Genomic DNA, 121,896 nt, shown 5'->3' with positions numbered 1-121,896 from the left:
TTGCTGGCAAAGAGCCCTAACTGCATGCCATGGAGGCTTGTGTATAAATTTTCTTAGTTGACCGTAAACTATAATGGAAAAAATAAAAATCATTAACAAATAAAAATATAAAAAATGTATTTTCTTAGTTTATTTGCTTATTGCTTTCAGGGTCAGGTACTTTCTAAGTGCCTAACAAATATGAACTCATTGATTCCCACAATGATCCAGCGAGCTATGTACTACCAGCATCTCCATTTTACAGATGAAACTATGTATAGGGAGGGTAAGAGACTTGCCCATGAGGAGCTGGGTTTCCACCTACATGGTCAAACTGCAAGGTCTGCTCTTGGAGATTAGGCTCTGCTGCCTCTCAGTTCAGATTAGCACTGTTCATAATACTGAAACGAATGAATAAGGGCCACGGCAGTCAAGGTGTGACGGAAAATGAAAGCATGATAGGGATGACATGTAACTGTATTTAGTATCACGCCACAATGCCCACTGTGTGCTCTTCGGTGGAAAACATTGACAAGAACACATTTTATTATTCAGACGGTATAACTACTACACTACCTCTCCATCCTCCATCCCTGCCCACCCCCCAACACACACACATTACAAACCCTAGAATCATTTTCATCAAATTGTCAACCACAGTTATTCTCCTTACCTGGACAACTCTACCAAGCATCGTGCTTCTTAATGGTAGGACACGCAGGTGTGATAGCTTGGAGCTTTAGAGAGAATATGTTGTTATGCTCCAGACCATTGAACTGCTCAAAAACGACCTATACGTCATGTCTCAGAATCTTACAGGGTTTATTTCTCATCCTCCAGACTGCCTGGGACTCAACCAGGCTTTCAGAACACTCAACACTTCTTCTCCTTTTTTTTTTTTTTTTTTGGTCTTTTTGCCATTTCTTGGGCTGCTCCTGTGGCATGTGGCGTTCCCAGGTTAGGGGTCCAATCGGAGCTGTAGTTGCCGGCCTACACCACAGCCACAGCAACATGGGATCCAAGCTGCGTATGCAATCTACACCACAGCTCATGGCAACGCTGGAGCCTTAACCCACTGAGCAAGGCCAGGGATCGAACCCGCAACCTCATGGTTCCTAGTCGGATTCGTTAACCACTGAGCCACGACGGGAGCTCCAAGAACACTCAATACTTCTTGCTCATCAGGTCCAATTAACATACCCTCATGGGGATAGTTAATTTTCTCTGTCAGCCTGACCGGACCGTGGAGTTCCCAGATTATTCGAGTGTCATTCTCTCATTCCCCAGGAATATGAGTTTCTTTTCACTTCCAATTTTCACCAAGGGAAACTGCAGTTTCAGGACCTTCTGCTTGGCTTTTCCTAAGACATTTCATTGCTATTTCATGGGTTAAGAAACCAGGTCAGCCAATGCCATGTATGTTCTTCTTATGGTTACATTCAGAAACTGCGGTAACAACTGCTGGGTGGCTCTGTGGACTGAGTGGACTCAATGTCAGATGGACATTATCATAGTTCCATACCCTCTAACAGGAACTATGATATGGCTTTGGGTTCCCGGGTATCAACTCAGATGCTGTATCAACAGTTGTTAAAAGATCTATTTTTCTTGGTCTGGCATATGGTTACTTGAATAAGTGGCCAGAGGTCCTTCTGGGAAAGAACTCAGGGAATGCCTCCCTGTACACTTTCTATGAGACCTGCCCTCATGTCCACAACCTGGTCCAAGATTTGGCTCAGGTCTGGAAGTTGGGCAAGGGATCTTGACTGTTCTTTTTTTTTTTTTTAATATATATTTTTTTCTTTTTGGGGCCACACCTGTGGCAGCATGTGGAAGTTCCCATTTAAGGGGTTGAATTGGAGCTGCAGCTGCCGGCCTACACCTCAGCCACAGCAACATTGGATCTGAGCCGCATCTGCAACCTACCCCATAGTTTGCAGCAAAGCTGGATTCTTAATCCACTGAGCAAGGCCAGGGACGGAACCCATATCCTCACAGACACTGTGTCAGGTTCGTAACCCACTGAGCCATGACAGGAACTCTAGGATCTTGGCTTTTTACTGGGGTAACTGATTTCAGCCATCTGTTCACCTATTTTTAATCTCTTTTGTTGATATATATGAAGCAATATCCTTTCTGGCTGCTCATCTGTCTTCCTGTAAGAGCACCATGTCCTATTATCTGTCTCCACAGACATCTATGGACCAGGGCCCCCACTGTCATTCTAACCTTGCCGCAAGATACAGAAATTACTTCGTCTTGTCTGACAGTTAAGTGCTGCCACATGGCTTCTCTGATTCTGGAATCCTATCATTTCCATTGCTGCCAGGGAATCCAGTCCTGGAAAATATTCCTCCCCTATGGTGGCCTACAGAAGACAGCCCCTCTGAGCATCTCAAGGATGCTGGTGCCCCTCAGCAGTGAGCTCCTTATCACCTTGTTAAATTAGTGTCTCTGAGGCCCCCTGAGGAGCAAGGACACCTGGTGGCTGGGTTTTCCAGGTGTAGAGAGTAGAGTCATGCTGACCTCCCTAGGCTTTTTGATCCCCCTTTTCCATAGTCTGCCTGGCAAGTCTGGTAACTCTGCTTCCACTTCATCTAGGGTTACACCGTGGTTAATACCAAGCCTTTAAGAGCCACCTAGAGCATACTAGAATTGTCCACTTTGGCCCTTGCCAGTCTAGTTAAATATCCTGGCACAGGGAAGTGCTTCTGTATCGACAATTTTCCCTTTTCCAGTTTCATAATCCCTTTCTTGGTCCAGGATCCACCCCCAGACATAACTTCCTGGTACCTGCTGGTACATATTGGCCAATCCTACAGCTCCATTAGAGTAAATGCGCTCTTCAGCTGGCAGGACAAATAGGGACTTTCCCAGTGACAGCATGCCAGGAGGACTTCATTCAAGCAAGATGGAAGGAGAAGGTCAGGTAGGGGGCTCTCTCTCCCAGTGAAGGGCAGGGGACTCTTTTGTAGACCCAGTGGGTTGAGGGAGACCTTGAGTTCCAGGTCCTCCTTTGTATCTACCTGGGAAGCCCAATTCTGATTCACGGTCCCTTCTTTCTTGGAGCACTGACTTTGGCATAGAAGACCATCCTGAGTTTAGACTTCAGTCTTCTCTGAATTTCAGCCATTCTTAAAGTGAGAGCCTGTGTCAAGTCTCCCTTACAGTCTGCCTTCCAGCTGCAGATGTAAGGGTCTCTTGGCTTTAAGTGGTGATGAACAGATTTAAACCTGCCATGTTACTCTTTTCAATGCATTAGTGGCCCTTAGCAAAAGCCACCAAAATCTACAGTTCTTATGGTTACTATTTCTGTAAAGGCCAAATAATTTCACCCGCTGATATACCTTTTCCCCTTTATCTCATCCAGTTTCCTATAGATGAAAGTTCAGTGACAGCGCTATTACGGCACACAAGGGACCATCCATATTCCACCTGTCACCGTCTGACAGATGATGATCCAGCTCTAGAGCCCATCCTTAGAGCCTGGCTGATAGGATTATCATCTTAGAGACTGAGATGAAGTCTCTTAAGTCATTTATTGTGAGTTTCTTTGGGAGAAAGGGGTGAGGGAAGAGGGACAGTGTTGTGGGAAGAGCAAAGCAAGATGTGGTCATAGCTGCAGACTAGCTCCAGCCTGATCCCTTGGGGAGCACAGAATTGCAGTACAGTACAGAGGTGGGTCCACCTTGGGACTGGAGGTCTGCCCCCGGGCCAAGGAAACATACCCCCCCCCCAACCCCTTGTGAAGTTGGCTCCATGCATAGTTGAATACAATGCTCTGGGGAGGGGTGGTGTCAGCAGCCAATGATCATAGCAGCTTGGGGTGAGAAATGTGCTTAAAAAGAGGTTTTTCCAGGATGCTAACACCGTCCATCATGCCGGTGAACTGCTCTCATTTGTTTCTTGAATAGCAAACACTTCCTTGATATTCTTTTCAAATTCTGCTTCCAGTCTAAGTCCCATTAGACCAAAGTCTTTGAACTGGAAAACATAAAATAAAATGAACACAAAAATAATGATCTTCATTATCAGTGTCATTGGACACCTTGCAACTGAGAATGATCAGGACTCTTGTCTTCAACACCCTAAGTTACATTAACCAGGTTATGCTTGAAAACTCATGCAGCCAAGAGTAACTTATGTTTCCTAAGAGCACGAATATTTCTTATTAACAAGACAGAAATGGGACCTCATGACCACCCTTGGAGACTCTTACTTATCTGGTTAGGTTATTTATTTTTGTGAGAGTTAGAAAAGTGATCTATGTCTGCTGTACAGCACAGGGAACTGTATCTAGTCACTTGTGATGGAACATGATGGAGGATAATCTGAGAAAAAGAATATGTATATGACTGGGTCACTTTGCTGTACAGCAGAAATTGACAGGACAATATAAATCATCTACAACAGAAAAAATTAAAACCTTTAAAAAACAGAAAAAAAAAAAGAATCTATGTTCTTTGTAATAATGCAAGTAGTACAGGATGTTTAAGTTAGGTCAGTGACATTCCTTTTTCCTCGTCACTTCTGTTCCCCTTCTGGTGGTTCCTGTTAAACTATGGGACCCAGTCACATGCAATGAAATCTGGAGTTTGGAGATTCTGGGAGGGCAGACTGAGTGTGTCTGTGGAAGGATAAGGAGCACGACGTGACTTTAAGACACAAGTCTCTTCTCCCCTGGTTTGGAGCAGGCAGGGCTCTACTGTTTTCAGCGGCACCTGCCGCCTGTGGGAGGGACTGAGCTCTCAGGGGCCTGGTGTTCTGGCTGCAGGGACATTTCCTGACACACGGTTACTACACCTTGGGAGCTTCAGTCCTGAACAGAAAAGTCACAGACTTCCAGAACCCCTTGCTTTGCAGGCTTTGTTGCAGGATGAGGGGAACTGTACAATTTCCCAGGCACCAGAAAATGAGGGCAGAGCGACCCGATGGGCAGAAAATAAAACGGAAGCAGGGAGAACCACTTACCTTGTAAGACGCCCTGTGGTTCTGAAAGATGAGGCGCATGTCCTGCACGAACCCCTCCACGCGATGGTACCGCCGCTCATACAGCCTCTTTTTGATTCTGTCCAACCACATGGGTTCCTCTAGGTTTTTAGAAGCCTCTTTAATCTGTGAAAAAGAAAATCAATGGAAGCATCACTGGCAGAGTTCAATGGATGCCTCCTGGGGATTCCCACCAAACCCCGTAGAAATACACTAGGCAACGTTAAGAGCAGCTCCTGCTCCTGCTCCCAAGGGATTCTGATCACAAATCCCATGGGTGCCCGTTTCAAGGTTGGGTAATATATGGCAGCCTGTAATCATGGTTTGTTGGTGTTACTTACATAATAATAATACGGAATCTTCGCAAAAAAGGAGCTCTCCGAGTGGCAATAGACCTTCAAGAGGAGGAACTCACATTTCTGCAAAAGAAGAAATGAAAAGCAGCTTGGAGACCGTGAATTCACACCGATGTCCAGGCAGAGGCATGGCTCAAACGTCTACCTGGATGTCCCCCCAGATGTGGGCGGCTCCTGGAAACAGATGTGCAAGGGCTGCCCACGAGTTCTGGTGTGATTTCACCGTGATGGAGAGATGGCTCACCCTCTGGTTGTCCTTCTCCTGACTCCGCCCATTTGACCTCTCATGTGCGAAGGGATGGAGAAGGCGTGGGGTTCCCATCACACTCACCAGCTGCTCCTCAGGCCACATCTGCCTGGCCAGGACCTCAGATTCTCTGAGACAGCACTGGCTTTCTGAAATCTCCTTCATGCTGCAGAAGGTGCAACTCCACGGGGTCCTGAGAGGTCAGGCGTAAGTGAGCGAGGACATGGCCCCGGGCAGCAGCCAGTCTGCCACTGTCCTCCTTTCAGGAATGTCGATGGACACAGCCAGGTGAGGGAGGGGGCACTTCCAGAGTCTCCTAGGGCCCCACCCCACTGAAGGAGGTCAGTTCATGGAGGGTGAGTAGTGGGCTCGCCTTTCTCTCTTTGCTTCTGGGAGCACAAGGAATCCTGCCCACCAGGCCTGAGTGTCAAAACCAGGTCTTGGGAGTTCCCATCGTGGCTCAGCAGAGACGAATCTGACTAGGAACCATGAGGTTGCAGGTTCAATCCCTGGCCTCGCCCAGTGGGTTAAAGATCCGGCATTGCTGTGAGCTGTGGTGTAGGTCGCAAATGCGGCTTGGATCTGGCATTGCTGTGGCTATGGTGGAGGCTGGCGGCTGTAGCTCTGATTAGACCCCTGGCCTTGGAACCACATATGCTGCATGTGCGGCCCTAAAAAGACAAACAAAACAAAACAAAACAAAACAAAACACAGTCTTAGCCCCTAGCAGCCTCGGGCTTCACTCAGCCCATTCAGAATGCTGCAAAATGCCTCTTCTGAATAAGCGCAGAATACAAACAAGCAGCTTCCCCTGCCTACCTCCATGAACTGAAGTCCTGGGAAAGGACAGTAGCTGTATGTGGGCAAAGACCTAGCTACTGGCCTCGGCATCCCAGAGGAGAGCAGAAAGCACAAATCTGCTGCTGCAGCATCTTTCAACAGCTCTCTGGATCATACTACTGGACCCTGTACCTAAGGACCTGCCCTTTCCCCACCTAGATGTAGTAGGAACTCTGTAGGGACAGCGTATGGCAGAAGGAAGGGTCCCTAATAAGATCAAGGATTGGGTGGGGTGCGTGTTGCATCTCACTAACCTCTCAGTTTCCACAGGTGGGATGTGGCAGTCCTTATGGAAAGATCTCGAACAAGTATCACAGCAAAACAGCTTTCCTTCACGTCGGCATACCTCACACACATCTGAGTTTCCCAGCTAGAAGGTAAAACAACAACTCTGTCTCTGGTGAGACCCCAGAAGGCCAGCACTATGGGATCTAGAACTCCCTGCCTTTGTGTGAATCTGCATGGACAATTCCATGTTTCTCCCTGAGATATTAAAGAACAGCATGGAGTGCAGATTTCTGAAGAAGAAATTGTGGTCTGGGAGTTCCTGTTGTGGCTCAGCAGGTGAAGAACCTGACATAGTGTCCTTGAGGATGTGGTTCAATCCTTGGTCTCACTCAGTGGGTTAAGGACCCAGGATGGCTGTGGCTGTGGCATAGGCCTGCCGCTGCAGCTCTTGGCCCAGGAACTTCCATATGCCTCAGGTGCAGCCATAAATGGAAAAAAGAAAGAAAGAAAGAAAGAAAGAAAGAAAGAAAGAAGAAAGAAAGAAAGAAAGAAAGAAGAAGAAAAAAAAAGAGAGAAAGAAAGAAAGAAAAGGAAGGAAGGAAAGAAAGAAAGAAAGAGAAAGAAAGAAAGAAAGAAAGAGAGAAAGAAAGAAAGAAAAGGAAGGAAGGAAAGAAAGAGAAAGAAAGAAAGAAAGAAGGAAGGAAAGAAAGAAAGAAAGAGAGAAAGAAAGAAAGAAAGAGAGAAAGAAAGAGAAGGAAGGAAGGAAGGAGGGAAGGAGGAAGGAAGGAAGGAAAGAAAGAAAGAAAGAGAGAGAAAGAAAAAGAGAAAATTATGGTCTGCAATGAAATTCAGGAGGAAAAGCCTGTGTGTCAGACATTATGTTTTTCCCCTATAAAACCAGATATTCTAACACAGAAAGACTAGCAACAAACCAAGAAGATAATTTTACAGAAATCTGAGTGACTTCAATACCTTGCAGGTAAAACAAGATCCTGAAAAAAGTGTTAAATGCATTTGTCTACACCACAACGACTTAATGAAAGGGTGATATATTGAGAATTTAATAAGGTGGATTAAACTTCTTAAAAGTGGAAAGTAATAAAAGATTGTTTTAACAATTATTTTGAGTCTTGTTCTGGACTTTTGGGTAAAACTTCTTGTGTTGGGTGAATTAGGATTCTGTCCATTTCTTTTGTTTTTGAAAATGGTCATATAGGAGGAAGTTCTAGCCCCAGGACCATCTTGCCAAGGGCTCCTATTCAATGTTCTGGAGGCTCTCAAGGGCACCCCGAAACTGAAGACTGAGACTGCATCTGGCACGGAGTCATGGGGCCATGTTTCTTCTCATCAGTGTAGACACTCGCAGACTACCCTTGTAATTCTCCAGATAGTGAAGAACCCTCTCCCCAGAAAAACAAGGGATAACAGACATAATCAATGTGTAAGAACCTCACATTCCCATTCTTTTTGGTAGATTTTTATCTGACTCTTTGTTTCTTAGCCCAGCTGTACATTAGAAACTTTAGGGCAGAGTATATAAAATACGAATGTCCTGGTCCAAACACCAGAGGTTCTGAATCACTTTGTCCGGGTAGGGGAGAGCCGTTAGTATCCTTCTTTAAATCAGAGACTGGATAATTTGGGGTCTCAGAATCATCTAGAGACTTTTAAACAATCCTAATGTCCCAGTCACAGGCTACACTGATAAATCATAATTTCCTCTAGGGTAGGAGCCAGGCAATGCTATTTTCTAAAGGTCTTAGTTGCAAACTAAGTTGAGACTTAGATCAAAGTTTTTTATTAAGGCATGGGGATTTTTTTTTTTTTCTTTTTAGGGCCACACCCGAGGCATATGAAAGTTCCAAGGCTAGGGGTCAAATTGGAGCTGTAGGTGCCAGGGTACACTACAGGATCTGAGCCATGTCTGTGACCTACACTGCAGCTCATGGCAATGCTGGATCCTTAACCCACTGAGCGAGGCCAGGGATCAGAGCGCATCCTCGTGGATCCTTGTTGGATTCATTTCTGCTGGGCCACAACATGAACTCCAGGCATGAGAATTTTACAGGAAAATGTTGAATTGACCTATAAGATCAGTCCTAGGAAAGATTACTAACAGGAATGAGGACACTCTTGCTGGAACAATTGCCTTCTCCTCCCCACAGACTCTTGGCTGTGGGCTGTGAGACCTGACCCTCTGTGTTTACAACCATCTCAAACAAACCACACAAACACTGGACTCCAGCCTGTTTACCTGATTGAGGACCCCTCAGTTGGCCAAGGATCAAAAACAGTGTGGATGAGATCTAAATCTTTTGGAGGGATTGCTTTGAAAGTAAAATATATGTAAAACTATTTAACTACCCTTCTTAAATTGAACATCAAGTATCAGTGTCACTGCATAATACCTGTAATGTGCAAAAGTGACTCTACTTAAAATGTCCATCGTGTACAACATTACAAATCAACTACACTCCAGGAGTTCGGTTGTGGCTCAGCTGAAATGAATCTGACAAGCATCCATGAGGACGTAGGTTTGATCCCTGGCCTCGCTCAGCAGGTTAAGGATCTGGTGATGCCATGAGCTGTGGTGTAGGTCGCAGACATGGCTTGGATCCCACATTGCTGTGTCTCTGGCATAGGCCAGAGGCTACAGCTCCGATTTGACCCATAGCCTAGGAACTTCCATGTGCTGCAGGTGTGGTCCTAAAAAGACAAAAGTCAGTCAGTCAGTCACTCAATCAGTCATTCAACTATACTCCAATATAAAATAAACATTAATTTAAAAAATAAAGTGATTGAAAACTGTTCTAAAATGAAATGAAATGAAATGAAATGAAATGAAATGAAACAAAATGCAGAATTCCAGACCTACTCACACACACACACAAAGAAAGAAACAGTAACTGTCACTTCTGGGCTGGGACATCTTTTCTGGCAACATCTGAGATGATGGCTGATTTGCCAGCCTTGTTCCACAAGTGAATACTATGAGCAGAGATTTCTTCTTTGCCAGCCCCTGATGCTGACTGTGAAGTATGAATGAGAAATAAACCTTTCCTATTTATAAAAGAAGTCCACCTTTTTGCATTGAAAGGAATCGAAATATAAGTTAGCTTAGAGGGTAGAGTCATCCATAATTTTCGCAGACCTCAAAGAGCCAGCCATATGGTTCCAGTTTGAGTAAAAATTGCCCTCTGGGGAGTTCCTGTTGTGCCACAGTGGAAATGAATCTGACTAGTATCCATGAGGATGCGAGTTCGATCCCTGGCCTTGATCAGTGGGTTGGGGGTCTGGCTTTGCTGTGAGTGGTGGTGTAGGTCACAGACGTGGCTTGGATCCCGTGTTGCTGTGGCTGTGGTGTAGGCCAGCAGCTATCGCTCTAATTCAACCCCTAGCCTGGGAATTTCCATATGCTGTGGGTGTGGCCCTAAAAAGAAGAAAAAATGCCCTGTGATTTGCTATGTAGTGACCAGCTCAGCATCATGAAGGCTCCCTCAGGACTGGACACAGGGCTTCCATAAAGAACCCACTAGCGCTGAGTGCACGTCTCTGCTGCACTCACAACAGGCGCCACACCTTGAACTTCCTAGCTTGGTCAGGGCTATTCCTCTAGCTGGTGCTTAAAACTGTCTAGCTCGACCTGCACCTTGCTATAGAGGTTTCGGATTTCCCTTTCCTTCCCTATTGCCTGCTTTAAAATGCTACTATCCCCTCAAATTTGCTCCTTATCTTTCGTCTGCTGGTCAGCCACACCCATTACCACTTTACTCCAGGCTCTAGAGCCCTTGTGGTCTCAAGCTTGGCCTCCCATATGCACTTTCAAGGGGAAATGAGGAAATAGGAAAATTTCCATGGAACAAATGGAGAGGATGCTTTCATGCTGAGGCACCGAAGCCCAGAACCATGTACCTGATGTGGGTAATGGGTTTGCTGTTCCCTGCTCAGCACACACAGTAGCGTGCTCCACTGGCATGTGGAGTGTGCTTCAGGGAAATGCAGGGACAACACAGAGAGTGCATCGAGGGAAAAGGCTGACATTATTCTGGGGCTACAGGTGGGAGTTAGTACTTACATAAGGGTCAACTAAGGTATTGTCATGAGACTTTGGGATCATCTGCAGAAAAGAAAGAAAGATTAAATGGCAATACTGAATGTGATGCATGCAGCCATTACTTACCGAAACGTTACTCTCTTGAGGGATTTAAGGCATGGTTTACCCATTATTTCATATGGGTTTTTATGGACACATACATCTACTTGGAAAGTAAAAAGCACCACTAAGTACAACTGTTTGGCCCAAAGAAAGTTCCATTCCCTGGCTCTCAGATCCAAGGTGGGCTTTCATGAAGCCACACAGGGAGTTTGGTCCTGGTTTCCACAGATGGAGTTGGAGAAACTCTGCTGGTTCTCCTACTTCAAGAGGCCCGTGGGCATTTCCCTCTACAATGGAAAGTGCCACCCCACCCAGAGGAGCTGCAGGGAGATTGTCAGGCTGAGAACTCAGCAGCAACAGCCCCCCAAAGTGACCACAAGGCACAGAGTCCTGGACTCCATGCAAGTTTCCCACCTTTCACAGGCCTCCTAGGGCACAGTCCTAAAGATAAAATGGTAACCGAGATTACCACCCACTAGCGTTACATGGCTTTTTTAAAATATTCAATAGAATGATTAGAATCCTTCTGGGATACAGGCAGCTCCAGCTTTTATCTCCAGCACATGGCCCACTGGTCATGGACAAGTATGATTCATGGACCAATGACCTGAGAGGGGGAAAAAACAGATCCACAGAGAAAGGAGAGCCCACCACTCACTGCTCACCTTTCTGCATGTCCTAAAATCCACCCCTCCTTTCCATTAGTTAGTCTTCTATGTTAAGACAATGAATTTGGAACAATCCCTGAGTTCAGGGATATTTTTTCCAATTTTCTAATGGCCATTGGGCATTTAGTATGCACTCAATAATTACATGTTGAATGAGTTAATAGATGAGTATCATTTCACTTAGGAAAATAGATTACTTGCTATCTCTTGAGCAAATACTAGCCTACAATAAAAAACTGATCTAGAGGAATATGTTGGATTATTTTACAACACAGCAGCTGTCATCAAAAGGTGTTAGTGAGCTTTGTCAGGAGGCAGGAAGCTGTCATGAGTGGTACTGAGAGTGACACTGAAGATTCCAAAAGCCAAGGGACAAGAGATATTCTGAGTGGCACAGAGGACCCATGGAGGTAGTAATGGGTCCTGAGATCTGCTGCTCTGAGGAGCTTCTATTCTTGCTCACAGGGAGACACAAAATACAGGGCAACTTGAGCTTGTTGCTGAAAATTGCTGCACCCATGAACAAGGGTAGATTCTGTCAGTAGGAAGTTGCCAGCTTATTTGGGTGATTTGAGTACCTCTTGGCACCCAGGGAATAGTATAGATGCTGGTCTTTAGTATACTCACTAAATAGGGCAAATAATAGATTCCCTTCAGAAAATTCAGTGGGTGCAACATCCCAAGGACTTAGAGTTCAGAGTGTCCAGACCATCGGATAATGTAAAGGCTTGGACCTCACATTCCCAGTAGAAGATAAAGTCCCATTGGCCAGCTATGTGTGACCTATCTTGGAAGTCTATGAATGTCTTGAATGGCCATTTCTACCTGAGATATATAAGAATGGCACTTCTCCCCTTCTTCTCATTCTCAGGTTCTCATTTATAGCCAATATTTTAAAAATCATCACTTTATCTTAAATCTACATTGCATCTTACATATTTGTTTGTTGCCTCCATAGAGGAAAGAATCACTTTCATGGATAGAAGGGAGGTCTGCACAGCCCCTCTGGTGGAGCCGAAGGGGCAACATCAAAGTAAACAATATTCCAGGTCGGCCCCTCCTATGCAATTCATCCGTCTCCCAAGGGCTTCCTCCCTAAGAACACCACTGTCATGAAGGGCAAATGACGGCCCCTGAAAAAAGATTTCTATATGTCTGTGCACATTTTATTGGAACATGGAAGGGGATGCAAAGGATCAGGAGAGAAATATGCTTTCTGTTGTCCATATCATGAAATGATAGATGGACCAAGATTGACTATCTTAGATTGGGAGCATCTGAATGACTGGGAACAAACTTTTGCCCCATCAGATTTCATTTAAGTTAAAAAAATAGTAACATCGATTTTAAAAATCTGGGTTTGAGTTGGAGGTGGCCACATCACCTTATCATGACATATTTGTGTGCATTCCAGAATCATGTTTGCTTTTACAACTTTGACTCATTTATGATGTCTGCATCTTTAGCTAAAGCACATCCACAAAGTCTGTTCTGGGGGCTCCTTATCACCTCCATCTCAAATAATTTACCATTCAAAGAAGATCTTGCTGAAAATACAAGGTAATGTTCAAAGTAGCAACACTGAATATTTTGCATGCCAAAAACATTTTAAAGGTGGGAATGGGGTATTGGAGGAAGTTTAATGATAATTACCCAATTGAGAAACCCAAAAATAATACACTATGCATGTGAAAATCAGTTATATGATGAGAACTTGTAGAAAGTTATGTAACAATCACCTTTCTTTTCCTGAAATATTTCCTTGGAGGCTTGGGCAGATATCCTTTCTGAAAGACAAAAAGATCCAAGTATATGGGGGGGGGGGGGGCTGTGGGTTTGGCATTTCCAACCTCCTCCCACATATTTCTACCTGGGTGTCCCACTGGCAGCCCAAAGTGAGAAACCATCTCCCTCTTCTCATCTGTGCTCCTTCTAGTGTTCAGTCAATGGTAGCTGAAAAATTATCTTTGGAACGTTCATATTTTCCTCTTGTGCTTTTCTCCTAAGTTTTAAGAGATTTCCTTCATAATCTCTTTACTGTCTCTCACTCCCTTCCATTCCCACCAGTGTCACTCAAGCTTGAGTCCACACACTAGGGCTGGTCAATCAACACATGTTTATGCCGTGCCTACTGGACGTCAGATATTCTGGACAATCGTGGGCACGTAAGGATGGACAAACCCTAGAGGGCTCTAGTGAGAAAAACAGAATGCACAGAAGGGTAAAAATAAAACAGTATAAGAAGGGCCTTATTAGTGGACTTGGGGAGCCCAGGGAAGGGAGGACCAGGGCCAGGTCAATCAGGGGATATTCAGAGAAGAATGACACATGAGCTGAGCCTTGCAAGTGGAGTATGGATTTCTTGGGCTGAAAGACACTGAAGTCATCTAAAGTACTATTTTAAATATGTCATTTCACAAATATTTATGCAAAATAAGTAAGATGTGGGTATCGGAGGAAGTAGTTACATGTGAGGCGCCAACTTTGAATTGCTTTATGCTCTCAGAAATAGCTGTTCTTTATAAATAACCCATCTCAAATTATTCACATTAAACCTTGTGAAACTGCCAGTTTTGCAGGTAGAAAATCAAAGAGTAATGATTTTGAACTGTTCACCTATAGAGACTATCATCCAGAAATCCATAAAATGTCATCCAATTTGAAAAAAAAATATCATTTCACATGTCAGAAGACCTCAGTGATTCTTCACGGCCTGTGTTGAGTTTAAACACCTTAGCCTGGCATTCAACCCCTTCACAGACTCCCCAATACATTTTTTTTTCTACTGTTCAGCATGGTGACCCAGTTACACATACACGTATACATTCTTTTTTCTCACATTATCATGCTCCATCACTGATGGATTATGCTTAATCACACACGATACGTCCACCTCAATCCAAAGAGCCCCTTTAGTCGTGGTTCTGGCTTTCACACCATTCTTTCTCTAGAGTACATTCCTCCAACCTGTTTGATCATAAACTGTCTTCTTCTCTCAGTGCATAAAGCTTCTGCATGTGACCGAGTCAGAGTGACCTTTCCCTCCTCCCAGCTCCTGCATCCATCCTGACAGAGCCCCTTCTGCAACACTGATGTACTCTGTATACTGAGCTTAGGATGGAACACCTCTCCCCAGGTGAGGGGATAAACTCAGAAGGCATTAGGCTTTTAGCTACAGCTCAATAGATATTTGGTGAGCAAACGGTGCTCTCACTCTTAGGGTGCAACAAGAAAAGTCAAATCCCAGATCCCCTGTCATTGGAATACCTCTATCAGCCATCGTAGGTTTCTCCCACCACAGCGAATACTCAGCTTCCAGTTCTTTGCCCTAGTGCAGCCTCCGTGGACTTCAAATTCCCTGGGGGTGAACCACTCTCCATTCTTACTCTGTATACACTTCACCGAGATGCCTGTAAGATCGGGATAAGTTAATCCTCAGCCCTCTTTGTCTTCAGACTCTGGGCTCCCACCACCCTGGATCTGGACTCACCCAATTTGGGCTCAAGATTTATAACAGGAGAGTCTGGCCTCCCCTTTTAGGCTTCAGAATCCCCAAACCTAGCTTGTAAATCCCTCTAAGGGGATTTACTGCTTTGTGGCAACAGTTCTTTAACCTTTGTCCAACAACAAAAAAAGAGTGAAAATTAAAAGTCAAGAATTTGCCTTTGGGATGGATTAGCAATGTGACCCTGCTGTGTAGCACTGGGAACTCTGTCTAGTCAATTATGATGGAACACGTAATGTGAGAAAAAAGAATGTATACATGTATGTGTAACTGGGTCACCATGCTGTGCAGTAGAAAACAAAATATATATACAAAGAAATAAAAAAAGAAATAAAATAAATCAACCTTTTAAAAGTATTTCAAAATCACCTACAAAGGAAAAGCAAGTGATTTTTTTTTTCTTTTTATGGCTGCACTTGAAGCGTATGGAAGTTCCCAGGCTAGGGGTCGAATCGGAGCTGCAGATGCCAGATGGCAGCCTATACCGCCGCCATGGCAACACTAGATCCCAGCCACATCTGTGATGAACACTGCAGCTTGCAGCAATGATCCCTAACCCACTGAGTGAGGCCAGGGATCAAACCCACATCCTCATGGAAACTACATCCGGTTCTTAACCTGCTGAGCCACCACTTGACTTATCCCCATGAATATTCAAAGCAGCACTTTTCATAATAGCCGAAGAGTGGAAACAATCCAAACTGATGAATGGATAAACAAAATATGGTGCATCCATACAATGGAATATTATGTTGTTCAACAATAAGAAGGAATGAAGTTCTAATATACACTATTACATTGGATGAACCTTGAAAACAAAAACCTACATGAGAGAGCAAGTCACAAAAGGGAACATATTCTATGAGCCCATTTATGTGAAATATATAAAAGAGGTCAATTCATGGGAATAAGCCAATGCGTGGAGCAGAAAATAGATTCACCCAGTTTAGGGCTGGGCAGTGGCATGAGGTGAGACCAGGCATCGACCGCTAATAGATACAGGGTTTCCTTTAGGATGAACTGACGAAAATATTCTCAAATTAGATTGTGTTGATGGCTGTACATCTTGTGATCATACAAACAAAACTCACATTGAATTGTACACTCTGAGTGGTGAATTGCATGATATGTGAATATTATCTCAGCTAAGCTGTCTAAATATTTCATCTCAAGGTAAGTTAATTCCTCACAGCTATCCCAAGAGGCAGGTTTTTAATTATCTCTTTTGTAGATGAAAATTTTCAGGCTGAGAAAGCTCCCATTCTCTACTCATGGATCTGTCCCTCTCGGCATGGCTGAGGCTGGGACGCAGGTGGTCTGATTCTAAATGCTGTGCTGTTTGCACTGCCTTGAGCACCTGCCCTGGGGATGATCATGCAGAGGGAGAGACGATGTGAAGGTGGAGGCCGAGGGCCTCTTTCCTTTAATTTCTGGTTTCCTTCTCTTTGGTTTGTTGAGTGTCCCCGTGGACACTTCCTTATGGGAGTGAACACCTAATATGTATTATGATCTCTTAAAGTGTGAACGTGTCATCTTAGGAATCTCTTCCTCCCTCTCTCGAGCCAAACTTCTGCCCCAATTCCTTCAACCATGTGTCAATTGCAGGGGTCATTCCGTTACTTCCTGTGTTTCCTTCAGAGAAGAGTTGCAAAGTAGAACATAAAATCCACCTTTTTTCAGTTTCTTCTTATGTAACCTCCCCTTCACCTCACCACAGGTCACAGGAAGTATTTGAGCTTGAAAATCCACATTATTACTTCTGTACTTTCTTGACCCTGAAAGAGAAGATTCCTTCACTGTTTTGTTTCCACTTGCACACGCACCCCTCCTCCCATGCCAAGTTTGTCCCTGCGAAGGTATGGAGGAACCTAGAAAGCTTCATTCCACAAATCTCTAGTCAAGGCTTTCTTCCAAGGGGCATTTTTGTTACATAACTACAGAATGTCTATCTCCATCTCATCCTTCAAATCTCACACAAAACAGAAGGCATTAGCAGAGAAAGCAGGCTTCAATAAAACTATCTTAACTGCGAAGCCAGTCAGCTCCATTGATTATTTCTGGTATACATATTACAAGGTGTATCACCTTCTTTTTTCATTTTTAAAAAATTAAAGTGCAGTTGATTGGCAATATTGTGCCTTACATGACAATGAAACACACAGCCACGTTATGTTATGAAGGGAGATCTGCAGCTGTACTATTTCACTGCAGTCAGGTAGCTGGAGCAGAGTGAGAGACTGTACTTGTACCTCCCTCTCTGGGCCCTGACTGAGTGAGCAGAGAGTGGATAATGATGGGGGAACCTAATGGAAGTGGTGTTTGCCTTCTTCTCTGCTTTGCTGCACTTCTCCCTCAGCTATTCTCTTTAGCTGAGAGAGGAGTTAAGGAGGCTCTAAAATAATCTTCAAGTTGCATGGGGGTGGGAAGGGATGCTGGAGACCTATTCCACAGAAGCAGGGGTGAGAGGTCTTCAAATGACCTAACTCAAGGAGGATGTGAAACTGATGCTGCCCCTCCAGCCAACATTGCAGACTTATGATGGGAAGAGAGGAGCTGTCCGTGGTCCAGTTTCTGAGAAAGGTAGATTAGTAGAACTGGGATGGACTGAGCAGGAGTGTTGGGCTAATTCACTCTCTTGCTTTACAAATGGAGAAACAAACAAAAGTGGTCAAGTGACAGGCTGGAGCCTACACAGGAGAAGAGGATGACACAGAGTTCTGACCACCACTCCACTGCCCCTCTGGTGTGGAACCTCTGACTCTCTGTGTACCAAGAGAAGGGTCAGCTATAAATCTGTGGATTATATATGTGCCCTTATATGGCAACAGACAATTTCCAGCTTGAGAGTTATCAGTTCAGTGAAGACAGCATCACTGTAGGGTTGGGTTTAGAGCTGTCACCAAGTTACTTGTTTGTGGAATTATCTTCTTTTCCAACAGTTAGTGAAGCTACGTTAAGCAACTAGGGAAATGGGTTTATCAGTAAAAACATGGAGAAAGGCAAATTTCTGCTGCATCATTATTGAAAGTATATTCTCCTTTTTTTCTTCACACCCGCCCCCCCCTTTGTTGTTTTTAGAGCCGCAGGTACAGCATAAGGAAGTTCCCAGGCTAGGGGTTGAATTGGAGCTACAGCTGCTGGCCTACACCCACAGCCACAGCAACACCAGATCCAAGCTGAGTCTGCGACCTACACCACAGCACACAGCAACGCCGGATCATTAACCCCCTGAGTGAGGCCAGGGATCCAGCCTGCATCTGCATCATGCTACTTGGATTTGTTTCCATTGAGCCACATGAGAACTCCCTTCTTTACCTCTTTTCTTAACTCTTTTCTGTGGGGCTCTGTCACTCTGAGTAAAGTAGAGTCTAGGTCTGGCTCTTTTTTTCCCTGGGAAAATTAGAAAAACATAATCACAGTCACAGACACACAAGTTGCATTACATATAGCAGTGCTTTTCAGAATGCCCATTGAAATGTAACTCCCCAAAAAGCCTGTCGAATGCACAAAGAAAAATACATAAGCTACAAAGAATTAGATGGCTAATCTTAGATTCATATTTTACTTTTCATAGTCCCACATTAGTAAAACAAATAATTGAAATCAGCATTTTATTTATATCTCAAGCAACCACGTGTTAAGAGATGCCAATGGCACATCTACTAATTTTGGTCTTTCCCACATAAATACGAGGTCGAGGTAATGATTATGCCTATTATAGAAACCAAAATATTCAGGGGAAGTTGAGACAAAAACTGCAAAATCAAGTGAAGACATTTCAGGTTTCCTTTTGTGGCAAGACGGGGATATTTAGGAATTTCTGTGATACCCTACGGCGGGCTTCACAGGGGAGACACCTGGCATCTACATAACCTGGAGTGAAGTAACGTGTACATTTGTGCTGAAGATGTTAGTTAATGTGACCAAGGGTTTTGTTCATTGGGGTTTAGGCAACGATCTTGGGATCCAAGAAACTAACAAGAAGGCTGGACAGAGGAAGGGTTGGGATTGAGTCCCTCAAAATCTTGGTTTCAAATAGTAATGAAAGATGACTTGACAGCTGTTGCAGCAGAGAATGTTCTTCCATTTACAAGTTAATTGACTGTGGATATGCATCCCAATGTCTGCTCTCTTTCACATGTGCTTTGTTTTCTAAGGCAGAGGAAAATTCACTTCCTTTTTTCTGTGTTCAGTGACTCCCCATCCAGTGACCACCATCTGGTGGTGCTGGGTAGGGTCATACAGACTTCACGAAGAACTGTTTTCCAGACAGCTCCTTCCTAAGTGCTGTAAACTCTAAGCAGATGGTGAGCATGTATCAGAACGCAAAGTAAAACGGCTCTTTCCTTCAGTCAAACCCACAGTGGACTCATTGTTTGCAACATAATCTTACTTTCCGGTCAGTAGACTAAACTGTTAACTGAGAAGGTTTTCATCTCTTCAAGATCGAAATGGCCCCATGGGAAAATGTTGATAATCAGACCTTATCAGAAGATCAGAAAAGTCACAGCCTTGCAAAGTATCACCCTATTATTATTTACAAGATGATGGGAGCTCAAACAAGAGGTCTGCAGAGATTTATAAACTTGTAAGAAAGTAGAGGACGTGGGTGTTAATAGCCACGGGCTAAGGAGCCATATCTACCCACATATGGCTCTCTGAGGCTCCCCTCACCTCTGCTCTCACCCAAGATGCCAAAGTGGTGGAATACTCTGGAAGACAAGGATACTTCTGTCTCTTTTTCCTGTCTCCTTCCTCTTCTAAAGATGCATGCTCACAGCTCAATGAGAAGAGATCCAGGCATCTTATTCTTGCCTTTCATAGATTCCAGCGCAGCTTGGCACTAAAGCCCTAATCACAATCTTAGATGGTCTAGCAAATACAGAGTTCTTTCTTGCTTTCTATCTGTCGCTCTCTGCTTATATCTTTCCTGGCTAGCAGGTATGTTGGATTTACCCTTCATCAAACCTGTTAGGTCTAAATATTTGTAAAGAGAAAAAGGAAATACATTGAAGTCCATTCTTGCCTTTGGAGCTTCTGATATAATGATATTTGAAGCTTGAAGCCTGTTAATTCATAATACAGCACTATTATATTTACTTTCAAAACTGATTGGCAGAACAAGGCAGGCTTTAATGATTTCTGTGTCCCTAGGCTGTCATACCCATTTAATAACACTGAAACCTCATAACAAACCCTAATCAATACTGTGGCAGTCAGATTATAATTTAAGGTTCTCTTTTTTAAAAAAATTGTTGTGGTTGGTATTAACGTCTAGAAGTAAATGTCACAGAATTTTAAATTTCATACTGTTTTATCAAGATCTCAGTAGTACTAAGTCCCAACAGTTGAGAACAATTCATTTAGTGCCAAGAAGGGTGACCAACTGCCCCAGTGAGTTCAGGACTAAAGAGTACCCAGGATGAAGGACTCTCAGTAGCAGAACTTGGAAAGTCTCAGGCAAACTGAGTTGAGTTGGTTGCCCTACTGCCAGACACCCCCCATCCAAAGGCAAAGCACTGAACCCATATGAACCCATACAAAGTATTGGTGGAATAGGTTATGGTGGCCCTGGATCTTCACTCACATCCAGCCTATATTTCCTTCCCCCAAAAGTCAGGCTGGTTCTTCACTCCATGTCTTCCCTCACCATGGAGGTGATGAAAGCAGTGCATGGAGAAAAGAGCTAGGGATCCTGCACTGTCCTTATCCAATGTCACCTCATGGCTATGCCTGTCAGGTTAGATACCTCTACAAGCCATCTCTCCTCTTCATCCACTTCCCCAATCCCAAATGGGGTCAAACCAGCAGCTCATGAGTGGGAGTAGCGCCAAGAGAGAATAAGAGAAGAGCTGATCATGTCACCTCCCCACTGCAGGTCTTCCAGACCAAAGTTGCTCAGGTCTGCTCTGAAGGAGGGGAGCTGCTCTAGGTCAGAGAAAATACTGAAGTTTTAATACCAGGCTGGAAAGGACTCTCAATGGAAGAAGACTCTTATTCCTGTGAAAAGGGAATAGGAAAGCTCTATCACCTGCCCAAAACAGGAAAAACCCATCTAGAAAGTAGATTTGAAAGGCAATGAGAGAGTTAACTTGCTTTCTGCTTATAATTTATAAAGTCTAGCCATTTAAAAAAAAAAAGAACCAATATTGTAAGGTAAAGGAATTTTCATGAAAAACAAATAAAACTCATAGGGGAAAAAATTAGGTCCTGAGCAAATAAGACCTATGATATAAATGCAGTTTATCATCCAGGCTCCAGATGGATTTGCTTCCAGATTTCATGGCTCTCACACTGATGGTTATGCCTGACCAGTAAAAACTTAAGGAGGATCTGTGTTCCTCAAAACATTAGTAAAATTTCTATCGACTCCCAGGGCAAAGTAAAAAACAGTGGCACAAACTTCCTCTCACCTTTAATCTTGGCAGGGTCCTCCAGATGCTTTTTCACCCTCTTTCTTCTCACGACCAGCCGGCCAGCAGCAGTGCTGTTGTCGGGGTCTAGGCAGAAGAAAATAAAGAGTTTAGCAATGAGCGGCTGACATGTGAGACCAAAAGCAAGGGAGGAATTTCATGAGAGTACAATACAGTGGACAAAACACCATCTAGGAGCCAGAGCCCCAGGAAAAGCACTCTGTCCCTGTCTCTTCTTCCATAAAATAGACCTACTATTGCTCCAGCTCATCATAGGGTTGTTGTGAAGATCAAGTGCTAAAGTTTTTCAAAAATGCTTTATAAACCGTACATTACAATGTACAATACTGTACCTTACGGCTAATTGTAAAAATGCATAAAATACATTGATCTTCCAGTGAATATGCGTTGAAAATATAGAAGTCAGTTCAGTAGTATCCCCCCCAAAAGCAAGTGAAGGAATACTTGTTTGAATTCTGAATGCCGTTGCACTATATGCTCAGACAAGAAGGGAAGTTATAGCCAGGGATGTCAAGCAGGTGATCAGAGCATTCTCTACTCATGAGGGATGATGGAAATCATTTGAAAAAATTTTTAAAAATTACATACAAGATTTCATTATACTTTGGGGAAAAATGGTTTAGAACTTATCTATGGACACATAGACCTGAATAAAAATGTTACGATGGGAGTTCCTGCTTTGGCAAGGTGGGTTAAGAATCCAACTGCAGTGGCTTGGGTCTCTGCAGAGGCATGAGTTCAATCTCTGGCCCAACACAGTGGGTTAAAGGATCCAGTGTGGCATAGGTCACACAGGAACTCTTGGCCCGGGAACTTCCATATGCCATGGGTGAGGTCATAAAATTTTTTTTTAATTAAAAAGAAGTGTTATAATGATTAAATCCAAATGTTTGGTGTTTAGAAAATAACCATTTTAAAATGGATGCAACCACTTTTTTTCCTTTTATAAATAAAACTGTCAACATTCACTAATAGGGCAGCAATGTAAATTGGCAAGAACATGAAATGTACAGATTGGTGAAATTAATTTTTAATTGGATTATAAAATATTATTATATAGATTTATTAATTCAAAAATGGAAGTCATGTGAAAAATGAAGTCAAGCCCTCATTGTCTAAAGGAAAAGAGTTCCTTAAACCACTACTGAAATAAACAGGATTCAGGGGGTCTAATTAGAAGTAATATATGCACTTTGCTGGAAACTCAGAAAATATGCATGAAACATCACCATCTGGAGATAGCCACAATTAACTTGTTCCAAAATACCCTCCTAGGCTTTTCTTTTTGCATATTTTACTACTTTTTTTTTTTTAAAGTGCCGCTTCCAAGGCATATGGAAGTCTCAAGAATAGGGGTCAAATTCGAGCTGTAACTGCAAGTTTACGCCACAGCCATAGCAATGCCAGATCCAAGCTGTATCTGCAATCTACACCACACATCACAGCAACGCCGGATCCTTAACCCACTAAGTGAGACCAGGGATCGAGCCCAAGTCCTCCTAGATAGTAGTTGGGTTTGTTACCACTGAGCCACAATGGGAATTCTGCATATTTTACAATTTAAATAACATTTTTTTCATTACAATAGTTGAACATGTTTAGTATTTGGAACATACACACATACCTTTAAAAAAACACAAGTAAAAATGTAAACATCAGCTATATTCCAAAGACCAAGTACAAATTTTTTATGGCTATACTGACATTGATTTTTCTTTATATCTATGTCTCCCTTTATATAGATCAATAAATAGGCACAAATAGAAATCCAAAGAGATACAAAACCATATCTGCACAAATATATATATGCTTATATGTATATTTTCTTTACCACATGTGTATACACACATGCACACACACAGTCTGCTTTATTCATTTAACTTTTTTTGGAGCAACTCTTCAAATTAATAATAGTCTTTTGACCTAGGAAAGAAGCCATGTTCTGAGGATGGCTGTGTCTTCCTATCAGCCCCATGGCATTTGGTTCTGGACTTTTACACACCTGAGATATAAACTATTCTGTGGAAGCCACTGTATTTGGGGGCCTCTTTGTTACAGTGTCTTAGCCTATATCCTAACTGACATAGTAGCTAGGAAACTTTCACCGTCTTCAAGAGACTGCAAGCTGCAAGAATCCAGAAAGCAGTGCCTTATAAGCACAACAGCAGGGAATGCTTCACCTTGCTGCTTCTGTTTTTGATAGATGCTTCCCCCTTTTATTTTTGTCCAGGAATGCCCTTTCTTTTTTCCTAAAAAAAAAAAAAGAAAAAAAAGATAATAAAGTTAATTATTCAGAGTGGTAAATGTAATTCCCAAACCCTTATATACCAGTAGTTTTCAAGTATTTTTTTCAGACTTAAGTTCACAAGAATGGGGCAAATGTCTTAACTACCAGTGTAGCAGTGCAAGGTTGATTTTGAGTTATATTTTACTCTGCATAGACTTGGGAGACTATAGGAGATGACCTTCCCTTGAAAAGCAAAAAGAAAATAAACTCCCATTGGCATCCTAGACTGAATGCTAATTGTTGTGGTTATATGTCAATTTGTTCCTTTTTTGCTTTTAAGTAAATTTAAGTGTGCACGTGGATGATACACTGCGCTGACGTCGAGAGGCATTCTCTCAACTTTGATGTGGAGAGTTGCCATTAAAAAATCTCTGTACTCTTACCGTTATAACACAAATCCTACTACTTATGTTTAATATAGGACCTGGAATCCCCAGAGGACTTAAAGAGTCACAGTCGGTTTTGTGTTGTGTTTCGCTTTTGCGTGAATGATATGAAAACATGTGACAGTAGGAAGACCACTGGCACTGGGCTGGTAACTCAGTCCTGACTTACAAGTCAAGAAGGGCCAAAAGGCCTTGCTCTTCAAATGGAAATGGTATATTGAAGACTGCAGGAGCTACCAGATGATCCAGCAACCCCACTCCTGGGCATATATCCGGAAAGGATGAAAACTCTAATTCCAAAAGACACATGGACCCCAGTGGGCACAGCAGCACTATTTATAACAGCCAAGACACGAAAGCAATTAAGAGATGAGTGGATAATGATGCGGTGTGTATATATATATAACACTCCATTGTGTACACACACACACACACACACACACACACATACACCATGGAATGTTACTCATCTATAAAAAAGAATGAAATAATGGTATTTGCAGCAACATGGATGGACCTAGAGATTATTATATCAAGTGAAGTAAAACAGACAAAGACAAACATCATCTGATATGACCTGCATGTGGAATCTAAAAAAGTGATACAAATGAAATTAGTTTACAAAACAGAAAGAGACCTATAGACATAGAAAATAAACTTATGGTGCCCAGAGGGAAAAGAAGTGGGGAGGGATAAACTTGGAGTGTGGGATTAACAGATACTCACTACTATATATGAAATAAACAACAAGGATTTACTAGACAGCACAGGGAACAATACTTGGTATCTTGTAACAACCTTGTAATTCAGATATATGTACATATATAACTGAATCACCTTATTGTACACCCGAAACTAAAACAATATTGTAAATCACTATACTTTCATTTTATTTATTTATTTTTTGTCTTTTTGCCATTTCTTGGGCTGCTCCTGTGGCATATGGAGTTTTCCCAGGCTAGGGGTCTAATCGGAGCTGTAGCTTCCAGCCTATGCCAGAGCCACAGCAACGCAGGATCCGAGCTGCGTCTGTAACCTGCACCACAGCTCACGGCAACGCTGGATTGTTAACCCACTGAGCAAGGGCAGGGATCGAACCTGCAACCTCATGGTTCCTAGTCTGATTCGTTAACCACTGCACCACGATGGGAACTCCTATACTTTAATTTTAAAAAGAAAAGAGAGACTTGGCCCCAATGGCACTTGGCTTTCTATTCTACTTCACAGCCTAAAGCAAATATTGGCCTTGCTGGGGTCTTCAATTCACCAAAATTCCCCCACAGACCTGCACCCCATGTCCTGATGCTTAGCTGAGGCGGTCGAAGTCCACTGGGCTGCTGTGGCTGCAACTCAGAGCCTGCTTGGCAGAACCAAAAGTGGATGTGATCATGCCTCTAGTTAGCAGAAGTCAGATGACTGGGTTTTTGCACACGACTGCATGCTTGGTGTGCCACATGGAAAACCACAGACTGGCAGAGTAGGGACACCTAGCTCTGGGGCAGTGGTTGGGGAAACAAACTATGGTGCTGATTGACCAGTCTGGGCTCCTCATGGAAATGCCCGGTCTCTACTAATGGAAGCTGACATTATGATTCTGATGCAGGGGTTATGGCTGATTGCTAGGTTCGTGACTTCTGCTAGAATCTGACCCATTTGTCCTATGTGGGGGGAGTCACATCACAAGCGGCTTTGCCTCTGCCTGGCCCTGGCACCCTGACCAGGCCTTAAGCCCCTCTTGGATCTATGGGTAGTGCCTCAACATGGTCTACTCTTCAGCTTATAGACCAGCTGACTCTGGCCACACCACTGTGACCCTAGAAACTCATGGGTAGCTTGAGCCTGGCTGCCTGGACCACTGCAGTCTGACAAGGATGTATCCTTTATCAAAAAAACTCTTCACAATGCGCTGACTGTCTAGCCTACATCCCTCACGTCTCCTGTCCACACACTTTTGTAAGTCTCTTTGGTCACTGAAGGCAGGTGTCCCCAGAGAGGGATCAGCTCCTTCCTGGATAATGAGCAGGACAAAAGTGGTGGGAGATTAATGGTAGTATATAGGCCAGTTCTGAAATTTCAGGATTCTGTTAGAACATTCTTGGGGATTATGCATCATCCTTTCCCCAACCTGCCTGGAGGGCACAGGCTTGGAGTCCCTAGGGGATTCAGATTTAATTCTGGCTATATCTTATGAAAATGCCTTTGCTCCCCTGGTATCTGACCCTTCTGAATGAAAAGTTTGATTGCAGCTTTTTCACATTAGCCAAAAACTGGAAACACTTGGGGGTATCCATCAATAGAAGAAAATATACACAAAATGTGGTACTGTCATACCTTGTACCCTACTTAGTAAACCACATTTATTTAAAGTTTTAAAGCAAGTCAGTTAAGTTATCATGAAAAAAAATAAGAATAATGGCTGCCACTGATGAGTGAAGGGTAAAGAGGTACCAGAAAGGGCATAAGGATTGTTTCCAGGGTGATGGTCACGTTCTGTATCCTGATAAGAATTTGGAGAATGCATTTATTAGAACTCACCAACCATACACTTATTTGGGGAGAAGTGTACTGATATCTGCAACTTTGAAATGTTTCAAACTTGAAGATGGGTTAGTGCACATACATTCAAGTTACTCAGTAGAACCGCTCCTAGGTATTTACCTAAGAAATGTACAAGCAGCCTTATCTGAAATAGCCAAAAGCTGGAAACAGCTCAACATCTATTGGCAGGTGAGTAAATAAACAATCTATGGTATGTCCGTATAACGGGATACTTCTCAGCAACAAAAATGGAATAACTACTGACACACACACACCAACGTGGATGTGCCTCAAAAGCATCATCCTAAATCAGAGGGGCCAGACACTACAAAACTATGGACTGTATACATTCCTTTATATGAAATTTTATTTTTAAAAAACCTAAACTGATAAAAACCAATCCGCTGTTGTCAAGGGCTAGAAGGCGAAGAAAGGGACATAAATGGCCTCTTGGGAATGATAGACATGTCCTAAGTGATGATTGTGGTGGCATTTACATGACCACAGACATTTGTTAAAACTTATCCAGTCATACCTCAATAGTGATGGATGCCATCATGTGAAAGTATAGCTCCATAAAGACAAGAAAAGTAAAAATGTGCAGGACCTATTTAAAAACCCTAAAACATTGCTGAAGAACATAAAAGGTGATCTGAATAAATGAGTAACTCATTCTTGTAAAGACCTCAATTCTACCCAAATTAATCTCCACATTCAATGTATTTTCAAAGTTCCAATGGAATTAGGGACATATTGGAGGAAATTTTGATTGATTCTAAAATTCACGCACAGTGAGCAGGCTAGAATTACTGAACTTGTGGGATCTACTTTTCTGTTGCTTCTCAATATATTTTTTACTTTTTCTTGGCTAAAATATACTTATATAATGAGTAGGAATAGAAATTTTCACTTTAAAATATGATTAAACCAGCTTGGTACCACATTAAAAATAAACAGACCAGCAGAGTCAGACACAGATCTGTGCATACAGAAAAAGGCACAAAAGAACTTTCAAATCGTGAAGAAAAAAGTGTTGGTGCTCTACTTCAGAGTTGTGTCGGACACAGATCTGTGCATACAGAAAAAGACACAAAAGACATTCAAATCATGAAGAAAAGGAGTGCTGGCATTCACGGGCACATGAAAAGATGTTCAACACCGCTAATCATCTGAGAAATGCAAATCAAAACCCAGTGAGACATCACCTCACACCTTTGAGAATGGCTCTCATGGAGAAGAACACAAATAGCAAATTTGTGCAATATTGTGCAGAAAAGGGAACCTCACTCACTGTTGGTGTAAATGAAAGTTGGTGCAGCCACTGTGGAAAACCGTTTTGGGGGGTGGTTCTCGAAAAGCTAAAAATAGAACTACCAAATGACCCAGCAATGGCACTCCTGGGCATATATCCAAACACAAAACCACTAATTCGAAAAGACACAGGTTCCCCAATGTTCACAGCAGCAGAATTTACATGTGCAACATGAAACCAGCTGCACCTTTATCATAGCGCTTAGAAATCGCCTTAGCTATTGATCCAGAAAGTTCTGTTTCCCACATAACCGCAGGACAGAATTTCACTGAGCTTTCTGCCATTATATAATAAGGATGCTGTTTCCTTTAACTTCCAAAAACGTGTTCCTTCCTTTCTTCAGTGACACCTTTAACCTTCCTGTTTCTGCAAACACTCTTTCCACGATGATGCCCGAATCACAAGCAGAGCCTTTAGCACCACATTTCTACTAACAAACTGCTCAAGGCAGTCTAGACATTTTCTACCATTCTACTTAAAATTCTTGTTATTACCCAATTTTCCTTTGCCCAATTCCAAAGCCACTTCCACATTTTTAGGAATGTGCCATGGCTGCACTCCAGTTCAAATAACAGAAAATCTGGAGTTCTTGTCGTGGCGCGGCAGAAACGAATCCGACTAGGAACCATGAGGTTGCAGGTTCGATCCCTGCCCTCACTCAGGGGGTTAAGGATCTGGCGTGGCTGTGGCTGTGGTGTAGGCCAGCAGCTGTGTAGCTCCAATTAGACCCCCAGCCTGGGAACCTTCATATGCCGTGGGTGCAGCCCTAAAAATACAAAAACAAACAAACAAACAAACAAAAAACCCAAAAACAAAAACAAAAGCAAAAACAAACCCTGCAAATAACTGAAAATCTGTTTTACTCTCTCATGGCTATCATAACAAATGACCACAAGTTCAGTGGCTTAAAACAGTCCAAATTTCTCATCTTACAGTTATGTCAGAAGGCTGACAAGAGCCTCTCTGGGCTAAAATCAAGGTTTCGGTAAGGCCTTCATTCCTTCCTGGAGGTTGTGGAGGAAAATCTATTTCCTTTACTTTTCCATCTTCTACGAGTCACCCATATTCCTTGTTCCTCCCCTCCATTTCCAAAGCCAGGAGTATCGCATCTCTCTGTGACAACCTTCTATAATCATTTCTTCTTCCCTTCACAGCCAGGAAGAGTTCTCTGCTTTTTAAAGCTCATTTGAATATATTAGGTGCACCAGATAATCCAGGATACTTCCCCTTTCAAGGTCTCTGTCTTAATTATATCTGTAAAATCCCTTTTGCCATGTAAGATAACAGATTCTAGGTTCCAGAGAATAGGATACAGGCATCTTTGTAGGGCCTTCAAATTAGTAAAACTTAATATTATAAATAATAATGATGAAACTGGAATTAAAGACTCAGTTTAATATCAAAAGCAAATAAAATTGTCTGCACTCTTACTTCTTTTCCTCTTGAGTTTTACCAAAGTGAAGGTGTTTCCACTATCCACAGGAGCTAGACAAAATAGGAGGTGAAGAAACAAAAATGAATAAATAAAAATACAAATCTTAGGATGATTCATACTGCAGAAAGTGTGAATTTATGAAGATGTTTGGATTATCACTTCTCTCTTCCTTCTGAAGGAAATAAACCTACTAAATTTGAGAAATGGGAGTTCAGGATGGGCCCTGGGTCTTCCTTCATTTCTCAATAAGACCTTGAAAAATACTCTTAAATACCTATGTACTTCAGTTTACTCAGATATTTGTCTAGTTCTGAAGAACTTTGTTAGGATTAAATCAGGTCTTATGTGCAAAGGTTTATTGGAAATCATTATATAAACATGCTGCAGAATATCTATCAAAAATATGTGCTGGAGGAGTTTCCGCTGTGGCTCAGTAGTAATGAACCTGGCTAGCATCCATGAGGATGAGGGTTCAATCCCTGGCCTCCAACAGTGAGTTAAGGATCCAGTGTTGCTGTGAACTGTGGTGTAGGTCGCAGACTCAGCTTGGATCCCATGTTGCTGGGGCTGTGGTAAAGGCTGGCAGTTGCAGCTCCAACTTGACCCCTAGACTGGGAACTTCCATATGCTACAGGTGCAGCCCTGAAAAGACAAAAAAAAAAAAAAAGTGCTGGATTAAGAATAGTTGATCTAAAGTCCTTCCACATGACAATTAAGTGCCAGGACTAGTTATCTTCAGAGACTTTTCTAAGGTTGTGACAAAATGACACTAATATCTACTAACAGATGTCTTCTCGACTTGGGTTCCACTGAAGACTGGGTGTGGCAGGGTCAGAAAATACTGTCGATCACAAGGCTTTGTTATTAATATATGGATGTAATAAATAATATATGGCGGCCATCTTTATGAGTGTGTTTCTACTGTATCAGCCACATATAATCAACGTGGTGCACCCTGTTAAACACAATTTTATAATGATCACTTGTTTCCCTGTTATTCTCAAAGGGTCTGGCAAATGCAGAGCTCAAGATACTAGGATGGAGTGGACCCCCTCCCACCACCTACCTGGGGCCGTGATACCAGTAGACACATCCCCGCCCCACGACCCTCAGGCAACCTTACCCGTCACGTCACTAGCTCGGTTCCTTGCTTCTGGATCTACTGGCACATCTTTTGAAAAGCACATAACACAGGAACACTTCTCGCTTTCATTTGCTGGTAGCTCTGCTCCTGGGCCAAAATCGTGACTTATGAAGACTTTGCATTTTCCCATCCATCCTCTTTTCTGAACCCCTGCTGATTCCCTCTTTTCTACGTCTTCCTTTTAAATCTTCCCGTGATCCTCCTACAACTGCCTCTTCCTTTCAGTCTCCGGTCTTTTCCTTTCTCATCTTTTTTATCAGACCTTCATTTCATTTTTTAAAAATTTATAATTACCTTGTCCTTTAGAGGAGAGTGGGCTAGAAGCAAGCTCTTCTAAATCTCCTTCTGTATTCATTTGGAAATCTTCTGGCTCGTCAGAAACTAAAGAGAAACAAGAAAATTACTGTCCAGAGATCCTGAGACAGTGATTAGGGAAGAGTTCCTAGCACTCTCATACTGTACACTGATAATCTGAGCTAAGATGAAATGCTTTCTGGAAAAAAAGCATATCTGCTCCAAAAATCACACCTGAGATCAGACAGAGCCATGTTTTCCCATCTTTTGCACCTCATTCTGCTTTTTCTACTTTTATTTTTCTACGTTTAGCCCTAAGAATAAAGTTAAAAGATCTTGTCCCTTCAGGAAAAAACTACCCTCCAGAAATTGCAAAAGGTAATTAGCATAACTGATTTTAGATTCATCCCAATTGGCCAATGAGTGTTTACATCACTAACCACGTTTAAAGCTAGCTAATCTGGAGTTCCCATTGTGGCTCAGTGTGTTAAGAACCCAACATAGCATCTTTGAGGATGTAGGTTCCATCCCTGGCCTCGCTCAGTGGGTTAAAGGTCCAGCATTGCCACAAGCTGTGGCTAATTAACAGATGGGGATCCATTACACAGTAATCAATTTGTGCAAATATATGTGGTCACATTTTGTCCTGGGTCTTTCATCAAAACCTTCATGAGGACACTTTGCCATCTAATCAATTTGTGAAAGATAATCATTTTGCTTAATACATGACCTGTGTTCAACTGTTTTCATGTCATTGACCATAAATCTTTTTTTTTTTTTTTTTCAATCTCTGCTTGGCGGATGAGCACAGCACTCCACTTATGTGTAAGACGCTACTCATACTCAGGACTGGATGTAGTGGCCTCTTTGCTGTTTGTCATGGGCTTATCCTGACAAAGTTGTCAAGACTTGTCCAAAGTCACAGTTTCCCACTGGCAGAACCTCCACTTCCTCTTTGTACTCTCAGTGTGATACTAACTTTTGTACTTAGAAAATGGCAACTTTCTACAAGAGATGTCTTTTCCCTTTTTTTTTTCTTTTGTCTTTTTAGGGCTGACCTGGCAGCATATGGAGGTTCCCAAGTCAGGGGCTGAATCAGAGCAGTAACTGCTGGCCTACAACCATAGCAATGTCAGATCCAAGCAGCGTCTGAAACCTACATCGCAGCTCATGGCAACACTGGATCCTTAACCCACTGGATGAGGCCAGGATCCAACCTAGGTCCTCATGGATGCTAGTCAGATTGAGCCACAACATGAACTCTGTCTTCGGGTTTCAGTGGGACATCTGCTCCAAGGACCACACCTGAGAACACCTGAACCCTGTTTCTGCCTGTTTCCACCTCATTCACCTCATTCTTCTGCTCTCTGCTTTTCAGTTTCCTATTTACAGACCTGCCTCTAAACACTTCTGCTTCTGCACTAGGAGAACAATTATGCACCTTTGATTTTGTCAGCTTTGCTCCCTTGATGCTTCTTATCTTTACATTTCCTCCTCCATAAGGATCTTGCTGTCTTCTTTTCTGCTACTTCTCTCCAGCTCTATTTGTCCAGGTCTCTCCAATCTCTACAGTAGGAGCCATCCATTCCTTCCCTCACTGTCTCTCTGGACCTCTTTCCCTCCCTGCTGACATCCTTTATTTGAGAAGCAGAAGGCTCTCTGGTTTAGTCAGGCTCTGTTCTATTGTTCCCGGGAACCTGCAGGTCCCCCTCTGGACTTCCACCATGTGGCCACACTGACCCCCCCTACAAGCCTCACACAGCCACCTCCTGCAATGAGATTCTTGGGACATGGGTCTCTGCCCTTCCTTCTACTTTGATTTCGGGGGAAAATGAGCATCCTTCTTCAGCACTTCCATCCCTTATCTGTAAGAAGGGATAATAACTGTTTCCTTGGCCAAGTCCTAAAGTGCTGTGAGGAAATCTAATTTGCCCAAGTATTTCAAAAAGAATCAAGCACCAGAAGAACAGAAACGGACTCACAGACTTTGAAAATCTTATGGTGACCAAAGGGTGCAGGAGGGGGGAGGGATGGGCTGGGGTTTGGGATTGACATATGCACCCCCTGAAAACTGCAAAAGGTAATTAGCATAACTGATTTTAGATTCATTTGGCCAACAGGGACCTGCTATATAGCACAGAGAACTCTCCCCAATATTCTGTGAAAATCTGTGTGGGAAAAGAATCCGAAAGAGAACGGATGTGTGCACAGGTATAACTGAATCACTTTGTGGTACAGCAGACATGACCACAACCTGGTGAATCAACTCTACTTCAATACACCTTAAAAACAGTAACGTATAATCCACAACCTGATGAGGAAAGTGCAGCCAAAACTATAACGTGGGCTTTAGCGTCCGCTGATCTTTCTTTCTGACAAGGGGACCTCAAGCACCACGTTTCTTTTGAAGCCTCTCTAAGGTTGTGGCAGGATAAGATTATTACCGATGAACCGTAAAATAACTATTTATCTCTGTACAGAAAATAAGGGGTGTCAGAGGGCGAAAATCACAATATTGAGCCTTTGGTGTAAAGAAGCATAAAAAGTGTGAAGGAAAAACCTCTGCCTTTCTTTAGTTCTGATCGACTGCAACATGAAGTAACACATCTCCCCTCACAAGGGTCATGCTGTTCAGCTCTGAGTTCAGACACCTGACACCCTGCAGCCCAGGGCTGACAATCCTTCTTCCTTACCTGGGCCATGTCTTGGTGGGGAGTTTGAGGCCTCCTGGGGCTCTTCTTTGTCGCAGGTCTCCCAAAAGGTATTGCTGTCCTCTGCAGAAAGGAACAAAATCCCTCAGAGCTCTCAGTATACAAATCATGGGGAAATCATGACAAAAGAACTCATAGTGGAGACACAGGAAGCTCAAGTATCTCCTAGGTGGGGGGCTGTCCCTGCCCCAGACCACCTTGGTCGGCTCTTGACATCAAATGGAGAAGGTTCTGGGATAAATCTCTTTGGGCACATATATGAATGAATTCGATGAAGGCATGCACTTGAGGTGCATTCTGTTACCTGAGAGTAGCTGAGGCTGCCAGGGAGAGCATCACCACTCTGAGTATGTTATGGGTACCACTCTCCACATGGAGCGACTTTAACTTGGACACTCACCACTGGGATGGAAGATGCTCCTGTCTGATACGCATTCCTGTGTTTCAGGGTCCCAACCGGATTTTCACATACTTTTAATAAAATCACTTTAGCACTTCTGCTTTGGGGCCCCAGCCTACCTTTGGCTCATCCTGTCTCCCTACATTCTTCATGTGGGGGGGGGTTCGCCCTACTTAGCTCATTTCTATCCTTAGTCTCTCACAGTTTTGAAAAAACAAACAAACAAACAAACAAGCAGAAAATGGACACAATTTTATTTGGATGTATGCGATTATGAAGAAGAGAATGGCAAGATGAGAGAAGGAGATTTTTCCCCCATTTATTGAGGCAAATGGAAATTTAGATCATAATTACCTACTCCCTTTGCTGGTGATAGGCTGAGCCCCTCCTTGGATTCTCCCTGGTGAGTCATTTGAGGAGCTTTGGAATCACAGGTCACTGCAGAGAAACAAGGACATGATGGACCATGGAGGGAGATCAGAAACCAACCTCAGTGCATGTGTGCCAAGCTTGACGGGAAAGTGATATGTCTGCACCAAGTGCTGCTCCCCAGGGCCACACAGTCCCCTTCTGCTTCTTTGCCATCTGCTCGCACCTCTTCCCCTTCTCTCTCCTTCCCAATGTCCTACCCACAGTGCCACTTCCACATAGCTCTGTTTCATAGCTGTGGATCGCTTTGATTTTCTGGGCTTCTCTCCTCATCTCGTTTTCAGGTCTTGGGGGTTTTTTGGTTTGTTTGATTTTCAGGAATGATGTATCTCTTTTCTCCTATTACCCTTTCTAGCTTTCTTATTCTAGAGTGGACCCAAGCGGTTGGGTCCATTCCTGCGTGCACTGTCTCTCAGTGGTTTCCTGTCTCTCCCCATCAACACTAATCTTTCCCTAATTAAAGTCTTCTCTTGGGTGAGGAGAAAATGGAACCCTCCTCCACTGTTGGTGGGAACATAAGCTGGTGCAATTGCCACGAAGAACAGTATGGAGGTTCCTTAAAAAAACTAAAAAAAAAAAAAAAAACAAATATAGAACTACTAAATGATCCAGCAATCCCACTCCTGGGCATCTATCCAGAGAAAACCACAATTCAAAAAGATACATGCACCCCAATGTTCATTGCAGCACTACTTACAATAGCTAAGACATGGAAGCATCCCAAATGTCCATCAGCAGAAGATTGGATAAAGAAGATGTGAGATATATATATATTGGAAATATTACTCAGCCATTTTATATATATGTATATATATATGAAATATTACTCAGCCATAAAAAGCATAAAATAACACCATTTGCAGCAACATGGATAAACCTAGAAATTGTCACACTAAGTGAAGTGACTCATACAGAGAAAGACAAATACCGTATGAGATCACCAACAGGTGGACTCTAATAGAAACGATACAATGGAACTTACAAAACTGAGGCAGACTCAAAGATTTCGAAATTGAAGTTATGTTTACCCAAAAGGGAAATGTGGCGGGGGGGGGGGATAAATTAGGGAGTTGGGATTGATATATACACACTACTGTATGTAAAATACATGAGTGACACGGGCTTATTGTATAGCAGAGAGAAGTTCATTCAATACTGTGTAATAACCTACCTAGGAAAAGAATCTGAAAAGGAATGGATATATTCATGTGTTTAACTGAGCTACTTTGCTGTTTAATTAACACAGATTTGTAAGTCGATTCTATTCCAATAAAAATTTTAAAAGAAAGAAAGAAAGAAAGAAAAACAGTTTTCTCCGTGACCCTGTTCCCTCCCTTGGAAACCTGCGGAACTCCTTGAGCTTCCTCTTCCTTTTCCAACCACATGACCCCACCCTGACTGCCACCTGGCTTCACACAATAGTCACCTTCAGGGACACACCCAGGATGCTGGTGCCCACCCTTCCTTTTCTGCCTTTCTCTGCTTCATTTCCCCAACCATAAAGTAGAGGTTACAACAGTGTGAACTCTTGTGTCTTGAGGTTTTGTGACGGTAAGAAGGGGGCTTGCACCATCCGGTAGTCTGATGGAGACAATGAGAAACCGCTCACCTTGTCCCCCCCTCCTTCTTCTCTTTCTCATTCTCACCCTTTCCACACCCCTCTGCTGCTTCTTTACCTCGGTATCTCGCTGTTGGAATCTGCGAGAAAAGGTCTGTTTCTTTTCCCCTGTCTGTTTTCTCCCTCTTCCTTCCCCGACCCTGAGCTTTGTCTTCTCTCTTTGTCTCTCATCCTGTTGCTTTCTAGAACTGGGGACCTCTATGTTGACAGGAAAATCGAGCTTTAACTGGATAATAGGTCATTTAAATTCTAATTACCTTCTTTATTATAAGGGAGCCACCCGAGCGTTTCTTCTGATTTTCCTCTTTTACCATGTGGTAGAGCTGCGGGGTTGCAGGACACTAAAGAGAGAAGCAGGAACGTAAGACCATTGCCAGAGACTTGAGCTCCGTTTCCACACGACTGCGCCTGCACCGTGAAGATGCGGATCTCTTTGCTCTCCCCGACGTGCACCATTTCTGTCTTTTCCATCCTCGGCGATGTTGTCTCTTTGCTCCACTATCTCCCTATTTATTCTTTTACCCCACTTCCTCCTCATCTCTCTGGTACATAGTATTTCACTAATTGTATGCAATCCTGGGAAGTAAGTCCAAAATGATCACTCTCCTTCCAAACGCCAACCCAATAGTATTTAGATTCCACATACTTTTAGATAAAATTTGGCATACATAGGCAACTCCATTTGGTGCCGGTCTGCAGCATTTTCATTATTCTGTGTCTTTAAATTCTCTGCCCAGAAGCCCATCGTGAAGGCCCTTAGCCCCTCTTTCCCCTTGCCTCCCACACACCTGAAAAAAGTAACCAGAGGCTGAGTAGAAATGTTTGTTTGTGCTTGGAGGAAGGAAAGAAGTGTCCCTTGTCTACAGACACACAAATTTAATGAGATAATTGATCACAAATCATAATTAGCTCCCCCATTATCTGGTTGCAGTTTGAGCATCTCTTCAGAATTGTCTTTGTTTATCCTTCAAAGAGGGCTGTGCTCACCGAAAACTGAGGGAAGCACAGAAACGACCAGACGTGATGACAAGGGAACAGACCTGGGGGTGCTCGTGCTGAATTCTGGAGATCAGGGCTCCGGTGAGCTTCTTTTTGAGAAAAAGAGACTGTGGCTCCCTGGACCTCACCTACCACCCATGGGTCTTGCTCTGCCTCTTCTCCTTCTTGTTATCCCTCCATCACTTTTCTCCTCATTTTTTCTGTCCCCGCACACGGTCCTCTCTGTGCGGTGGCGGACACATGTCTCCTTGGCTCTCTAGGCTTCCTCCCCATCTTTTCTATCCTCATGGCCCTTCAGTGCACCTTATCGTTCCTGTTAGTGGCTTGGTTTTTCTTTCTAGGTCTCTCATCTCTCATGGCATGCCCCGGTCCTGTCATCTCTTTCTCCTTTCCCCTGCTCTCACCACTGAAATATATTTGTTGGATGAGAATCTTCTTGCACAGGCCCTGATCCACTCCCCTGATGATACCTAAGGGCCTCCTGGGGTCTCCTGTTTCAACTCTGCACAGCTGACAGCCCCACGGTCGCCACATGAGTCATCAAGGATGCTGGTTCTGGTGGGAGGGAGGGACTGCGGGTTTGGGACTGGCATATGCACACTGAGGCAGGTGGGACAATCGGCCAAAGGGGATCTTCTGTGTAGCAGAGACCTCCACCCAGTATCCTGTGATAATCTATGTGGGAAAAGAATCTGGGAGAGAATGGATACATGTATATGTAGGACTTTGGGTCACTTTGCTGTACGTCAGAGATTATGACAGCCTTGTAAATGAAATATACTTCAATAAAACTTTCAAAAAAAAAAGGATGCTTCTGTCCTCAATTGTTTCACTGCTTTGACCTGGTAAAAGACCTTACCTGCTTCAGTGCTTCTGTCTCTTTATCTATAACATAGGAACGCATAACAATTTTATGCTTTATACCCATAACTTCATGGAGATAAATATGACATCTTGTTTGCCAAAATTCTTTGAAAATCATAGTAACATAATAAATAATAGTTGATGAAAATTGAAATTTATATTTGAGAGCAATTGATATGAAGGACCATGTTTCTTTTCAGGATTTTCCAAAGTTAGGCACAAAATAACGGCATGATAAACAAACAATAATAGGAGTTCCTGCCATGGTGCAGTGGGTTAAGAATCCAGCTGCAGTGGCTTAGGTCGCTGCAGAGATGCAGGTTTGATGTCTGCTGTGGCATAGGTCACAGCTATGGTTTGGATTCATTCCCTGGCTTGGGGACTTCCATATGCTGCCGGTGCAGCCTTAAAAAAATAAAATTTAAAAAAAGTCTTAAAAATAAAAAATAATAATACTTTTCTTCTCTAGAGAAGAAAAAGGATGGGTGGGTATAAACTCAAGTCTGTACTATTAACAGGTGGGAAAGTTCACCTTTCTCCAGCACCTTGCTGCTAGAACGCACGTAGGAACATTTATGTTATTATTATGTCATTTACATCATTATGGACTTGGGATTCCAGGACACACCGGATCTTTTGACTGTGGAGCATGCTCAGAGGAAAAGGCATCAAGAACACCAGCTGTGAGTTCAGCTACCTGACACCCTCAGCTGGCAATTCCTCACTTCCGTACCTGGCCGATATCTTTGTGGGGATCTCAAGGTTTCCAGGGTCTGTTCTCCAGCACTGGTCTCCCACAGGGCATTGCTGACCCCTGCAGAAAAGAATGCAATCCCATAGACATCTCGGTTTATGACCAAGAAGGAATCACAGCAAGAAAACTCCAAGAAAACCAAGAAATCCTGAGAAACTGGAATGGTCCCGATCCACCCCCCCCCAAAACCTGACTTAATGCTTAGCTTTGCTTCAGCACCTCTCACTAGAGGCTGAGAAATGCAGCCATCATGGGAATATCTTCCTTTGCTTATACCACATTATCTACTTCCCTTCCCATTTGAGTCCGCTTATTTTATTCATTTCTGCCTCTGTTTCTTTCTGCTGATGCCTCTTGGAGTTTCTTTTTCTCTTGGTGTGTTTCTCCTCTGTTCCTGCAACTTTTCCCCTTGTTTCTCTGATGCTGCTCCTTCTCGTCTAGTCTTTGTCTCTCAACTTGTTCTTTCTAGATTTCTCTAAAGAAAGCCACCCACCCCCACCCTGAGGGAGTATAGCTGACCCAGAAAGTTGTGTTAGCTGCAGGTGTGTGGCAAAGTAAATCTGTTATACATATACATATATCGCTTCCTTTTCAGATTCTTTGCCCACATAGGTTATTACACAGTATCGAGCAAATCACCCTGTGCTAAACCATAGGTCCTTATTATCTATCTATTTTGGAGCTTGACATACACACTGCTATATATAACATAGTGATATACTACATTTTAAATAGGATTTGACTAGAGTGAGGAGGTAAAGTGGAGGGGAATGGAATGTGAAAACCATCCTGAATGAGGCAGAAAGTATATGAAAAGCTCAGATCTGAAACAGATTTGGAGAAAGACAGATCAAGATGGAGGAGGAGTAAGACGTCACGCTTACCTTCTCCCACAAACGCATCAAAAAACCACATCTACATGTAAAACAACTCACACAGAACATCTATTGAATACTGGAGGAAGAACTTAGACCTCCAAAGAGGGCAGGAAACTCTTTTTTTTTTGTCTTTTTAGGGCCACACCCATGGCATATGGAGGTTCCCAGGCTAGGGGACCAATTGGAGTTACAGCCACCAGCCTACGCCACAGCTACAGCAACGCAGGATCTGGGCTGTGTCTGTGACCTACACTACTGCTCATGGCAACACCAGATCCTTAACCCACTGAGCAAGGCCAGGGATTGAACTCGCATCTTCATGTATACTGGTCGGGTTCATTTACCTCTGAGCCATGACGGGAACTCTAGGCAAGAAACTCCTGACATAACTGGGTAGAACAAAAGAAAAAGAGAGAAAGAGAGAAAAGGAATTAGAACAGGACTAGCATTCCCGAGAGGGAGCTGTGAAGAAGAAAAGAAACCCATAACCCTGGGAAGCCACCTAACCAACGGGGAGATCAGCGGAGAAGGAGGGACCTCAAAGTTGCCAAGAAAAGCACAGCAGCTGGACGGAGGAGGGCAGAGTAGAGTGAGAGCCACACAGATCATCTCAGCCACTGGCCCAGACACCACAGCCTGAGATGCTCAGGTGGGGGCTGGGGGCTGGGGGCTGAGACTCAGGTTCTGGAGGTCAGTCCCAGGGAGAGGACTGGGGTTGGCTGTGTGGGGACAGCCTAAGGGGCTAAGGAGCACTGTGCCATGGGTGGGGGAGCAGTGTGCTATGGACTGGGGAATGGAACACCACAGTGGAGGGAACCAAGGAGAAGGTCTGGGCCTGCAGAGAGTCAAGGCACCATTGTTGGGGAGGGCAAGAGGAGGAGGGGGCAGACCGCCATAGGAATCTCCCTGTGCACACACACTCGGGCTCTCAGAGGGCTGGGTGTCTCTGGCGCAGGCTACAGGTGGTAAGAAGCCACTTGCTCTGGCTACGGGAGACTGGGTGCTTCTTGTGCAGGCTACAGGTGGCCAGGGACGTCTTGTGTGGGCTAAGGGCAGCAGGGGGCTAAGTGTGATGTGGTGCCTCTTGTGTGATCTATAGGCAGCAGGGTTGGACTTCGGTGGTCGTCTCGGAGGCCAGAGGGAGGTGTGGCCTGCCGCCATTGGGGGCCTGTGAGTGGGCTCCACCTGTGGCCCCAGTCACCTCAGGAGTTGGCAAAAAAAAAAAAAAAAAAGGGCACGGCAACCAAGCAGCACACGTTGTTGATCTCACCACCCTGGGAACACACCCTTCCTGCAGCTGCGACTGCCAGATGCTCTGGGCAGCGCCCAGATGCTTGATCACTGTCCCTTCCCCAAACCCTACAATTAGGAGCAGCTGGTGGGGCACCTCCTTCATGGGCTAAGTGGGACAGGGTGCTTTTTGCGTGGTCTGCAGGTGGTGGGGGCAAACCACTGCAGTTATCTCTGACTCCAGAGGTGGGTGTGGCCCACCACCACTGGGGATACCGGAACAAAAGCCACTTGCAGCCCCAACCACCTCACAGGGCACCACAAAGGAGGGCATTGTGACAGAACACCACCTGTTGTTGCTGTCACACCCCTGGGAGCATACCGGCCCTGTTGCTGCCACTGCCAAACCCTCTGGGCAGTGCCCACAGGCTTGATCTCTGTCACTTCCCAGGATCCTGCAACTAGGAGCAGACTGTGCAGCACCTCCTATGTGGACTAAGTGAGACATGGTGCTTCTTGCATGGTCTGCAGGTGGAGGGGGCAAACCACTGTAATTGTCACTGACTCCAGAGGTGGGCGTGGCCTGCTACCACTAGGAGTCCCTGAACAGGCACCACTTGTGGCTCCAGTCACCTCAGAGGAGAGCATCGCAATCAAACACTACCCTGGGAAACTCACACATCATGCTGCTGCCAAATGCTCTGGGCACCTTGTAAATCTGCCTAGGCTCATTACCAGTTTCCAGGGCCCTGCAACTAGAAGTAGACTGCACCACATTCCTGCAGGTCCTTGTTGCTGTTAAGAGCCCAGCAACCAGGTACTGACTACTAGCCATACCTGTTGCCTCCTTCTCCCTGGAAATACACTCAGCACCCTAGAGATAACAGCCTGCTCATACCAAAGACAAAGACAGCAAATATTCAAACTACCATGCCAAAAATAAGTAATAATCCCCACAAAACACAAAGGGGTGCTCTTGCTTAGAAATAGCCCTCCAAGACTATATAGTTTGGCTTCCCTAAACTCACAGAAAAAGAAAAACATAGGTAAGATGCAGAAGCTCAGGAACGATCCCCAGTTAAAAGAACAGGAGAATTCACCCAAAGCAGCAAACAATGAAACAGACCTCTGCAGTCTGATAGACACTGAGTTTAAAAGGGAGGTAGTGAAAATACTGAAGGAATTAAAGCTGAATATCAAGGAATTAAGAGCAGATATGAACAATAATGCAGATTCCCTTAGAAAGGAAATAGAAAATATAAGGAGGAACATAGAAAAAATAGAAAATTCATTTGTAGAGACACAAACTGAGCTAAAGGCACTAAAGAGCAGAATGAATAATGCAGAGGAACAAATTAGTGACTTGGAAGATAGAATAATGGAAATCACTCAATCAGGACAGCAGACAGAAAACCAAATGAAAACCATGAAAGCAATATAAGAGATCTATGGGATAATATAAAGCGGGCCAATAGGAATTGCAGAAAGAGAAGACAAAGAAAAGGGGTTTGAAAATATATTTGAAGAAATTATGTCTGAAAATTTTCCAAATCTAAAGGAAACTGATATCAAGATACAGGAAGCATTGCTGAATAGACTTTCTTTTTCCCATTTTATGGTCTTGCCTCCCTTGTCAAAGATTAAGTGAATAGGTGTCAGGGTTTATTTCCGGGTTCTCTACTCTGTTCCATTGGTCTGTCTGTCTGTTTTGATACCAGTACCACACTGTTTTGATGACTGTGGCTTTGTAATATTGCCTGAAGTCTGGGAGAGTTATGCCCCTTGCTTGGTTTTTGTTTCTCAGGATTGGTCTTTTGTGGTTCCATATAAATTTTTGGATTGTTTGTTCTAGTTCTGTGAAAAATGCCATGGGTAATTTGATAGGGATTGCATTGAATCTGTAGATTGCTTTGGGTAACATGGCCATTTTTACAATATTGATTTTTCCAATCCATGAACATGGAATATCTTTCCATTTCTTTACATCTTCTTTGATTTCTTTGATTAAAGTTTTATAGTTCTTAGCATATAAGTCCTTTACCTCCTTGGTCAGGTGTATTCCGAGTTATTTGATATTTTGAGGTGCAATTTTAAAAGGGATTATATTTTTGTATTCCTTTTCTAACATTTCATGTTGGTATACAGAAATGTGACAGATTTCTTAATGTTAATCTTATATCCTGCTACTTTGCTGAATTTATTAATCAGTTCAAGGAGTTTTTGGGTTGAGTCCTTAGGGTTTTCTATGTATACTATCATGTCGTCTGCATACAGTGACAGTTTTATCTCTTCTCTTCCTATATGAGTGCCTTTTATTTCTTTCATTTGCCTAATTGCTGTGGCTAGGACTTCTAAAATATGTTGAATAGCTGTGGTGAGAGTGGGCATCCATCCCTGTCTTGTTCTAGATTTGAGTGAGAAGGCTTTCAGTTTTTCCCCACTGAGTATTATATTTGCTGTGGGTTTGTCATAAATGGCTTTGATTATGTTTAGGAATGTTCCCTCTATACCCACTTTGGTGAGAGTTTTGATCATGAATGGATGTTGGACTTTGTCAGATGCCTTTTCTGCATCTGTTGAGACAATCATATGGTTTTTGACTTTTCTTTTGTTAATGTGGTGTATGATGTTGATTGATTTGCATATGTTGAACCATCCTTGTGAACCTGGGATGAACCCTACCTGGTCATGGTGTATGATCTTTTTTATATGTTGTTGGATTCGGTTGGCTAAGATTTTGTTGAGAATTTTTGCATCTATATTCATCAAAGATATTGGCCGATAGTTTTCTTTTTTGGTGGTATTTTTGTCTGGTTTTGGAATTAGGGTGATGGTGGCCTCATAGCAAAAGTCTATTCAGCAAGCATTGCTGGGAAACCTGGACAGCTGCATCCAAAGCAATGAAATTAGAACACACCCTCACACCATGCACAAAAATAAACTCAAAATGGCTGAAAGACTTAAATATAAGACAGGACACCATCAAACTCCTAGAAGAAAACACAGGCAAAACACTCTCTGACATCAACATCATGAATATTTTCTCAGGTCAGTCTCCCAAAGCAACAGAAATAAGAGCAAAAATAAACCCATGGGACCTAATCAAACAAAAAGCTTTTGCACAACAGAGGAAACCAAAAAGAACACAAAAAGACAACTTACAGAATGGGAGAAAATAGTTTCAAGTGATGCAACCGACAAGGGCTTAATCTCTGGAATATATAAGCAACTTATACAACTCAACAGCAAAAAAGCCAATCACCCAATGGGAAAAAATGGGCAAAAGACCTGAATAGACTGTTCTCTAAGGAAGATACACAGATGGCCAGCAAACACATGAAAAAATGCTCAACATCCCTGATTATAAGAGAAATGCAAATCAAAACTACCATGAGATACCACCTCACACCAGTCAGAATGGCCATCATTAATAAGTCCACAAATAACAAGTGCTGGAGGGGGTGTGGAGAAAAGGGAACCCTCCTGCAATGTTGGTGAGAATGTAAACTGGTACAACCACTGTGGAGAACAGTTTGGAGGTACCTTAGAAATCTATACATAGAACTACCATATGACCCAGCAATCCCACTCTTGGGCATATATCTGGACAAAACTCTACTTAAAAGAGACACATGCACCCACATGTTCATTGCAGCACTATTCACAATAGCCAAGACATGGAAACAACCCAAATGTCCATCAACAGGCGACTGGATTAGAAAGATGTGGTATATATACACAACAATGGAATACTACTCAGCCATAAAAAAGAACAGAATAATGCCACTTGCAGCAACATGGATGGAAGTAGAGATTCTCATACTAAGTCAGAAAGACAAAGACAAATACCATATGATATCACTTATGTGTGGAATCTGATATATGCCACAAGTGAATCTTTCCACAGAAAAGAAAATCATGGACATGGGAAACAGACTTGTGGTTGCCAAGGGGGAGGCGGAGGGAGTGGGATGGACTGGGAGCTTGGGGTTAATAGATGTAATCTATTGCTTTTGGAATGGATAAGCAATGAGATCCTGCTGTGTAGCACTGGGACTATATATAGTTACTTGTGATGGAGCATGATAATGTGAGAAAAAAGAATTGTATACATGTATGTGTAACTGGGTCACTTTGCTGTACAGTAGAAAATTGACAGAACACTGTAAACCAGCTACAATGGAAAAAATAAAAATCATTATAAAATAAAAAAAAAACACAAGGATTGAGAACACAGAATAGATTCACATTAAAAAAAAAAAAAGACAAGAAAAAGAGGAGTTCCTGTCATGGCTCAGTGGTTAACAAACTTGACTAGCATCTATGAGGACTTCGATTCAATCCCTGGCCTCGTTCAGTGGGTTAAAGATATGGTGTTGCCATGAGCGCTGTTGTAGGTCACAGACACGGCTCAGATCCCGCGCTGCTGTGGCTCTGGCGTAGGCCGGCGGCTACAGCTCCGATTCAACCCCTAGCTTGGGAACCTCCATATGCCGCAGAAGGGGCCCTAGAAAAGGCAAAAAGACGACAACAACAAAACAAATTAAATTAAATTATTGCGGGAAAACTTTATCCTGTCTTGAATTAATATTGTAGGAGGCAGGTGATAAGGCTGGGAAAACAGGCCAGGGTTCATCACGTGTGACCTTAGGCAGCACTCAGAGATATATTTATTTAATCTTTAGTGTATTCAGAAGGTATAAAGGAACATAACACAATTTCATTTTCATTTTCAAATGTCCCATCCAGCTGAAGTGCAAATAACACATTTGATTGGAGCAAGGTTAGAGGAGGGTCATGAACAGAACTGTTGCTTTGAGAACCATAACAGAGATTAGTGATCTGGATTGGAGATGTGCCAGAAGGATATTCTGGAAGATAAATGATTATGTTGGATATAGCAGGCATGCGTTTGGGGGTAAGAGGGGTCCTGATGACTCCTAGGGCTCCAACTTTAAAAACAATGAGACAATAGTGATCCATCACTGAGACATGAGTGCAGAAGAGAAGTTAGATCTAGCTTGAGCAGTGAAGATGCTACTTTCGGTTCTGAAGTGCCAAGGACAGGTATCTCATAGATCATGGTCTTCAGGTCCATGGGTAAGTGTACTCTGAAGATAATAGAGAGTGGAGACTTGATCTTAAGAACCACTGGAGGAGTTCCCATCATGGCGCAGCAGAAACAAATCCAACTAGGAACTATGAGGTTGCTGGTTTGATCTCTGGCCTTGCTCAGTGGGTTAAGGATCCAGCATTGCCGTGAGCTGTGGTGTAGGTTGCAGAAGTGGCTTGGATCCAGCGTTGCTGTGGCTGTGGTGTAGGCTGGCAGCTGTAGCTTTGATTAGACCTCTAGCCAGGGTACCTCCATGTGCCGTGGGTGCAGCCCTAAAAAAAGCAAAAAAAAAACCCATTGAAATATTCAGGGAGAGGATTATTGCAATCTGAGTACTATACAAGTGCCACTCTGACAGTTAAGGACAATTTAATCTGAAAACTCACAGCTAATGTGGCACAAGCCAACACTTGTGCCCAAAGTTGCTTATATCCAGTGTTCTTACCACAAACCAACAATGTCCTGATGTGCTCCTTTCTCCCTTTCATCCTCTTTTTACTCTCCATCTATTTTCTATCCATTCTCCTTCAATTCTTTCTCTACATAGTTGCCTCGGTACCTCTCCCTGACTTTCCCCATCTCTTAGTACGTATTTTCCTCTCATTCTTTCTCTTTCCATTATTTTTCCCTCTCAATTTTGATCTTTGATTCTTAGAAGATTTTTTTGTTTCTCTTCTCTGCTGTGTCTTACATTTGCTTCATTTCCATCTCTGTTTCTCTCCCTTTACTTTGACCTCCATGTACCAATACTATTCAACTTTTGTCTCTCTGTGTGATTTCATTCTCTGAGTTCCCCTCTCCCATCATCTCCAAACCTCTCCTCTTGGATTCTGACTATAGTACCAGGGACTTCCAACTGGCCAGCTCTCCCACAGGAATCTGACATGGCATCATGTTCCAAATTCCTCTTAATTGCTCTGTGAAATTATTTGAAAATTATCCCCTATCCCAACCTGGAAGTGTGGGCTTTTACGTTTTTTGGGAAAAGTGGATCCATCCACATACTTTGTCGTATATTACACCCTATCTACCTTCTCCAATTTATCTTTTTATATTCTCCATCAGTGGATATTTTATCTACTCAGGAACTCAGCTTCCTTTTCTCATTGTCTCTTTTGCATCTTTGAGCAGGTAGGAGAAGTAGGGACTAGCAGAGCCCTAGGACAGGAGACAGGAGGTAGGCTTTGCTTCCGTGAAGACAAGAAAACAAAGATTTAATATGAAGTTGATAAATTAAATGATAGTTACCTTGTCTGTCACGTGGCTGAAATCTGGGTGTATCTTCTAACCCTCTTCTATTACTCATTTGGAGAGATGCACGTTCCAGGGGCACTGAAGAGAGTCAACAAGAAAATAACAGAACTCAGACAGTATCCCAAGAAGGGACCTCGGTGTACTCAAGCTGAACCCTGAGGTTCAAGTTCTGAGAACCCCACCTGAGGCCCAACAGAGACTTGCTTCCCTCTTTCTCATTTCGATGCATATGTGTAAGACAGCTGTGTGGCCACCATCACAAGTCAAGAATGAGAACATTTCCACCCAATGTAAGCAACCCCTGTTTTGATTTTTGTCACCATTGATGGGTCCTTCCTTTCTGGTACTCTGCTTGTCCGTAACGATGCTCACATCAATGGGATCATACAGCACGCCCTCCTGTGACTGGCTTCTTTCGCTCAACATAAGGTTTCTGAGATTCATCCATGTCGCTACAAATACCAGTAGTTCATCCTTTTATATTGCCAAATAGTATTCCACTCTATAAATATATCACTGTTTACTTACTCTCTTATTGGTGAGAATTTGAATTGGTTTCAGGTTTTGGCTATTGGGAATAAACTTCCTTGTACAAATCTTTGTGTAAACATATGTTTTCATTCCTTATGAGAAAATTTCTAGGAGTGGGACTGGTGGGTCGTGGCTTATATTTAACTTTGTAAAAGACTGCCAGACAGCTTTCCAAGGCAGTCATACCACTTTATATTCCTACAAGCAATACACATGAAGGAGTTCTAATTAATCTATAGTCTCACCAACATTTGGTGTCAGTATTTTTAATTTTAGCAATTTTAATATTTGAATGGTAGCTCATTATGGCTTTGATTTGCACTTTCCCAGTAACTAATGAGATTATATACTTTGCATATGTTCTTATTGGGCATTTTATATCTGCCCAATAAGCACTTCCACTGCTGAGGAAGTGTCTGTTCAAGTCTTTTGTCCATTTTTTAATTGGTGGTATTTCCTTTTATTATTCATTCCTAGGAGTCCCTTATACATTCTAGGTACAAGCCTTTATCAGATATGTGTATGGCAATATTTTCTCCCAGTCTAATACCTCACTTTTCCTTTTTGTAATAATGTCTTTGGATTAGTAGTTTTTAATTTTGATGAAGTCCAGGTTACCAAGTTGTTTGTTTTTTTTTTATGGTCCCTGCTTTCTGTGTCCTATATAACAAATTTTTGCCAACTCTAAATTTGCAAAGATACTCTCCTGTGTTTTCTTTTAGAAGCTTTTTCTTTAACTTTTAGATTTGTGATCCAGCTTGAACTATGTGTGTGGATAGTGTAAAGTAGGAGAGGAGATAAATTTTTTCCACATCTGCTCTGCCTCTTTCTCAGTCTTTTAACAACTCATTCTGCTTCTCTCCATTTCTCACATTTCTCCTTACTGTCCTGTTCCCATCACTGCCTCTCCTGGAGGAATGATTGCGGATCCTTAATTCTGAAGGTGTTGCTCCCCTTGGCCACTCCCATCACCTTGTGTTTCTGCTCCTTTCTTTCCCAGTGAGGCTTCTGGCTCTTTTGCCTTTGTCCCCCTAGTTTTCCCTTCTAATTATTTATACCTATGCTATTCCAGTGTCCTACCCTCTCTGTCTCTTTGTGGTGTGTGTGTGTGTGTGTGTGTGTGTGTGTCTTTTTTCATTATATGGCTGCACCTGCAGCATATGGAAGTTCCAAGGCCAGGGGTCAAATCTGAGCTGCAGCTGCAGCCAGCGCTACAGCCATGGCAATACCGGATCCGAGCAGCATCTGCAAACCATACTGCAGCTTGCTGCGATGCCAGATCCTTAACTCACTGAGAGAGACCAGGGAGTTAACCCACATCCTTATGGACACTCTCTCAGGTTCTTAGCCACTGAGAAACAGCAGGAACTCCAGAGCCTCTTTTCTGAATTATGAACTCATGATAACCCCCCCTTACTCCCTCCCTGTGTATGCTGTCACTCAGAGTCAGTCATCCAGGCAAACGTTGCACTGTCAGTTAACCTTACTGCTTGTTCAGATTCTTGGGCACGTTCATGGGTCATTTCCTGTTTTTACTGCACCATTTGGGTCACTAGATGAATCGTCTTCCTTTATGCTCCATCACCAACATGCTCTGCGCTTCTAGCTCTAGGCAGGTGTCATCTACATCCCATTAGGAAGATTAAAGAATTTGTTTCCCCTTCCCTTCCTGATGAAACTTTTGCTCTGTACTGATAACTATCATGAATCCTTCCACCACCCCATTCTCATTGTGGTAGTTAATTAATCTCTAAATACATTTTTATTTACCTTGTACTTTTTAATGGACATTTTATACCTTTAGCAATTTGTCTTTATTCAAAAGAATAAGTATGATTGTTAAATATATGTTACATAAAAGTGTAATACCCGAGGTATAATCCAAATCAAAGGATACAAATTAATGGCATGCTACAAAACCATTTATATTCTTACATTGGTCATTTCCAAGGAAAACGTCAACACTTGAAAAAATAACTAAACTTAGGAGTTCCCGTTATGGCTCAGCAGTAACAAACTCAACTAGTATCCATGAGGATGTGGGTTGGGTCCCCAGCCTCACTCAGTGGGTAAAGGATCTGGCATTGCCGTGAGCTGTGGTGTAGGTTGCAGACGTGGCTCAGATCCCATGTTGCTGTGGCTGTGGTGTAGGCTGGCAGCTGCAGCTCTGATTCAACCCCTAGCCTGGGAACCTCCATATGCCATGGGTGTGGCCCTAAAAAGTAAAAACAAAAACAAAAACAAAAAAATACTAAATTTATTGTAGACCATTTGGCTTAAGAATGATGATGTCACTTGGACTTGAAGGCTGTTTTACTCACTGAATCAGTAACTATCCCTCACATTTCAGTTTATTCTCCTGAAAAATGGAATAACAGGGAGCCCCCGACTGTGGCTCCACAGTAACGAAGTCGACTAGTATCCACGAGGATTCAGGTTTGATCCTTGGCTTTGCTCAGTGCGTTAAGGATTCAGCATTGCCGTGAGCTGTGATGTAGGTTGCAGACAAGGCTCAGATCTGGCATTGCTGTGGCTGTGGTGTAGGCTGGCAGCTGTAGCTCCCCTTTATGATCATTATGAGAATTAAGTTAGATGCCACATGTAAAGGGACATCTGGGTTATAGTAACTTAGTGAGAAATCATAATTCTCAATGTACGTCTTACATGTTAGAATTAATGATTAGTTTATTAGTAATACTATGAATGGAAGGATGATTAAAAAGCTGGAAACGGTGCTTTGGTTACAAAAGTACATCGTATTGTATTTTGCATCTCTTCTTGTTTAAGTTTTACATCTTGTATCTCTTTGGTCAGTGTTTCCTGTAAGTTATCTATCTTTGCCTCCAGTTTATTTCCAATGTCTTGTATCTTCTTCAGCATCCCTAGAAACTATCATGCTAAGTGAAGTCAGCCATACAATGAGACACCAACATCAAATGCTTTCACTGACATGTGGAATCTGAAAAAAGGACAGACGGAACTTCTTTGCAGAACAGATGCTGACTCACAGTCATTGAAGAACTTATGGTCTCCAGAGGAGACATTTTGGGGGGTGAGGGGATGTGCTTGGGCTGTGGGATGGAAATCCGGTGAAATCAGATTGTTATGATCATTATACAACTACAGATGTGATAAATTGATTTGAGTAACTGAAAAAAAGAAAAGAAAACAAAAAAACACAAAAGTACATGGTGCACATGCGAGCATTAAACAGACTGATCCATGTGCAGCACTGACCTTGTGTCTGGTGGTCCGTGCAAGCTGGGTGTGGTGACTATTGACATAAAGTCATCACTTCCTTTGTTCTCTTCTCCCCTGTTTACTCCTTCCCTTTTCCATTCTTTCGTTTCTACACAATGCCATTTCTTCCACATTCTCTTCTGCACCCAAGTACTGCTCATTCTCTTCCTTTCTGTTCCTTTATTGAGTAATATGTACAGCCGTGCCTTCTTTTGACACCCAAAAGGCTTCCTCTTGGACGCTGTCGCATAGGACCAAACCTCCCTCCTTCCCAGAGCCACTGAACTCCTCACTCACATTTACTGATGTCAATTCTCCCCCTTAATTCTGCCTCGTGGTTGCAGTGAGAGCGTCTCTCTTGGGTTCCTGGGGCGTCTTTTTAGTTGGCACAACTGCTGGAAATATTCTTGGATTCCAGATCTGATTGGCTAATTGAGCCACCATTGCTCTGGCTTCACCATCTCTGGCCACCTTCCCTCCCCAGGGGACACTCTCCCCCCCGGAGCTCAGTCCCCAATCTCTGTTCTCCTTTCCTCTTTGTGGATGAGAAAACCAGCTTCCATAGGGTCAGAGTTACCTTGTTCTCGGCCCAACTGTAAGTTGATCACGTCCTTTGTCTCTCCTTCATCCGTGATTTGGTAGTTGAAGTTTTCAAGAATCACTGAGAAGAGAAAGGAAAGGCAGTCAGAGATTCCGAGGCTGCATCTCACAGTTACAGGTCCAGGCACATTCTTGGCTCCCATAGTTCGGGGGGGAAGCTTCCAGCCCTCAGGGGACCCTGGGCTTCAGTGTCTCACATGGTCTGTGACTTGATGGTGCTCCTGGAATTTTATAGTGGTTCCACATGGAATGCCCCTCTCAAGCCATGGAAAAGAATGGGTGGTGGAAAAGTAAACAGTGGTTAACCCCCTTCACTCTGATCAGAAAACAGTGAAAGTCGATTTAAAATAAACACTATACAGGGACTGTGTTTTATAAATTCTACACACATTGATCAGAAAATAGGGAAAGCCAATTTAAAATAAATAGTATACATGGAAGGTGTTTTGCAACTGGGACTGGGGAAGAAGCAGAGGGATTGCTTCAGGAAGAAGGTATAAATGTTTACAGAGAAATGGACCTACACTGTAAAAGAAAAGCCCCCAACTTTCAAAGACGGAGATTTTTAAAAGAAGGAAGAGAGGTAGCAGGAAGGAAAAAAAGATCTCAGATGAGGGAAGATAAACTTGTTACAAGAGACGTAACAGTGAAGAGGAACTCGTACTTCCTCGGGTGGGACGGGGGTGGGGTAGGGAGGGACGCAGAAAACAAGGGAAAGACACTTTCTGAACGACAGATGGGAGGTGAATATTACCATAGCTGTACCAGTGACCCAGAAGGTGATAACATGAAGCAGGGGAAACAAGCCCAGGGCAAGATATGAGAGAAAAACACCCAGGAAATAGAGAAAGATGTTGGCCAAGAAGGACAGGGGGCAGGAGTGCTCCTCCTGGGGGGCAATACCCACTGAGTGGTCGGGGCACTGGGGAGAAGCTTCTTCCACCCCAGAACACACTGACTTCATGCCCAGGCCAACTCGGCAGGAGGACATGGGGGTGTGTGTATGACGCTGTGTGGGCAAGAGGTTTAGAGAACATAAGGAGGCCCCAAGGGCAGGCGTTTCAGTGATGGGGGCAGGGAGCCTCTCTGAACCTTCTTCCGGCTTCTTGGCTCTGGGTGGCTGTCCCTCTGCTCCTGTGGACAGCAGGATCTGGGAGGCGCCAGCAGCTACCTCTCCTGGGGCAGGTGGGCAGAGGCGCTGGGCGGGGCAGTGGGCAGCGCAGCCCCCCCGGGGCAGTGGTGAACCTCCAGTGTAGGACAACACAGCACAGGGAGCCCTGGAAACTAACATGTGTGATGTGAGTGCTGGGTTCTTGGGAGGGAGATCTCTACAGAATAGAGGAAGGATCAGAGCCCCTGAGATGTGGGCAGTGGAAGTAATCTCCATTCTCTTCCTACCTGTGGCCTGGGGACATTCTGATTCCAAATATAATATTGATCTGAAATTTGTGGCTAAGAATTTGATTGCCTTTCTTCCTTTTTCTGACTTAGACATATCGCATTGTGGAAATGAGATCGCTCGTATTATTTTATGAGATGGGGTTTTCACAATAAATACATCCCACTCTGTATACCGACTTCTTTGACTTTTCCTCTGCTTAAAAATTCTTTCCTACCTCTTTATTTTCCACAAAATAGACTTCAAATTCCTTGGTACAGGAAACTCCTCTCCAAGTCTCCTGGCCAGAACAAGCTTCCAAGAGGAGTCTACCCACCCTCTGTTTTTCAACTATGTGGTTCTGCAAGTCCACCTACAAAGTGGACTTTCCCACCTTGTAGCTTTCACATGCTGCCCCCTCCCCAGTGCACGGGTATGTGATGCCATGTGACTTCTCTACTCTTTGGAGAAGTAAGTTGGCATAGAACTGCACTGAATGACCAATATTTTAGTACAAAGAATGCATTTTCACCTTTGAACATGTCTGCAGGTATCAGAAAGAGCTTCCTCCTTTCCTATAAATGAATATAATCCATGCCTTCTCTGAAAAAGTAGCGACTCAAACCCTGTGTTTCTCAGTACCAAATTCAGGCCCTGGCTGAGTGATCGCTTGCGAAATTATGTGGTTAAAAGTGTGTCACCCCTGCCATGTGTAAGCTCTAGGAAGACACAGGCCATATGTGTTTTCCTCACCATTGTATTCTCTTTCTGCCTGACCCATGATTGGGTCACTTTGCTGCATTGCAAAAAATTGGCACAACACTGTAAATCAACCCTACTTTAATAAAAAAAAATTTTTTTTTTGTCTTTTTAGGACTGCACCCGTGGCATACGGAGGTTCCCAGGCTAGGGGTCTAATCAGAGCTGTAGCCACCGGCCTACACCATAGCCACCGCAATGCCAGATCCGCGCTGCGCCTGAGACCTACACCACAGCTCACGGCAACACCAGATCCTTAACCCACTGAGCGAGGCGCCAGGGATCGAACCCGCAACCTCGTGACTCCTAGTTGGATTCGTTTCCGCTGCGCCACGATGGGAACGCCAAAAAAAAAAAAAAAAGTTTAAATAAAATAAAATAACTCTCAAATATAATGAAGAGCAAATGAATGCATCAGTGAATGAATGAATCAAGGAAAAAAGTGGACCTGCACCCCCTGAAAGCTGTTGGAAGCTCTACTTACTTTTTTTGAAGTCTCTGAAAATCTGATGTAAGTCAGGATAGGCCTTCAGGTTAATGCTGCTGAAGAGAGCTTCCAGAACCGTCCGGTCAAATTTCTTCTCCAGTTCACTGAGAACATCATACATCACTCTCTCCACCGGGACTAGATTTCTGCACGCTTCCAGAAAGTGCTTAAAAATATTGAATGGACAATGATGTAGTATGGATTATAGGAGACCCAGATTATAAACAGTCTAATTGTTCTCTTGGGAAATGTTAGAATGTTTACATATATTTGGATGATTTCTTAAGTATCCTCCGTCATAAAAACAGACGATTATTTTGCGAACCTGCTTCTCTGACATTGACGTCCACCTAAGAGAGCAATTGTACGTATTGGAATATAGTTGATGCACAGTGTTGTGTCAATTTCTGCTGGACAATATATTGACCTCATTCTATATTGACCCATATATATATATATATATGCATTCTTTTTCTTGGGGTTGGTAAATGCAAACTATTACATCGAGAATGGATAAACAATGGGGTCCTACTGTACGGCATAAAAGAGCTATTCTGAAGAATAAAAGTGAGTTCAAGGGTGAATGTCATGCGGGGGTTTTAAAAGCATGGCCAGGATGCTTCAGGTGTGCCCCCGACTGGTGTTGAGAGGCCACTTTGTTGACTGGACGGTGACCACGGCCCTCCCCCAGGGCTGACCTTGCCTGAAAGGGTCCAGGAAACCAGGCAACCACTCTCCCCTGCTGTGAATATGGCCAAAGGGCAAAGAAAATTCTCAAAAGCAAAAGGAAGATTTGTCCTCACTATTCCCAGAAAGACCCTTTGCTCACCGTTACCTGCCTTCCGCATCCAGTAACGTCTAAAGAACAAGAAATGATTTGGAGAGCAGCAAGGATCTCCTTCCAAATTTACCCCAATGGGACACAACTTCTCTGATTGCAATAACCTCATGTTCAAGTGTATAAAGGAAGAGGGCTTTGTGATGACATGTTGCACCTGCTTTAATTTTGTTACTGTTATTATCCTGTGCAGACGCACCTAAGATGCTCTGTGTCTAAGGCCCCCTTGCATTGCCGACGCTGCCACAGCCCCAGTGCCATGCCCCTCCCTCGTGTACTGCAGAGGAAGGAAGGCTGTCTGGGATTCTGACCTCCTCACTTACAGGATGGGGAAGGTCCCATTCACAGGAGGCCCTTTACTCTGCTCCTTGCATCCTGAAGTCGCAGAAGGCAGCGCACGGCTGGTACTCAACAGGGAATTCCCATCACTTACTTCATACATCTGCTCAGGGATGAAGCTCCGGTCCCGGAGGCCCATAAGGAAAGGAAAGGGCTTTGTTATTACACTTGAAATGTCCACCTTATTTTCTCTGAAGAACCTGAAAATCAGCTCATTAAAAAACTGCTCATCTGAGCTCTGTTCCTCTGGGTTCTGGTCCCCTGTGAAAGTTCTGAAAAAACAAAGACACAATATCACATTCAACACGGAGTTTCCAAGAGGCCCATGGAGGCCGAAAGATTTTTATTTTATTTTACTGTATTTGCTTTTTAGACCTGAACCCTTGGTATATGGAGGTTCCCAGGCTGGGGGTCGAATCAGAGCTACAGCTGCCAGACTACACCACAGCCACAGATCTGAACCGCATCTGTGAGCTATGCCACAGTTCACGGCAACACTGGATCCTTAACCCACTGAGTGAGGCCAAGGATCAAACCCACAACCTCATGGTTACTAGTTGGATTTGTTTCTGCTGAGCCATGACAGAAACTCCAAGGCTGGAATTTTTTTTTTTTTTCTTTTTGCTCTTTTTGGCCGCACCCACAGCATATGGAAGTTCCCAGGCTAGGGGCCCAGTTGGAGCTACAGCTGCTGGCCTACACCACAGCCTCAGCAATGCCAGATCCAGGCCTCTTCTGCAACCTACACCACAGCTCACAGCCACACCAGATCCTTAACCAAGGAAGCGAGGCCAGGGATCGAACCTGCAACCTCATGGTTCCTAGTTGGATTCGTTTCTGCTGCACCACGACAGGAAATCCAAGGCTGGAAGATTTTAAACATAAAAGATACTCAACAGAGAGCAATGTGTTTAAAATAGTGTCTTGTGGAAGGACTGGGATGGATGGACTATTTTACTCAGGGAATAATCAGGGGTGCAAGAGAAGAATACACTGAGCTTAAAGCAGACTTGTGCATCGGAGTGAAAGAATCCATCCTATGCTAATCAAAACGGTTGTAAAAAGACTTTTACCCAAACTCTCTAGGGAAAATGTTGAATTTTAAAATGGCGAAATCTTTACAGTAATTTATATAATACTGTGACGATTAATTTTATGTGTCAATCCGGAAGGTATTTGAGGATAAGATGAACATTTTAATTTTATTCTTTTAATTTTTATTTACTTTTTTTATGGCTGCACCTGTGGCATTTGGATGTTCCCAGGCTAGGGGTCAGATGGGGGCTGCAGCCGCTGGCCTATGCCACAACCACAGCAATGCCAGATCCGAGCTGCCTCTGTGACTAATGCGGCAGCTTGTGGCAACATCAGGTTCTGACCCCACTGAGCAAGGCCAAGGATTGAACCCACATCCTCACAGAGACAACGTCAGATAGTCTTAACCTGTTGAACCACAATGGGAACTCCTTAACATTTTATTTTAAGTTGGAGAATTTGAGATAAGCAGTTTCCCCTCCATAATGTGGGTGAGCCTCATACATTCAGGTGAAGGTCTGACAAAAAAAAAAAAGACTGGCCTCCCTGAGTTAAGAAAGGATTCTCCAACTGACTGCTTTTAGACTGGAGCTGTACCACCAGCTCTGCTGGGTCTCTAGCCTGCTGGCCCACACTGCAGATTTTGGCCTTGCCAGCCTTGATTATTGTGTGAGCCAATTCCTTATAATAAATCTATCTCCGTCTCTCCCTATATGTATAAAAATACACCACACACACACACACACACACACAGCCTATTGGTTCTGTTTCTCTGAAGAAACCTGATGACAATACATTTATCAAAAAAAAAAAAGTTACAAAGAATAAAAAACAACCAAGTCTTCTTAGTTCATAACAAAGGAAGAGCACCTGAGAAGGAATAAATTTAAGTACAATAATTTAAAATTCTTTGCGGGGGACGTCCTGTCGTGGCTCAGTGGTAACGAATCCGTCTAGGAATCCATGAGGATGCGGGTTCACCCCGTGGTCCCGCTCAGTGGGTTGAGGCTCTGGCATTGCTGTGAGCTGTGGGGGAGGTCGAAGATGCAGCTCGGATCTGGCATTACTGGGGCTGTGGTGTAGGCTGGCAGCTACCACTCCAATTCAGCTCCTACCCTGGGGAACTTCTATATACCTCAGGTGTGGCACTAAAATAAAATAAAAAATAATTTTTTTCTATCCTAAGTTAATCTAAGAAATAGCCATTTTTTCAAAGTAATAATAGCAACTATGTGATTTACAGAAAGTGGAGAAGTGGAATGACCAACAGTAGCATTAAAAAGGACTGAAGGGAGGAATCAGTGAGATTCTGTGATACGATGCATGAACTAACCCTGAAGCAGGATGTGTACTGTGATTTCGAATGGATGTGACTTGTTGTAAATACATAGTAAATTCAAGGGAAACCAATAAAGTATTTTAAAAGAAGTGTAATTGATATACTAAGAGATATGAGAAAATGGAATCACAAAATGCTCAATTAAAACCAAAAAGGCAGGGAGTTCCCATTGTGGCTCAGCAGGTTACAAATCTGACTAGTATCCACGAGGATGCAGGTTCAATCCCCAGCCTCACTCATTAGGTTAAAGATCCGGCATTGCTGTGAGCTGTGGTGTAGGTTGCAGATGCAACTTGGATCTGGTGTTGCTGTGACTGTGGTGTAGGCTGGCAGCTGTAGCTCCGATTTGACCCCTAGCCTGGAAAATTCCATATGCTGCAAGTACGACCCTAAAAAGCCAAAAAAAAAAAAAAAGAAAAGAAAAGAAAAGGCAGAAAAAGAAGGGAAGAAAAAATAGAAAGACAAATACAATGACTAGAAAACAGTTATAAGCATTCCAACTACTTAAATAATCATTTTAAATGTGACAGGTCCAAATATGCCAATTAAAGTACAGAGATGGGAGATGTCGCAGGTGCCCCTAAAAACCAAAATAAATAAATAAATACATACATAAAAATAAAAATAAAAGAAGGAAAATCAACTATAATAAAAAATTTTTTTAAAAAAGAATGAACTAAGAGTTCCCGTAGTGGCTCAGCAGAAACGAATCTGACTAGCATCCATGAGGACACAGGTTCAATCCTTGGCCTTGCTCAGTGGGTTAAGGATCTGGCGTTGCTGTGAGCTGTGGTGGAGGTCGCAGACTTGGCTTGGATCCTGCGTTGCTATGGCTGTGGTACAGGCCAGCATGCACAGCCCCGATGCAACCCCTAGCTTGGAAACCTCCATATGCCGTAGGTGCAGCCCTAAAAAGCATAAATAAATAAATATAAAAAATAAAAAACAGGAGTTCCCGTCGTGGCGCAGTGGTTAACGAATCCGACTAGGAACCATGAGGTTGTGGGTTCGGTCCCTGCCCTTGCTCAGTGGGTTAATGATCCGGCGTTGCCGTGAGCTGTGGTGTAGGTTGCAGACGCGGCTCGGATCCCGCGTTGCTGTGGCTCTGGTGTAGGCCGGTGGCTACAGTTCTGATTCAACCCCTAGCCTGGGAACCTCCATATGCTGCTGGAGCGGCCCAAGAAATAGTAACAACAACAACAACAACAACAACAACAAAAGACAAAAAAATAAATAAATAAAAAATAATGAACTATAGTCAAACTGTTTTAAACATGAAAGAACTCAAAAAATAAAAATAAAAGACGGAGATGGAGAGAGTGAAAAAATAACACCTATTTAAGAAGTCCCTTTAAATATAAAATACAGATCGATTAAAAGTGAAAGAATGGAGACATACGAAGCCAACATTAATGAAAAGAAAAAACAGCCATATTAATTTAAGACAAAGCAAATTTCAGAGCGAGGAAAATTGTTAGAGACACAGAGGGGCATTATATCAAAATAAAGGGGTCCATTTCTCTAAGAAGACTCAGCAATCCTTAATGAATACACAACTACCAAAGTAGCATCAAAGTACATGAGACAAAAATTGACAGAAATACAAGAAGAAATCGACAAATCAACTCGTTGTTGGAGAATTCGATACCCCTCTTCTAGTAATTGATAGAACAAACAGGCAGAAATTCAGTAAGAGTACAGTTAACCTGAACAGTACCATCGATCAATCTGATTTAACTGACACTTATAGTGTTCCATTCTACAGCAGCAAAATATACAAATCACTCAAGTTTACATGGAATGTTATCAAAACATACCACATTCTCAGCTCTAAAACTTGTCTTAACAAATTAAAAAGAAAAGAAATTGAAAAATTATGTTCTCAGACCACAATGGAATTAGAGCAGAAATACAAAGGAAAATTCCAAAATACTTAGAAATTGAACAGTACACTTCTAGGATCAAAGAAGTCTCCAGGAAAAATCTAAAAATATCTAAGTTATGGAAGGCAGCACAAACAGTGCATAGAGAGACAAGTGTAGGATTAAAATGCATATATTAGAAGAGCAATCTAAATCAATAATTTAAGCCTCCATCTGAAAAAACCTAGAGAAAAAAGAGAAATTTAAGGATAATTCAAGTAGAAGAAATCATAAAAATTAGAGTAATTATCAATAAAATTGAAAACAAGAAAACATTAAGAAAAAAAATCAATGAAACCAAAAGATGATTTTTTTAAAATCAATAAAATTGATAAACCTATAGCCAGGCTAACAAAGGAAAAAAAGAGAAGACAGAAATTATCAATATCAAAAACAAAAGAGGGGTTATCTTTATCAATCCAATAGATGTTAAAAGGATTATAAAGAAATAATACTGGGAATGCCCGTTGTGGTGCAGCAAAAATGAATTCAAATAGTATCCATGAGGATTTGGATTTGATCCCTGGCCTCACTCAGTGGGTCAGGGATCTGGCAATGCTGTGAACGGTGGTGCAGCTCACAGACAAGGCCAGCAGCTACAGCTCCAATTCGACCCCTAGCCTGGAAAATTCCATATGCTTTGAGTACAGCCCTAAAAAGCAAAAAAATAAAAATAAAAATACATATATATATACACACACAAGCACACACACACTATGGACTAGGGACTGTGGATTACCCCATAAGTTTGAAAAAACATAAAGTAGACAAATTCCTTAAAAGACACACTGCCCAAACTCAGAGAGAGAGAGATCATTTGAGTAGGCCTATAATTATTAAAGGGACTGAATCTATAATTAATAGTCCTCCCAAAAGGAAAGCACCAGGCCCAGGTGGTATCACTAGTAAATTCTATCAAACCATTCAATTACAATGTCTTTCAGAAAATAGAAGCAGAGGCAACACCCAACTCATTGTATGAGGTCAGAATTACTCCACCCTCACCTCTCAGTGCCTTTGTTTTCCTGCCTAGAGGTCAAAGGTTGGCTGGACTTTGGGTACCACTGGCTCATCTTTCCATCTCTCGGGAGCAGGTGGGGAATGGAGGCAGGATGCACTATCAGCCTCCGGGAGAAAGGATGCTGGGCACTAGGTAGCAATGCTACTAGCTCAGAATCTTGGGTTAGAGGAGGGGTTTTTTTTTTTTTTTTTTGGCCACACCTATAGCATATGATGGTTCCCAGGCCAGGGGGAATCAGAGCTGCCGCTGCAGGCCTACATCACAGCCACAGCTATGCTGGATCCTCAACCCAATGAGCAAGGCCAGGGATCGAACTGTCATCCTCATGGATAACAGTCGTGTTCTTCATCCACTGAACCACAACGGGAAGCCCTAGAGGAGTTTTTAATACGCATTTATATTGTTTTACCTTTTTTACCGACAATATGTATTGATGATTGACAATGGCTTTTATTTTTAAAAGACAATTTCCAAAAAAATAAAAACAGAAGACAATTTCCATCCTTCTTTAACCAGATGTGTAACATTTTCCAGAATAAAAAAAGCAGTAACTCCCTCTCTGCCTGTTTGTATGCCTGTGCGTTGAGCCCCAACCACTTTCAGTTCCTCCTATCAGAGACCCTGTGAGTTGACTTTTCAGATTCAGGACCTCACAGATGGGCTGAAACTAGTCTGCAGCTACCCAGAAACTAGAAAAAGTTAGACATCAGTTAGGCATTCAATTAGGATATTAATTTTTCTAAAAAGACACTTCCTGGACAGAATGATCTTTGGGGATGGGGTAGAAGAGGCATGGGGGGAATGAGAGATTCAGAGTCAAGATGAACCATCCCACCTGGCATCAAGCCTCAGAGGGACAGGGGAGTTCCCGCAGCGCCAGCCCCGCGGCATAGCCGTTGCAAGAAAAGAAGAAGATGACATGAGTCAGGATATCTTCAAGTTTCCCCAGGGTCTAATCCACCGCAGTTTTCAACACCTGCGTCCCTCCTTACTTATTTATTTGTAATCCCACCCTGTTGCATACGTGTAGAATGAAGCTGGGTCGACAGAACTAACAGGTGTAGACGCCAACCTTAGAAAAGATGCAAGGCAGGGACAGGAAACCAGGACTAACCTGCAGCTGAGGTCGCTGCCTCCACTTGCCATCTTCTCAGGCCCGCCTAAGATGGCTATTGATGAGATGTTCACTGCCTCTGTCCTTTCTGGGAACACTGACAACAAAGTCTGCCTCTATCGATCCCTCGGGTGCAGCATCTAAAAGGCAAAAGAAAAGTGAAATTGCTCAACAGCGTGACGTGCGTGGCCGCACCACCACGTCCATCTTCCCTCCACCCAATCTTGGCCCCAGGGGAGGAGAGGGCGGGTTCTCAGCACCGGGAAGAGCCAGCCACTGGTTCCTGCAAAGGAGAGAGGGCCGGAGAGTGTCTTGAACTCAAACAGATCAAGTGTGTTTTGAGGGGAAGTGGCATAGGGTTGACAGGGAGGAAAGAAGCTCCACGTTTGCCTCAGTCCCCTTCAAGGGAGCTCTGAGAGGAAAACAAAAGGAAGCCAGAATTCTCAGATTTCCTTTTTGCCCCCCCCCCCCCCCCCCCCCCCCGGACACCGCAGGGATCCTGAACTGGATGAGTCAGAACCGGTGTTCAGACACAGAACTGGAAAGAACCGAAATGCTGGGGAGCATGTTCTTCACGTTTCTGGAAAACAGCCAGAGGCCAGAAAATCCTCTCAACTCCTGCAACCGGAATGAGTGCTGAGTTTGGGCAGAGAAGCCGATGTGCAAGCCTGCATTTCCTTCAATATCGTGGGCAATTTACACATGCAGCCAAGTATGCTTAGGAAAATACTCAGCTTCAACTAGTCACTGAGATCTCAAAGAGAGCGGTAGGGAAAGGGTTCGTAACTGAGACTACTTACACCTTAAAGGACAAGCCAATGACCTTAGCTAACAAGTGTGTGATATGGATGTTTGTACCTAATTTTTTCACATATACCCAGCCCTTATTTTGCAAAGGATTTGAAGCAACTTGGAAAAACACCCTGTATCAGCATAAAGTTGAAAGATAACGAAATGGGAGGAGTTCCATTGTCGCTCAGCAGAATCGAACCCAGCTAATATCCAGGAGGACCCCGGTTCGATCCCTGGCCTCGCTCAGCGGGTTAAGGATCCAGTGTTGCCATGAGCTACGGTCATAGACACAGCTTGGATCTGGCATTGCTGTGGCTGTGGTGTAGGCCAGCAGCTACAGCTCTAATCGGATCCCTAGCCTGGGAATTTCCACATGCTGTGGGTGTGACCCTAAAAAGCTACACCCAGATGCTGCTTCTCAACTGATGGTGGTAAGACTAGGGCTTAAGGGTAGTCCTGTCAACTTTACAAGAAAACCTTACTTTGCAGTAGCCTGCATGAGCCCAGATAACAATAGGAACTTTAGCATCTGTTCCCCACTGTCTTTCTTTCTCTCTGTTCACTGGAGAATTAATATCTCCGGAAGAAGATAAGGGGTGCCTGGACCAAGTCCGTTGGTAACCATCAGATAGATGGTCCCTGGCACCTACTGGATGAACAGAGTTGACTCCTTTTTCTCCCAAATGACCTAGGAGATAAGATTCCGACCTGCCTCCTTGCTCTGTTCTCCCACCCAAATTTAGGTCAAGGAGGTAATAATCTCTAAAGGCAAGTCAATGCCTTCTTTCTACCTGAAAGATGTTTCTCTGTTTTGCCAAGCGTGCTAAGCTCCGCCACTTAGAACAGCGGTGTGAGTTAGAGTCCTGGTCACAATCCAGTACGATAATTTGCTATTAATTTGCCAAAAGCTACGCAACTCCCATCTTGAACACTAGTGGGGTATTTACTCCTTTCACATCCAATTAGGTCAGACTACCCATCCCAGGCTGATCACATGTCTGTGAAGACCTGTTGCCCGCAATTCACTGTCTTCTACCAACTTTTTAATAAGTTTCAGGTACACGTAACTACAACGGACTCTGACCAACAAGCAGAAAATGAATTTCTTAGACATATTGAGGAGCTTGAGGAATCTATAGGAAGGCTGGAGGATTAGAATAAGAAAATAAGGCAGGCTAGGCAGCAAGATCCCCAGTCCAGGTCATGCTATGTGAACATTGATTTGGCAACTATGTGCTTTCCATTCCGATGTAAAAAGGAGGATGAGAAATCATTTTCATTTTCACATGACAGATAAGATTATTCCTTTACAACTAACTGTCTCCAGGTTATATTAACTCACTCGCCTTCTGTCATGATATAGTCCAAGGAGATCGGGATCACCCGGACATCCCAGAGAACTGGACATGGATCGACTATGTTGGCGACATCATGGTGATCAGACAGGATGAGCAAGAGGTGGGCAGCACCCGTGCTAGAGAGGAATAAATTACTGGTCCTCAAAACAGTGATGCACAGCAAAAGCATTATGATGAGCAGAAGAAGTCATACATCAAAACATGTAGGAGTTCCCGTCGTGCAGTGGCTAATGAATTGGACTAGGAACCATGAGGTTGCAAGTTTGATCCCTGGCCTTGCTCAGTGGGTTAAGGATCCAGCGTTGCCGTGAGTTGTGTGCAGTCGCAGACACGGTTCGGATCCTGTGTTGCTGTGGTTCTGGCGTGGGCCGGCAGCTGCAGCTCTGATCGGACCCCTAGTCTGGGAACTTCCATATGCTGCGGGTGTGGCCCTAGAAAAAAGGCAAAAAGACAAAACAAAAACAAAACCAAAAAAACGTGTATGCTGTGTGGGAGCTCCCATCGTGGCTCAGCGGTAATATAATGAACCCGACTAGTAAGCATGAGGATGCAGGTTCGACCCCTAACCTCATTCAGTGGGTTCAAGATCTGGAGTTGCCGTGAACTGTGGTGTAGATCACAGACGCGTCTCAGGTGATCGAAGATGCGTCTCAGATCTGGCATTGCCATGGCTGTGGTAGAGGCCAGAGGCTACAGCTCTGATTCAGCCCCTAGCCAGGGAAATTCCATGTGCTGCAGGTGTGGCCCTAAAAAGACCAAAAAAAAAAAAAAGTGCACATTGTGCGTTACCATTTACATAGAAATTTAGTGCAGACAAAACAATTCTGTAGACATAGCGAAAGTAGATCAGTGATTGCCCAGTGCTGGGACTGAGGAGGAAACTCTTGGCGAAGGGCACAAGGGAACTTTCTGGGATGATGGAAATTGTCTGTATCTTAACTGTGGTCATGATGACGTTTGTTAAATCGCATCGAAATGCACACTTAAGATGATGCATTTTTATACTTCCATCAAATTGAGCTCGTGCCCACGTATGTTAGCCGTGGTTTCAAGGATTCTTAGACTCTAGAACTGTGTTTCCCATCTTTTTTTTTTTTCTGATTTATAAGTGTCCTGTTAGGAGGGGTCCCAAGTACATTTTCAAATCATTGATTTAAGTAAGGTTAAACAGACTTCTTAGAGAAGGATTTCTCACCGTACATATTAGAAATCTTTTTTGTTTTGTTTTGTTTTTGTCTTTTTGCCTTTTCTAGGGCTGCTCCCGCCGCATATAGAGCTTCCCAGGCTAGGGGTCGAATCAGAGCTGTAGCTGCTGGCCTACGCCAGAGCCACAGCAACCCGGATCCAAGCCGCATCTGTGACCTACACCACAGCTCACGGCAACGCCCGATCCTTAACCTACTGAGCGAGGCCAGGGATTGAACCCCAAACCTCATGGATCCTAGTCGGATACGTTAACCACTGAGCCACGACGGGAACTCCACATATTAGAAATCTTTAATAGGATGTTTAGAGGGAGTGTTCCCTGTCTCCCTGCAGCGGCTGTTTTAGAACCTTCTCCTGGCCCCAGTTCTCTCTGGGATCTGCCCACCACCGCAGGATTTAAGTTTCTATTCAGGTTTCTTTTTAAATTTCAGTTTTCTTCGGTAATAATTTTATCCTAAGTATAGGCATTTCTGAGTCACCGCCCCCTTTGTTTTTATTTTTATTTTTTTTAAGTGTGATGATTTCTAGTAAATGGATTCCTTGGTGTAACATCATCATCCCCACAATTAAGTTTAGGGACATTTTCATCACCCCAAAAAGTGTAGGAGGACGAGTCCTAAAGAAACAGAGGTAGGTACAGATGTAAATAGATAGCGTACCCTCCCCCAACCACGTCCTTCGGACCGCATGCCCCCTCCTCACAGTACCCTCCTCCCCAGCTGGGCCACCTCTCAAACCACCAATCCCACGACCCCCAAGTGCCCTGGGAATCTCACAAGTATCGGGAGGTGCAGAGAAGCTGCAAGAACCGAGGTCTTACCTTCAGCTCTTCACAGTCCGCTCAATGCTTTCACTTTCCTTTCCTCGGGAAGCCTGGCCCTCACCCTGAGCCCCAAAGCACAGACTTCCTGTTTTGCCTAACCTACCTCCCTGCCCTGCTCCCAGGCTTCCAGGAGCCATCCTGGGAGAGCCCCTGGACCTGGAAAGGGAAAGGAACAGATGGCAGTCTCAGTATCCAGGTGGGTTTTTTTTTGCCTCGGCTGCTTTATTCAGCTTTTGGTGATTGGCTTCCCCAGGTCCTGTTCTGGCCGCAGCAGCAGGGTGAGGCTCTCTCTCTCTCTCTCTCTGTAAAATTCCGTTTTCCAAAGAGGTAGAGAGGGTGGGTGGGACTTAATAGGAGACTGTTAAAAAGAAGACAGAAGAACAAGGGAAGCAAACACACAACTCCCCCACCCCCAAATTCTAGCCTGTTATTGCAGATGAAGCTTGAGATTTCCTCTGTACTTCCTTGTCCGCGCGCAGTGACCCTGCCTCTGCCCCAACCAGGCAGCTCATTCATTATTCATGGTACAAGGGACCCGAGGGAGCTGGGAACTCGTGGGAAAGAGACAACAAGGAGAGTGCATTTAATTTCCTCTCTCACATATCAACTTCTTAATATTTTTTCCTTAAGCACATTCATGATTATTTTCTTGAAATAAATTCCCAGAGTCAGGGAGATAATCTAGAAACAAATGCAGAGGGACTTTCAGGATGCTGTTAAGCACAGCATTGTGTCAGGCAGACAGTTTGCTTTTTAAAAATGTATTTGTTATGATTACTTTTCCCATTCTTAGTGAATACGCTTTTCAAAAAAAAAAAAATTCCTAGAAGTGGAATTTAAGACTCAAGGGCATACATTTTTTAGGAGATTTGATAAGGATTACTAAGTTAACCTCTAGCAGTGTCTCTGATTATTTTCTATCTTGGCCAGTTTGGTTGGCAAACATGTTATCAGATTGTCTTCGTTTGCCCTGTTCTGACCTGACCTCTAGCAAGTTGCCATGTTTGTCATACATTCATTGTACATTTGACTTAATTTCTTGTTTATGCCTTTCCTTTTCTTTTTCTCGCTGATATTTATCTTTACTTATTGATTTTTAAGATTCTTGTACATAATACAAACCTGAATACTCACGTACGGGACGCAGTATCCTGCACTGGTGAGAAGAGGGGCTTTGGTCAGATGAGTCCGCTTTGCCCCTGAATACCTCGGGCTAGTTAATGAACCTCTCTGTGCTTCACCTTCATCCCTGGCAATTGTAGCAGATGAAGAGTGAGGAACACGGCAGGTGTTTTGCTCAGAATGCTGCAGTAAAATTAGTCATCCGGGGCCCCTTCCTCTTCCTAGCATGTGACCATCCTGACTCTTTCTGGCTCTGAATTGATTTTTGCCCCACATGTCCCGTGCAGATGGTAAACAGCAGACTTTCCCATCTCTTCTCTGTCCTCCAGGATTTCTTCATGATTATAGACCCCCTACGTCTCTTCTTGTGGTTGCCAGTACTGTTGTGGATTATTGTTTTTGATAACATTTTTTTTTTTTCTGTTAAAGTGTTCAGGAATGAGGAAAAAGAGACAGGAGTGCTTAACCTGCCACTGGGATTAAGTCCCTAGAAATAGTCATGAATTATAGTTCAACTTTCTCTTTGACATCAAATGGAAAAATGGGATCCGTGTGTTTCATTCCATAAAAATCTCTAGGTTATTCCATTTTTTGTTACTGCTTTCCCTTTGCTTAACCATTTGTCAAGAGTGTAATAGGTATGTTCGAGTTCCCGTCGTGGCTCAGTGGTTAGCGAATCTGACCAGGAACCATGAGGTTTCAGGTTCGGTCCCTGGCCTCGCTCAATTAGGCTCCGGCGGTGCCGTAAGCTGTGGTGTAGGTCGAAGATGAGGCTTGGATCTGGTGTAGGCTGGCAGCTACAGCTCTGATGAGACCCCTAGCTTGGGAACCCCCATATGCCGCAGGTGTGGCCCTAGAAAAGGAAAAAGATTGGGAAAAAATGTAATAGGTACCTTTTCTAGGAGTTCCTTTCGTGGCTCAGTGGTTAAAGAACCTGACTAGGAACCATGAGGGTGCAGGTTCAATCCCTGGCCTCGCTCAGTGGATTAAGGAACCAGCGTTGCCTGTGAGCTGTGGTGCAAGTCACAAATGAGGCTCAGATCCCATGTTGCTGTGGCTGTGAAGAAGGCCAGCAACTGTAGCTCCGATTTGACCCCTAGCCTGGGAACTTCCACATGCCACAGGTGCAGCCCTAGAAAGCAAAAAAAAAAAAAAAAGAAGAATGTCATGTCATAGGTACATTTTCGGATAATAGCTTACTGACATTTTCTCATGGCCTAAAAATGGTCAATTTTTGTAAATGTCAGCTGGGCAAGGGAAGAGATGCTTGTCTGTTCTGAGATGTGAAATTGATACATTAAATATATCAGGCACCTCACCTTTACTAATCATGCCTTTCACATCCTTCATGTTCTTGTTTATATTAGGCCTGTTTGTAGGCAGAGATTGTAGGTGGTTTTATAAAGTTTCTAAATATTATCAGGTTTCCAACTCTCCACCCATCTTTGGGTGGTCCCTTGGCATGAGCATTGCTAATGTATATACCTTAAGCTGAGTCCCAGTCTTGGTTAGCTCAGTTCACTGTAGCCACAGCTCATGCTTATGACTGTACGCCTGGAACCAGGAAGTCGGAGTTTGTTCCTCTTTAACCACTTTCAAGTTTTGCAGTTTAGGGCAAGTTATTCAACCTCTCTGTGTCTCAGTGCCCTTGGCGGTATAAATAGGTGCAATCAAAATTGAAAGCATTTTGCGAAGACCAAACAAGTATGTAAAACCCTTAGGAAAAAAGTCTGCCGCATGGGAACCAGTCGGTAGATAGTAGCTCTGTTTAATCCTGCCTTAGAGTAACCAGCAGCCCCTTTGGGATTTCAGCATTGTATTATTAGTCACTTTCAGCCTCTGTTGTTGCTGGGCATTTTCACTTCTGCCCATACCCCTGCATCGTTCCAGCAGGTACAGCTTTGCAGACTGCTAAGGGATGCCTTCGGGACCAAAATGCTGGTCTTCAGATGCCTCTGCAGCACAGAGCATGGCTCCCCAAACTCTTCAAAGTCTTTGCTTCTCTTTTTCTCTCGTGCCCCTTTCATAGGAGAATCACCATGACCAGGCCCTTAGAAGAGGCTCTTTTTCAGCACTTCATCCATCAGAAGCTGGAGATTGCTTATGCCATAGATAAGCCATTTCCCTTCTTTGAAGGACTCCGAGACAACAACTTCATCACCGATACCCTATACAGGGTGAGTCACATTGATGGCTTTGCCGTGGCAGCCCCAGCCCACCAAGAATGCCTGACTATTAAGACAATGCCCCAGGCCTTCTAGAACTGGGAAGCCCAGGCTAACATAGCATTAGGGAAAAAAAGGTGTCCAAGGGAGGTGACCTCAAACAAGATGGATTTTTAAAAAGAAAGGTGTTTATACACAGTTCTGGAGGCCAGAAATCTGAAATCAAGGTGTTGACAGGGTTGATTCCTTCTTGAGACTCTGAGGGACCATCCATTTGGTGACTTTCTCTGTCTCCTGGTGGTGCCAGGCATCCAATCCGAGTAATCTGGGCTTATAGAAACATCACTTGATATGCTGTTTCCATCTCTACATCGCCTTCTCCTTTCTGTGTCTTTCCTCTTTCTCTTCTCTTACAAAGACACTTGTCATTGTGATTTAGGGCCCGGGATGATCTCATCTCAGGATGCCTAACTTTATTACCTCTTTTTCTTTTTTTTAATTACTCAATGAATTTTATTACATTTATAGTTGTACAACGATCATCACAATTTTGTAGCATTTCCATCCCAAACCCCCAGTGCATCCCCCACCCCCAAACCTGTCTCAATTGGTAACCGTAAGTTTTTCAAAGTCTGTGTCTGTTCTGCAGAGAAGCTCATTGTGTCCTTTTTCTAGATTCCACATGTTAAGTGATAGCATATGATGCTGGCGTCTCACCGTCTGAATAAATTCACTTAGCATGATAATTTCTAGGTCCATCCATGTTGCTTCAAAGGCTTTTATTTCTTTCCTTTTAATGGCTGAGTAATATTCCATTGTGTATCTGTACCACTTCTTTTTTTTAATTTAATTTAATTTTATTTTATTTTCCCACTGTACAGCAAGGGGATCAAGTTATCCTTACATGTATACATTTTTCCCCCACCCTTTTTTCTGTTGTAACATGAGTATCTAGACATAGTTCTCAATGCTACTCAGTAGGATCTCCTTGTAAATCTATTCTAAGTTGTGTCTGATAACCCCAAGCTCCCGATCCCTCCCACTCCCTCCCTCTCCCATCAGGCAGCCACAAGTCTATTTTCCAAGTCCATGATTTTCTTTTCTGTGGAAAGGTTCATTTGTGCTATATATTAGATTCCAGTTACAAGTGATATCATATGGTATTTGTCTTTGTCTTTCTGACTCATTTCACTCAGTATGAGGGTCTATAGTTCCATCCATGTTGCTGCAAATGGCATTATGTCATTCTTTTTATGGCTGAGTAGTATTCCATTGTGAATATATACCATATCTTCTGAATCCAATCATCTGTTGATGGACGTTTCGGTTGTTTCCATGTCCTGGCTATTGTGAATAGTGCCGCAATGAACATGCGCGTGCATGTGTCTCTTTTAAGTAGAGTTTTGTCCGGATATATGCCCAAGAGTGGGATTGCTGGGTCATATTAGTAGTTCTATGTATAGATTTCTAAGGTACCTCCAAACTGTTCTCCACAGTGGTTGTACCAGCTTACATTCCCACCAACATTGCAGGAGGGTTCCCTTTTCTCCACACCCCCTCCAGCATTTGGTATTTGTGGACTTATTAATGATGGCCATTCCAACTGGTGTGTGGTGATGTCTCGTGGTAGTTTTGATTTGTATTTCTCTAATAATCAGGGATGTTGAGCATTTTTTCATGTGCTTGTTGGCCATCTGTGTATCTTCCTTGCAGAAATGTCTATTCAGGTCTTTTGCCCATTTTTTCCCATTGGGTGATTGGCTTTTTTGCTGTTGAGTTGTATAAGTTGTTTGTATATTCTAGAGATTAAGCCCTTATCAGTTGCATCATTTGAAACTATTTTGTCCCATTCTGTAAGTTGTCTTTTTGTGTTCTTTTTGGTTTCCTTTGTTGTGCAAAAGCTTTTCAGTTTGATTAGGTCCCATTGGTTTATTTTTGCTCTTATTTCTGTTGCTTTGGGAGACTGACCTGAGAAAATATTCATGATGTTGATGTCAGAGAGTGTTTTGCCTGTGTTTTCTTCTAGGAGTTTGATGGTGTCCTGTCTTATATTTAAGTCTTTCAGCCATTTTGAGTTTATTTTTGTGCATGGTGTGAGGGTGTGTTCTAATTTCATTGCTTTGGATGCAGCTGTCCAGGTTTCCCAGCAATACTTTCTAAAATCACAGTTTCAGTTTCAGTACTTGTGATTGATCTGTTCATCTTTTCTATTTTGTCTTGGTTTAGTCTTGGAAGATTATACTTTCCTAAGAATTTGTCCATTTCTTCTAGGTTATCCATTTTATTGGCATATAGTTGCATATATTAGTCTCTTATGATCCTTTGTATTTCCGTGATGTCTGTTGTTACTTCTCCTTTTTCATCCCTAATTTTATTGATTTGAGTCCTCTCTCTTTTTTTCTTGATAAGTCTGGCTAAGGGTTTATCAATTTTGTTGATCTTTTCAAAGGACCGTCTTTTAGTTTCATTGATCTTTTCTTCATTTCTATTTCATTGATTTCTGCTCTGATCTCTATAATTTCTTTCCTTCTGCTAACTTTAGGTCTTGTCTATTCTTCTCTCTCTAGCTTCTTTAGATAAAAAGTTATTTATTTGAATTTTTTCTTGTTTCCTGAGGTAGGCTTGTATTGCTATAAACTTCCCTCTTAAACTGCTTTTGCTGCATCCCATAGGTTTTAGATTGTTGTATATTTGTTGTCATTTGCTTCTAGGTATTTTTTAAATTCCTCTTTGATTTCTTCAGTGATCCATTGGTTGTTTAGTCTCCATGTTTTTGTGTTTTTTGCAGTTTTTTTCTTGTTGTTGATTTACAGTCATATAGCATTGTGGTCAAAAAAGATGCTTGGTATAATTTCAATTTTCTTAAAGTTACCAAGGCTTGATTTGTGACCCGGAATGTGGTGTGCACTTGAGAAGAATGTGTATTCTGCTGCTTTTGGATGGAATGTCCTATAAATATCTGTTACGTCCATCTGGTCTAATGCTTCATTTAGGGCCTGTGTTTCCTTGTTGATTTTCTGTCTGGATGATCTGTCCATTGCTGTAAAGTGGGGTGTTAAAGTCCCCCACTATTATTGTGTTATTGTCAATTTCTCCTTTTAAGGTTGTTAACAGTTGCCTTATATATAGAGGTGATCCTATGTTGGATGCATGTATATTTACAATTGTTATGTCTTCTTCTTGGATTGATCCTTTGATAATTAGGTAATGTCCTTCTTTGTCTCTTATAATATTCTTTAAATCCTGTTTTGTCTGATATGAGTAATGCTGCTCCAGTTTTCTTTTGATTCCCATTTGCATGGAGTATTTCTTCCATCCTCTCACTTTCAATTTATAAGTGTCTCTAGAAGTGAAGTAGGTCTCTTTAAGACAGCATATATATAGATCTTGTTTTTATATCCGTTCTCTTTTGGTGGGGGCGTTTAGTCCATTTACATTTATGGTAATTATTGATATTTATGTTCTTATTGCCATTTTATTATTAACTGTTTTGGATTTTGTTTTGTTGCTCTTTTTATTCCCTTCTTCCCTTGTTCTCTTCTCTTGTGGTTTGATGACTATCTTTAGTGTTGTATTTAAATTGATTTTTCTTATTTGTGTGTATGTCTCTTATAGATTTTTGGTTTGCAGTTACCCTGAAGTTTTGACATAGGATTGTAAATATATACATGAGATTGTTTTAAGTTGTTGGTCTCTTAATTGCAAGAGCATCTCCAGTGTCCTGCATTTGTACCTTCCTCTTCTTACAATTTCTGATTTTGGCAGCATATTTGTACATGGATGATTTCCTACCTTTACTGTATATATGATTTTACTGGTGAGCCTTGTCACTTTCAGTATTTTTTTTTTCTAGTTGTGGCCTTTTATTTTCTGCCTAGAGACGTTCCTTTAGTAAAGGAAAGCTGGTTGTAAAGCTGGTTTAGTGTTGCTGAATTCTCTTAGATTTTGCTCATCTGTAAAGCTTTTGATTTCTCCTTCCAATTTGAATGAAAACCTTGCTGGGTAGAGTAATCTTGGTTGTAGGTTTTTTCTTTTCATCATTGAAGTATATGGTGCCACTCCCTTCTGCCCTGCAGAGTTTCTTCTGAAAAATCTGCCAGTTACCTTATTGGGGTTCCCTTGTGTGTTATTTGTTTCTTTTCCCCAGCTGCTTTCAATGTTTTCTCTTTGTCTTTAATTTTGGTCAGTTTGATTAATATGTGCCTCAGGATGTTCCTCCTTGGGTTTATTTTATATGGTCACTCATCGTGCTTCCTGGATTTGAGTGAGTTTTCCTTTCCCATGTTAGGGAAGTTTACAGCTATTATGTCTTCAAATATTTTTTCTGTCCCTTTCTCTCTCTTTTCCTTCTGGCACCCCTATAATATGGATGTTGGTGCATTTAGCATTGTCCCAGAGTTCTCTTAGACTGTCCTCATTTCTTTTAAATCTTTTTTTTTCTGTTTTCTATAATGCATCAGTGATTTCCACTAGTCTATCCTCCACACTGCTTATTCATTCTTCTTCCTCCTGTATTTTGAGTTGCTTCTAATGGATTTTTTATTTCAGTTATTGTATTTTGCATCTCTGCTTCCTTAAGCTTTAAATATTGTATTTATTTGCTCAGTGTCTGCTATAATTTATCAGTCTTTGCCTCCAGCTTATTTCCAATGTTTTCAGTCATCTTCATTATCATCGGTCTAAAGTCTTTTCCTGGAGACTGATGATCTCCAGATCACTTAGCTGTTTTTCTGGGTTTTTTTCCTTGCTCCCTTATCTGAGTTATAGTTCTCTGCCTTTTCATTTTGTATAGGTTTTTGGTGTGGTCTCCTTTTTGTAGACAATAGAGTTGTAGCCTCTCTTTCTTCTAATGTCTGCCCCCACCTCTTCTGCAAAGACCCTTTTTCCACAAAATGTTACTTTCATAGGTTTCAAGGAGACATATCTTTGGATATGAGGGGGCCTCATTTAACCCACTAAGGGCACCATCCCAACCCCTAACCCACTCATCAGGGAGGATCCTTGGCCCACTAATCTAAATAAGACCCCCTCGTTATTCTTCCTCATGGCAATCCATGCTTTCTCTTCACAACAGTTCTATCAATAGTAATTGGCATTGTAAATCAATTATACTTCAATAAAACTTTGAAAAATGAAAAAAATAGTAATTGCCTATTTAGTTTGTGTTTATTATTTAATGACCAGCTTCACCCAGCAGTGTTCCTCCCCCAACATGAATGACATCATGTTGGTTTTATCTGTTGCTAGGTACCCAAGGTACCTAGTTGGTGCTCAGTAAGTATTTTGCCATCAATTTCTTCCTGCTATGTTTCTCCTTCTGGTCATCCTCTCTTCACAAGTGTTTCTCTAAAATTTCCCATTTAGGCCAAGTCCAAGAGAGAGGGAAAGAGAGGGCAGAGGCTAAGAAGCAATCCCCAGAATTGCCACTGTGACCAATGTTAGATCCACTGCTGAAGAGTCCTTCCCACAGCTTTGCAGAATTAATTACACAGTAGCACCCCCCCCCTTTCGTTTTTTGGTCTTTTTAAGGCCACACCTGTGGCATATAGAAGTTCCCAGGCTAGGGGTCAAATCGGAACTCCAGCTGCTGGCCTACACCACAGCCACAGCAACATAGGATCCAAGCTATGTCTGTGATCTACACCACAGCTCACGGCAACGCTAGATCCTTAACCCACTGAGCAAGGCCAGGGATTGAATCTGCATCCTCATGGATACTGGTCAGGTTCATTACCACCGAGCCACCACAGGAACTCACAGAGTAGCAGCCCTTGATTCCCCTTTCCTTTCTTAACATTTATTTCTTCCCTCAAATATCCCAAAAATAAGGTTCACAAAAAAATGACTTATTTTTAAAGAAGACTAGGTGTTGCTTTGACTGTGGTGTAGGCCCAGAGCTACAGCTCTGGTTTGACCCCTAGCCTAGAAACTTCCATATGCTCTAGGGGATGTCCTAAAAAGAAAAAAAAAAGACTAAATTATTTATTCCTGTGACTAACCACCCAAATACATGTGAAGCTCCAAAAGTAAACATGTGGAACTATGATTTCTCTAGGTTAGAGAATTTGAGTATACGATTTGCATTAAATTCCTTCTGCAGAGAAAATCACTTTCTTCAAGCTTGGAAAACCACAAAAGCTGAAATAAACTTCCACTCCAGTTTATAACCATTTATGATAATCCTCCATTCCATTTTTTAAGGAATCATTGGAAGCCTGTAGAAATCTGGTCCCTGTATCCAGAGTAGTATACAACATCCTCACCAAACTGGAGAAGACCTTTAGCCTGTCCTTTCTAGAGGTGCTGTTTGGCCACATCAACCTTTATGAGTACCCAAGCCTGACGGCAGTTTTCAAAAGCTTCAAAAATGGTATGAGACCTCGTGAATGAATATCTTTGGGGCTATAGAAGCATGAGATAAATGGCTATGCTAAAAGTTGGGGCTGGTTTCTCACATGAAGGTGAGATTGGCTTTGTACGCAGGGATTTCATTTTCTCTAATTTTTCTTTTGTTTGGGCTTCAGAATTTAGACAATTCTGTACAATGACATAATTTTAAATGCTGTTCCTCTTTTAAGAGAGAACCATCTCGCACATCCCTGGAGCAAATAAGAGAAACTATAAATTCCTTCATACGGGATGTTAGGTCCTCTCTCTGTTCTGATTTCTGCTCATTTCTGCAGACTCGGTGTCTGTGCCTCCTCACCTGGCACCCTGTGATCTGGCTACACAGAACTTCCCTCCCTCCTGCCCTGTACTCCAGGCCCTTTTTTTTTTGATGTGCGAAACCCCTTTGGTATTAAATCTGAGGTTGGAAGCAGTTGTGAGAGCATTAAATGTCCAAACCAAAGACAGAAAATGTGAAAGGGTCACAAAAGTGGACTATGATGATGAGTCAATTCCACGCATCTGTGAGGGACCAACTCCATGCCCCCGTCCTATTGCACATCAAATAGCATCCCCTCCCCCAAACACATCCAAGGTACTGATGTGTGTTCCTTCGTGGTTCCCAGTGGTCACTTCCCACAGAGGGTGGAGCAGAAGCGCAGCTGCCCCTCAGGAAGCCCCAGCCAGCACAGCAGAAAGGAGCTCCGTCCGGCCCTTGCTGCCATTGCCTGCCTGCCAGGGGCCCCCACCCAGTGGCCCGTCCTTGGTGCCCAGTGTCAGTGAGCCCGCAGCACCCGTCCAGCCCAGCACTGAGACCCTGCCCAAGCCACCCAGCCCTGCTGGCCTCGCCAAGACCCCCCCGGGAATCATCCAGGAAGGAAGGCTCACTCCAGGTGAGAAACAAACTTGTCCAGCACCTGTGCATCCCCAGCTTGGTGAGCCTCTGGCGCCAGAGCCCCAGGCCCCCCTCTTTTCGTTGATCTGCTCCTTCCTGTGCACCCCCTATCATACACAGCCCTTTTAAGAGGGATTAAGAGCACTGTCAGGGGCATGGATAAGGCTTAGCGCCCAGAACACCTGCTTCCCACTCCTGGGACAACTCGACCTTCTGCCCTTGGCCCTTGGCACCCTGACCACCCCTGATGTTTTTACCACTCACTCTCCTCCCTGACACCCTGGCCTTGTAACCAGTGACTTTTCTTCTTGTCTTTAATGACCAATGGCAACTGAACATCCCAAGTTGTGGATGAAGTTCACAAGAGATGCCTGCCCTTCCTCTGGCCTGTGCAGGGCAATGATGCTTGGGGATGACTTGCCCTATTTGAGGTCACTGTGAAGAGAGAATATACATCCGCAAACCATGTGGGCTGCAGCAGGGACTCCAGGGCAAAGAACGGGTGCGACAAGGAAAAAGAAATGGGGTCGGGGGGAAGACTAGCACTGGCTCGGCTCAGGACCTCTTGTCAGGCGTGCAGTCACCAGTTTGATGCTGTGCTATCCAAGAGCCCTGCTAAACCAACCCTCAAAACACACTGTTCTGAACTGACAGGTAACTTGTGCAACACACACATCCTCAGCACTTACCCATTCCTCGCCCTCTGACGACAGGACCTTTCCGTTCCAACCATATTCATTTTTATATGGTTTGGATTCGATACATGATGTTATTGAACTTATTAGAAAAAATACTAAAAATGTTTAAAGGTCTGCTGGACCTGATTTAGCTCCTAAAATTGTGTCAATTTTCTCCCCCAACCATCAGTATAAAGGATTCTGATTACAATGCAGCAACATGGATGCAACTAGAGGTTCTCATACTAAGGGAAGTGAGAGAGGAAGACAAATACCACATGATATCAGTTACATATAGAATCTAAACTATGGCACAAATGAACTTATCTACAAAACAGAAATGGACTCGCAGACACAGAGAACAGACTTGTGGTTGTCAAGGGGGAAATGGGAGGGAATGGGATGAATGGGCGTTTGGGGTTAATACATGCAAACTATTACATTTACAATGGATAAGCAATGAGGTCCAGCTGTACAGTACAGGGAACTATATCCCGTCTCTTGGACTGAACATGGTGGAAGATAATATGAGAAAGGGAGTGTGTGTGTTTATATATATATATGACTGGGTTACTTCGCTGTACAGCAGAAATTGGCACAACATTGTAAATCAAATAGACTTTAATTTATAAAATGTAACTGTAGGAGTTAACATTGTGGTGCAGCGGAAACTAATCCGACTAGGAACCATGAGATTGCGGGTTCAAGCCCTGGCCATGCTCAGTGGGTTAAGGATCCAGCATTGCCATGAGCTGTGGTGTAGGTCACAGACACGGCTCAGATCTGGCACTGCTTGTGGCTGTGGTGTTGGCCGGCAGCTGGAGATCCGATTCGACTCCTAGCCTGGGAACCTCCATGTGCTGCAGGTGCAGCCCTAAAAGAAGAAGAAGAAAAAAAAAATAACTTTAGAATATCATTGGCACTGTCAAAAATAGTACCAGGGGATCTGAGGTCTCCAATACTGAGCATAGAGCCCTCTTTGGTCCAAACATTTTCTCCACTCATCTAAAAAACATCACCCAAGTAAAGTTAACATAATCACAAAGCCATCACTTTTACCAGCTGGAATAGTGGAATTGATTGCTTCTCTTCCTCTTACCTCTGGTCTTTGCTTATGGGTCTTGGGATCTGAAATTCCTTGTCTTCCTCTGCTCAGTGTCCAGCGACAGCCTGATCCTCCAGACAGAAGATAAAGAAGACACCCCAGAGGTGTCCTGCACCCCCTCAGGCTCCGCACCAGGTAACCTTGGTTTGGACAACGTGGGCTCACCTTGGCTTTCGCATCTACATGAGCAGGAGCCATGGATGTTCTAGGCACAGCGCTTTCCTCTCGGCTCTCCACGACCATCTTGGTCCAGCTGCTCTCCCTGCCCTTGGGAGCCTGGACCCTGAAGGGAGACGGCATCCCCAGGGAGGGGGAGGGGACCGAGGCTGGGAAAGGTGGCCCAGGAGAGGCACCAAGGGAGAGGGACAGGAACCCCATTAGTACCAGCCAGACCGAGATGCCAAACACCACTAGGGGTCTTCAAAGGGAGAGCATTCATCAGCCAGGGAGCAGGTTGGGGCAGGAACCTGGAGGAAGGGACAAGGGACCAAGTCCAGGCAGGCCACTCCCCGAGGCCACTTCAATAAGGTAAAGCTCTAAGCTACTCCTTCCAAATGCAAAGCAAACAAACACAGAGTGGCCCTAATGCTGAATCCGTGCCCCAGACAAAGATGGGCCTCCTTCCCAGCCCCCATCCTGACACTGGGGAACTTTCACATTCAAGTCTCATCATTTTTACATCGGTTGGATTTTTAAGATATTTAAATAATTTGAAAGGCAACAAATGATTTAAAAAGTCTAATGACTGCTTTCCTGCTGCCTCAGCTGTTCCTGTGCAAGCTGGAATTTGAGACGGATCTTTACATCACTGTGTAGACAAGGAAGTGACCGCCTTCTGTCAAGTCCTTCTGTCTTTCTTAGTGCAGCGAAAACTAGCAGAACTTTGTTTATTCTTGCCTAACATTCACTAGCAAGTACAGGCTGACCCTTGCTTTCATCCGGGGCCCTTGTGTATGGACATATATAAAGTACTTAACCTCCTACACTCTTTCTCAAGATGAAATAATTACAGATTCAGAAGTTCCGAAATATCCAACCACAGACATCTAAGCGGTAATGTGTCCTTTTGGAGTTCCCGTTGTGGTGGAATGAATCCACCAGTATCCATGAGATTGAGGGTTTGATTCCTGGCCTCGCTCAGTGGGTTAAGGATCCAACGTTGCCATGAGCTGGGGTGTAGGTCGCAGATGCGGCTCGGACCCTGTGTTGCTGTGGCTGTGGCATAGGCTGGTGGCTTCAGCTTCGATTAGACCCCTAGCCTGGGAACCTCCATATGCCCCAAGTGTGGCCTTAAAGAGAAGAAAAAGAAAGAAAAAAAAAGTGTGCTTTTCATATGGCAAAAACGTTTCCTCTCCCTGTGGCCGTCAGAATTCAAGGTCACCACTCAGACTAGGCTGCTGGGAGCCCTTGTGCTTTTCTTCCATTGAGGAAGGGACCCTCAGTGGCTCACCCTGAACCCTCTTCTGAGGGGCAGTTTTTCTCTGGTCCACTGTGATAGTCACACAGGTAACAGCAACCATAAGTTGATCACACTCCGGCAGAGCCAGGGGGCCCTGTAGACGGGCAGGTCCCCAGACCTGAGCCCACACCCGCTCTCCATCCTTCTGGTTCCCCCACTGATCTCCCTCAGCACTTTCTCAGTCCATGCTGCCTGCACTCTGAGATGGATTCTGTTTCTTTTGTCAGCGATAAAAGACGATTCTCCCAAACCACGTGACCCAGAGGAACTCCAAGAGGCCCCCAGGATGCCTCCCAACAAGAAAGGTAACCATTCATGGCAACATTTTTCGGAACCATGATCACTCTAAACCATTGCTCTAAACCCATGGTGAGATTTGAAAATAAGAGAGGAAATAATGTAGAAGAAAAAGAGTTTCAGTGGAGAGGGCACATTCAGCCTCATGTGTCCAAGAAAGTCTAAACCCCGGCTTTAGTGCAAAAGCAGGAGATGTTTTGAGAGAAGAGAGTTCTTTCACAGTGCCACGGCTCTGTTGGACTCCCGCTGCTCCCGTGTTACATGGTGTGGGGCAAGAACAAAGTGAGTAAACCAGCCATGGAAAGAGTAACACACTCTGTGCCCTTGAGGAGGAGGACCTGAAACTCACAGATAGATGGTCAGTTATTCAAACAGAGAAGCCGAAAGGTTTTTTGAGGGAGTTCCTGTCGTGGCTCAGTGGAAACGAATCTGGCCAGTATCCATGAGGATGGGGGTTCGATCCCTGGCCTTGCTCAGTGGGTTAAGGATCCAGCGTTGCTGTGAGCTATGGTGTAGGTCACAGATGGGGCTCGGATCTGGTGTTGCTGTGGCTGTGGTGTAGGCCTGCAGCTGTAACTCCAATTTGATCTCTAGCCTGGGAACCTCCATGTGCCATGGATGTGACCCTGAAAAACAAAAACAAAAACAAAAAAAAATTCCTCTGTGATTTCTTCCTTACAACTTTTTTCCTCTGCAGCTGTCCTTCAGTCTCATTGGATGACTGGTCCCTTGGCCTTTGCTTTTTCCAAGCCATCATCTGCCTTTTTTTTTTTCTGTCTTTTTGTCTTTTCTAGGACTGTACCCACGGCATGTGGAGGTTCCCAGGCTAGGGGTCTAATCGGAGCTGTAGCCACCTGCCTATGCCAGAGCCACAGCAACGCCAGATTCGAGCCCTGTCTGCGACCTACACCACAGCTCACGGCAATGCCGCATCCTTAACCCACTGAGCGAGGCCAGGGATCGAACCTGCAACCTCATGGTTCTTAGTTGGATTCGTTTCTGCTGCGCCACGAGAGGAACTCCACATCTGCCTTTTTTTCACCACCCTTCTTACCGGCATGGAATCCAGCATTCATCGTCTGGGGAAACCACTGCTGACAGCTTAACCACTCTGGCCTCTCTGTCTTTTCTGGAAATCTCTGGCAGGTCTTGGGGGAAACTCTTGTCTGCTTCCTGCACACAGCAGCTGCGATCAGGCACGACTGAGGCGAGGCACACAGCTCTGTGGCCTCAGGATTCCCCTGCAAACAATCCCTCCTTACCACATGACCATGCCACTTCCTGTGATGATCCTTTCAAACCTTGAGCTATTTTTTTTTCAAACTTCTGATGCCTCACTGCCTCCTTTTTGCTCAGCAATGGCCCTTCCTCCAATTTCACAGAAAAACATCATCTGGGAATTCCCTCACTTCCTGCTCCTACCCTGCAACTCCAGACTGCATCTGCCCCTCCTTTCCAATGCCTTCTTTCTCTCCAAGGCAATGCTGACAGTATCTATGCTTCCCTCTCTTTCCTGAGAATTAAGCATCTCCCTCTCCCAAGGATCTTCATTCAGCTCGCGCCCAAGCCTGTCACACAGTCAGAAAAGGAACGTTTTCTTGATCCTCGTCTCACTTCGGTGGCCTCTATAGCTCTCCCTCCACTTCACAGCCCAACTTCTAGAAATGTGTTACCTAAACTTACTGTCTCCGTTTCTTCCCATTGTGGCTCAGAGGGTTAAGAACCCGACATAATCTCTTTGAGGATGCTAGTTCGACCCCTGGCCTTTCTCAGTGATTTAAGGATCCCGTGTTGCTGCAAACTGCAATGTAGGTGGCAGATGCGGCTCAGAACTGATGTGGCTGTGGCTGTGGCTGTGGCTGTGGTGTAGGGTTCAGCTGCAGCCCTGATTTGACCCCTACTAGCCTGGGAACTTCTGTTTGCTAAAGGCGTGGCCATAAAAAGGAAAAGAAAAATAAATAAAATTTCAGCATCACCCAGCAGGTTAAGGATCTGGCATTGTCAGCAGTTTGGTTCATTGTCAGCAGTTTGGCTCACTGCTGTGGCATGGGTTTGATCCTTGGCCTGGGAATTTTCACATGCCATGGGCACAACCAAAAAAAAGTTTTTTTTTTGTTTTAATTTCAGCATCACCTAAGGTCACCAATGACCTCGTAGCCACTGTGTTTTGAAGACCAAATGTAAAAGCTAAAAACTGTTGACATACAAGGTTGGTAGATCAATGTCTATAGCTACAAAAGATGGTCTGTAACCTTTTTCTTTAGGAAAGAAGAAAAAAAGATGTATCTGGGCAACCCCCAAAAGAAGACACAAGAAAAAATGCCTCCCAAGAGGTAAGATGAGAGGGGGCTGGAGGTAGTTCGTGCTTGTCCACCAAGGTGTGGGAGGTAGGATTTTATTCTAAATGCAATGGGGAATCCCTGAAGAGATCGAATCAGGGAAGTGACATAATCCAATTCTAAACTTGGCAAGACCAATTCTGGTGCTATGTAAAGAATGAACTGGATATAGAAAACACCAGAAACAGGGCAACCCTTTAGAGGACAGATACCTCGGGAGTTGACAGCAGCTTGGATTCAGATCGGGCAGTGGAGATGGAGAGATCTAGTCAGGATCAGTTTGCAGGTAGAGCTGACAAGACCTGGTAAATTAGAAGCTGAGGATGAGAGGGAAACATTAAGGCTTGCTCTTCGATTTCTGGCTTAAGTGGCTGGTAGAATGGTGGTACCATTGGTGAAAGAGAATGCAAATATATGAGGGGGATTTTTTCTCAAATCCAATTATTAGCCTATTCATTTCAAGATCTGTGCTAACTAACTGTGCATTTGTACCAAGTATGAGCCTTGTCTGAATTGAGAGGCTCTGGAGATGTTAGCCCCCCCACCCCTTGCAGAGGGACGTTTTTTGATGTATGAACATTGCAGAAACACAAAGCACCTGGGTCAAAGAAAAGAATTCTTTATTGATAGTCACAACCAGCTCAGTATTGCAGCATTTATCCCCCACACACAGACCCCCAGGCATGAGAAAAGAACTGATGAATTCTTTCTCTACGAGTGGCGGATTGCACCCCATAGACAAAAGAGAAAGAAGGATGGATTTTCTGTTTATGTGCAGGACTGGGACAGCCATGCTCCTCCCCTCCGAAAGGAGAAAAAAAATCTTTTGCTGCTTTGAGATAAGATTGAAAAGATCCTGGGTCCTCACCCTAATGTGGGAGAATTTAAATGCTTCTTTCCCAGAGTCAGAGAAACCCCGGGTGTCTCCATCTTTTATTAAAGATATCTCCAAGTTCTGGGCTTCATCCCTTTTGAAATATAAACACCTAGGAATTCCCATTGTGGCTCAGGGGTTAATGAGTCTGACTAGCATCCATGAGGATGAGGGTTCCCTTCCTGGCCTTGCACAGTGGGTTAAAGATCTGGCGTTGCCGTGAGCTGTGGTGTAGGTCGCAGACATGGCTTGGATCCCGCATTGCTGTGGCTCTGGCATCGGCAGGTGGCTATAGCTTCGATTTGACCCCTAGCCTGGGAACCTCCATATGCCGCGGCTGTGCCTTAAAAAGCCAAAAAAAAAAAAAAAAAAAGAAAGGAAAGAAAGGAAGAAATATAAACACCTAGGGATAGAGTCTCCAGTATTCCTGGTTCTTTGGGAACTTAGCCCTGGCTGTAATTATTTGGCCATGTCAGGAGATGAAAAATTTTATGACCTTTTAGGATTAGACAGCACTTAACTAGCCCCCAATCCAATTTCTACGGTGTAGGAAAAGTAAAATATTTCTGGGGGAAGTGAGAGCAAACATCCCCTATTTTTATACCGTATGCATTTTCATGTCTCAGGAGGCTAGGGCTGGTTACAGAAGTGCTGAGAAATCAAGGAAACTTAATTTCCCCACAGTATGTCAATTTGGCACCCAATAAAAAATCTGGCCCAAAGATACAAATATAGAGTTTATTTGATATTTATATCCAGATCCATAGGAGAAGAGAGCCCGAAAGCTAAGCCCACACACACACCTCCCCTCACCTGCTGGTAAATCCTCTAAGGTCTCAGCCTCACTCTCCTTGCAAGGCCCCTGACTCTCAATTCTTTGGTACCTTACACTCTCCCCACTGGAGGTACCCAGGCATCCCGATTTCCCCTGCCTCCTGTACTGCACACAGGCCCTAGGGAACCTGGAAAAGTGCTCTGCAAGACTCCTCTGCTGAAACAGACCATCTGGCTGTGTTTCCTTGAATGTGGCTCCTTCTGGCAGCAGGGGTCACAAGCCAAGAATCGGGAAACAAGTCCCCCCAAATTTAGCTGGTTGATTTCTACAGGTTGCACAGAGAGTGAGAGCAGATGGTGAATTGGGGGGAAAGAAAGGCACACACCATAACAAAATATATCAAAAAAAAAAAAAAGGAGTTCCTGTCATGGTGCAGTGGAAACAGATCCGACTAGGAACCATGAGGTTTCGGGTTCGATCCCTGGCCTCCCTCAGTGGGTTAAGGATCTGGTGTTGCTGTGAGCTGTGGTGTAGGTCACAGACATGGCTTAGATCTGGGGTTGCTGTGGCTGTGGTGTAGGCCGGTGGCTACAGCTCCGATTAGACCCCTAGCCTGGGAAACTCCATATGCCATGGATGCAGCCCTAAAAAGACAAAAAAAAAAATGTAATGGCAGAGAAGTAGCAGGAGAAAAATGTGGCACGCGGGACAGAGACCTCAAAGTGTGGGGCCGGGAGCATGAGAAGAGATGTCACTATTAGGGGAAGGAGGAGGGCCACTGGAAACCCAATTAAAACTCTTTACAAATCACTCTTTGCCCCAGAGGCAGCCTTACCTGGCCATGGAATCCAAGAGAAGCTCCAAGGGGTGGATCAGGAGACTCAGAGGAAGGATGACTCAACCGGGAACGCAGAGGTCATGACAAGGGCCCCCAAGACAAAGACTAAATGTGCCCGAACACTGAAACCAGAGGGTAAGGCTGGTGATGTAATTTGTCATCTGAATGCTCAGTGTGGGAGGGTCTCTCCTGCAGCCCCAAATAAACCACCTACTTGTGACCACAAACAACATATTTTTATGAAAAACAGTTTCCAAATACAAAAATTAGTTAAGGGAGGGCCTCATTTTGCATTTTCGCAGATCTCTTTAAATGTCTACCTTAATCAAAGACAGCTGGATTCTTTTCAAGAACGATGTCTTGACTATCTTTGCAACGGGCTTCCTTAATACGTTGGTATATATCTTTATCATATTTATCGAAATCTGAAGGGGAACGTTTTTAATAACATCAATCTATATCCTGTGACCAATAGCTTTCTATTTTTACCCTTTCTTTTAATTTATTTTTTCTTAATTGAAATATGGCTGATGTGCAATATGAGGTGCAGTTCAGGTGTACTGCATGGTGATTGCGGCATCTGCTGTGAAATGATCACCACAGTGAGTCTAGCAACCACCTGTCCCCAAACAGAGTGAGTGCAGGCTTATTGACCGTATTCTTTATGCCGTATATTACGCCCCGTGACTTACTTATTTCATAACCGGATGTTTGTCCTCTGAGTCCCCGTCACCTGCTCCCCACGCCCCCACCCCTACCAAGGACAGCTGGGTTCTTATCTCTGCTTCTGTATTCAGTTGTTGCCTTTGTGAAGCATCGGAAGAAAATCCAGCCTCACCCTGATCTTGAAAAGGGTGGATTCTGGAGTTCCCGTCGTGGCTCAGTGGAAACGAATTTTTGGATGCTAGTTATAGCATCCATGAGGACGTAGGTTCAATCCCTGGCCTCATTCAGTGGGTTAAGGATCCAGCATTGCTGTGAGCTGTGGTGTAGGTGGCAGTCGCAGCCTGGACCTGGCGTTGCTGTGGCTGTGGTGTAGACCAGCGGCCACAGCTCCGATTAGACCCCTAGCCTAGGCACCTCCACATGCCACGGGTAAGGCCCTAGAAAAGACCAAAAAAAAAAAAAGAAAAGAAAGACAGAAAGGAAAGGAAAGGGTGGAATCATTTAAGAGTCTTTTGAGATATTGGCAAATATTCATTTTTGATACTGCACCAAACTCAACAAGGGATAATTTCTTTTCTAACAAAAGACTATTATATGAACAGGTTTAATGCAACATGGAATGCAAAAGATTAGAACCATTAATAAAGTGTCTAATTCTTATTTCAACTTAAAAAATAGTTAAAATAAGTAAAATTAAATAGGAGTGACCGGAATAGTAGTACCATTATAATCACATTAAATAGAAAAGCTTCCATCAACATTTTTAGACTGTAGTAAATGTTGTATGATACATTTTCAAATCTTCCACTCAATTTTGTGGAAATTTTGTGGAAAAAATTTTGTAATCTATTTTTCATAAAAAATGTTACTCAGAAGAGAGGCTTCCCACACCCATGGAAAGATGAGAAATCAGGTTAGAAATACATAATATGCCAGAATTTACTAATTTACTGTTAAAAAGTACTTCTTCGATATTTTAAACAAATGCGTAATTACGGTATTTCACATGGTACGAGACAGATGGTACTTTAGCTACAGTAGATTTACGTCAACTTTCAGATGTACATTTCAATTGTCACATTGTATATGCTAATTTTCATTTTACTTCTTTTAAAAGCTGAGCAAGTTGGTTGCCAGTATCATATTAAGATCGACGAATGTTGGTCTGCACTACATTAGTTATCATATATCTAACATCCAATTTCATGTAGTATATGTGAAATGATACAGCCCTAATTGCTATTTAAATATATTTCTTTGAAACAAAAGTATTAATTTTATGAGTGTGATAATAAACAGCCTTATTCATTGTATGCTTTTTTTTTAACAAGCAGTACAGATAGCAGACATGTAACTCCTTCCTACCTATACTCTGACTACTAAGAAATGAAGCCAAACTTTAGAAAAACACAATGCAAGAAAAGATTGTTAAAAATATACCCCTTTGGTTAAAAACCATCCCCTTTATAATATTCATTTGTAGTCTAAACTCACAGCATGTCCCACCAGCCCAAAGTACTCTTCTTAATGTCATTATGCGTGTGTTTTACAATATTTTTCTCAATCCAGTATTTATGGAGGTCCCTGAGTTGGCAGCAACAAAATATTTTAGACCCCAGGAAGAGTACATAGAGCCTTGTTGTACTAGCTCCTTTGACAAACGTCTTTCATAAAAGATTGCTGCTTTAGAAACCGCCTCCGCGTGTAGTTTTCTTCAGATACTGTCTATCCAAACTTTCTGTAGAAGCCAGCACTCTGTGGTAGGCATTCAAGGGTAATCTTATAACAGTCCAGGTTCTTGCTTAGCAAAGTAAGGGGGGATAATAACAAATTTGCCAAGCTGCTCTCCTCTGCATTCATCACTAACAGCAACATCTACTCTTCCTCTCTTCGCACAAGAATGGATGATTTATGCTCTGTCATCAGAGCTGCTGTAGCAAGCAACGCTCTGTCCTGGAGTCACATCTTCTACGACAGTAGCATCAGAGTCCCCAGATCTCTCCATGTGCTCCAAAGATTTCATAAATTGTTCCGGGTTAACAACGCCGGTCCCTGTCGGCTGACCTAGTACCTTAAAAAAACCTCTCTTGACATCAGCAGTACAAAGAAGCCTCAAAACCAGACCTTCTCCAGGATGTGTGGGGGAAGTGGCTGGAGAAAATGTAGCTGTATTCTGACCCCAGTCCACTTCTTTGAGCAGACTTGTGTCAAAGAGGGGCCTTTCATCAGGTTTCATCGTTGCAGTAAGGTCCTTAGAAGCCCGCAGTTGGCGCTCCTCTCCAGGCCTGTCGAACTCTCACCCACCCGGGTATACAGCACTGGATCCGGATCCGGCTTCAGCGCCAGCCCTGCCTCCTCTACCGCAAGCCAACAAGGGATAATTTCTTAAAGGTTCATTGTAACGTAGCGTCTGAAACCATATCAATGAGCTTTTTATACTTAGTTGCCATAGGATGTCTTATGCTATCTTGCACTTTGAATGTAGCTTCCACGACTCATGCCAGATTTTATTTATTTATTTTTTTTGTCTTTTTGCCATTTCTTGAGCCGTTCCCGAGGCATATGGAGGTTCCCAGGCTAGGGGTCGAATCGGAGCTGTAGCCACCGACCTATACCACAGCCACAGCAATGTGGGATCCGAGCTGAGTCTTCGACCTACACCACAGCTCACGGCAACGCCGGATCCTTAAACCACTGAGCAAGGCCAGGGACCGAACCCACAACCTCATGGTTCCTAGTTGGATTCGTTAACCACTGCGCCACGATGGGAACTCCTCATGCCAGATTTTAAAATATTATAAACAGTTGAAAAATGTCGATGCCCTGAATTTTACAGTGAGCTTGCCCCTCAAACACAAGTGTTGTTCTTGAGACAACCATGGTACTTCAAGATACAGCAAAACTGTTTTAGATGTGCTCCCTAGGTTTTCGCATAGACCATTAAAAAGAGGTGTCCCCATGGGTAGAAATTTCATAAAACTCATCATTTTAACGTTGCTCCGGAACATCCTTAAATGAAACTGGCTGTATTTGCTCACACTGGGGGAGTGGTGGTGGAGGATGCAATGCCTGCTCCTAAGGTTTGCGGACACCTCTTTGATTTGAACAGAGGCACTAGCATTTTTATCTGCCTTGGCTCTTGCTCCCCCTGTGCAAAGGTCAACATAGCGGGGGGGGGGAACAAAAAAACAAACACAAGGCAACGATTGTCTTATGATGAAAACAGTTTTGACCTTGAAGCTCTCCTGAAGGGGTTTTTGGGACTCTCCAGGGGTTTGTGACCTCACTTGGAACCTCAGAGTCTCAGTTGACTGCCCCCACTGGACAGTCGCCTTAGCCGAGGGACCACTGCTGACCAGCTTTGCTCCGCTTCTCCCCCAGTAGCACAGCCCCCATGCTAGAAGCGTTCTCAGGAGGGCATCGTGGATGCTCCAGTCTTCAGCTCCAGAGCCTGCAGGATCCTTCATGGGTCTCTGGGAGATTCCCCAGCAGCTTTGCAGAGGGCTTCTCTCTCTGCTCTTTCTCTCTTTCTTTGTAGAGCCACGCTTGTGGCATATGGAAGTTCCCAGGCTAGGGGTCTCATCAGAGCTATAGCTGCCGGCCTACACCCCAGCCACAGCAATGTAGGATCCGAGCTACGTCTGTGACCTACACCACGGCTCACCACAATGTGGGGCCCTTAACCCACTGAGTGAGGCCAGGGATCGAACCCTCATCCTCATGGATACTAATCGGGTTCGTAACCCACTGAGCCGCAACAGGAGCTTCCTTTCCAGGGAGCATTTAATGAGATCTGAGATGACTGTTTTTTTTGTTTGTTTGTTTTGTTTTGTTTTTTTGGTCAGAGACCACTGATGACATTCCAGAAGTGGTTGAAGGAAAGAGACCCCAGGAGCCACCCAGCAGGCCAACAAGAACCGCGAATAAAGGTGAGGAGTTGCAAGTCTCAGAGGGGAGAGCCCAACGTTAGAGCGGATTTACTCGGAGTCAGAGTTTCTCAGCCATTTTTCTCCCCCATTATCACTGCCCCAGGGAGCCCACTTAGCTGTTTTTTGAATCATGAGCCCCACCCCTCAGGATATTCTAACACCGCAGTATATTATATATCCATTCAAGTACTGGATAGATTTACTTGTGCTTTATGCATAAAACGAGTACGTTTTTTCACCCCCAAGAATCAATCTGGGGGCAGCTGACCCCTGCCAAGTATTCATGCTCTAAGTATATCCGTGGTACTTCACTGCGTGCCAGGCCAGCAGGTTTTCCCCTAAGATCCCACGTTCCATGTTTCTCACAGGATCTTTCCGGGGAAAGTGAGAACAGCTCTTCATAAATACAAATGTAATGCCGTGATCAGGCACGAGCACCTGACCTGGCTGTGGGCGTGCCCTGGTCAAACATGCACATTAATTCTCTCCTCATCATCCCTGTCATTGCTCGCATGGCTGCCACCATCCTTGGAGCAGGAGAAAAACACGGAGTATACACACACACACACACACTCACAGATATATGTGTGTGTGTGTATATATATATACACACACACATTCTTTACATATATGTCTCTTTATCTATATACATTCTTTTTTCTGTCTTTCTGTCTTTTTAGGGCTATACCCTCAGCCTATGGAGATTCCCAGGCTAGGGGTCTAATCAGAGCTGTAGCCGCCGGCCTACACCACAGCCACAACAATGTAGGATCTGAGCCGCGTCTGCGACCTACACCACAACTCAGAGCATTGCAGGATCCTTAACCCACTGAGCGAGGCAAGGGATCAAACCCTCAACCTCTTGGTTCCTAGTTGGATTCGTTTCCACTGCTCCACGATGGGAACTCCCTATACATTGTGTGTGTGTGTGTGTGTGTGTGTGTGTGTGTAGGCTCATAGTACATGGTCTAATCTATAAACATTTTTTCTCACTGTGTCTGTGTTATCCATTATCTATTTTCCTTTTTCAATTTTTTGGTTATATAGCACATTACTATCTGATTAACAATTTGTTTAAATAATAACCTGCTGGTGCTAAGTTGGGCTATTCCAGTTTTTATATGGAAACAGGAATCATGTTGCCTATACTGGTATCTTTGCCCACTTGTCCAATAATGTCCTCAGAATTAATTTCTAAATGAGAGATTATGTGTTTAGAGTCTGTATATCTTAAGTTTCCTGTGTTATTAAAGTGTCCTCCAGAAAGTGTAATTGTTTATATTCCCTTTAATAACACACAAGCTCGTTAACTATATCCTCACCAACCCAGACATGGTAAGACTTTAAAAATTTGGGTATAGTTAAAACCAAACAATGCTTTTTAAAAAAAAAAATTATTGGTGTACTAGGGAGTTCCTGCTGTGACTCAGTGGTAACAAACCTGACTAGTATCCATGAGGACACAGGTTCGATTCCTGGCCTCGCTCAGTAGGTTAAGGATCTGGTGTTGCTATGGCTATGGCTGTGGCTGTGGCGTAGGCTGGCGGCTACAGCTTGGATTAGACCCCAAGCCTGGAAACTTCCATATGCCGTGGATGCAGCCCTAAAAAGACAAAAACATTTAAAAAATTAAAAAACAAAGTTCTCAGTCTTCAAAAAAAAAATCATTGGTGATCTAAAGGTCCTTTTTAACTAAATTTGTCCTTTGTAGTTCCTTAAACCTCTCAAGTTATGCTCTTTGCCCACTATCTTAGCGTACCGTTCATCTTTCACCCTTTCTATTAAGAATATTAACCCCCTAATTTACATGTACTGGAATTTTCCCCTTTTTTCTTTTAATGCTGTGGGGTTGTTTTTTGAAGTATAGGCATTTAAAACTTTTTTAATTTTTAGATTAAAGTATAATTGATTTACAACGTTGTGTCAATTTTTGCTGACAGCAAAGTGACTAAGTTATAGATATATATATATAACAACATATATATATATAAAATTTCGTGTGTATATATATTCTTTTTTAAAATATTATATTTTAAAATATATATATAACATATATAAAACAGTGTGTGTATATATATATTCTTTTTTAAAATATTACATTTTGAAAAAATATATATATATAAAACTTAGTGTGTGTATATGTATATATTCTTTTCCATTATGGGCTATCCCAGGAGGCTGGATATAGTTCCCTGTGCTATAAAGTATGACATTGCTATTTACCTTTTCTAAATGTAATAGTTATTTGCATCTACTGACCCCAAACTCTCAGGCCACCCCTCTCCCTCTCCCCTCCCCCTTGGCAACCGCAAGTCTGTTCTCTACATCTGTGAATCTGTTTCTGTTCTATAGACAAGTTCATTTGAGCCACATTTTATATTCCACATATAAGTGATATCATATGGTATTTGCCTTTCTCTTTCTGACTCACTTCACTTCGTATGATAATCTCTAGTTCCATCCATGTTGCTGCAAATGGCATGATTTCATTCTTGTTTATGGCTGAGTAGTACTCCATTGTGTGTGTGTGTGTGTGTGTGTGTGTGTGTGTGTGTGTGTGTGTGTGTGGTGTGAGACATCTTCTTAATCTATTCATCTGTTGGACATTTATGTTGTTTCCATGTCTTGGCTATTGTGAATAGTGCTGCTATGAACATAAGGATGCAGGTATCTTTTTGAATCATAGTTTCGTCCATATATATACTCTGCAGTGGGATTGCAGTAACAGAGGGTAATTCTAATTTTCACTTCTCAAGAATCTCCATACTGTTTTGCATAGTGGTTGCATTAACTTACATTCCCACCAGCATTCCCGCCGTGGCTCAGCAGAAACAAATCTGACTGGCATCCATGAGGGTTCGATCCCTGGCCTCACTCAGTGGGTTAAGGATCCAGTGATGCCATGAGCTGTGGTGTAGGCCGCAGACCCAGCTCGAATCCCACATTGCCATGGCTGTGGCGTAGGCTGGCAACCACATCTCCGATTTGACCCCTAATCAGGGAACCTCCATATGCCGTAGGTGCGGCCCTAAAAAAAAAAAAAAAAAAAAAAAGACAAAGAAGTATTGACAATTCAAGCTTATAGATTGAGATATATAGCCATAATAGAGGATTTTCTTTTCTGTTTAGGAAAGGAAAGAAACATATATAGCTGCTCAAGTTCCAAAAAAAGACAGAAAAAAAGTCTCCCACAAGGTAAGCAAGAAGGATGAAGTCACCACTCCCTCAGCGTTCATCAGAGTCCTCACTTGGCCATCAGCACAGCCTCCTCTCCAGCCACATGGCCACCTGTGTGTCACTAGAGCACAGCCAGCCCCATCTCGACTCCTAGGCCATCCCATCAAGGACCCCTTCTCTCAGTAGGAGAACCACGTTTGTTCCAACAGGCGTCTTCTCTCTTATCTTGGGAAGGAAGGGACTGGACATGGACAGGAGACATCAGACAGTTTTGAGATTAGAGCTGTGTCCAGTTCAAGGTCCGAACTAAGAAGAAAAGACCAAGCAAACCAGAACGTGCAGGCAGGATTCGGACTCCCAGTCCCAAACTGGAGTGAGATGTGCGGTCACCAACCGAGCAGAACCACCTGAATTAATGCTTAGCATGTACTGACTCCGTGCATGCAAATAATGTTAATTTCAGTATAAGAAACAAAAGCTTCTGCAGAGAGTTAGTCTCAGCCCCAGATTGGGGAATGTTTGATTGCGTAGTGAAAAAAAAAAAAGAAACAAAAGCTTCTGTAACTCTGCTCTCTCCTGGATCCTGCTTTGCGCCTTTCTGTCCTCATCACCTGTTCTCCAATCCTCCCTCCTCCTCTTTCCCCCTCCCTTCTCCTTCTTTGTTCTTTAGTTCAAGGTGTGCCAGTAGGTGGGGCTTCTCTGGGATCCCCAGCCCTTATGAGGGAACGGGGCACCTGGGAGGGACTCTCAGCCAAGTATGAATCATAACACGCACTTCACTGCTCTGGACTTCCCCCCCACCCCCCCACTTTTCTGCTTGTTTCCAATACCCCTCAGTTGTGAGGATGGCCCGGGAGGGAACTCAGACCCCCTCTCTCACCTGCTCCCCTTGTCACTTTCTCCCAGCCCCACTCCCTCCTTGTCATGTGCTAAGTTTTCTCTCTCCCCCCACCTTTGTTTCAGGGCCACACCCAGGGCATGTGGAAGTTCCCAGGCTAGGGGTCGAATCAGAGCTGGAGCTGCCGCCCTATGCTGCAGCCACAGCAATGCCAGATCCTTAACCCACTGAGCGAGGCCAGGGATTCAATCCCCATCCTCATGGACACTAGTCAGGTTCTTAACCTGCTGAGCCACAAGGGGAACAAACCTGAGTTTCCTCTTCTGCCACTTCTGAGAAAACTTGACATTCAGCCCTCCAAGCTTCGCTTGTTGATCTAGAAAGGTAATTTTTGGAAATTCCCTTTCATGCTCAACAAATTCTATGTTTCAGAATTTTGTGTAGCAGCTCCAAAACCATCTCCCGAGCAGTTTCTGTGTGGTTCTAGTCAGCATCTGCCCTTTCCCTGAAACTGATTGATTGAATAATTCGGGAACCCTGGACGTTATAATTTGTAAGAATGAAAAATGTTTAATTCTAATATTTTCTGAAACATGCTGCCTGTGACATGTTCATTCCACAAAGATGAACTGAGTTGGCCTGTGTGCCAGGTGCATGTCCCAGGTTCAGAGGACTTAGCAGTTGGAAAAAGAGACAGAACCCCTGCCCTCATGGAGCTGAAGTTCTCGTTGACACACATATAATGAATAGTCAGAAAGAGGAGTGGAAGGGGAAAAAAGAACCAGGAGTCTGGTGGGGAAAGATACGCAAGGAGAAAAGAGAGGCGTGATTATGGAGAAAGAGCAAGATAAGGGTGAGGCAGGAGTTCCCTGGTGGCTCAGTGGGTTAAGGATCCGATATTGTCACTGCAGTGGCTTGGGTCACTTCTGTGGGGGGTTCGATCCCTGGCCCAGGAACTTCCACATGCCACAGGCATGGCCAAAAGAAAAGTGAGGCAGGGGTTACAGAGATCTCAAAGTGTGAGGACTGGGAGCATGAGAAGGTCACTAATGAGGGGAGGGGAAGGCCACTGGGACCCCAGTTAAAACTATTCACAGGGGCAGCCTTATCTGGCCATGGAATCCAAGAGGAGCTCCCAGGGGTGGGTCAGGAGGCTCAGAGAAAGGATGACTCGACCGGGAACACAAAGATCATGACAAGAGCCCCAAAGACAAGGACTGACTGTGCCCGAACGCCCTCCACGGAGGGTATTTCTGGTGACGGACTCACCCTTGAATGCTCGGCGTGGGAGGTCTCTTGTGGATGAGTAAAGTCACTTACTAGCAGCAGGAGGGAGAGGTGTAGACGAGAGGGACATGGGGACGGAGCACGTTCCTGCTGGTCTGAGTGGTTGTGGGAAGAAGTAGCTTGTTCCCCGGTGGGGGTCACCTCCCCTGTGCCCTGTGGACACGCATGACCGCTTCCCAGGGTCCACTCTTTCCACTGCACCCGGTAGAGTCACCGCTGCTCCACGGAGTCTGAGGGCTTCTCTCTGATTCAGGTGACCCAGTGATGGGAGTGGGGCCAGACCCCCAAGGGGACACTTTGTATGGATTATTTCCTAATCGTTTCTTTCTAGAAGTGAAGTAGACAGGTCAGTAAGTCTGTCTATTTAAAATGAGCACATGGTGGAGTGCCCATTGTGGCTCAGTGGCAACGAACCCAACAAAGATCAGTGAGGACTCAGGTTCCATCCCTGGCCTCGTTCAGTGGGTTAGGGATCCAGTGTTGCTCTGAGCTGTGGTGTAGGTCGCAGATGTGGCTCGGATCCTATGTTGCTGTGGCTGTGGTGTAGGCTGGCAGCTGTAGCTCCGATTTGACCCCCAGCCTGGGAATCTCCATATGCTGCAGGTACGGCCCTCAAAAGACAATAGATAAATAAATAAAATGAGCACATGGAGTTCCCATTGGTGCTCAATGGGTTAAGAACCTGACATAGTGTCTGTGAGGATGTGGGTTCAATCCCTGGCCTCGCTCAGTGGGTTAAGGATCAGGTGTAGCTGTGGCTGTGGTGTAGGCTGGCCTCTGCAGCTCTGATTCAACCTCTAGCCTGGGAACTTCCATATGCCACAGGTACTGCTCTAAAAAGAAAAAAGAGAATGAGCACATTATCAAATTGCTGCCAGTTTAGACTCCCGGGAACGTAATATGGACACACGCTTTTCCTTACAGCTTCACCAACCCTAAACATAACAAGACTTTTCTGTGTGCTGAACCGGAAGGCTTTTTGTACTTCTGTAGCATCCGTTGTGACTTCTCCTTTTTCATTTCTTATTTTGTTTATTTGGGTTTGTTCTCTCCTCTTCTTGGTGAGTCTGGCCAGAGGTTGGTCAATTTCATTTACTTTTCCAAAGAACCAGCTCTTGGTTTTATTGATTTTTTTTTTCTATAGTTTTTTGAATCTTTATTTTATTGATTTCTTCTCTGATCTTTATGATTTCCTTCCTTCTGCTGACTTTAGGTTTTGTTTGTTCTTCTTTTTCTAATTCATTTAGGTGGTGGGTTCAGTTGTCTATTTGAGGTTTTTCTTTTTTGAGGAAAGCCTGTATTGCTGTGAACTTCCTGCTGAGCCCTGCTTTGGCAGCATCCCATAGATTATGAGTTGTGTCTTCATTATCATTTGTCTCAAGGTATTTTTTAATGTCCTTCTTGATTTCCTCGTTGACCCATTGGTTTTTTAGTAGCATGTTGTTTAGTCTCCACGTAGTAAGTTTTTTCTCTTTTTTTTTTCCCTGTGGTTGATTTCTAGTTTGATGCCATTGTGGTCAGAGAAAATATTTGAAATAATTTCTATAGTCTTAAATTTGTTGAGGTTAGCTTTGTGCCCCAGTATGTGATCAATCCTTGAGAATGTTCCATGTGCACTTGAGAAGAATGTGTATTCTGATTGTTTTGGATGTAATGTCCTGAAAATGTCAATGAAGTCTCACTTTTCTATTGTGTCCTTTAGGATCTCTGCTGCTTTATTAATTTTCTGTCTGGAGGGTCTGTCCATTGATGTGAGTGGGGTGTTAAAGTCTCCTACTATGATTGTATTCCCATCAAGTTCTCCTTTTATGTCTGTTAGTATTTGTTGTAGGTATCTGGGTGCTTCTGTATTAGGGGCATATTGAACATAAAGGCTAAGAATGATATTTAATCAGTATTTCCCTTTGAATTGCTTTACACGCTGCTCATGGTTAAACGTGCTGTGGGGGGTGCAGGACTGCTCACCAACAGTTCAGAAGGTTAAACACCCCTGCCCTTTGGACTCAGGAATGGCCATGTGACGGGACATGAACAAAGAAATGTAGACAGAAGTGAGAGGGTCACTTCTAAGCCAAGGCTTCTTTCCAAAATGGGGGGAGGAGGGGCCGGAGTTCCCTTGTGGCTCATCAGGTTAAAGATTTGGCATTGCCATTGCAGCAGCTCGGGTTGCTGCCCCGGTGTAGTTTCCACCCCTGGCCCGGGAGCTTCCTCATGCCTTGAGAGCAACAAAAGCACGCGGGGGGCGGGGGGGGAGGCGCCAGTGGTCAGATAGTGACTAGTTTAGGCTTTGATGGTCATACTGTCTCTACTGCAACTACTCAGCACTGCCATTGGTTAAAAATATAAACAGAGACAAAAAGATAAATATGAACAAATAGTCCTGGATGTGTTCCAATAAAACATTAATTACAAAAACGGCAATTGGGTTGAGGGGTTCCCTTCATGGCTCAGTGGTTAACAAACCCAACTAGGATCCATGAGGACTCAGGTTCAATCCCTGGCCTTGCTCAGTGGGTTGGGGACCTGGCATTGCCGTGAGCTGTGGGGTAGGTCCCAGATGTGGCTCGGATCCCGTGTGGCTATGGTGTAGGCCAGCAGCTGCAGCTCCAATTTGATCCTAGCCTGGGAACCTCTATATGCCATGGGTGAGGCCTTGGGAAGCAAAAAAGAAAAAAAAAAGAAATTAGGTTGATTTGTCCCTTTGTTGACACTTGTAATAAACCACTGAGATTTGGGAAGGTCATAAATTACTGTGGCATTACCTAGCCTTTGTTTACTAAGATCCCTGTCTTAAAATTAGAACTTTTTCTTTTGAAGATCACCCCTTCAAACGTGCCCATTTTTATATATGACTCAATTTCTTATTTAAACAATTTGAAAAATTAACCCTTTGCTATTATCCCAATTTTCTTATTTTGTTTTTGTCTTTTAACTTACTTGAGAAGTTTTTGGCTAGGAAGACTTTTTTTTTTTTTTTTTTTTTGCCATACCCATGGCCTGTGGAAATTCCCAGACCAGGGATAAAACCCTCGCCAGAGCAGTGACAATGCTGGATCTTTAACCTGCTGAGCCACCAGGGGACTCCCTATGGAGATTTTTTATGTAGGCACATCAGTTAATTTTTTCCAGTATGGTTTATGGGGGAGTTTCTCGACTTCTGCACTATTGGTATCTGAGGGCAGATAAGTCTTTGTTGTGGGGACTGTCCTGTGCATTGTGAGATGTTTCCAACATCCCTGGCCTGTACCCATGAGCTGCCAGTGGCACCTGCCTCCCAGTCTGACAAACAGTTTCTTAACATTGCCAAGTATCCTCTATGGGGCAAAATCACCCAACATTGAGAATCACTGCTTTATGACCTGTATTCTTGCCTAAAAAGCCCTTTCTAGGTAATACTTATAAGGCTACATTCTTTTTTTTTTTTTTTGGTCTTTGCCTTTTCTAGGGCCACTCCTTCGGCATATGGAGGTTCCCAGTCTAGGGGTCTAATCGGAGCTGTAGCTGCTGGCCTATGCCATAGCCACAGCAATGTGGGATCCCGGCTGCATCTGCAACCTACACCACAGCTCACGGCAACACCAGATCCTTAACCCACTGAGCAAGACCAGGGAACGAACCTGCAACCTCATGGTTCCTAGTCGGATTCATTAACCACTGAGCCATGATGGGAACTCCCAAGGCTGCATTCTTTATTTACCTCTATTATTATTATTATTATTATTATTATTATTATTATTATTTTGCTTTTTCGGGCCACACCCATGGCATATGGAAGTTCCAGGCTAGGGATTGAATCATGGCCACAGCAACATGGGAACTGAGCCATGTCTGTCACCTACACCACAGCTCACGGCAACAGCAGACCCTTAACCCACTGAGCGAGGCCAGGGATCGGTCATTTGTCCTCATGGATCCTAAACAGATTTGTTTCCACTGAGCCACGACGGGAACTCCTTACCGCTATTATTTGTATTGAGTATATATACATATCCATGCTTAGTATATTGTTATACATGTGTATGTATTAACTTGTGAAAATTTGACTTCTGTATGTAATAGTTTTAACCTCCCTATCTATTGCCTTGGGCTTGCTGTTTATTTCTTAGTCAATGCTATGATTTTTCATTCATCAGGACTCATATCTGTCTTGTCTCCCCAAACTAGTAAGGAAAAAAAATTACTTAAAAATAGTTGACCAAAAAGAGAAAAAAAAAAGTTGACCTATAAAGCATGTAAATCCATGTTTCCAGTTGTAAATGACTATTCATTTTTTATATATTAGAAAAGAGGGGAAAAGATGTCTGTTCAGGGAGTTCCCATCATGGCACAGCATAAACGAATCCGACTAGGAACCCTGAGGTTTTGGGTTCGATCCCTGGCCTCGCTCAGTGGGTTAAGGATCGTGTTGCCATGAGCTGTGGTGTAGGTCACAGATGAAGCACTGATGCCGGCGAGTTACTATGGCTCTGGCATAGGCCGGTGGCTACAGCTTCCATTTGACCCCTAGACTGGGAACCTCCATATGCTGCAAGTGAGGCCCTAAAAAGAAAAAAAAAAAAAGCCAACCATGTTCCCATTTCTGGTGGGGTGGGCTTTTGCTTCCTGTGTTGGTCAGGGGTGAGCCCCCGCCCCTTGCTTCTGTGCTCTGTGCTCTGGTGTGTCTTGGGTCCACTGTCCTCGCCTCCTCCCTCCTCCTGGCATTCCTGTTCCTTCCGCTTTTATAATTTACTTCTGCATCATCTCTTGTCGCTCTCCCTTCCCTCTTTAGGCACCTGCCACACTGGCCTTTTCCCCCATTAACTTATTCCTGAGCGTGAGGTGTGCTCCCCAAGCTGGGGTCTACAGACTGCTGCCCTCTGCAAGCCGGCTTGTTGCAGTCTGCAAAAATAAAGAGCTTGTAAATCAGCTGTGGCTCTGAGCACACTGCTTCCCTAGCGAGACAGCAGTGCTCTGATGTCCTTGCGGGCTGAGCCTCACATTATGGCAGGGCAGCATCTTGAGCAGCGTGGTGGCACGTGGGGAAGAAGGCAGGCGCTTCAGTGTACGCTTGAGGAGTTAACACACAGGAAAAGCCCACAGGTACCCAGGCCCCAGGCCAAGAAACGGAATGTAATCCACGGCCGCACTCCAATCCCCACCCACACACCCAAGGGCAGGCACCAGGCTGATTTTCCTGAGCTTTCATCCTCCTTCCCGCTCAGGACCTGGGTCCTCTCGACTCCCTCCCCAAAGCCACGCTCTCATCCTTCCTCCTCCTCTGCTGCACAGCCTCAGACTTCACCTTTGTTCTGCGGGCAGGGGTAGGTCTCCCTGACATGCTTTTGTCACATGTGTAATTAACTGTGTACATTCTGTTCACTCCCTGCCGTCGAATGAGGTCAGTACATGGATCCGGCTCCCTCATTGCTCCTCGTCTCCTCTAGGCCCCAGAGTTTGTGCTGAATACTGTCAGATCAATACAGTATTCCTTCTTTCTCATCAAGTATGGATATCAATATTAGGACCACCGTGGACCCATACAAAGAACTTTGTAAACTAGAGGAAAAAAAAAAAAAAATCAGTACCTTCTTCCAGGCACTTGGGCTAGAGCTGGCCCGCGGAGTCTTGAAACGGGCACTTTTCTGCCCTCTGCTGGACAAATATGGGAAGTGTACAAATGGATTATGTCTCTGAGGTGACCAGGAGCCTGCCCCCCTCCAACATCCGCCCCAGCGCCCCCCACCAGCACCTTAAAAGGGGAATTCCTTGCTCAGTGCACATCCCACACAACCATATGCAGAGGCCCTGACAACAATGTAAGTGTGTACATCACTTTACAGTTAGCAAGGCATGTTGTTCTTTGCTATCATTTAATCTTCAAATAGAAAATTTTCAGCCCCTTTTGCAGATTCAATTAGAGCATAAAAGACTTGCATGAGCTGGAATCAAACTAGATGTTTTAATCCCAAGTCCTTTGTTCTTGGCAGTGCCTGTCGTGGCTCAGGGGTAACCCACCCTGCTAGTATCCATGATGGTGCAGGTTCAATCCCTGGCCCTGCTCCGTGGGTTAAGGATCCCTCATTGCTGTGAGCTCTGGTGTAGGTCACAGACGTGGCTTGGATCCCACATTTCTGTGGCTGTGCTGTAGGCTGGCAGCTGCTGCTCCAATTTGACCCCTAGCCCAGGAACGTCCTTATGCCTGGGGTGTGGCCCTAAAAAGCAAAGCAAAACAAAACAAAGTCCTTTGTTATTTACACTGAAAAAAAAAAATACCCCCTGGCCTTTTTAGGGAACACGGGTAGGAGGCAAGAGTCCAGGCAAACGTTGGCAGCTGTCCATCACCAACCACTTCTCCTGCCTCCTTAGCACGTGGCCCCGGCTTCGACTTCTGATTTAACGTCATGTCTCTGTGCAGTTATCAGTCGTGTGATGTAGTCTTGTTGAGGTGTTTCTTTCTTATACATAGGCAACATGTATTTAATACGCTGATGTGAGCTGTTTGTATATGCTGCATATTAAGCGCTTTATCAGTCACATCCTTTGCAAATGTTTTCTCCCACTCAGTAGGTCATCTTCATCTTGTCCATGTTCCCTTTGCTGTGCAAAAGCTTTTAAGTTTAATTAGGTCCCATTTGTTTATTTTCGCTTTTATTTCCTTTGCCTTAGGAGATGGATTTTTTTTTTTAAATGTTGCTACAATTTACGTCAAAGAATTTCTGCCTATTTTTTCCTCTAGGAGTTTTATACTATCCGGTCTTATGTTTAAGTCTTTAATCCACATTGAGTTTGTTTTTGTATAAGGTGTTAGAGAATGTTCTAATTTCATTCTTTTATGTGTAGCTGTCCAGTTTTGCCAGCCCCACTTATTGAAGAGGCTGTCTTTTCTCCATTGTATATTTTTGCCTCCTTAATTGCAGATTGACTATAAGTGCATGGATTTATTTCTGGGCTCTCTGTTCTGTGCCATTTATCTATGTGTCTGTTTTTGTGCCAGTACATTGCTGTTCTGATTACTGTAGCTTTGTAGTATTATCTGAACTCAGGGCATGTGATTCTGTTCTTTTTGTTTGTTTGTTTGTCTTTCTGTCTTTTAGGGCCGCACCCACATATGGAGTTTCCAAGGCTCGGCGTCGGTTGGGAGCTGTAGCCACCAGTCTATGCCAGAGCCACAGCAATGTGGGACCTGAGCCACATCTGTGACCTACACCACAGTTCATGGCAACACCAGATCCTTAACCCACATTGAGCAAGGCAAGGGATCAAACCCACAACCTCATGGTTCCTAGTAGGATTCATTTCCGCTGAGCCATGATGGGAACTCCTCCACACAAATTTTAAAATCATTTGTTCTAATTCTACAAAAACTGCCAGTTGGGATTTTGATAGGGATTGCATTGACTCCTTGCGTAGTGTGGCCATTTTAACAATATTAATTCTTGTGATCTGAGAACATGGTACACCTTAACGTCTGTTTGTGTCACCTTTAGTTTCTTTCATCAGTGTCATAGTTTTCTGAGTACAGGTCTTTTACCTCTTTAGGTAGGTTTAACCCTAGGTACTTTATTCTTTTGTATATGATGGTAAATGGGATTGTTTCTTTAATTTCTCTTTCTTTTTCTTTGACTTTTTTTGTCTTTTCAGGGCCGCTCCTGCGGCATATGGAGGTTCCCAGGCTAGGGGTCCAATCCAAACTGTTGCTGTGGGCCTACACCACAGCCACAGCAATGTGGGATCTGAGCTGGCTCTGTGACCTATACCACAGCTCACAGCAACGCCGGGTCCTTAACCCACTGAGCGAGGCCAGGGATTGACCCCACAACCTCATGGTTCCTAGTCAGATTCGTTTCTGCTGCACCATCACGGGAACTCCTAATTTCTCTTTCTGATAGTTTGTTTTAGTGTATAGAAATTCAGCAGATTTCTGTGTATTAATTTTGCATCCTGGGACCTTACCGAATTCACTGATGAGCTCTAGTGGTTTTCTGATAGTTGCTGAGCATTTCTGAGAGCATGGAAAAGTCGCTAAAGTCAGGACCCGCATGTCTAGATTCCAGCGCCAGCTCCACCTCGTAACAGTGTGGGGGCCACTGGGGATTCTGTCTCCACAATCTGCACCTGAGTCCCCCCACCTGTAAGATCATCATCATTGCCTTCCCCTTTCTTTCGCATTGTTGTGAGAATAAACAATCCAGTGTGTGCTGCTTCTTCCGTTCCCTTAACTAGTGCTTTTCCTCCAGCAACTCCGTCTCCCCTTGGGCCCTTTGTGTACAGATCAGAGAGCTCCAGATCTTTCCCCAGGCTGTCTCTCTCCTGGCATAAATTTCACCTGGTTCCTCATGGAGTTAGTCTTCCCCATCACTAGCTGGATTTTTTAAAAATTAAACTTATTTTTTGTTAGGGTATAGGTGATTTACAGTGTTGAGTCAGTTTCTGCTGTACAGCATAGTGACCAGTCATCCATACAGACATACACACATATATGTACACTCTTTTTCTCATATTATCTTCCATCATGTTCTGTCCTAAGAGACTGGATATAGTTCCCTGTGCTGTGCAGTAGGACCTCATTGCTTATCCATTCTAAATGATGCAAACCAGCTGGGTTTTTCCCATTCCACTCTTCCTTGTCTCTACGAGGCTTTTCTTTTTATTTCCTCCACAAAGCTTTTCATCTTTTCCGTAATTGCTTACTTCCTCTCGCAGGCTCCTTGTGTTTGCTCGCAGTCATGGGTGGTGACCCAATCGTTTTGGGGGAGCTCCACGCAGGCTTTCCCTCCCCTCAGGCTTGTTTGCTGAGACAAGGGGTGAGATGGAGCCAAAAGCAGAATTATTGGGGAGAGATCAGAAAGCTGTCTCCCTCTCTTAGGGACAGGGTGGAGGTTTCAGAAGTACCTGGGACATACGGTCCCTCCTGGCTCGGTGAGCTGCCTGCACCAGGTAAAAGAGGAGGTGCTGCCTGTGCCAATGACTCGGCATCCTGGCTTGCCACCCAGATCCCCCAAACAACCCTCTGCTGCCACAGCTGCTCATGGGCATGTTGGGGAAGCCTGTGTTCATTGGCCTATACTTACAATAGGGAGTTAGGGAAGATGGTTCCATGACAGAGAACTATGGAAGGTCCCTGTTGCCATAATAATCTCCCTTGGGGTTTGTCATGGTGGTTCAGAGTTACCTGTGACTCTACCTTTTTGCCCAAGTTCGGAACCTATAGTGACAAATCCTCTACTCAACTTTGAGGACAGCAGCACGCACTTGTGTGACCTTGCTAGTAAGTTGCAGAGCCAGGATTACAAGCCCACCCAGTCTGGCTCCCTCTGCTGTGCTCTCATCCACTGGGTCATATTTAGGGGGCAGACTCTGGGGGCAAGTTGTGGAACCGGCCACACCAGCTGGGTGTCGGAACAGTTTTTCCCACCCCTTTCTTTCTACCTACCTTGCTACAGCCCTGCTCCCTCAAGGCTGAGCATCCCTTGAGGCGCTGCTAGAGGCAACCACCCCCCACACATCTCATTTCTCATCTGACTCTACCCAGTTCATATCTTTCCAAAGTAACCAATAGTTTCTTTGCCACTGATGCTGCTCTGATCTTTTTCCAATGATGCTGTTGCTTTTCCACACATTTTCCTTTGGATCTTTAAGTGTTTGAGACAAGGGAGAGTGTTGGACTAGGTAGTCTCCCAGCCCCGTTGCAGAGGCAACATCCTGCCTAACTCCACATAAGCTGTGGGTAGCCCTTTCCCCACACCCCCAAGAAGTAGCTCCTGCAGTCTGTCTTGAATGAATTCACTCACAATGAGGCTGGAAAAGGAGAAGCAGAAGTTGCTTTTAACCCTTTTACAACTACTTCTCCTGAATCAGAACCCCAGACCCCAATGAGGGGCTCGGAATTGCCAAATCTCTCCATAGGCGACGTGCAGACTAGTCTAGAACTCTCTGGGGTTTTCTTTTACTCGCTGAGTAAGAAACGGAAGCAATCGAATGAAGGGACAGCGAACAATGAAGACTGACACTATCCCCTTGGGGCTGCCTCACCGACCCCCACCTTGGCTTGAATCAGCCAATAAAAGCATGGCAGTCAGGCCATCTCCAGCCACACGAATGCAAGGAAATACTCTTAGGGTAGGCAGCTTCCATCAGCTCAGGGATAAGCAGAATGTTAATGGAATAAAGGAACTTTAGGTGATAGTTGATTAGTCTGTGAATTTAAACACACTCCCTGAAGGCGTGTAGTATGTTTTACTAACATATTTTGTTTGACATAGTGTTGGTGGGGGTAGTTTTGTTTATTAGAAACTGCTCTGCACACATATCTAATCTGCCGCTCAAAATGGAAGCCTTCCTACAAATTAACCAGAGAATGATCCCCGATGCCGTTTACGTTATTATTGTTATTACTATTATTAGAAGTCATGGAAAGGGAGTTCCCTGGTGGCACAGGAGATTAAGGATCTGGCATTGTCACTGCTGTGGCACAGGTTCGATTCCTGGCCCAGGAACTTCCCCATGCCATGGGTGCAGCCAAAAAAAAAAAAAAAAAAGGCATTCTTGGAAAGTAAAATTCCTGAAGGAGATAGAATGAAGTCTGAGGAACCCTAATCTGTTCTTTTCTACTTTCAGAAAAACCTAAAGACAAAACTCTGGATTTTCACTCTCTCATACTTCCTGTGACCTGTGGTGAAGCAAAAGGGATTTTGTATAAGGAGAAAATGAAACTAGGTGAGTTCCCTGATCTTCTGCTCTTGGGACCCCTGGGTGAAGGAACCACTGGAAGGAAAGGAGTAGTCACTCGTGTAATAGTTCAGCACGTGGGCCCTACCACGCTAGGCTGCAGGAAAAGCAGTGCTTGTTGAGAAGGAATTTTCAGCCCTTTCAGTGTCATGGTACACTTGTGACCAGGTCACCCCTCTCCTTCCTGGAAGTCAGCCATGGACCCTGTGACACATGTCCTTGCCCCACAAAACGTGGACTCTCTCCCAATCCCTCAACAGGTTTAGGGGCTTCCTTCAATCTAAGAGAGGAGAGACCAGACTCCCCCGGCTGTTGCTCCCACCTCAGAGGGCGTCTCTGGACCCAGAGAGGAGTTTCATATGCAGGGGCTTGGGGTGTAGAATGGAAGTGGATCCAGAATGAGCTGTCTTTACCTTACAGGATCCTCAGAGAAGTGCATTCAGAATGAGGAGGGCGTTTGGTTCACCCCAAGAGAATTTGAAATTGAGGGAAAACGGAAACAGAAAAAGTACTGGAAGCGGAGTGTGCTTTGTGGAGGGAAGACCCTAGAACATCTGATAAAGGTATTGTGATGATGAGGCACACATAGGTGACAGGTTCCATTCCTCGAAGGATGATGAGTGCAATGTCAAGAACAGGAGAGTGAAGGCATTCCCCTTAGGATTCCACAGCATGACTGAGAAAGAGCTAAACAGTCACAGAAAAATGTTGTGGGTGAGAAAGCTGGGGACACAGATGTGGTGCTGATGGCAGAGAGCTTTAAATGCAAGCCAAGCGTTTTGAGAGAGGAGCGACTTGAGAAGCTTAGCCTCGTGGGACTGGAGGGGGTGGGCTGGCAGAAAACTAGAGGAAGACATAGACCTTTGTGACAGGGTCCTTGTCTCCTTCACCCAATGAAAGCTCCTCAAAGGGCTCCTTCTGGACCCCTCGGTGACGCATTTCCAGACCACCTTGGCCACAGGCCGTCCCTCCTCTGTGCCTCAGCAGCACGCAAATCCATCCTAAGAGCAGCAAACAAGGGTACTAGGCATTGTGATCCCAGAACCCAACACAAAGCCTCTTAATAACACACAGACAAAAGATCACTGGGATAAAATCATAAGGATGTTATCTGGAGAAGAATTGGGAAGGAAAAGGCGTGCGTGGGAAAGGCTCTGGGAAAGAACCTGTCCTGGGTTTGAGTAGCAGCGGCAAAAATGAAGTCCAGAAGAAGATCCTACTGGAAGAGGGAGACAATTTTCTTTTAGACATCTTGCGTTGGAGACCCAGTGGGTTGTCCAGGTACATATATTCACTAGGAAGTGGGAACTTGAACATCTACAAAAGAGCCTCCAGAACCACCTCATTCATTGATCTCTTCTCTGTTTCAGAAAGGACTTTTGATCTGTCCTCCAAAGAGAAGTCTCAAGAGAAAGGTAAATAGCAGATGAATTTCTACCACATTCTCAGTCACCATGTTGCAGACTTTCCATGTCCCAAGGCTCAACTGCAAATCCGTGACTTTCCCAGCCCTGAGTCACCTTCCCATTTCTGCACTGCATCTTCACGATGGCTGCTTTAGCACACTGATACTGAATGTGCCTGCATTATTTTCATAGTTCATTTAAGATGGAGGAGCAAATAACTTTTTAAAATAAGGACTAGAACAAAAGCATACGTTTTAGGGAAAGGTCTGTATATTTGGAGGATAATCCAGCAAAGGTGTCTTATACAGAGTGCTTTAGTGTGAAAAGTAAATACGGTATTGAAATAGACAAGAACAAAATGAGAAGAGTAAGGTCGTCCTTGATTGAACTTGAAGTACTCCTCAATTCAGCATGCTCTTTGTTGGTAGCCCCAGGATGAAATAATGTGTTTGAACTGAGCTTTGTCTCTGTAGAGCCTCCCTCCAGGTGAAAATGGCAGCCATCCATGGCTGTACCCACGGCTCCTCCTCAACTGTATTAACTTGCTTAGATGCATCTTCCAGACCCAAGTCCTAATCATGAGCTTCCAGTTCGATACATGCCTCTAGCAGAGGCAGTGGTGCCTCTCCCATCTTGCCCTGGAGCCTGACATGACCCTTTGTTGTATGCATTCAGAATTTATAAGGCAATGGTCCCTCAAAGCTGTTTATTGTATAAACCACCTTTTCCGTGCTGGTTTGAAATAACCTTGAAATACCTTGATATGTTTAGGGAGGCTCTTGTAATAGCAAAAAACAAAAACAGAAACAGAAAAACAGGGAAGAATACAAATGTCCCTCAGTTTTATAAAATAAGCTGGTACATTGGCAGAATGGTATTTTGGGGGAAAAAAAATGCATGGTTCATAGGTATAGCTTCATCCTCCAGTTGGTGGAAAACCACCCAAGGATTTTGAGCTCAGGAAAGCTTAGGAAGCTTAAACTGGTAATAAAATGTATGGAAGGGGCCCAGTTTTGTTTATATGAAAACATAAGTTTATGACTGAAAAAAACTTCTGAAAGAATTGGTTATTTGGGGGAGGGGATTATAGGGGACATTTGCCTTTCATATTATATATTTATGTACAGGTGAAATTTTTCTAATCACCATCTATAACTTTTGTAATGATGAAAAAATAAAGATATTTAAAATTCAGATCATTAATTAATGGCCCCAATATTATGCTTCCTTCTTATTCATAAAGCCGCATGTCAGCAAATAGTAACCAGGGGCACATTTGGCCTGACCATTTGGTCCCCCCCCCCCCCCCGCAAAGAGCCACAGTTGGATAAAGAAACTGAGGTTTAGTTCTGATTGTGAACAGACCAGTGCAGGCCTTTCCCCAGCCATGGTATCCAACACATCACTGTCGCTCTGCAGGACGCCCAGTCTTCACCGGTGTCTGGTTCTGCTTACGTGTACCGTCAAGAGACCTGGTGCTGATACTGCACACACGTGTTTTGTAGCTGCCCCACAGGGTGCTGCTCCCAGGAGGAAAGGCCAAGTGGGAAGCTGGTGCAAAGAGTCATGGGCTCAGGGCCTCTGAGCGTCTCAGTCTGCAGAAGGGCCCAGGATCTAGCCAACAGCTACTACGCTAATGGCATACATAGAGTGTGGGACTGACAGATTTTGCTTTTCAGTTTTTTGGTTTTGTTTTTGTTTTTTACCTTTTTGGACAAATTCTAGAGCCTTTTGTTGAGGGGTGGCCCCATTCAAATTGGGCTGATTTCCAACTAACAGCTTAAATGGGAATACGTAAAATCTGCAATTGAGGAATCTGTTACCTTTAGAACCTTCAGAACGCCAAAGGCCAAAAGGATGCTGGGCAGCCATTGTGGGATTGAGTGTTGCCAGGGTCAGTAATTGTTTCCGGACAGTGTCAGGGATGGAACAACCCTCAAATGACCAAACGATGCCCAGAACTTTGCCGAGCTGGCAGGGTCTCATCTGAGTGGGAGGTGACAACGCTCCCTTTTCTGTGAGCTCCTTCCTGAGTGACTGTATGTTCTGAATGACTGTCAAACGAGGAGGATGTCACCAGTGTGGTGTCACATACCGGTGCTCCTGGGAGAGGTCAGAGGCAGTTGAGGTCTGGCCTCTGAGCCCGTGCGTGATGGCCAAGCTGTTGAGGTACCCATGGTAGCCAGGTAAAGGTGTGTTGTAACCCTCCCTGCAAAGGTGGAGGCAGGTCGCAGCTGAGATGCCATTGAAATAAGCACTGAACGGAACATACTAACTAAATCCGTGACAGTAAAACATTCACCAGTTGCTAAGTGGATGACGTCAGTAATTACGATAGGGATCTGAGGGGTGTGGCTCTTTTATGAGCAATTGTATCCTATTAAATTAAAACATAAATGAAGTATCTGCTCTCCTTTTAGGGGAGTTACCAAACATAAAACAGAGGACACACAAGTGTGCCTCATCTTAACCATGGAAACTGTTGCCTTATCTAAATGCCCCAGGGTCATAATACCCATTGCCCTAAAATATCCAGCAGTGGGCCTGGTGCTCTGATCCGACAAATAATAAAGTCAAATTAAATTAAATCTTTGACAGAATCAGTTCTACAAAATGGAACCCCAGGTCCATCCCCTCTGTTAAAATAATGAATAGATTAGATTGTGATGATCATTGTACAACTACAAATGTAACAAATTCATTGAGTAATAAAAAAATGAAAATAAAAAAATTTAAAAATTAAAAATAATGAAGAGAAGCAAGTATAAATTAAACGGGCACTTCAAGGATGGAAACTCATCATACAAGAGCTATTCAGAGCAGGAGTGATTAGCTCTACTTATTTTCCATTTAACCAACCAATTTGACCTGTCCTTGGAAAGGATGAACGGTGACCCTTGGTGGATGGCTGCCACCTCAGCATGCAGCAACACAACTCACAGGGTAAGGGTAAGCTGGCAGGGAGCAGAGCCAGGTAGCAAACCAAAGCAAGAGAATAAAGTCCCCCAGAGCGGGGGGGTCCTCCCAGATCTCTGCTTGCACCCCACTGTCATGGGCTTGCATGAAGGGAAGTGAGATCAGCCTTCCACCAAAAATTGGGTTGGGATTGAAACCAGAGAGACAATGCATGTGTCAAGAGAGAACAAAAGGTTTATTTATTATTCACATACTGACTTTCTGGGGAGAAGCAAAGCAGGCACCCAAGTTGATGAAAATGGCTTGAGCCAAGAGAGGGTGTACCCCAAGATTTTGTTATGGTTAGGAGGGGTGCCAAGGTGAGGATTCCCTTGCTGGGCAGGTCTGTCTGTTGAACTTCTCACTGTGAAGGAGGGAGGGAGACCATGAGCTCTCCATCACCTTGCCCAGATGTGCCAAGAGGAAAAGTTGGGCTTGAAGCCAGTTGACCATCAGATACAAAAACCAGAGTCAGACTCTTTATTACAGGATGTGACCGTGGGGATGTGTGTCCTTTCTCTATCATTTTTCCTATTGTATGTGTGCTGGACACTTTCATTCCAGGGCATGGAGGTGCAGGGCAGGTGCTGCCAAAACTCAGCCTCTGTCCACTGGTGCCAAATAAGAACTCGAAGACAAAGTTTTGGGTGAAGGAGAAAAAAACAGCTTCATTGCTTTGCCCAGCAAAGGGGACCTCAGCAGGCTAATGCCTTAAAGGCCGGGGGAGGTGCCCCCACTTGGAAGAGATTAGGAGGTGGTTTTATAGTTTGGGGATTGGAAAATAGGGCCACAGATAAAGATCAGGGTAGAGGCAAGCTTGCATTGTCTTTCGAAGTGGGTGTTGAGTGGCCCCAGGAGGAGGGCCCCACTGGTTCTGGTGGCCCTCCTCCTTCCCAGAATGAAGACTGTAGTTCAGCAAGTAGTTCTTCCATTTGTTGGGAGTTTTAGTTCTGCACAAAGGCTCAAAGATATTGTTATGTATAGTCCTGGGGGAGGAACCAGGACCCTGCCCCAAGGCTGTGCTCTGGTCTCTTGACTGCTCCTCCCTGGTCTGAGCATCCCTTCCCTTCCCCGAGGAGCAACTGCCCTTTGGGACTCAGGGAAGATCACTTGGGCTGAAGCTGAGTCCCTAAAAACAAGAAAAGGAGGACACAGAAAGGCTTGTGTGCCCATAAGCCCCACAAGGCACTAGCTCATTGCATGGGGGCCTTGGGGCTCTGGACCCAGCCAGGGTCTCAAGCAGGAGGGGTGGGTAGGTCTGGGCTACCTGGGGAACTGGTGTCCAGCCAGAGGGCAAGAATGGCCATGGGGTGTCAATCCCAAGGACAGAGAAAAGCAGGCTGACAAGTTCAGGATGAGACGGCCAGAAAGATTCCTTGAACGTTGGGGTGAGAGGAGCCTTCCTTACGAGACCCTGGGGCCTGGTGAGTGGAGGGGGTGCTCAGGAAGCCTCCGCAGTGAAGAGAAATGAACACTGTCCCTGATCAGGAAGAAGTTTCACTCTGGCCAAGTGGATAGTTTTTCAAAAAAACCCTTTGCACCCCTTATGCCCTCATCCAGGTCCTCATATTTATGTCATGGACGGTTGAGGGTGGTGGCACGGTTTCTCTCCTTAGATGTAACAGATGCTCAGCCCCTTCAAGCCTTTGCTCCAGATCCTGATGGTCTGTTTCCCACCTTCACCCACCATCGATCTGGGGTGGACAGTCCCACGGACAGGCACAGGCAGAAGGACCTGTCTCCCACCTCCTCCCTTTGGTGTGAGAAGATGTTCCTACCGTACAGCACAGGGGACTATGGCCAATCTCTTTGGGTAAAACATGGTAGAAGAGAGTATGAGAAAAAGAATGTGTATATATACACATGCATTCTTTTACATACGTGTATATATTTATTATACGTATACACACACATTCTTTCACATACATATATGTATTCATTATATACACACACATTTTTACATAATACATACTTTTATAATACACATACATTCTTTTACATGCATTCATTATATATACACAATTCTTTTACACACATACATTATATATACATTCTTTTACACACATACATACATAATAGATAGATAGATACATATAATGACTGGGTCACTATACTGTAAGCAGAACTGGACACAACACTGTAAATCAACTATACTCTAAAAAAATACTCCGGTTGTGGGTGTGCCTCCCCCCCCACCCCAGGCCCCCCATGTCTGTCTTGTGGGTCTGGGAGCTGAAGGGAGGGGGCGTTCCTGCCTGTGGGTCTCTATCCACGAGTAAAGATTATGCTCCTCCGAGAAATCGCTTGTAGAATGTACTAGATCACATTTTAAGGCCCTAAGAAAGACCCCTATGGTTTCTCAGGGCCCCTAGATAACCCATGTACCAGCAGCTCTTGGTCTGTGTGTCTGTCTTTCTGTGTGTCAGCATAACATCAGGGACTGAGCTGCCCACAGCTAGCCGGGGACGGCCACCAGCGGGAGTGAACGGTTCTGACCCAGGCACGGCCACCTGGGGGCCAGCCTGGCTCAGTTACTAATTTGTTTTGACTGCAGAGAAAGCAGTCCTCCTTTCTAGGCCTGTAAAAGGAGGCAGTTGCCCAAAGCTGCGTTTTTTTCCAGTTCGGTGTCCTTACACACCACCCGACAGCCCTTTGAAATGCAGATTTCCATTCAGTAGGTCTGCATTTCTAGCCGGCAACCAGACAACGCTGAGGCCCCAGGTCCTCGACAACACTTTGGTAGAAAGGATTTAAATGCCTTTCCAGCCCCTTCCAGCCCCTTCCAGACCCTTCCAGACCCTTCCAGTGCTGATGATCTGTGGTTCAAGCGTCAGATCAAGTGGGGACGTGACGATTCTCTCGGCCCCGGCTCTTCTGCGATCCCAAGGCGGGCTGGTCCTCCATCCGGCTTCCTCTGAGCGGGCCCTGGTCCCTCAGGCTGAAAGCGTCAGGTGGATCACGCATTATCTCCCCCTCGTAGCCAGAAAATTCCAAGGAATGTGAGGTGTGCTGTGGAGGGGGTCTGCTGCTCTGCTGTGACACTTGTCCAAGGGCCTTTCATGAGAACTGTCACATCCCACCTGCGGTGGCCAAGAGGTTAGTAAGAGGCAGCCGGGTCCTGCGCGCAAACACACACGCTCCGCCCAGGCTCTGTCCCCCGCTGCTCCTCTCCAGACTGAAGAGCAGGACCAGCGAGCATCCTGGGCTTAGAGTGACCCCGCGCACCCTGGTGGGGCAGCGGCCTGGGTGGCCTCTGATCTCAGTGTCTCTGATTCTGTGGCTACGGCCACCCTAACCCGCACCGCCACTGCCCCCGGAAGAGGTCCTTTCCTAGTTTTATAACCCAGACTCCTGTCCAAGGAGGGCTGGAGATGAAAAACACCGTTGTCTGTATTCTGCAATTATCCAGAAAAAGCAGAAAACGGGCTTGGTTCTCCAGTGTCCCCAGAGTCTCAACAGGCTGAGGCAGCCTGGGTGGAGGAGGGTGTTCCCATCCTGGCACAGCGGAAACGAATCCGACTAGGAACCATGAGGTTGCGGGTTCGATCCGTGGCCTCGCTCAGTGAGTTAAGGATCCGGTGTTGCCTGTGAGCTGTGGTGTAAGTTGCAGATACGGCTCAGATCTGGCGTGGCTGTGGCTGTGGTGTAGGCCAGCAGCTATAGCTCCGATTAGACCCCTAGCCTGGGAACCTCCATATGCCATGGGTGCCATCCTAAAAGGACCAAAAAAAAAGACCCAGTTCAGATGCTGGAGCCTGGTGGGAGGGGCTCCTTGTGCTCCCAGCAGCTCAGAATGGGGGAAGGGGAGCCCACCCGTCGCCCCCACACTACCCATCATGCTCTGATCCCTCTGTTCCTCCCTTGATGGGGGAGACCTCTTGGGGGTCTTGAGTCTGGGAGGCGGCCTCTTCTTCCCCAGGCTGTGCCCACCAGCCATTCCTGCCAGGAAAGTGGTGGCTGCTGTGTAGGGCCCTGTCTTCGTTCACGTACCCCTGACCCCTCAGGAGACCTTGGAGTTGCACCTTCTGCCGCATGAGGGAGGCTTCAGGAAGCCAGCGGTGTCTCAGGGGATCTGAGGGCCTGGCCAGGCAGATGCCGCCTGAGGAGCAGTTGGTGAGTCAGGTGGCAACCCCACGCCTTTCCTTTCCCCTCAAAACAGGCAAAGGGTCTGGGGAAGGGCACCCAAGGGCAGCCTTCAGTGTCTCACCTCAGAGGATGGAGCTTCAGGGCTCAAAAAGAAGACAAAGAATTTGACCACCGACTCCCCCCAGCCCGAGTCCCCCCTTTGGCCAAGGCGCAGTCGGAAGGCTGCTTGTGTTTGGCTGCTCCTGTTTGTGGTACTAGGGCAAAGGCTTGGCTTCCCTCCCTCCAGACTGCTTTTCACTTTAAAGCCCTCTTTGCATTTTACAGAAATGTGAGTTTCTCCTCTTGAAAGCCTACTGTCATCCACAAAGCTCTTTCTTTGCGGAGACCCCACGCAATGTAAGTCCTATTGCTGATTCTCATCCTCTGGGCATCGGTCTTAGGGTAAACTCCTTCTAGAAATGTGGCCTGTGAGTCTTGCAGGAATGTCTGTTTGCAGAGAGCCAGAGGTTTCCCTCAGGCTCCGGAGTCGGGGCTGCCTGGTTCCTACCCCACTGCCTCCTACTGCTGGGACATGACAAGTTGCTTCAACTCCCCTGTTTCTCAATTTCTCCTCTTCCATGGGAATATTTTCTTACATAGAGCTTAAGGTTGAAGGCACAGGCTCAGGAGACTTGAGTGTGGGTTCAAGTCTAGTTCTACCTGTTTTTAGCTGTGCAGTCTTGGGTCGGTTACTCAACATCTCCATCCCTCAGTTTCTCATCAATAAAAGGGGTCAGTTATGGTACCAGTCCCTTAGGGTTGTTTTGGAGATCGTCTGTTCATATAGCAGCATTGCTTAGAGCAATGCCTGGCACAAAGACTTCCGGTGTTATTGTCACTATTACCCTGGAAGTAAAGACTTGTGTTGGATCCGTTCCAGTGGTGACCCAAACAGCGCTAACATGGGCGTTCCCCATCATGGCTCAGTGGTTAATGAACCCAACTAGTATCCATGAGGATTGGGGTTCGATCCCTGGCCTCACGCAGTGGGTTAAGGATCTGGCATTGCCATGAGCTGTGGCATAGGTCACAGATGCAACTCAGATCTGGCATTGCTGTGGTTGTGCTGTAGGCTGGCAGCTGCAGCTCCGATTCAGCCCCTAGCCTAGGAACCTCCATATGCATTGGGTGCGGCCCTAAAAGGGGGAAAAAAAAAAAAAGTGCTAACATCATCTCTGCGATGGCTTTGTCCCTAGATTCGAGATTATGGTGAGCCCTTTAAAGAAGCCATGTGGCTGGACCTGGTGAAGGAAAGGCTGACTGAGAGAGTGTACACAGTGGCCTGGTTTCTGCGGGACATGCGCCTGATCTTTCGCAACCATCAAATGTTTTACAAGGTAAAGGGCGTTTCCTGCTTCCTTTTCATGTCCTTCCTACTTTCCCCTCATCTCTAGGACGTCAGAGCTTTGCAAGAATTGTACCCAGTCTCGTCCCAGGAAGAGGGCAAAGGGACAAGGCTTATAGAAGGAGGCTGGTTACAAATGCCAGACAGAGAGAGGAGAGTGTCAGAAAGAACAGTGGGAGTTCCCGTTGTGGCTCAGTGCTAACGAACCCGACTAGGATCCATGAGAGTGTGGGTTCCATCCCTGACCTCGATCAGTGGGTTAAGGACCCAGCGTTGCCATGAGCTGTGGTGCAGTCAAAGACAGTCCGATCTGGCGCTGCTGTAGCTGTGGTGTAGGTCGGCAGCTGCTGCTCTGATGTGACCCCTAGCCTGGGAACTTCCATGTGCTGCAGGTGCAGCCCTTAAAAGAAGAAGAAGAAGAAGAAGAAGAAGAAACAGCAGGCAGGACAGGGGGAGGATCCTTGTAAATGGTACCTGGAAAAAAAAGTCCACCCTCAGTTCCACAGAGAGGCAGGCTATTGCCGTGGAGAATTGTCAAATTCATCCTGCCTCCTTGATCAAACGGCGGGGATGGGGGGTGGTGGGCAAGGCAGTATATGCTTACATGATCCTTCATGCCTCAGAAACACAGAAATAAATGAATTAAATAAATCGAGTTGAAATCAATTAAACTTTTAGGATGCTCAAACTTGGATTTTTTTTTTAACTCCTGAATTTTCAAATGGACTCAGATGTCCAGATTTGCCCTCAGCTGGAGTTGAATCCATCCTTTGCTAGTAGGAAGGGTCAGCTAGTTGAGCTATCTTGCAATCCAAGGCATTCTTAACTTTAGTTTGTTGAGTTTATCCTGATTTTAATTTGTACTTGTACAGATCTTTCTTGGGGGAATTCTCATCTCTGCCCAGCCTCCTTCTTTCCCTGCCTGCCATGAGTTGGCATGTCCATGAGTCACAGACTGTAAACTGGCATCCACGAATGGAGCTGGAGGGGGCAAGTGTCAATGCAGGGAACCTCTCAATGCCTGGCACAGTCTTAACCTTTCAGGATGGAAGGATCATCCTTCAGAGTGGGCTTTCAAGAAAAACTTTATCCAGAAGTTCCTGTTGTGGCTCAGGTTAAGAATATGACTAGTATCCATGAGAAGGCATGTTTGATCCCTGGCCTCAATCAGTGGGTTAAAGGATCCAGTATTGCCTCGAGCTACAGTGTAGGTTGCAGATGCGGCTCAGATCTGGTGTTACTATGGCTGTGGTGTAGGCCACGGCTGCAGCCCTGATTCAGCCCCTAGCCTGGGAACTTTCATATGCAGGTGCAGCCCGTAAAAAAAAAAAAAAAAAAAAAAAAAAAAGGAAAGAAAAGAAAGAAGAAAAGCTATATCTCTTTTGCACCAAGCTCAGGCTTTGCAAGGGTCAAAATCAGGTCTTTGGTCTAGATCACCTGTCAGGTCCAAGAGAGACTCCACCAGTTAAGCAGCAGCATCTTCCTGGCCATTCTGCCTGTCTGCTGGGGAAGCATGATGTTAAGGAAAGGTAGGGCAAGGCTCCTGAGAAACAAAGCGCCAGTGATTTGACGGTTGTAATCTTTGGTCCTTAGACCTCTGAGTGTTTTCATTTTTCTCTTTTAGGCTTCTGACTTTGGTCAGATAGGACTGGATCTAGAGGCAGAATTTGAAAAGGACCTCAAAAAAATGTTTATTGTTCACGAAGCCAGGTGAGAACAGCGTCCAGGTTCCTTCTTGGTCCTGTTCTGGAAGGACTGTGGCACCCCAACTTCAAGGTCCAGATGATGATTCCCTGGCCATCCTTCGATTGCTAATGAGTTACTGGCCCCCCAAATCCAGATCCTTCGTGGCTTTTGTCACACCCCCACCTCCTTTCATGGTTTTTCTATGTCTTGCACCTCAAAAAAATTGAATATTTTCTTAATACCATTAAATACCCCATCACAGTGCACATTCTCCCTCATTGTCTCATAAATCTTTTTACCACTGATTTGTTTGAATGGGATCCAAACCACTTCCACACAATGCATTTGGCTAGTCTGTTTCTTGAGGCTCTTTTAACCTGCAAATTCCCCACTGCCCTTTCCCCTTGCCTTCTACTCATTGTAGATAACCTGGGATCTTTGTCCTATAAAATTTTCCATAGTCTGGATTTTCCTACATCCCTTTAGTGGCAAGTGTTTTTCTCCCTGGCATTTTTTTGTAAACTAGAAGTTAGATCTAGAGACTTGCTTAGATTTGGGCAGGGGGTGATATTTTGATTTGGCTTTTTAGTAGACAGAATTCACAGAGGGGATCTGTATATTCATTTTTATTTTTATTTATTTATTTATTTATTGCCATTTCTTGGGCTGCTCCCGTGGCATATGGAGGTTCCCAGGCTAGGGGTCGAATCGGAGCTGTAGCTGCCAGCCTATGCCAGAGCCAGAGCAACGCAGGATCCGAGCCATGTCTGCAACCTACACCACAGCTCACGGCAACGCCGGATCGTTAACCCCCTGAGCAAGGGCAGGGACCGAACCCGCAACCTCATGGTTCCTAGTCAGATTTGTTAACCACTGCACCACGACGGGAACTCCTGTATATTCATTTTTAAAGTTCGGATTGGCCCAGCAGTTTCAGGTGTTATCATTTATTATAATCCATTTATTATACTTCCTTTCCCCTGATGACTTTAGTAGCCACTGATGCTTATTGCCTAAAGTCCTCTCATTAGGGTTTGCAAAATGATGGTATTAGATTCTGCCATTCCTTATGTATGTATTACTCAGAATTCTTCTGCAATGAGCTTCCCTTTTACAATATTTGGTTTTATGGAAATATAGTTTGTATAGGAAATGCAGAATAAACACTAGATTCCTTATTCAAAGGGTTCAAGTTAGTGAATTGTTTCCCTAATAACATCTAAAGATAAGCAAGGAGATTTTTTCCTTTCAAGTATCTTGAATTCACGGGTTTAAATATATTTAATGCGCTTTAAACCATTGCAGTTAGTATCTCTCTTTCTTTTTTTTTCTGCCCAAATTGCCCATCTTTAGTAAGCGAGAGTTTCTTCAAGTTGGCTCCTGGGTTGTTTTGAAATGACCTTGGCACTCTTTGATAGTGTATTAGCTATCTATTGCTGTGTAACAAATGATCCCAATGCTTGGTGACTTAATAAAATCACTTTATTGTTCAGTATTCTGTGGATCAGGGATTCGAACAGTGCTCCATGTGGATGCCTTATCTTTGCTCCTCATGGTATTGACTAAGGCCTTGCATGTTTGCACATTGTCATTTCTGCCACATACTATCAGTCCAAGCAAATCACAGAAGGGGGGGGGGAATAGGCTGTACCTCTTGATTGGGATGAATGGCAAAGTCCTATTGCAACGGGAATGTTGCTTGGGAAGAAATGTTGCCACCATCTTCAGAAATGTTCTCCCATAGTCCTCCCTCTGATTGCAGCAATTCACATCCTTCCCACAGGCAAAGAACACTCACTCACCTACCCCAAGAAGTCTCACTCATTGCAGCCTTGGATCAAAGTCTAGCTCTCATCATCTAAATCAGGTTCAGATCAGATAAGTTTCCTTGGGTGTGGTTCATTGGATGTGGCTCCACAGGTGCACCTTGCCTGGAACCAAAGACCTGTGAACAAAGAGCCATTTAGTCTCCCCTACTTTCCGCATGTAGTGGTGACACAGGGACACAATAACATTGTAGACACTTGCATTCAAACAAAGGGAAATGGGTAGCACATAGCAGTCACTGGCCCATAGCAATTCAGAAATCCAGTCAGGTGCATGTTGCCAGGTCCCTTGATCCCAGAAGAGAGAACATTTCTTGAGAAGCCCACAGTTTATAAATATTATATCCCTCTAATTCCCACTCAACACCACAGGTTTCCTCTATGACTTCTTCCAGTCAATACTGGTGTCTCTCTACTCCCACAGTATATTCACTCATTTGCTCAGCTCTAAACTACAACAATAATAGTTTCAGAATTTCTACACTCATACCGCAATGGGGGAAAAAAACTAAGCTGAATTCTCAATTTGTGTTTACTTATTTTTGTTTCCATTATATGTTTAATATACATTGCAGAGAGTATTTTTCAGGATTTTGCATTTGTATTTGTAAGTGAGATTGGTTGGTAAGTTTTTGTATATTTCCCTAGTCAGATTTAGAGTTATCTTAGTTTGGTAGAATAACTCATTAAACTTTATGCCTTTTTATGTTCTGGAATAAATTATAGCCATTTTAAATTAACCAACTCATAAAACAATATAGCCTAGAGTACTTCGGGGGGGTGATATTGATCACATACTCAACTTTTTCATGGTTATTAAACTCTTCAGACAGTCTATTGCTCTTAGAATCAATTCCATGTTTATATTTTTCTAAGGAGCCGTGATTTGCATTTGCTGTTTATAGTTGATCTTATTTCTGTCATCTCATTTTTATTCTTTCTCTTTTGAAAATATTCATTTTTTGGAGTCCTCTGGTGGCCTAGTGGTTAAAGGTTTGGCACTGTCACTGCTGTGGCTCAGGTCACTGCTGTGGTGAGGTTTCAATCCCCACCCTGGGAACTTCTGCGTGTCATGGGCATGGCCAAAAAAATACATATTCATTTTTTGGTCCACATTTACTTTGTGCCCATCTTCTAGTCTTGAAAGCATTGTAATGGTAATTCTTCTAATATTTACTTGTAAGTTTTCCAAATGCATTTTTAACTTATTGTTCAAGTGTCAGAGGCAAAAGTAAAATATTTTGATGTGCCACCTATTTAAGCTCCAAGATGTTTGTCACTTTTACACCCCTTGGCTCCCTAGTTCCTATCTATCTGATAGGGATGATGGAGTAGGCACAGGTAGTTGTAGAAGTCCCAATAAAGGACCATAGTTAAAGAGGGGAACTTAGGGGACACTGGGAGATCACTGTAAGTTAATAACTGCTCAAGAAAGCCATCAGCACAAGGCAGGCTTGCTTGACTAGTGGAGGCATAAAATGTGCCTCAGGTCATTGGATGGGGAATGAGATGAGGCCTGCATTCAGATTCAGACCAAGGGCAAGATTTTGAAGGCCACCCTTCTGCTGATTTGAATACACATCTTACCAGATCCGAAGGAGGAGCTACTACACCTACTAAGGAAGAGGCAGGCTTTTCCAACCCCCACCCCCCCCTTGGAGGATAAAACTGTAGCCCACCAAGATCCTTGGGGCAGAGCTTCTGTGCCTGCCCATTTGCACCCCTCACAAGTGTCTATGCTAATAAATCTATTTTTTGCCTATTGCTTTGTCTCTCACTGAATTCCTTCTGTATGGAGACATGAAGAACCTGAACCTCAGTGAGTCTAGACACAGGGTGAGTGATGCTAATTTAAAACTGTGGGTTTTAAGTCCCAACCTGGGTTTAGGCCAGGTTCAAGTCCCAATCTGCACTCTGGCTAGGTTCAGGCTGATAGCACTATCAGTTTCATATCCACTGTATAACATATGGATATTCATTATTATGATTCTTTTGTCTTTTACTCTATATTAATTACTTTAATTTTATTGTGTCACTATTTTGTTATTTTATTTTATATTCTGTAAATTATGTCATGTCAAACATCATATAATTGAAAAGCAAAAATTAAAAATTTGTGTTACATGATAATCCATGATAACAATATTAATACTTTCTGTTCTTCCTATTTAATTTTACCCACTGGTTTTTTTCTTACCAGAACATCTGCCTACTTTTTTTTTTCCTTCTTTTTTTTGCTTCACCTTTTTGTTAATAGAAGTGTGTCTTTAAGTAATTTTAAAATAGGAATACATGGGTAGTTTTTTAAAAAAAAGGAATACATGGGTGGTATATTTCCAGAGTCTTTATATATTTCAGAATGTCTCTTTTTGTTTCATTAATTAACAACATATCGTGCTACAATATATGTTGTATCACAACTTCTCACCTTCAAAATTGATTTGAACTGTGTTCCTTTTTTTTTTTTTTTTTTTAGGGTCACACCTGTGGCATATGGAGGTTCCCAAGCTAGGGGTCAAGTTGGCACTGTAGCTGCTGGCTTATGCCACAGCCACAGCAACACCAGAATGGAGCTGCTGCATCTGTGACTTACACCACAGCCCAAGGTCATGCCAGATCCTTAACCTACTGAGCGAGGCCAGGAATCAAAACTGTGACCTCATGGGTCCTAGTCAGATTCCTTTCCACGGCACCATGACAGGAACTCCTGTGTTCCACTGTTTTTGAGCAAATTGTCCTACTGCAGGAGAAAATGTCCCGATAAAAACGTAGACAAGAGAGAGCCTGGCCATGATGACTAAGCAAAGTCTAGTCGACTGCCCCTAACCACCCCTCCCCCACACATCTGCTTCTGCAAACTTGTTTCCGCATCTACTACCTTGCCTGACATCACCCCAGCCCCACTAACCAAGCAGGGACCCGGAAAAGGTAGCCCATAAAAGCCTTGTGAAACCCTTCTTTGGGGCTCAGACTCCAGAGAGCCATCTCCTCCGAGCCCACCGGCATGATAAACCCGAGTTCTCCAACTCTCCGAGTGCTCCCTTGGTTTCTCGCCCAGTAAAAGGGCTGATACGCTGTGGCGCAGGGCTGCTGGGCAGCTGCCGTAACACTACAACCCTGAAGTCTGAGTTCAGCCAGAATTCTGTTTCTTTCTTCGTGTGTGGACACATACGGAATTCTCTATTT

At 44.1% G+C, this 121,896-nt stretch overlaps 2 protein-coding genes and 1 pseudogene across 22 annotated transcripts; 1 reads left to right on the top strand and 2 right to left on the bottom strand.

Moving 5' to 3' along the window:
- Nucleotides 1-3,499: 3,499 nt before the first annotated feature.
- On the bottom strand, nt 3,500-67,139 carry LOC125123624 (nuclear body protein SP140-like protein). 15 transcript variants are annotated; one of them, XM_047773708.1, is made up of 26 exons: nt 66,953-67,139; nt 65,828-65,986; nt 61,652-61,791; nt 55,315-55,492; nt 54,041-54,209; nt 51,397-51,480; nt 47,043-47,126; nt 38,553-38,633; nt 36,214-36,297; nt 34,264-34,347; nt 33,492-33,572; nt 30,799-30,885; nt 30,484-30,591; nt 29,357-29,410; nt 23,583-23,651; nt 21,382-21,468; nt 18,284-18,358; nt 16,639-16,743; nt 14,731-14,873; nt 13,203-13,250; nt 10,715-10,756; nt 6,666-6,781; nt 5,470-5,764; nt 5,310-5,387; nt 4,951-5,094; nt 3,500-3,963 (listed from the first exon to the last, which is right to left on the bottom strand). In XM_047773708.1, exons 3-26 carry the CDS (start codon nt 61,681-61,683, stop codon nt 3,856-3,858), a joined length of 2,436 nt encoding a protein of 811 aa, XP_047629664.1. In that variant the 5' UTR covers nt 61,684-61,791; nt 65,828-65,986; nt 66,953-67,139; the 3' UTR covers nt 3,500-3,855. The 15 variants fall into 15 exon arrangements, 14 of the variants coding, with proteins under 14 accessions (XP_047629664.1, XP_047629670.1, XP_047629666.1 ...); XM_047773714.1 differs by having other exon boundaries at nt 65,934-65,986; XM_047773710.1 differs by having other exon boundaries at nt 66,965-67,139.
- Nucleotides 65,891-117,150, top strand: SP110 (SP110 nuclear body protein). 7 transcript variants are annotated; one of them, XM_047773734.1, is made up of 18 exons: nt 65,891-66,026; nt 68,982-69,129; nt 75,319-75,487; nt 76,131-76,397; nt 78,233-78,316; nt 79,868-79,945; nt 82,202-82,270; nt 84,749-84,898; nt 89,275-89,358; nt 92,488-92,553; nt 105,257-105,355; nt 105,788-105,930; nt 106,738-106,782; nt 112,709-112,824; nt 113,733-113,841; nt 114,139-114,210; nt 115,050-115,190; nt 116,823-117,150. In XM_047773734.1, exons 1-18 carry the CDS (start codon nt 66,007-66,009, stop codon nt 116,910-116,912), a joined length of 1,950 nt encoding a protein of 649 aa, XP_047629690.1. In that variant the 5' UTR covers nt 65,891-66,006; the 3' UTR covers nt 116,913-117,150. The 7 variants fall into 7 exon arrangements, with proteins under 7 accessions (XP_047629690.1, XP_047629689.1, XP_047629694.1 ...); XM_047773733.1 differs by having other exon boundaries at nt 113,733-113,850; XM_047773735.1 differs by lacking the exon at nt 65,891-66,026 and adding an exon at nt 68,669-68,845 and having other exon boundaries at nt 113,733-113,850.
- LOC125122342 (glucosamine 6-phosphate N-acetyltransferase-like) lies at nt 87,074-87,665 on the bottom strand (annotated as a pseudogene).
- Nucleotides 117,151-121,896: the final 4,746 nt, after the last annotated feature.

This window comes from Phacochoerus africanus, chromosome 3, assembly GCF_016906955.1.
Source record: "Phacochoerus africanus isolate WHEZ1 chromosome 3, ROS_Pafr_v1, whole genome shotgun sequence".
Taxonomy (NCBI): domain Eukaryota; kingdom Metazoa; phylum Chordata; class Mammalia; order Artiodactyla; family Suidae; genus Phacochoerus; species Phacochoerus africanus.
The sequence above is the reverse complement of the archived record's forward strand: the minus strand, read 5'-3'. Positions and strand labels throughout refer to the sequence as shown.

Bases quoted from the DNA above. Each gene is read 5' to 3' on its own strand.
- LOC125123624 (XM_047773708.1), bottom strand. From the start codon at position 61,683: ATGGCAAGTGGAGGCAGCGACCTCAGCTGCAG. The intron at 33,573-34,263 runs GTAATTATGATC...TCCTTTCTGCAG, and splicing joins ATCACCAGCAAAGGGAGTAG to AGGACAGCAATACCTTTTGG. The intron at 5,388-5,469 runs GTAGACGTTTGA...CTTCTTTTGCAG, and splicing joins ACATCTGGGGGGACATCCAG to AAATGTGAGTTCCTCCTCTT.
- SP110 (XM_047773733.1), top strand. From the start codon at position 66,007: ATGGCAGTCTCAGTATCCAG. The intron at 76,398-78,232 runs GTGAGAAACAAA...TCCTCTGCTCAG, and splicing joins GGAAGGAAGGCTCACTCCAG to TGTCCAGCGACAGCCTGATC. The intron at 89,359-92,487 runs GTGAGGAGTTGC...TTTTCTGTTTAG, and splicing joins AACAAGAACCGCGAATAAAG to GAAAGGAAAGAAACATATAT.